Source organism: Onychostoma macrolepis, chromosome 22 (genome assembly GCF_012432095.1).
Source record: "Onychostoma macrolepis isolate SWU-2019 chromosome 22, ASM1243209v1, whole genome shotgun sequence".
NCBI classification, from domain to species: Eukaryota; Metazoa; Chordata; class Actinopteri; order Cypriniformes; family Cyprinidae; genus Onychostoma; species Onychostoma macrolepis.
This window is the reverse complement of record NC_081176.1, coordinates 37,452,073-37,596,251: the sequence shown is the minus strand read 5'-3', so window position 1 is coordinate 37,596,251 and position 144,179 is coordinate 37,452,073. Positions and strand designations below refer to the sequence as shown.

At 37.5% G+C, this 144,179-nt stretch overlaps 5 protein-coding genes and 4 long non-coding RNA genes across 10 annotated transcripts in view; 2 read left to right on the top strand and 7 right to left on the bottom strand.

Moving 5' to 3' along the window:
* LOC131529962 (uncharacterized) overlaps nt 1–8,313 on the bottom strand; it is a 10,257-nt gene extending 1,944 nt beyond the window's left edge. The window contains exons 1-5 of the mRNA XM_058759995.1: nt 8,055–8,313; nt 6,677–6,985; nt 6,051–6,365; nt 1,677–1,988; nt 312–617 (exon numbers count right to left, since the gene is read on the bottom strand). Coding sequence (XP_058615978.1) covers nt 312–617; nt 1,677–1,988; nt 6,051–6,365; nt 6,677–6,980 — 1,237 coding nt within the window. The 5' untranslated portion in view covers nt 6,981–6,985; nt 8,055–8,313. The remainder of the gene's footprint in view (nt 1–311; nt 618–1,676; nt 1,989–6,050; nt 6,366–6,676; nt 6,986–8,054) is intronic.
* Nucleotides 8,214–21,448, bottom strand: LOC131529963 (uncharacterized). The gene is made up of 5 exons (XM_058759996.1): nt 21,124–21,448; nt 14,270–14,596; nt 12,242–12,577; nt 11,664–11,816; nt 8,214–8,353 (listed from the first exon to the last, which is right to left on the bottom strand). Exons 1-5 carry the CDS (start codon nt 21,167–21,169, stop codon nt 8,322–8,324), a joined length of 894 nt encoding a protein of 297 aa, XP_058615979.1. The 5' UTR covers nt 21,170–21,448; the 3' UTR covers nt 8,214–8,321.
* Nucleotides 21,449–38,058: 16,610 nt separating this feature from the next.
* Nucleotides 38,059–48,002, top strand: LOC131529965 (SLAM family member 5-like). 2 transcript variants are annotated; one of them, XM_058759998.1, is made up of 4 exons: nt 38,059–38,565; nt 44,726–45,058; nt 45,291–45,599; nt 47,322–48,002. In XM_058759998.1, the coding sequence occupies exons 2-4, from the start codon at nt 44,872–44,874 to the stop codon at nt 47,477–47,479; spliced, it is 654 nt and encodes a 217-aa protein (XP_058615981.1). In that variant the 5' UTR covers nt 38,059–38,565; nt 44,726–44,871; the 3' UTR covers nt 47,480–48,002. The 2 variants fall into 2 exon arrangements, with proteins under 2 accessions (XP_058615981.1, XP_058615980.1); XM_058759997.1 differs by having other exon boundaries at nt 47,319–48,002.
* Nucleotides 48,003–66,046: 18,044 nt separating this feature from the next.
* LOC131531447 (uncharacterized) lies at nt 66,047–67,875 on the bottom strand. Its single transcript, XR_009268696.1, has 5 exons — nt 67,735–67,875; nt 67,483–67,610; nt 66,995–67,071; nt 66,614–66,669; nt 66,047–66,524 (listed from the first exon to the last, which is right to left on the bottom strand). It is a non-coding gene; the product is annotated as an uncharacterized LOC131531447 (long non-coding RNA).
* Nucleotides 67,876–82,075: 14,200 nt separating this feature from the next.
* On the bottom strand, nt 82,076–82,746 carry LOC131531448 (uncharacterized). The gene is made up of 3 exons (XR_009268697.1): nt 82,663–82,746; nt 82,458–82,567; nt 82,076–82,247 (listed from the first exon to the last, which is right to left on the bottom strand). It is a non-coding gene; the product is annotated as an uncharacterized LOC131531448 (long non-coding RNA).
* Nucleotides 82,747–94,267: 11,521 nt separating this feature from the next.
* On the bottom strand, nt 94,268–99,320 carry LOC131531084 (SLAM family member 5-like). Its single transcript, XM_058761631.1, has 4 exons — nt 99,272–99,320; nt 98,804–99,136; nt 94,508–94,792; nt 94,268–94,428 (listed from the first exon to the last, which is right to left on the bottom strand). The coding sequence occupies exons 1-4, from the start codon at nt 99,318–99,320 to the stop codon at nt 94,268–94,270; spliced, it is 828 nt and encodes a 275-aa protein (XP_058617614.1).
* A 932-nt stretch (nt 99,321–100,252) lies between these two features.
* On the top strand, nt 100,253–104,128 carry LOC131531083 (SLAM family member 9-like). The gene is made up of 6 exons (XM_058761629.1): nt 100,253–100,388; nt 100,634–100,966; nt 101,776–102,096; nt 102,163–102,285; nt 102,417–102,478; nt 103,282–104,128. The coding sequence occupies exons 1-6, from the start codon at nt 100,253–100,255 to the stop codon at nt 103,330–103,332; spliced, it is 1,026 nt and encodes a 341-aa protein (XP_058617612.1). The 3' UTR covers nt 103,333–104,128.
* Nucleotides 104,129–112,058: 7,930 nt separating this feature from the next.
* Nucleotides 112,059–114,254, bottom strand: LOC131530950 (uncharacterized). The gene is made up of 5 exons (XR_009268553.1): nt 113,576–114,254; nt 113,065–113,205; nt 112,904–112,961; nt 112,599–112,817; nt 112,059–112,511 (listed from the first exon to the last, which is right to left on the bottom strand). It is a non-coding gene; the product is annotated as an uncharacterized LOC131530950 (long non-coding RNA).
* A 330-nt stretch (nt 114,255–114,584) lies between these two features.
* Nucleotides 114,585–116,883, bottom strand: LOC131531434 (uncharacterized). Its single transcript, XR_009268687.1, has 3 exons — nt 116,333–116,883; nt 114,833–114,886; nt 114,585–114,676 (listed from the first exon to the last, which is right to left on the bottom strand). It is a non-coding gene; the product is annotated as an uncharacterized LOC131531434 (long non-coding RNA).
* Between the last annotated feature and the right edge of the window lie 27,296 nt (nt 116,884–144,179).

The following is a 144,179-nucleotide window of genomic DNA, read 5'->3' as shown; positions in this document are numbered from 1 at the left end:
TCAGATGCAGTTTTATCAGTTCAAAACAAAAAGAGTCTGCGGTGTTTCCGAGGAGAAGAATCTAATATACATTTCTGCGTTATTTACAGAGTGCTGACATAAATAAAAGCTGAACGAAATACTCATTGAGGTGAGGCAGCAACTTTAATCATTTTTAATCTTTAATAATAGATTAAAAAAAAAAAAAGATCTACAGAGCAAACGCTGAATGGAGTTTGAACATTAAAGCAGTTTGATCCGAGTTACCTGCAGAACAATATGAATCTATGAGGAAGAATGTGATCATTGTTACATTGTCTGGAGCGACTCACCGCTGATAATAACAAAGAATGTCCTGTTTTTATTCCCTTCACTGCTGCGGATCTTCACTTTATAACATCCAGTATGTTCAGCTGTAGAGTTCTTGATGGTCAGATCTCCAGTCGTCTTGTTCAGCTCCAGTCTGTCTCTGAATCTCTCATCAGGATCATCATATGTATCTACGGTCTCTCCTTTGATTTCAGCTAGGGGACTCACTTCTTCTCCAAACCTCCACTGTATCTCATCATCTGTGTGTTTTCCAGTAAGACCAGTGGATAGATGGACAGAATCTCCTGCAGTCACTGACACATACTCCACTTTACGTCACAGCAGCACATAGAAATAGATAAATGAGGAGATTATAACAAGTTAGTAAAGTTTCATTCAGGATGTTTGTGTGTGTGTGTGTGTGTGTTATACATGTACACATAGTAACGGTTCTGGTTTATTTGGTGTCCCAGGCAAAATAAGACACATCGTCCCCAAAAGGTATAAAGATGCAACATTACATGCTCTGCTCTGATACACTTTTATTGTAAAACTATAAAAGCACTTAACTCAAATAACTATTAAATAATAAAAATACCTAGAAAACTGTCTGACTAAAATTTAAGTTCCTTTCATGAAATTTGTACATTTGACATACAATAATGGATCCTTCATTTCTTTACAATTTAAAAGTACACTATGTTATTTCATTGGTCAATTGAGAAAGTCTGATGGTTGACAGCTTCTAGCACCAATAAACCCATGAGAGAGCACACAGAGACTCACGAGAGCACAGGATAGTGTTTGAGCTCACACACAATATCAGAGAGAGAGCAGAGTCAGTTAGTAACAGAGCACACTGTATATCTGAGAGAACTGTGCTCACGCATTACCTGCATGTGCTCTCATGTTAATGCGCTCTCCACATTACAATAATGCCATGAGTGAACTATAAAGAAGAGAAGTCACGTCTGAAAGCTGCATGCGGTGTCTCATTCCACCCCTATATTGCCTGTGCCAGGATCCGCCACTGTACTAATTATGTAACATTAATAACTATACTATTTTAGAACAAAATTATACATGTTTTAATACACATAAAATGTTTATAAATGCAGGTAAATTATTTATACTTAATTGGTATATTATTTTCCTTCTCTGTATTAAGTCATCATTTTGAACAAATTGGATAAATTGAGGAAAAATGCAAAATGAATGTCAAATTACAGTCACACACTATACTGTGCACCTTTGTCTATTAACAGTCAGTTCAGTGTAAAACTGTTCATTCAATGAAACATCACTTGTACACTGTGCATTTAAAAAAAATAAACTGAATTTAAGCTGAATTCCAACTTTAAACTGAAGTTTGAAAACTGAATACTTACCGCGTATTGAAACCATGAATTTCTTGTAGAAGATCCCTCTGCTGCTGCTGATGGTCAGTAGTTTATAGAGTCCATCGTGTTCAGCTCTGATGTTTTTGATGGTCAGTGATCCAGTCGTCTTGTTCAGCTTCAGTCTCTCTCTGAATCTCTTATTACCATCATCATATGTCTCTACTGTCCCTCCTCTGATTTGAGCAATGAGATGGTCTTGAGCTCCAAACATCCACAGGATCTGATCATCTCTCTGTATTTCAGTATCAGGGTTTAGAGTGACAGAATCTCCCTCACTCAGTGATTTCACCTCCACTTTATCTGCCACAGCAGCACAGAAACAGAGAAAAACAAACACAAATCTGTCTTTAGATCAAGTGTGTTCATGTGAAGATCAGAGTTTAAAATGACTACATCACGACCATTCAGATGATGTTTTATCAGTCTGAAATGAAGACAGTTTTCAGTTTTCTTAAACAGAAACTTTATATTACTGTCTGCTTCAGATTTGATAACTTAAAGAAAACTTCAAAGTGAACTTTATACAGAGTGCTGAACTAACTAAAAGCTTAAGGAAGTACTTTTGGGGCAGCAACAGAACAGAGTTTATTTCACAATATAGTTCAATGGGAGATATTAAAACTGAATGAAATAATCTACAGAACAAACTCTGAATGAGGTCTGAACATGAAGCAGTTTGAGCTGAATTACCTGCAGAAGAACAGAATTATGGGGAATAACTGCCGATGAAGATCTGTGATTGTTATTTTTTTTGTTATCAACATTTTTATTTATTTTTATACACAACATCCAAAATAAAAATAAAAATAAAAATAAAAATAAAAATAAAAATAAAAACAACAACAGACACATACTCAATATCTCAAAGTCCAATCAAAGGGAGGGAAAGAGGAAAGGCAAGAAAACACAAAAGTCACTCCTTTATACAGTCACGATATCAAAGAAAGCACTGCCAAGCATCGATGGTAGAAGGCTTGGCCCCATTGATTCGTGCTGTTGTACATTCACAAGCCACTATGTGCAGGAGACTACGGATCCAATATGTTTTTCCACACATGTGCGGTGTAAACCAGTTTTGCATTATTGTCTTCTTCGCAGCTGTAAAACCAGCAAACATCATTCTCTTTTGCATTGAGGTTATACAGAGATCAGAATCATCATGAAGAAGACACAAACTTGGATTAACAGACCAATCCATTTGCAATAAGGATGATAAAACCAGGTTTACATGTGTCCATAGACTGATGACGACAGGACATTCCCAAAACATATGCAGAAAAGTACCTGATGATGTAGTATTACATATATGGCAGTTGAGATTCGGTTGTAGTTTCATTTTAAATCTTTTGTAAGGAGTTATGTATGCTCTATGAATGACTTTGAAGTGAATAAGACGATGAGCCAGATTTTTAGATGTTAAACTGAGATTAGACCACACTCTCTCCCAGTCGACAGATAAATTAAGGTCAGATAATTCCCTATTCCAAATAGTTTGAATAGAAAGAGGTTTTGTAATGCAATCAATAATCTTATTATATATTAAAGAAACAGACGGCCGACCAACAGATGGTGCAATCCAATCTTGCATAGGATGAGAGGAGATGGGAGATGCCCAAGGAACTCCATACGCTTTGAGAGCAGAACGTAACTGAAGAAAGACAAAATATGCGGATGCTGGTAGACAAAATTTGGTTCTTAATGTCTGAAATGAACATAGGCCCTGGTTATCATATATATCACCGCATGTGTTTACACCCAAAGAGGACCAAGAGGGTTGGACAAATGGACGATTTCCGCATACAAAATTAAAATTGTGCCATAAAGGTGTACTATTACAAAATTTGAAGTTCCTCCTATCCGACGTTCCACCGTTTTCCAGATTTTAATAGAGTTGGCCACAACCGGACCAAATTTATACTTATCCCCTTTTTTTCCTGTGCCAGTAAATAACATATCTTGGAGTCTATTTGGTTTAACCTTGTCAGCTTCAATCACTCTCCAAGAAACTGTAGATTGAGGATCAACCCAATTATGAAGAGCCTTAAGCTGGAGCGACCAATAATACAGTTCAAAATTTGGTACAGCCAGTCCTCCTGCGCTATTAGGATGTTGTAATGTGGTAAGTTTAATTCTGGGGCATTTATCATTCCAGATAAATTTAGAAATTATGGAGTTAATCTCCTTAAAATAACCTGGAGGGGAGAAAGTGGTAGCATAGAGAAAAAAATTAAATCGAGGTAACAAATTCATCTTAACAGTGGAAATTCTTCCTTGAAGAGAGACTTTAAGATTCTTCCATCTTTGAATGTCATTTTTGACTTTAACTAAGATATTATTAAAATTGTCTCTGGCAATCTTATGAATGTTTTTATATATGGTAATGCCCAAATAGATGAAAGATTCCTTAATAGGGATAAATGAGGAATAGAAGAATTGACTTTAACATTGTTAATTGGCATTAAAGCAGATTTGCTCCAATTTATTTTATATCCTGATAAGCTACTAAAATTATCAAATTCCTTAATTACACTAGAGACTGAAACATCAAAGTGGTCTAAATATAGAATAATATCATCAGCGTATAACGAAATACTATGATTATGATCATGAATCTTAATCGATACTTCAGATTTCCTGATGGCTTGTGCTAAGGGTTCAAGAGATAGACAAAACAATAAGGGTGAAAGCGGACATCCCTGCCTTGTTCCCCGCTGCAAAGGGAACGGGGGGGAAATAATATTACCAGTTATGACTGATGCTGCAGGTGAGTGGTATAATGTCTTAATCATAGAAATGAAGTGTTCGCGAAGCGAAACATTGCAGAACTGCCCACATATAATTCCACTCTAGCCTGTCAAAGGCTTTTTCTGCATCAAGTGAAAAGGCCGCACAAGGGGTCGGGTGGGAGTCTGCAAAGTCCAGAATATGAAGGAGTCGACGATATTGTCAGATGCATTGCGCCTTGATGAAACCAGTTTGGTCCTCCTTGATCAGACTATGAATTACCTTCTCCATACGAAAAGCAAAAACTTTAGCATAGATTTTAAGATCACATGGGATAAGCGAAATCGGTCTGTAGCTGGAACAATCTAATGGGTCTTTCCCTTTTTTAAGAAGTAATGAAATCAGTGATGTTTTTGATCTCTATGAAAACCCCATGTTCAATCGCAAAATTAAATGAATTAAGCATAAGTGTCCCTACCAAATCCCAAATTTCTAAATATAATTCCGGGGGGAGACCATCTAGACCTGGCGATTTGCCCTTTTGAAGGCTTTTTAGAGAGACGTGAAGCTCCTCCAAACTTAATGGGGCCTCCAAAGATTCTTTATCCATCTGTGAGATCCGAGGCAGTTCCAATTTATCTAAATACTGCTTACAAATTGGTTCATCAAAATCTGTTTCGGCTTTATACAGATTCATGTAAAAACCTTTAAATATGTCATTAATTGCCGCAGGATTCATGGTGACCTGATCATCCGATGATTTTATTGCGCTAATATATGCCTTAGACTCGCATTCTTTCAACCTAAGGGCCAATAAATGACTAGGTCTCTCTGATTCAAAATAATATTTTTGCCTAGTCCTATGTAAAATAAATTCCGCCTTTGAGTGTGAAAGTAAATCATATTCTTCTTTTAAAGAGGACAACTGTGTAGCCTGTTGCTCAGTAAAATGTTGTTTTTGTAGGTTTTGCAATGATTGTATTTTATTTTCTAATTGTGTAAATTGGTAAGTTTTCGCTTTGGCAAGAGTAGAAGAAAAAGATATACAGAATCCTCGTATGGCGCATTTAGTCGATTCCCACATTATTTGAGGATCCACATCAGAGGGCATATTGATTTCAAGAAATTCCTTAATATATTCTTTTAATGAAGTAATGAAAGTCTGATTACTTAATAATGATATGTTAAAGCGCCATCTAGGGCTTTGGCTTTAACATCGGAGAGAGGAACACTGCACAACACAGCAGAATGATCAGATAATAAAATTGGTAATATAGAGATGGACGAATTCGACGAAATTAAAGATGGGCTGAGAAATATGTAGTCTATCCTAGAGAAAGTCTTATGTCTATTAGAAAAAAAAGTGAAGTCCTTAGCTTTAGTATTCTGAATTCTCCAAAGATCGATTAAGTTGAGCTCCGTGATAAATTTATTCAGTAATTTAGAAGATGGATTGGCTGTTGTATCAAATTGAGATTTATCTAAAGCAGGATTTATGACAGCATTAAAATCCCCACCCACAACTAATGGGCAGTCAGTCTGCTCAAGTAATGTTTTGGAAATCTGTGTAAGGAACGCACTGTCTGTCTCATTCGGACAAGATCTGTGATTGTTATTATACTGACTTCAGCTACTCACCTTTGACAGTGACAATAAATGTCTGGTCTGAAACCCCTCTGCTGGATCTGATCTCTAGTGAATAGACTCCAGAGTCTGTGGTTCTGGTGTTGTTGATGGTCAGAGATCCAGTCGTCTCGTCCAGCTTCAGTCTGTCTCTGAATCTCCCACCAGCAGCATCATCACGTGTAACGATCTTTCTGGTCTCTCCTTTGATTTGAGCTATAAGAGTCTGCTGCTCTTCATCTCCAAACAGCCACCGTATCAAATCATCTTTGTTTATTTCAGTAGCAGGTTTTAGAGTGACAGATGCTCCCTCCATCACTGCTATCTCCTCTTCATGTGTGAGAACAGAGCACAGAAAGACAGAAACACACAGATGTCATTAGATCAAGTATGTGTGCATGTGAACAAAGTTTTACATTTCTGCACAGATCATGCAGATGCTGTTTTATCAGTGATGATCTTTACGCTGCTGTGTGAAAAGTTTGAGCTGAAAATAAAATTGGGTATAAAAACATTAAATACAGCTCTTACTGACATTATCCTCTAAACATGAAGCAGTTTGAACTTAATTCACTTCAGAAAAAAAAAATGAATGAATGAGGAAGAATGTGATCATTATTACATTCACTGGAGCGACTCACCTTTATAATAAATGTTGAATCTGTTGTATAAGGTTTCTGTGCCTCTTCTGATCTTCAGAGTGTAGACTCCAGAGTGTGTAGCTGTGTACTTTGTGACGGTCAGTGATCCTGTCTTCTTGTCCAGCTCCAGTCTGTCTCTGAATCTCTCATCAGGACCATCATATTTAGTCACCTCTGTGGTCTTGATTTCAGCCAGGACAGTCTGCTGCTCTTTATCATCAAACAGCCACTGCATCTCATCATCTCTCTGTATTACAGTCTCAGGGTTTAGAGTGACAGATTTTCCCTCCATCACTTCTATCATCCTCTCTTCATGTGTGAGAACAGTGCAGAGAAAGACAGAAATACACAGATGACATTAGATCAAGAACGTGTGCATGTGAACAACAGAGTTTGACATTTTATTTGTAATTTCATTTCGGGGGGCTTTTGTCACTTTGTCACAGTAGGTGGTTATATGACAACACAGGCCAATGGAGTGATTTTATAAACTAACTTTATAATAACCAAAGACAGAAACACACTTTAGACTGAAATGATCTGAAGAAACTCTGAAGGGAGTCGAAACATTAAGCAGTTTGAACTGAATTCTGTTACGTCCCAGGATTTGTGGGAGTGTCCCTTTTTGGTGTATGTGCTCTGCTTGTTTTTTTTCTCTCTCTCTCACATTGATGAGGATTCACAGGTGGAGTTCAATTAGTAGATGACATCGTTGATGACTGCCCTCTTCTGATTGGTCCACTGTTTGGAGTTAAAAGGCAGAGCTGAGATGTCTGGAGTGTGGAGGCTTGGAGCAAGAGTGCCTTCTGCTGACTTTTTCTCGTGTGTTTGTGGTTAATTTGTTGTTGATGAAAAGTGGTGACAGCTTCTTAGTCCTCTTGTGGGAGGTTTTATTTAACCCTAACATGTGAGTTTTGTACTTTTTCTGTAAGACCAAGATTTGTTTTGTTTCTTTTTTTTTTTTGGTCTTTGTGGGATGCTGTAGGGAAGTGGTTGCCATTTATTTTGTCTACCCTTTTTCTCCTGTTTAAGGATAGTCAGGGAGATAGTGTAATATTTTGTATTTTCTTTTCTTTTTTTATTTGTTAGATTAGGTAGTTTGCTTTTGGGAGTTAGTATGTTTTGTTTCTTATGTTGGCCTTGACCCTTCCTGAAGTTCTGTGTGCTTCCCTGTGTTCAATAAATTGTAATGAATTGCATTGAAGTTGGTGTGGCGTGTGAGTCAGTAGAAGGGGAAATCTCCCTCCATTCCTCCACCACTTTCTTTATTACTCCTTCCCATCCCTAGACTGGGGAGGTATGTAATAATTCACTTTAGAAAAAAAATGAATGAATGAGGAAGAATGTGATCATTATTATTCTGACTGGAGCGACTCACCTTTGGCAGAAACAATAAATCTTTTGTATAAGGTTTCTCTGCCTCTTCTGATCTTCAGAGTATAAAGTCCAGTGTGTTCAGTGAGGATGAGCTTGATGATCAGTGATCCAGTCGTCTCGTCCAGCTTCAGTCTGTGTCTGAATATCCCATTAGGACCCTCATATTTAGTAATCTCTCTGGTCTTTCTTCTGATTTCAGCTATGAGAGTCTCTTCAGCTCCAAACAGCCACTGTATCTCATCACTGGTCTGTATTTCAGTCTCAGGGTTTAGAGTGATACAATCTCCGCCGGCACTGACCCTGACAGCAGCACAGAAACGGAGAAAAGAGGAGATTATTACTGAGTCTGAAAATGAACATGTCACAAAGGACATAAGAGGATACTGTGTGATTCTTCATATGAGTTTCTAATAATCACTTCATCTACTGGAGAACTTTTACTAAAGATCTGTAACAATTTGCAATAATGTTGCATGTGTTAAACATGAATTAACTGGTTCATAAAATATTTTCCACTGAAAATCTGGTTTTAGTCAAAGGAACAAACTTGTTTTTAAACTGTTCTTTCAGGTAAATACTAATATTGCAGCTCTTTTCCATGTAATAACAGTTTATAATGTCCTTTACAAAAGTTGCCTCTACAAACGACATTAAAGACACAGAAAATGAGTTCATGTGCTGTAAGTCTTCTGAAGCTTTCTGTGCAGTTTAAGTGTTTGTTTGCTGAAACTCTTTGCTGTAATTCTCAAATATTATTTTTCATACTCAAACACGTGTGAATTCATCTATGAAACATTCAGTCCACTAATTCCCTCTTTCATGTCTGTAGCTCAAATACCTTTTATGTTGCATTTCAGAGCTTTAGTGAACAGGAAGATGATCAGTGAATAATTAGGTTGGCTTGAGAAAACCAAAGACTATAGAATACCCAAGACGTGTCACTTGTATAGTTTTGAATGGGGAAAAATGCAACGCTCAATATGGGCGTTCAATCGCAGGAAGCCCCGCCTTCTGAATGAAAGAGCCAATCACTAATCGGTAAAGTCAGCGCGTCACTGCAGCTGCAGTTACAAGTCCCGGTTGCTATAGAAACAGTCAGCGTGCTGAGACGTGCGTTTAGGACTGCACATGGGTATTGGCTGATCTAGCCTGAAAAATAAGCTTTTTATAACGCTATTTGAGCAAAAGAAACATTTATGATACAGTTGTTGTCAGATTTCTTTGGTGATTTCAAATATGAAATTTTATCGTAAGCTTAGTGAACAGTTTTGGAGAATTTGATGTTTCCCCATACAAAGAGATAGGAGCTGCACTTGGATGCCTGAGAGGCGTTTCAAAGATGGCCGCCAAGTGACATGACTTGTCTTAAAGAGACTTTGAGAAAACCAACCTACTGATCTGCTATTTAAGCTGCTTATTATTATTCTTATGAGACTAAAATTTCTGAACGCTACTCCTAGAGCTTTCAAGCTAGAACCACCAAACTCAGTCCAGCTCTTCAGACTGATCTGACTTAGTGTGCTTTATCTTTTCTAACTGATCAGACTTATGGTTTTCATAAAACTGAAGATTAAAAATCATAAAAATCCCATAGACTTACATTGACGGAATGTTCAGATGAGCCAAGACTATTCAAACTCCAACTGTCGAAATTCAAATCTAAACACACCGAAGCCCATTACACTCAATCAGAATTCCCTTCTATGTACCATTTCTAATCCATTCAATAAATCTATCTATCCATCCTAGCGACATGCTAATAATGCTAGAAACATGGCAACGACATGCTAGTCACTTGCTAATCATACTAGCAACATGCTAGTCGCTTGCTAATCATGCTAGCAACATGCTAATCATGCTAGAAAAATGCTAGCGTCATGCTAGTAACATGTTAATCATGCTAGAAACAAGCTAGTCACTTGCTAGTAACATGCTAGCCACTTGCTAATCATGCTAGAAACATGCTAACAACATGCTAATCACTTGCTAATCATACTAGCAACATGCTAGTCGCTTGCTAATCATGCTAGCAACATGCTAATCATGCTAGAAACATGCTAGTGGCATGCTAGTAACATGTTAATCATGCTAGAAACATGCTAACGGCATGCTAGTCACTTTGCTAATCATGCTAACAACATGCTAATCACTTGCTAATCATGTTAGCAACATGCTAGTAACATGCTAATCATGCTAGAAACATGCTAGCGAAATGCTAGTCACTTGCTAATCATGCTAACAACATGCTAATCACATGTTAATCATTCTAGCAACATGCTAGTAACATGCTAATCATGCCAACAATATGCTAGTAATAGGCTAATCATGCTAAAACATGCTAATAATGCAAGAAACATGTTATCAACATGTTATCCTAAATGTTCAAATTTCAGGCTTTTACAACTGCTTTAAACTTTCAGGCTAGGCTTTCTCAAACCAACCTAAAGTTGGTCTTGACAAACTTTTTTATCTAGTTACTCATATTTCTGTATGTTCACACACAAACCATCACATGACCTGAGAAGTCTTTGAATATAGTAAACGAGTCACATGATACTTTTATGACAGATGCCACTTAATAATACTTACAATTGTTTGACAGACATGATCACTAAAAACTACTGTTGTATAGAAGATAGCTCTATAATGTTTATCCAGATTTCTTATTTTGTATTTGACAGAAGAAATAAAGTCACACACGTTTGTAATGACATAAAGGTGGGTAAATGATAACAGAATTTATATTTTATAATAAACTATCCCTTTATGGGAATAAATGGTAACACTTTATTTTAGGGTCTCTTAACTAGTTGCTTATTAGCATGCATATTACTAAAATATTAGCCATTTATTAGCAGTAATTAAGCACATATTAATGTCTTATTCTACATCCCTAATCCTACCCAATACCTAAACTTAACAACTACCTTACTAACTATTAATAAGCATCAAATTAAGAATTTATTGAAAAGTCGTAGTTAATAGTAAATAAGTGTTCCCTATTCTACAGTGTTGCTGAATAAATAAATACCACTAACTGACCAGATATGTTCAGATATATTAGCTGAATTATAAACATGAGTGTCATTTACAGTAGAGACACAAACACTCTCTCCATATCATTTTCTTGGTTTTCAGTTTAGAGTTTCTGTAATAATAGTTTATGACGTTTAAATGAACAAAGTGAATGAAGCCACACATAATGATAAAAACACAAACACACGTGTGAGGTGCTATGAAAGACTCAGGCAGCGCAAATAAAACTCAAGATGAAAGACCGAAGGACAGCAGGACTGTGATTTTAGGCCAGTTTCTGCTAAATATCTCAACCTTCAATAAAAGAACAAAACTACAAAAACACAAATAGACAATCAAAAACATCTTAAATTCAGCATTTTAAACAGATAGTGATTCAATAATTAATACATTAAATGTAATTCAGCTCAATACTAGACAATCACACACTTCATTAATTTTTGCATCAATTACAAGCAGAACTTGTGGTTAAAGTAGAAATGTTGACTGAAAAATCATACTATACATTTAAACTCTACTGAACCACAATAAATCTCAATGTTTTTTCTCTTGCTGTATCAGCTGTAATACTTACACGTTTGGGTTGGTAGATTAGTGGTCCTGTGGCGACGGTAGCATATCAAACCAACTACAGTTGTAGACACCAGCAGATAAACAACAACAACAACAACAACAACAACTATCCCTGCTACAGCAGCTGGAGACAGACCTGGTACTGAATCTGGAACTGATAAAGAGAGACAGACATTAGTGTGAATGCATGTCTGAAATATATCAAGCACTAGAAACATCAGCACTATATAACCCGAGTGAAGATATGATACTGTAATGATAAAAAGAGACAGTCATTAGAGTGAATGTGTGTCTGATCTATAAACACTAGAAACATCAGCACTATAAAATATAAATGTGTATTTGATAAGTAGATCTTAATGTTAATGATGGTGATAATTACATATAAACATTAAAACAACGATGAAGATTAAACTAATTAAATATGTTAACATTGTCATTATAAGCCTGACAATAATCAAAATGTAGTACAGATGTATTCACAGGTGTCAGTAATCTAAGACAGAAACAGTTTTAACGAATACAATCATTCCCAGACAGCTGATAAACAATCATTACAATCAGACTTGAGTTCCTCACCACTGACAGTGACAGTGAATCTCTTGTATAAGGTCTGTGTGTTGCTGCTGATCTTCACTGTATAAAGTCCAGAGTCTGTGATTCTGGTGTTTGTGATGATCAGAGATCCAGTCTGATCCAGCACCAGTCTGTCTCTGAATCTCTCATCAGTATCATATAATGGTGAGCTCTTGGCCTCTGTATCATGTTTAGCTATGAGTTTTCCTTCATCTCCAGACCTCCACACTATCAGCTCATTTCCTTGTAGTTGAGGAACATGAAGAGTGACAGAATTTCCCTCCATCACTGACATGATCTTCATTTCAGCTCCAGCCCCAGCAAAAACAGATGGAGACTCTACAAGAAACAGATTCACAAATAGAGATTAAACATATTAAACACTGTTACTGGAACTAGAATATCAAGTTTTATAGTCAGTTAGTTTATCTTATGGTTACTACATATATGCATGAGCCGTATGTTTATTTGTTTATGATATGTATTTAATCTAATTTAAGTATTGTATTGAATTTTCCTTAAATGCATTCTTTATTTTAATGTTTATTCTTTATTTAACGTGTATTTGAGTCTGCTCCCTCTATAGGTAAAAGGGGCACAAGTAGTGCACAGGTGCATAATAAAGTTACTTAAGGAGCACAGACCAATGATATTGAAAGCAGCAAGTGAAAACACTCATTGACCTGACCGTGCTCAAGGATGCAAATGGACTGATGGACTATATTATCACACCGTAGTTCGCCAGTTTTGCATGTGTTTTGTTGGAAGTAAACTTAAAAGAGAACCATTAACATTCAGTGATTGCTTGTGTTGACTGAGCATGAGTAAGACAAAGCTCCTGTCTGTCTTCACTGTGGACTAAAGGTTTGCCAAAACAAGGCATATGTAGATTAATAAAAATATTCATTTTGAGATGTACAACATTTGTTGACTGATTTGATGAGTTGTCTTATTTCATGAAACAGCACAGTGTTAGATTTTGCTGTATTTGGCTGAGCAGTAGTTTGGGTGGCTCGCCAATGTACTAGATTTCTCTAATACATAAAATAAGATAAGATAAATGGCTAGAAACAACAGATACTGTCAGGACCTCGCGCTGGAGATCTTGCAATCTGCAAGAAGATCCCGAGGAGTACTGTTCTTTTGTTATTCTAAATGCGTGGACCATTTGGTTCACACCTTTACAGACAGTTCCTGTTCATTGCATCTGGGACAAAGTCACAATGTAAATGCATCTGACTAAAGATACACATAATCTTTCAACAGGAACACTTCACTTTTTAAATAATTCACTTTTCAGTGTTCAACAGATAGAATAATTCCTAATTCGATACAACAGTTGATCCTGCTTTGAATTTTCAATACTAATACCAGTGGAATTAAACTAAAAATATCTGGCCATATTTTTGTAGTAAAAGGTCTTCTGCATTTGTGTTTGCTTTTGAGTTGGTTTTCACTGTTTCTAGATCAGTTTCCTTAACCTGCGTTCATTATTTTCAATGGTTTTTCATTGATTAATTGATTTGTGTGACCTGTGTCTCATTTCAATTATTGGTTCAGTTGTGGATTTTAGCCCTGTTTCTTTCAGTTCTTGGTCAGTTCTCATTATGTTGTACCCCATTTGTTCTTTTCTTGTTCCATAAGTGTTTGGTTTATTCAGCTCTGTGTTTAATTAACTTTATACTGCTGTGATTATATCCTTTACCTCACCCCTGCTTCAACCAGTATGTGACAATTATGTGTAAAATATAAGTCACTCAATATGATTATATTTCTAAAACTGTAATATATAAGAATTATCACACTCCACATCATGCGGTTGTTCTGAATATCAGTCATGTGATCACATGCGGCGTGATCACAGGCGTGATGATTTTCAAAACAACAGCATGACTGTTTGGTTGTGAAACTAGAATTCTGTAAGACTGCTGAACACTTTCTAACTATATATGCTGGCTGCAATTTAAATCTCAGTTTAATTGGGAATAAACTTCAAAATGTCTAATTATTCAAAAATATTTGTATCCTCACCATATACAGTAACACTGAATTTCTGATCTGAGATCCCAGAGTTGTGGTCGATTTTTAGTTGATAAAGTCCAGAGTGTTTGATTCTCATGTTTTTGATGGTCAGAGATCCGGTCTGATTCAGCTGCAGTCTGCCTCTGAATCTGAATCTCTCATCATCAGAAAATGAGTTCCCATCTTCATCAATTCTGGCAATGGTCAAAACTGGATCTCCAAACCTCCACATTATTTGAATAACTCCCTGTATTTGAGTGAGATCGGGGTTTAGAGTGACAGAATCTCCCTCCATCACTGACACGGTCTTCACTTCATCTGCAGCACCAAACACACCTGGAGAACAAACAGAAACAGTTTCTCAGAGATTAAACTCACATCACACTGCTCGTATTGTTAATGAACAGACCTATAGTAAATGAGATGAGTATTGTCTTAATAAACACAATCTGACTTATTGCAAGGACCCTATTATGCTCATTTACAGGTACATAATTTTGTTTATGGGGTCAACAAGAATATGTTTACATTATATAATGTAAAAAAGAAAAAGAAAATCTTAGATATTAAATTGTTGCTGCACCTGTTTTCACCCTGTGTCGGAACGGTCTCTTTAAAACCTGCCTTTTAAAAAACCCTGTCTGCTCTGATTGGTGAGCCAGCTCCAGTCTTTTGTGATTGACCCGAAACCCCTTCACAAGAACAACTTGTGCAGGAGCTTTGATAGTGATTATTATTATTGTTTATTATTATTGTTAAGTTTTTGTTTTTTACCTCTATTATATTTCAGATGCTATAACTGTGTCATGTTATAACTGGTCTTATATAACCTTTGATTGAGGGCGAGCCATGATGACATAGCTGCGTTCCAGAAAAAAAAAAAAAATATCAGGACTACAAACAATGTGTCTTAGGCAGGTGCTGGCTGCTGGAGAATTTCACTCTCTTTGGCATGGACTTTGTGCTCTGTATTTTTTTTTTGACTGTTTACATGCACAAACATCTATATTCAACACAAATTTCACAATTCAATTTGATTCTGACTCACACGCTTTCAATTCATTATTAGTTATTCTGTATGTACGTATGTGAATATATATATGTGTGTGTAAGGAATAATTGACGATGGGCCGTTGGATTATTAGAAAAATAATGCACACCTGAGGTGGTGATGTATTTATACTGCTGTATTTTTGATGTTGTGGGCCTATATTTCTGCTGGAGGTCCTGGACATCTTGTTTAGACACACGGCATCATGGATTTTATCAAATACCAACAGATAAAAAATCAGTAAGTGACTGACTCTGTTAGAAATCTTATAATGGGCCATGTTTGGACATGCTTCCAACCGTACGATAATCCAAACACAAACCTCAAAAACAACACAAAAATGGGTCACTGAGCACAAAACCAAGCTTCTGCTGGCCATTCCAGTCCTCTGACCTGAACCCTGTAGAAAATGAGTGGGGTGAACTGAAGAGGAGAAGCACCAACATGGAGCTGTGAATCTAAAGGGTCTGGAGTGATTCTGGATGAAGGAATGGTCTCTGATCTCTTGTCAGGTGTTCTCGAACCTCATCAGGCATTAGAGGAGAAAATTTAGAGCTTTTAAACTGGCAAATGGAGGTTTCAAAAAGTATTGCATAAAAGGGGGCCGTTAATTGTGGCCAATGTGTATTAGAGAAAAATATAATGATATCCCCCACCCCCATTTTAAATTCTTATTATCCAATGAAAGGTTAGAATTTTGTGAATTAACAATGCAGATTCATTTTCACAGCCTTCTTTGATCATATTTACCAAGAGTGCCAATAATTCTGATCACGACTGTATTTATACCACTTCATATAGTTAATCAATTTCACACGAAGAGTGCCATTTTTCTCATGTGAAAGTTAATGTGAAGTGTGAAGTTAATTAAGAGACTTACGTTTTAGACACAATATTGCCCGTTTTTGCTCTATTTCGCCAACAAAAATCATTTCAAACACAGCCACAGCACTGTTTTGAGTTTCTGAGCAACATGATGGTGTTTCGTTCCTGAATGAATCAACCATTTAAATAATTCGGTTCAATCGCAGAGACTCACTTATTAACAGTGATTTGCTGCCACCAATTGGCAGTTTTAATTTCACATTTCGACTTTTTTTTTCATGTTTTAAATCATTTTAAATATCAGTATTCAATGGTTTATGTTTAATATATCAAAACATTATTTATGCATTTGTAATTGCAGGTTAAATGCATTCATGTGTTGAATTAAACAGTGTGTAAATACATCTAAATGCCACTTCAGATGAAGCTTCTGTGTTGATTTAATTTGCTTGGTAACAGCCCAAATGTCTTATTATTCTAATTCACTGATTAAATGTAAGATTTTGACTCAAAAGATAATGGACACTTTTAGAAAAAAAAAAAAAAAGGCTTTATAAAGGTAAAAATGCCCATAAAATGTAAAAATCATTTTAAACTTATTGGAAAAGATTAATTTCTAATTTCTATCAGTGTGAACTGACCACCACATAGAATATGAAGAATATCAGAAACTTTAGGAGTCAGCTGTCCACGACAGTCCTTAAGCTACCGGCACAATAACACACTCAGCAAAATATTGTCTAATTATCGTTATCAACAAAATCCCAGAAAATATCGAGATATTATTTTTTGTCAATATCGCACACCCCTAATACATACACATTAGGGGCGGCACGGTACACAGATGTCATGGTTCGATAAGATTTCGGGGGAAAAAAAGAAATCTACTATGCTCAGTTTCTTTTCATTTATTTTTAACAGACAGTTGTGCAAATTAAAAAAAAAAATTCCATCTAGATGTGAAAACACTAAATATTATTACATGTTATATATATAAAATCTGTTTTGTTTTCATTGTGAGTGTACAGAAATAAAAGCAGACCTTTATACAGTGATTATTAATAAGACAATAAGTGTTTAAAGTTGATTCTGCTGGTATAAGGAAACAGTTGCAGTGATCGCACCGGAGCGCACGCGCGCACACACACACACACAAAAAAAACATACATCAGTTCCAGCATTGCTAACTTGACAGCACAGTTGGTACTTTATCAAAATAAAATACAGTGAACCAAACATCAGCGCGCGCGCCTCTGTGTCACCGTTGGAACGCGACTGAAGTACAAAGCCTATAATTTATATAATAAATAATAGTTTAGCATTCAGATCTGTTACATTGCAAATATGGAAATATTATGGAATATTTGGATTTCTGCCGAATGAGAGAGGTAGGATACACGAGCACAAAGCCCCATTCCCCAAACAGTTGAGTGCGCAAGCTTTTAAAGTATACTCCTTTGTCAGTCTATGTGAGAGACGCGTTCAGAATCAGCACATGGTCACTGTCTAGGGGGCTTTGTTTTCAAGTGCGCAACTCTGCATTTGCTGTTCTTCTGCTGGCAATTATGAAACAGCGTTGCATTACTGCGGGCGCCCCTTCTGGATTTTTGGATTAAAATCCGTTTTAACTACATTAACTAGATTTTTGGACTGTCAAGACTAAATTTTTGGATTAAAATGTTATTCCTGGGAACACATCTAACTCAGCAAAATCAGTGCTCAGTTCACGTGCACACACACAGCAGTGAGAAGTGAACACACACAGAGCAGTGGGCAGCTAATGATGCGGCGGTGCGGGTATGGAATTGAAGGTGGAAGAGAGAGCTGGACATTCACTCTCCCTACCGGCAATCCCTGCCGGACCTGAGACTCAATCCTGCGACCTTTGGGTTACAAGTCCTACTCTCTAAACATTATGCCACGACTGTCCCCAAATATAAATGAGTCGGTTGGTACTACATGACCATAATATTGAAGGTTAAAATTAACTGATTTATATGCAAAGAAATTAAATTGCACTCAATTAAGTTTTTATAATAAAAGTTACAACATAATTATACTTCTACTCCAATTCATTTTTTGAAATATAAACATTAAATGGTGGCTGTCATAAAAACTTGACACAGATTTATTCAAAGATAAATTAAACTTTGAAAAACAGTTTAAAAAAAAAAAAAAAAAAAAAAAAAAATATATATATATATATATACACACACAGGTGCTGGTCATATAATTAGAATATCATCAATAAGTTGATTTATTTCACTAATTCCATTCAAAAAGTGAAACTTGTATATTATATTCATTCATTACACACAGACTGATATATTTCAAATGTTTATTTCTTTTAATTTAGATGATTAGAGCTTACAGCTCATGAAAGTCAAAAATCAGTATCTCAAAAAATTAGAATATTACTTAAGACCAATACAAAGAAAGGATTTTTAGAAATCTTGGCCAACTGAAAAGTATGAAAATGAGAAGTATGAGCATGTACAGCACTCAATACTTAGTTGGGACTCCTTTTGCCTGAATTACTGCAGCAATGTGGCGTGGCATGGAGTCGATCAGTCTGTGGCACTGCTCAGGTGTTATGAGAGCCCAGGTTGCTCTGATGGCCTTCAGCTCATCTGCATTGTTGGGTCTGGTGTCTCTCATCTTCTTCTTGACAATACCCCATAGATTCTCTATGGGGTTCAGGTCAGGCGAGTTTGCTGGCCAATCAAGCACAGTAACACTATGGTCATTGAACCAGCTTTTGGTACCTTTGGCAGTGTGGGCAGGTGCCAAGTTCTGCTGGAAAATGAAATCAGCATCTCCATAAAGCTTGTCAACAGAAGGAAGCATAAAGTGCTCTAAAATTTCCTGGTAGATGGCTGCGTTGACTGTGGACTTCAGAAAACACAGTGGACCAACACCAGCAGATGACATGGCAGCCCAAATCATCACTGACTGTGGAAATTTTACACTGGACTTCAAGCAACATGGATTCTGTGCCTCTCCACTCTTCCTCCAGACTCTGGGACCTTGATTTCCAAATGAAATGTAAAATTTACTTTCATCTGAAAACAGGACTTTGGACCACTGAGCAACAGTCCAGTTCTTTTTCTCCACAGCCCAGTTAAGATGCTTCTGACGTTGTCTCTGCTTCAGAAGTGGCTTGGTAGCCCTTTTCCTGAAGACGTCTGTGCGTGGTGACTCTTGAAGCACTGACTCCAGCTTCAGTTCACTCCTTGTGAAGCTCTCCCAAGTGTTTGAATCGGCTTTGCTTGACTGTATTCTCAAGCTTGCAGTCATCCCTGTTGCTTGTGCACCTTTTCCTACCCAAATTCTTCCTTCCAGTCAACTTTGCATTTAATATGCTTTGATACAGCACTCTGTAAACAGCCACACCTTTCAGTAATGACCTTCTGTGACTTACCCTCTTTGTGGATGGCGTCGATGTTCGTCTTCTGGATCATTGCCAAGTCAGCAGTCTTCTCCATTAATGTGGTTTCAAAGAACAAGTGATACCCGGAATTTATACTGTAGGGATGGTCATTTATTCAAACTCAAATGTAAATATTCTAATATTTTGAGATACTGATTTTTGACTTTCATGAGCTGTAAGCTCTAACCATCAAATTTGGAGAGGCACAGAATCCATGTTGCTTGAAGTCCAGTGTAAAATTTCCACAGTCAGTGATGATTTGGGCTGCCATGTCATCTGCTGGTGTTGGTCCACTGTGTTTTCTGAAGTCCACAGTCAACGCAGCCATCTACCAGGAAATTTTAGAGCACTTCATGCTTCCTTCTGTTGACAAGCTTTATGGAGATGCTGATTTCATTTTCCAGCAGAACTTGGCACCTGCCCACACTGCCAAAGGTACCAAAAGCTGGTTCAATGACCATAGTGTTACTGTGCTTGATTGGCCAGCAAACTCGCCTGACCTGAACCCCATAGAGAATCTATGGGGTATTGTCAAGAAGATGATGAGAGACACCAGACCCAACAATGCAGATGACTCCATGCCACACCACATTGCTGCAGTAATTCAGGCAAAAGGAGCCCCAACTAAGTATTAAGTGCTGTACATGCTCATACTTCTCATTTTCATACTTTTCAGTTGGCCAAGATTTCTAAAAATCCTTTCTTTGTATTGGTCTTAAGTAATATTCTAATTTTCTGAGATACTGATTTTTGACTTTCATGAGCTGTAAGCTCTAATCATCTAAATTAAAAGAAATAAACATTTGAAATAGATCAGTCTGTGTGTAATGAATGAATATAATATACAAGTTTCACTTTTTGAATGGAATTAGTGAAATAAATAACTTTTTGATGATATTCTAATTACATGACCAGCACCTGTATATAATGAATATGTTATATGGCACATCTGGCAGATAAAGTCTTTAGGTAATCATAAAAATAAATTTACTATTATTCTGGCTTAGCAAGGATTCAGAAGAAATAAGAATTTTGATTCTGTCACACATGGTTGCAAAATTATTAGTTAAAACTAAATTCTTTATTATAGTGCCACCTTGCCCACTAAAGGAGATGCATACCAATTTTCAACTTCAGGGTCGATCTTAATTTTATCCCTCGGCATAAATTACCTATTTTAATAAGTCACCACTCGCCACTTCCAAATTCCAACATCAAACCAACTTTATCAGGGTGTGTGTTCATTTCCGATCCTGCCTGGAAGAGGCATTTGCAACCTTATCTCATCTTTCTCTAAACTAGTTTTTCTTCAGAATTACATTCAGAAAGCACTGCTTCATCTGTTTTAACTCATTTATTCTTACACAGCTTCAAGTGATCAGGAAAATAGCATTTATTTGTGTGCCATAAAAGTGAACGTGCTCATTATTAATAAGGTAATAAAGCAAAGGGATGAGAAAACATCAGCCACTGAACACCGCCGTTTCCAGCGTCAATGTGAAACCGAAAGTGGTTTATGAACAGAAAGCGGTAAATAAACTGAAATTGCGCACTTACCGCACATCAGTATTAAGATCTCAAAGAATTTGAAAGTTCTCTTCATATTGTTTAAGATTCCTGAGAAATCAGATTTCGACGGATACGATTAATAGGAATATCGTTGTTTGTTTCTGAACCGCACCCACACCCCGACGGTCAAGCACGATATTGTTAAGAAAACCCACTGAATGCCAAAAGAAAAACATATATATTTTTATACCGACTGTGACTGACTAATTAATTTACATTACTTTGTATGCTCTACTAAAGAAGAAGTGCGTTTATGTTTCAAAATCTGAAATACTACAGCAAAGCGCATAAGACACTAATGGCGGAGACGACTCCTTCTCCTTAGTTTTATGGCGGATTGCAATCGTGATTTATCAGGTGCATACCGCCACCTACTGTGCCGGAGTATGCAGCATGGATTATACTGCATCTCAGTGAATATACTAAAGAAAAAAAATACCCCACTATCTAAATCCTATAATATACCCCTGTATCCTTCAGATATTCCACATCCTGTGCATCTTTTACCACTTCTCCTGTTGTTCCCAAAACACCCTCAAGGTTCCATTTTCTTCCTGCCTGACTTATCTTTTGATTTAATCATCTAATCCTCTCTTCTCTATACTTCCTACAATGCAACACTGCAGACAAATAACGTAGAATTTATTTCACTAATTCCATTCAAAAAGTGAAACTTGTATATTATATTCATTCATTACACACAGACTGATATATTTCAAATGTTTATTTCTTTTAATTTTGATGATTATAACTGACAACTAAGGAAAATCCCAAATTCAGTATCTCAGAAAATTAGAATCCTGTGTGCAATATAAGAATTTCAATAATAATGTAATTAATGAAGTGCTGCTCATAAACACCTTTATGAAACAGGAAAGGTAAATACATATGTCAAGCAATACATAAAATATTCCCTCTACATACATAGATTACTGGTGGGTGCTCACCCTGTGGTCTGTGTGGGTCCTAACGCCCCAGTATAGTGACGAGGACACTATACTGTAAAAAGCACCGTCCTTCGGATGAGACGTTAAACCGAGGTCCTGACTCTCTGTGGTCATTAAAAAAAAAAAAAACATGGTACTTCTCATAAAAGAGTAGGGGTGTAACCCTGGTGTCCTGGCCAAATTCCCTCCTCTGGCCCTTGTCAATCATGGCCTCCCAATAATCCCCATCCACTTGATTGGCTCTATCTCTCTCTCCTCTCCACCTGTAGCTGGTGTGTGGTGAGTGCACTGACGCCATTGTACTGTGGCTGCCGTCGTATCATCCAAGTGGATGCTGCACACTGGTGGTGGTTGAGGAAAGACCCCCCATATGATTGTAAAGCGCTTTGCGTGTACACGCAAATAAAGCACTATATAAATACATCATTCATTCATTCATATGGAAAAATGTAACTTACGCATATAATCCAGTGCCCTGACTCCCATGAAGGAAGTAAAATTAAGTCCTTGGTTGTAGCATCATCCTGTGAAATGAAAATCAGTTATGATGATTAATATCATAGTATACGATTATTAATTTCTTGCACTAACAATTCATATTGCAACATAAGCAAATCATTAAAATGTGTGTGCCACATATTTTAAAGGATACTAACAGGTAAAGCTGGCAGAGGATCACTGTTATATGGAGGCAACCACGTGACCACCACATAACTGTAAGTTGACAGCAAACATCTTTGCCCTGAAAAGTTAGAAACACATAGTGCAGTGTGACATTAAATATTTTTCGTAACCCCTGAATTACTAAACACAACAAAAGCTATCACACTGGCCTGTGAAGCTGCAAGTGCAGCTATGAGCTGAAAGCACTGATTGCCAATCTGGTAAAAAAAAATAATAATAATAAAATAAAAAATATATAATAATAATAATAATAATATGGAAGAATATTAGATAAGCTGCATTCATATCAACCCAATGTCAACAGCAAAACAATGCCTATGAATAGATATTTACTGTTGCCTCTAACTCAAAGGCCAAAGACCAAAAGTCACTTCTCTTCAATGTTTGGGTTGGGCTCAGCTGAAGTAAATCTTCATTTGGATCTTTGGTTCCATCCAAGACATAAGCCAGCTGATAAAATGAAATAAACATTATGTAACTTAGTAAAACATACAAATATGAACAGTAATCCAGATAATATTTATGACAATCATTGAAATATGAATAAATTACCAAATTCTGTTGTGCTGGGAGATGCCTGCATGTTCATCTGTTTGGCTTGTCCTTACGCCTTGAACTAGGCCAGATGTGCTAGGACAGTCTTAAGAGAAGATCCATATTTGTAAATTAATTTTTATGGTTTTAGTAAAGCTTGTTCATAGCTGAAGAAAGTTAGAAAAGTAGTGTACAGCCACAAGTAAAAAAAAATAAATAAATAAATTCTTGATCTGAACTCCTGATGTGAAAGCGGGAGCAGTACAAAACATGACGTATCATGTAACATTCCCCAAGATAAAGCAGATCCATACTGTTAAATTCAGATGTATTATTGCTTTTTATTTAGTTTTCTGTCACTCACTGGATTGTATGGTTTCGTCTGCTTCAGTTGGTATCTGTGCAGCTGTGCCTGTAGTAAAACAAAACAACAACAGTACAGATTATAAGGTAATAATGCAGATGACCATTCAATGTTAAACAACTGACAAAATAAACAGCTTAATTAATTTACCCATTACTATCTGACTGTTGTCGTCAGCTGCAGCTGAACATCTTTGCCCACTACTTTCTGGACGCTGGCTTTAGTTTTGGTATTGCATTTTGTGTTGTAGTGGTGTAGAATGTTTCTCATCATGAAGATGTGGTGAGAGGGTGTGAGGGTATTCAAAAAAAAAAAAAAAAAAAAGTTGTTTTTCCTCATTTCTGCAAATAACTGTTCAGCGCACTGGCTATTAACCCAACCAGCCAGTTCAGGGACAAGTTCAATCCTCCGAAGGGCATCTCTAGCATCTTTTGTATTCCTCTCATGTCATATAGGGTGTAGTGGTCAGATGACCCAGTGATTGGGTGGCAGTTTGTGTCTGTATCTTTTGTTTGTTTTGAGCCAAGGTAAACTGACCTTTAGCTTTCCCTTACCCGCCAATTGAAGATGGTCTGTGGTTGCTTCACCCAGCCGCCCCTCATGTGAACTAAATGGACATTTTTCTGGCTCCCTCAAATTAGTGTGCATTGTTTTGCAGAGTTGTATGTGGAAACATTTGGGAAGTGCTTCCAGCTAAGTAAAATGTCCGCATAGTCTCTGGGACTCTCTGCTCTTAAATTAAATTTTATGGAGTCCACCACTGCACAGGGGCACATTACAACCGCCCAACCACCTATGGAAAACACATAATTGATGTAATAATGTACATGTTACGTGAAGCAGACCAGACACAGAGGATGGAATATACACAGGAGTTTATTTTGATGAGCAGACGGTTAAGTATTGCAGAATGATAGAGATGTTATTTGTGATATTGAGGACTGGTAAAGGATATCTTGCCGGTGGTTGTGTTGCCAGGAACTCGTGGAGGTTGGGATGTGCACACACCTCGGACTATGGCTGACTGTAAGCAGAGACGACAGATGAAGACTGACGGACAAAGGAGACACCGAAGATCCAGAAGAGGAAGTATTTGCAACGTAAGTATCCAAGAATGGAGGGTGAGAGTCCACTTCATAAAAATCAAGTTTGGACAGTGACTGGTGTGAGGTGTGTGCTTATGTAGTGTGGATCTGGATGAGTGCTGATGAGGTGCAGGTGGTTTGGATTAAAACGCAAGTGATTGTGATCGTTGTGTGTGATTGGTGGAGGAACCTGGCTGATCCGTGACAGTACATAAACAATGTTTAATAACTGCTACAGATGAATTTGTATGCTTGAGCTACAAACATTACATTCTCCTGGCAGAATGACTTTTTACAACTGTAGCGTAAACAGACGCAACTACAGATCTAACTAGGGGTGTAACGGTAGGCGTATTGTGTATCGAACAGTTCACGGGCAAGTTCCAAATGGAAATGATCATCCCTATCTCCTTGGAGTGGGGACTTCTTCTCTTCAGTTCACATTTTTTGCTCAGTGACACATTTTTGTGTTGATTTTGATGTTTGTTTTGAATTATTGTCCTGATGGAAGATCCAACCACAGCTCATTATAAGATTTCTAACAGAGGCAGTTAAGTTTAGATTTTTTTTTTTTATCAGTTGGCATTTATAATCCTGTGGAACAGGAAGTCATGGCTGGTCATGGATGCTCATAGTCACCCTGATGTGCTAAAAAATGTAAATATGAATGGGAATATACTTCAGAAATATTTTACTCATAAGAATTTCTAGGGGTGCCAATAATTTTGGCCAACATGCATTGGAGAAAAAAATTATTTCATCATGAGATTTTCTCCCCACTTTCAATTGCTTTACTTCAATTGTTTTTGTGAATTTTTTTAATGAAAGATCAAAAGCATAAACAATGCAGATTTATTTTCACAGCCGCTTTTGCTCATATTTACCAAGGGTGCCAATATTAGTGGAGGGCACTGTACATTTTTTTTAAAGAAAATGTGAGTGGTGATTGCTGTGGGAAAACTCGGTAATACATAATTGGGAATAAAGTTCCACAAAGACACATGGGTTCTTTCTAAATTGCTTGATCTTGAAGGTGTAACTGAAATCCAAAACATTAAGATTCCCTTTATCATATGTGTTCATTACAACAGATTTTCTAATATAATATATTTAACGCTTCCATACGAAATTAAAGAGTAGCTGGTCAACACTTTTACCTAGTTTTGGGTCCAGAGGAACAGACTGAGCAACATAAATAAGCCTTGAAAGGTCTTCTGGTTTTGTGAGAAGTAATTAAGATTACATCTTTCTTTCTGATTCAATTAACACACCTAGATAACATTTCATTTTTTTACTTTCACTGGGATATAATGGACAGAGGATACATTACAGTCTTTAATGGCAAAAAGTTCACACTTTTGAATATTTAAGCATAAACCAGAGGCTTTAGATAATGAATCAATAATATTTATTGCAAGTGAAATCTGACTTTCATCTTTAAGAAAAATGGTTGTGTCGTCAGCAAACTGACTGATAATCACCTCTCTTTCAGCAATAGTTACACCTTTTAAACTGCTGGCTTTTATATGAGAACAAAGAATTTGAGCTGCAAGAAGAAAAGGGTAAAGGGAAACAGGGCAGGCCTGCCGAATGCCCCTCCATAATTCAAAACGATGAGTTGTTCCATTTTTTAAAATAACTGAACTACTACCATTCATATAAGGTTTTAATGGTACTACAAAAATATTTTCCAAATCCTAACTTTTCGAGACACCGAAAAATAAAATTTTGTTCCAACGCGTCAAACGCTTTATAGAAATCCAAAAAGAGAAGAAAGTTATCATCACTAATCAAATTGGAGTAATCTGATATCAAAAACTAAATGTATATTATTTGAGATATGTCTATTGTTGAGATAACCAGACTGTATCTAATCTATTATAAAATTTAAAACATTTTAAATTCTTTTAGACAATATAAGAGCCAGGATTTTATAATCGTTATTTAATAAAATTATTGGGCACCAATTTTCAATCAAAAGAAAATCTTTTTTTTTGGTTTGGGTATGAGGTTTATTATTCCTTGAGATAAACTAGGAGGTAGTTCATGGTTTTTGATACTCTCAATTAGGGATGTGCCCGAAGCCGAATACCTTATTCGGAAATGCACGGATAATGGCTTCAAAACTAATAACGGATTTATCCGAATAATAGAAAAAATATTCGGCAGCCACAATCACATGTTTGCTGGAACAGCACTCCATTAGTGAAGTCTGCGGTTGTTAAGATTTGTGCAATAATAATGGTTATTCATAATTTGACAGCGTTTGACACAGTTTTGTATCATGGTGATAATTGCATTTGTGTAACGAATGTGGTCTCCTCAGCAATAACCCAGTCAGCAAACAAATTTGGCCCAGATTTGGCATGCATCTGGCACAGCTGGCATTCATCTGGCACTGGCATACAGCATGTGGGCCAAACATGGCCCAGGTTTGGCAGAGATGGTACCGGGTTGAAGACGGCACACAAGACATGGGCCAGATGTCAAATGCAGTATTTGGCCCAGATGTCAAATACAGATATGTGGGCCACATAAGTATTGCCGATCTTGACCCACATTTAAAATCCATTTCAAATATTTTTGAGTAAAATGCAAATGTTTTCCCATACAGAAAGGTAATATATTCACATATATGTGAAACACTGTTAAATATATTTTTTAAATATATTTTTAAAATACATAACATAAAGCTTGTGTGTTATTATGTGTTCACTTGTATGCGTAATTATATTCATGCCTCATATGATATTATATAATATATGATATTATATAGTATACAAACCCGATTCCAAAAAAGTTGGGACACTGTACAAATTGTGAATAAAAAAGGAATGCAATAATTTACAAATCTCATAAACTTATATTTTATTCACAATAGAATATAGATAACATATCAAATGTTGAAAGTGAGACATTTTGAAATGCCAAATATTGGCTCATTTTGGATTTCATGAGAGCTACACATTCCAAAAAAGTTGGGACAGGTAGCAATAAGAGGCCGGAAAAGTTAAATGTACATATAAGGAACAGCTGGAGGACCAATTTGCAACTTATTAGGTCAATTGGCAACATGATTGGGTATAAAAAGAGCCTCTCAGAGTGGCAGGGTCTCTTAGAAGTCAAGATGGGAAGAGGATCACCAATTCCCCCAATGCTCCGGCGAAAAATAGTGGAGCGATATCAGAAAGAAGTTTCTCAGAGAAAAATTGCAAAGAGTTTGAAGTCATCATCATCTACAGTGCATAATATCATCCAAAGATTCAGAGAATCTGGAACAATCTCTGTGCGTAAAGGTCAAGGCCGGAAAACCATACTGGATGCCCGTGATCTTCGGGCCCTCAGACGGCACTGCATCACATACAGGAATGCTACTGTAATGGAAATCACAACATGGGCTCAGGAATACTTCCAGAAAACATTGTCGGTGAACACAATCCACCGTGCCATTCGCCGTTGCCAGCTAAAACTCTATAGGTCAAAAAAGAAGCCATATCTAAACATGATCCAGAAGCGCAGGCGTTTTCTCTGGGCCAAGGCTCATTTAAAATGGACTGTGGCAAAGTGGAAAACTGTTCTGTGGTCAGACGAATCAAAATTTGAAGTTCTTTTTGGAAAACTGGGACGCCATGTCATCCGGACTAAAGAGGACAAGGACAACCCAAGTTGTTATCAGCGCTCCGTTCAGAAGCCTGCATCTCTGATGGTATGGGGTTGCATGAGTGCATGTGGCATGGGCAGCTTACACATCTGGAAAGGCACCATTAATGCTGAAAGGTATATCCAAGTTCTAGAACAACATATGCTCCCATCCAGACGTCGTCTCTTTCAGGGAAGACCTTGCATTTTCCAACATGACAATGCCAGACCACATACTGCATCAATTACAACATCATGGCTGCGTAGAAGAAGGATCCGGGTACTGAAATGGCCAGCCTGCAGTCCAGATCTTTCACCCATAGAAAACATTTGGCGCATCATAAAGAGGAAGATGCGACAAAGAAGACCTAAGACAGTTGAGTAACTAGAAGCCTGTATTAGACAAGAATGGGACAACATTCCTATTCCTAAACTTGAGCAACTTGTCTCCTCAGTCCCCAGACATTTGCAGACTGTTATAAAAAGAAGAGGGGATGCCACACAGTGGTAAACATGGCCTTGTCCCAACTTTTTTGAGATGTGTTGATGCCATGAAATTTAAAATCAACTTATTTTTCCCTTAAAATGATACATTTTCTCAGTTTAAACATTTGATATGTCATCTATGTTGTATTCTGAATAAAATATTGAAATTTGAAACTTCCACATCATTGCATTCTGTTTTTATTCACAATTTGTACAGTGTCCCAACTATTTTGGAATCGGGTTTGTATTATAGAATAGTATATTCTGTTGTTTTATAAATATATTCATCTGCCATTCATCCGGCACTGGCAGACAGCATGTGGGCCAAACATGGCCCGAGATTGGCAGAGATAGTACCGGGTTTAAGACGGCACACAAGACATGGGCCAGATGTCAAATGTAGATATGTGGGCCACATGTATTGCCGATCTTGACCCACATTTAAAATCCATTTCAAATATTTTTGACTAAAATCACAATGTTTTCCCATACAGAAAGATAATATATTCACATATGTGAAACACTGTTAAATATATTTTTAAAATATATTTTTAAAATACATAACATAAAGCTTGTGTGTTATTATGTGTTCACTTGTATGCGTAATTATATTCATGCCTCATATGATATTATATAATATATGATATTATATAGTATACAAACCCGATTCCAAAAAAGTTGGGAATATATTTTTAAAATGCATAACATAAAGCTTATATTGTGTGTTTAATTGTGTTTACATGTGAAATTATATTCATGCCTCATATGATATTATATTATATGTTATTTTATAGAATAGTATACCCTGTTGTTTTATTTATATACAACTGACTTCAAACAATGTTTTGCATTCACTGCTTTCATATTCTCATTCAATTTACAGTTTGATGTAGGCCTACTAAACAATACATGATAAAGTTTCAGGAAATTTTATTTGACTTTTATGTACTATTTATGTAAATACATAACGTTTTTTAGGCCATGCTGGCCAATCAGAAGCCTGGAAAAGTTTCTAGTAGGCGGAGATAACAGCGCAGCTCCGACGTCACAAGCCAAAAATTCCGGTTTTGCTGTCTACACGATAACACTACAACCGGAGTTTTTGAAAATCTTCACCCTGGCAGGAGTTTTCAAAATGTTCGGTTTCAGTGACCTGGTGCAGCCTTTGCGTGAGGACCAAACGTATGGCGTTCGGATAGGTTCTTTATTATTACGCTGTAACATACACTCGTCTCACTGACGTCTTAATTTTTTATTTTTTTTTTCCAATTTAATCCATTGAATTTAAGACGCAGACGAGGCGTAGACGTCACGTAGATGTCACGTAAGTCACGTGTGGCAGTGAAGTGTCGAGCCAGACGTCACGCATGATTCACCTTGTGCGATATAGACAAAAATGATACCTCGGATTTTATCCATAACGATAATCAAACTATATTTGAATGCACACGACACAAATAAAAGTAGACAGTTCCGAATGATGTATTACTCTTACCTTTATGAGCAAAATGTATGGCAAAATGTATGGCATATTTTAAGCTGTTTCTACTGTAAGAAAAAAAAATGCAAGTGATCCTGCTGGCGCCTCCATGTCCTGCAGAGCGCGCTTCAGCTTCCACTCTTCGCACAAACTGCTGGATATGCGTCGAACAGCGCACATTTATATAGGTTAAACATTTAAACAAGTGCCATTGTGATATGCTTGAACTGTTTCATAGATTTTATTTTAGGCTAGTCGTGATGACTTGAGAAGGCTAAATTGATCAAACATAGGCTTTTATCATCTTACTGTCTGCCGCTGGCCGCTTTGTCGTTAATGTAAAAAATAAATGAATAAAAAACCTTACCTTTAAAACGAACAATGTGTAACCAAAAATTTAAATGATGTTTTAATGTCTTGGCTTATGCTTGACACTTCTTTTGTTTAATAGAGTCACATACAGACTGTTGGACTGAGAGAGTGAAGAAGACAATGAAATCACTAATGAGCAACCCAGAGGGAAAATCATGAGGGCTCCATTAGCCAGTGTCTGATCGTAAGTGTTTACATCAATTACTATACACAGCAGAATTAATTCAATTACCGGTGAAATATTTTTAGCAACATTGGCTTTTATTTCTGGTCCAGCTAGAAGCTTAAAACCTATTTATTTTGATATAATTTTGGCAGTCCTTGGACTTAATCTGGTGCCACTCCTGTTTGACATTGTTGACTTTTAGTGAAATATGGTTGGTTTTTACAATTGGATGCATCTTTCACCATCATTATCAGGTTTCACAAACCTCATTGGTTCTCGTGATGCATTAGAGCAAACTTCATTTGTTTTCTTGAGTCATGCACACACAATCATTTTAACGTTAACCTAATGCACTGTACAGTATATGTACATTAACCAATGTTTATTATGGCTAAATTAAATCTATACATTACATAAAGTGATAGTGATTGTGTCACTTCAGAAAACTTTCTATTTCTCTTTTTATTTTATTCCAATTTCTATTTTAGAACTGTCCCTTTAATGACCAAACACCACCAAATTACATTAAAAATAGCCTCTGTATATTGACTTATTACTCTTTGCATTTAAGCAAATATTAACATGTTAACATCTACAATAAAATACTATATATTACAGTATTACTTATTATAAATAATACAGAAACAGTACAAATTTGTCTGAGATCATTGAGTAAGGTAACAACACAAAAAGCGAGTCCACAAGATCAGAAACAAACAAACCTTCAGGTCATGTGCATCTTATGTGCAAGATAAATTGTTAAAATTGAGCAAACTGTCCATTGTGAACAACTATTAAATCAAATATTTTATTAAATATTTCATATAAATTTATATTAAAGCAATAATCCCCAAGAGCTTTGAATGCGGCTCAACCGATCAGAATCAAGGACTGGAACTATCAGTTTTATAATTGTTTGTATATTCTTATATTTTACAGAAATTCTTCGAGAGATTTTAACTTCACTGGAAACTTTAAAGCAGCAACAGCACATGATTTTGCTCCAACTGCAAAATAATTTTCCACGTCCAGTGGAGGTGCCAGAAGTTTCTGGATTTCCGCTGACATCACTAAATGAACTGGTAAAGCTTGAAGAGACCATTGCTGCACAGGTGGAATACAGACAAAAACTGGTATGTTTTCCTATGTTAAAACTTTTGACTGATATTTGCTGACGTTTAATTACTTCTAAAACTTGCCTACAACAGTGGATATTTATACGCCGCGTGCATAATTATTAGGCATGTTGATATTCTGATAATATTTTTTTCCAAGCACATTTTACCAATTCCAAACCACATCAACCTTAACTCCTTAAAGAGAAAAACTCCTTATATCCACCATTAAAACTGAATTCACACTGTTAGACCACTGAGGTGGTCCTAAAAAGGTTTTTTTTTTTTTTTTTTCTCCTCATCCTAACTACATACAGATTGGTGCATTGCAGCAAATATTGTGGATGTGCCTCTCTCAATGTCTATTGATATTTCATTGATATTGATATTTCATGAGAGGACATTACATTCCAGTAATGTAGGGCAGTAAAGCTTATGAAACAGCATCAAAGCAGTATCAAAGCAGCTAACCAACAACAAGCCTCTAAACACATAAGGGTGATTCTTCAATTGGGGGAACTTTTATGTCCCCAGGTTATACATTAATGTTAAAAATATTATATTATAAAATAAATAGTTTAGTTAATTCAAATAATATTTATTGCACCACCAAAAAATGTTATACACTAAAATCAGTATGATTTCCATTTTTAAAAATGTTTTCATCACTAATATTTGGCTACTCAGGCCTTGTCCCCAACCCAGACTTTAAAACTTATCTGCTCTGAAAATGTGATAAAATGTTATCAGTTCATTAAAAAATCACAATATATGTTTAAACAGTAACTTAAAAAGGCACTTGATGCATAATTTGGGTTCATATCTGTGCAATTTGTGAATATTTTTAACAATTTAGTATTGTCCACAACAATACTGTCATTACATGACAGTCTATGATTACAACAAGGATATTTTTGAGGGTAAGACTTGTTTATGCCGTAACCATGGAAATGAAGACTAGCAGAGGAGCACATGTCAGCCATGGAAGAACAGTGATATTTGATGTCTGAAAAAGTAAGTAATTTAATCATGAATTCCTTCTGATCATGGAGTAGACTTATTCAGCGTCATTACCATAAATGCTGTAGCAGCAATATTTTGATAAATATATATATATATTCACATGATTTATGTGTATTTAAAGTTCTTTTTGTATTAGCTGTTGAGTGATGTTAGCAAAACCATGACCTAGCATCTTTTTCCTGAAAAAAATTAAAATGTCATTATCAGAACACGTCATTACCAACACACAACTTGTTGTGATGGTAATGACAAGTGATGGTGGTAATGACATGTTCTGTGTCACTATCTATATCATATTATGTGTTTATAAATTAAGTTAAAGAAGCATAATAGTGTGATTTTGCAATGAAACTTAAGTGAGATGCCTTACTTCCTAAAACTATTTTTTCTTATTTTTAACCAGAATGGCTCCCAAGAAATCAACTGAAAGGTCTAGAGATTATAGAAAAAATTGAAGGAAGATCCAGTAAAATATCAGCAGTACATTGACAGAGAAAAGGAAAGATACAAAAGAAGAAAATAAACAGGAAAGCTTAAAGTAATCTCACAACTTTCAAAACGGGAGCAAAGACAGAAACGCAAACAATGGAGAGTTAACCAAAACAATAAAAGCCAATGACAAAATTCGACAGGAAGTACAACACTATGTAGCTTCAAACACCCTCCCAAGATCTCCAGTGCAGGTATATCCAGGAATAGTTCAAGATGTGGATGCAGAGAATTGCATTCTTGTTAAAACTTTGAGTCGTGTAGGCCAGAACCGCTTCTTTTGGCCTATGAGGGATGATATTCTGTGGTATCAGCCGCATGATTTTCTGGGTCTTATCCCACCACCTCAGCCAGTGACGAAAAGGCACATGATGCTGCCAGTAGATGTCTGGGAGAAATTGTTCTCCCACTTATAAGAGATCTGTCAAGAGGGCGGTCCTTGGAGATATATAGTTCTGGATGTTCATGTGTGGTCAACTAGTGTGCAACTTTTATGCGTTATTAACCCAAACATATAATATTTCACCTAATGGTAATATTCATAGTTATGAAATGTTTATGAAGGATATGTTTATGCTGTTTATCCCATTGTGACAATTGATTCTCTAGAAAATATTGTATGGTTTCTGCATGATTGAAATAAACATGTTCAAGTTGATGGTTGTGTCATATTTATATACATCTCCTCACATCTGTCCATTTCTTTCAACAACACTCACCAGAAGTCATTATTTAAGCCTTTAAATTTGCTTTATGTATCAGTGCACTTTTCATTTATGTCATTACCTAAACACTATGTCATTACCAGAACAGTATGTCATTACCGCCACATTGCTTAATTTACAGCAAACATACCTTTAAAACTGTTTTATGTTCAATCTTGAGGTGCTACATGAAAAGCCTAATGAAATACTCATCCACCTATTCAAAGAAAAAACATCTAAAATTAATTTTCCAGAAATTAAACAAATGTGTGCTTTGATGAACACAGAAAAACACATTTTGATGGTAAGAACAAGAAAATATATGTAATTCGCTGAATGGAAACATTTTGTTTTTTATACGTATTGTTGAAGGTTAACAATGTTTGCAAGATAAATGAGTTTAAATGATCTCCTTGATAAATTCTTTGCATTATGAGACTTTTTGATGTTGTGATGGGAATGACGTTTTGCAGTGCCAGTTGGCAAATAGATATAAAATACTCAAATTATATTTAAGCTCAGTCGTGGCCATTATTATATCTTTACATCAAAGGATGTAAACATTGTCTTGACATAATTCTAACAAAATTCAACCAAATTTAATTCATCAAAATGTAAGATGGCAAAATAGCCCCCAATTGAAGAATCACCCATAAACACATTAACTTTATCATTGCAGAGCTGCAATTTTATCTAGACAAACCTCATTAATTTAGTCGAAAGGGCAAGAAAAAAAAAAAAAACAGCATCCTTACTGACACTGTCCCCATCAGTATAAGTACTCTTTCCCTGGCTGTTATAAATCACCAATATTTAATTTATTCAGATTTTTAAATACCTGATTTGTAACACAAATTTCACCCTTTTTACCATCGCTACTTTCTTACATTTTCACTATAGGGCACAGTTTGCGTCTGTCCAGACTGTACCATCAGTAACTAACTATTTTCTTTCAGGTCACCTATTTTGGATTGGCAGGGGGTCTGACCGTGAAAGACAGCGTGTGGAGAATCATGTCAAAACTACTGACAAACCCACTGGCAAAGCAAATAAATTGGCGTGGGGTAAATGGAAAGTTTGGCTTTGAACAACTTGCCATCAAAGATGTTATCCTCAGTAAGTTTTATTTGTGTTTCATGGTGTTACTTAATTCTCATCATTATAGGAAAAAAACATTTACACTTTCTTGCTGAGATTTAGCTGAAGAAATTGAAAGCACTGTCCTGTCGATATGCTAAAAGGGAAGCTGGAACCAGAAGATGTGACCATCAGAAAAGGGTTTCCAACTGTTTTACTGTACACAATACAACCGGCTGTGTCGGCGCCGACACATCAGACCAAGCTGTATTCATGTTACCATAACTCTTCTACCGTTTGCACTATCAAAATAATTCAAATTGCTCCTGATAGCAGACAACATGCGCTTTTCGGCAATATATGGCTTATTACGGTAATTTCTTGCGCTCCGTCAACAAATGACGGCAGATTTCCGGGAGAGCGGGAAGGGAGAATTTGAACGGAGAGATAGGGAGCGCGGAGTTTGTTATTGCATAAAATAATAAACAAAATGAACAAAAACATGGTCAAGGAGGAGTAAACAGCATAAGAGTCGATTAGGATGATTTTTGATGAGACTTTGGGAGCAGGCTGAGTGAGACTTTTTCACATGTGGTGTGTGCGTCGCTATTATGAGTCCGCGCATGTAAATGAATGGGTGCACGCATGTACATGCATGTGTACATGTGTGCGTGTATGAACCCAGTGTCCCAAAAATACTTGTATATATGTATTATAGTTGAATTTTGAAGTAAGAAGTGTTGGATTATTTCGATCATGATTTTTCTCTTTTTTTTCTAAATAATAATTTAAAAAAAATATTCCGTTTTTTTTATTTTTGTCTATTTAAATTCTGTTCACAAACTCAAAACACAAGATTAATGGTCAAAAACTGTACTTTTTGGAAAGCCATTTGTTTTCTGAAAAAAAAGACACCTTGCACTTAAAAATAGCACATTCTGTTAGAATTTTACAGTCAAATAAACAAAATGTGTGAAAATGACCTATTTTACCCTTAGGTTTTAAAGGGTTAATATTAATTCTTACCAATAAGCTAAAACAAAGATTGTCTGTATGTATAGTTGTTAGACTAATTTCTGGCCTTGCTTGTATTTGGTACAGTCAAAATTTAATCAAGTCAACAAAACAACAATTTACTGTTGTGCAGCACAATATAACGAGAAACTAAGTCATAATTATGAGAAAGTATCTCATTATTATGACTTAAAGAATTATATTTTTTTTCAAGGTGGCGGAAACGGGCTTCCATAGAGTCTTTATGCTAAGTTTGGATAACCAGCTTCATGTTTTAAAATAGCAAACTTACATCTGACTAATAATTTTAGATTATTATTATTATTTTTAAGAATCTGTCAGACGAAATGGAAATACTGCCAGTGCTCTGGATGGAGAAACTGAAAAATATATAAAAAGATGGCTGGGCCAAAGAGGGCCCAAAAACAAGCTAATTCTTCCTAAGGTATGTTCTAAATGTTGTTACCATTTACCATTGAGATTTATCTGACTGACTAACCTTGTGTCACTGTGTGTCCCCTCTTTATCTCTCTTTCTGCCACTCTGCAGGCCTTCCTCTGTTAGGATTTGCTTGAGGTCCTGTGAGTTCAAGGTGTTTTTTATTTGCATTTGAATTCGTTCTTGTCACTTTTCCATGCACTTGTTTGGCTCTATCTCTCTCTCCTCTCCACCTGTAGCTGGTGTGTGGTGAGCGCACTGGCGCCGTTGTCCTGTGGCTGCCGTCGCATCATCCAAGTGGATGCTGCACACTGGTGGTGATTGAGGAGAGACACCCCCCATATGATTGTAAAGCGCTTTGGGTGTACAGCAATACACAATAAAAGCGCTATATAAATGCATCATTCATTCATTCATTCAAGATATTTAAAAGGAAAGATGCAAGAATATCTGAAAATTGTTTAAAGAATTATGCTGTAATGCCGTCATTTCCAAGTGATTTGTTACATTTAAGATGTTTGATTCTTCTAAGACTATATCTTGATTTTTCTCTAAAGCACTCATTGTATTAGTATTTTTAAGTGAGTCAAGAAGAAAAGTAGCAGAATCAGAACATTTATAAAGATTGGCATAATAATTATAACAAAAAAGAGAAAAAGCTTGTGGGTCATCAGTAACAATACCATTAACATTAAGGTGGTGAATTGTGTTATGTTTACCTCGCTGTCTTTCAAGGTTAAAGAAGTATGGGGAATTTTGTTCCCCCTGTTCTAACTGTGGTGATTCAAAGAAGAAGAAAAAAAGGAAAATAATAATTAATAAATAAATGTGTAAAACTAAGAAAAAATTTAAAACAAGTGAATGAATTTTTTTTTTAATGCACTTTATAGGGCCTTATCTGTGACGATTAATGTTCCCTGCTCAGCTTTGAATGATTCACTGATTGCTTGATCCCTGGGAAGTGTTCACCTGTTTGGGAGGGCGCGCTGCTCAGAAAATACAGAGACTCTGATGGTGAAGCAGCAGATCCGTGTCCTGTGTTTTATTAACTATTCACATCTCCCTCATCAGGCGGTGAGGGCGCTACATAACCACTAGACCAGACAAATGCACCTTCTGCTTTACGTTTATCTCATCCAATTTACACTGTAAATCACTTAATTGTATTTTTTCCGCAGGTAAAAGTCTATCGGGAGAAACAAGTAATTTCAGACACAGCTTGCTCCTCCAAAATTATGTTAAGTTTAGAAAGAAAGCTAACAGAAGTTCCCAATACCTACTAAAAGTATATTCCTTTTGTGCCAAATCCCAGTAAAAGGAAATTAATTTTATACGTTCCAATTCTATACGTTCTGCCTCATGTCTTAGATGAGAAACATTAATTTTCCCAAAATTAGTATGACATGACGCTACAAAATCGGAAGATCTAAGTCTTTCACTAAACTGTGCACGATGGTTGCACGCGCACGCAGCGCGGCCACAGCGCGCCCAGTGTAGTCGGCTTCATTATCAAATGACTCTTATGAACCTGTTCTTTTTTAGTCAAAAACACAGAGTGCAGCCCAATCACTAACGAACTGATTTTACATTTGTTCGTGAATCAGATACTGCTTCTTGGTTTATTCAGAAGTCCTCTGAGAAATCTATTCCCTTCCGGATATGTCTGAGATTCATCCCGTGATTGTTTGGTGATCGATTCTCCGACCGCTCGCTCCACTTTCATCATGGATATACAGGCCTTTCGGCATATCGGACGAAATAATAACATGAAATCAATAAGATGTCGTCGATCACGAAAACTAATAGCAGTTAGGTAAGAATCTTGTATTGCAGTTTTCTCGATTGTTAACATAATATAACTGATTTTAGTTGATTTTAATATAACTGATTTTCCCAAACCATTAATTCAGTTCTCAAAACAAAGACACATTTCTCAAAAAGTTTAACAATGAGTGAGTTAAACATTAGACAGCAAAACTGACACCAATCAGAATCTGCATCCTAACAACGGAGATAGGAGAGAGTTATACACGAATAATATACACTTACACATTCAGTATAATTACAGTACCAGTACATGATGGAAACTTCACTCTTCTATATGTACACATGTTGTACACCTTCAAACGTGTGACTGTCAAATTGTATTTGTAACCCTTTTTTATGTGTACTGCATGTTTGTAGAACTGAGAAATGACTGCCTAGAGACATAGCTAGTCTTGTGTCAGGAGACCAGGAAACTGCTGTAGTACTGTATACTGTAATGAAATTTGACCAAATGTACAGAGGATGCTGAATTAACTTTTATTTATTTATCTATTTTTCGTACTGTACTGTATGTGGCGCATACCAAGTTCATATACAATTCTTTGGAATTTGAACTTTTCTAGTGTTTTTCATCTACTGCAAGATTACTTTACAGTAGTAAAATGAAAATGATCTGTTCCCAAAAGTTCATTGCTGAATTATTATTATTATCTGTAATTTAATTTATGTTGTATACTGTAATAGACATTGAGCTGCAAAAATAATTCCTGAATCCTAATAAGAGTTTTTTGTTAAGTGTTATTGATCTCATGAGTGTTCACTGGGCAGGAAAGTCATCTGTGTATTTGAATTGTGTGTAAACTAGATTGAAAAGTTTGAAACATACATAGTTTGGTCAGTTAGATGTTCTAGATGTTTGCTAAAGTGTTGCTAGTTGGTTGCTAGGATATTCTGGATGGTTGCTAGGCTTTTGCTCTGCAGTTGCTGGGGTGTTGCTAGACTATTGATAGTGTGTTCTGGATGATTACAGACATTCCCACCTCTGGTAATAACAGAATGTTGTCTTTAATGATACAAGCTCAGAAACATTTATAACCTCTTGAAGTTTTTCATATTGTGTATTGACTTGGTGACATGATGGATATTGAAATGTTATTTATTTTTCATTTTAAACAGTACAGATGATTACTTAATGGTAATGCAATATTTGTGAACAACTGTGCACGTCAGACAATAAATCCCCAAAAACTATGCATGGGGGCTTGCTTTGGTGTTGCCACCCCTCGTAGACCCTATGCCACCCTAAAAAATATTTTCTAAATCCGCCTATAGCGACAACCTATAGCAGCTGAGAGCTATAAGCAGAAGAAAACAAATCCATGACTCATTCCTATCCGTTGCATTATTTTTTATTGATTTATTAACACGCCGTAACAAACAACTACATGATTAAAAACAACTTAGAACGGCCTAGAACGGTCAACAGAAAGTGAGCATTCTCCTACTCACCCCCTCTCTACACACGCATGTCAAACAGGAAACATAATCAGGTACTGCCTTGTACCATTTTTGTTACTCCACGGAAAGAAAAAAAAAAATCATGGGTCTTGTAATTTTCATTACAAAAATTAAGGTGATAAAAATATTGAGTATATTTCATTAAATAAATTGTGATTCAGTGTTGTATGGAAAATATTGAGGACTTTTACTTATAAAACCAAGATAAATTGAGGAACTGATTAAACAAAAAAAAAGTAAGGAAAGAAGGCAACCTATTTATTTTAAGAGAATTAGCTCAATTTTGCTGTTTTATTTTAGAGGTGGTTGTTAGTTCCCAGCATGCTTTGCATATGGCTGGATATGGAGAGTCAATTTTGAAATTAAATGCTATTTTATGTGTTTTTGAGTGAAGGGAAACATCTATTAATGTTTAATGTTCAGTTATGTTTGACATTTGAAAGAGTTTCTGTTACACTGAAGTTTCCATTGTGCAGCGCAATCATTACCATTGTGCAGAAGAGTAGAGCTTATGGTTATGGATACTACTCCTAGAAGGCATTAAGCCTTGTTCAATGAGCAGTAGCTTTCCAGTACTGCTCAAGTATTTTCTTACTTGAGCTGTAAACAGTCTTTTAAATGTATAGAATAACTCAAAGTCAAATACAAACAGGCCTCACTCAAAAACACAGACTTTTGAGAATCAATTTTAAATGAGCACATTTCACTAATACTATTGAATTCATTGTGTTATATATTAATTAATATTGGAGATTGTACATGATTTATTCAGGTAGATTCCATTAAAACATCAAACCTTAAAAACTACTCAAAAATATTATGAGTAATATTGTTACCATAACAAAGTAGATGGCTCGTTCCATTTTTTTACAGTGTATAGCACTGATTAGGATACATTTCCTCCATGTATCAATCAAATTATATTTCTGCATAAAAGTCTTTAAAATAGTATTGGACGAACCTGACTGCTTTGGAGGCCATCTATCAAGTCATTTAAGGTAATATTAAAATCCCTCCAATCAGTAAAATGCCTGGGTGCTAACGAGACCAGAGTAGAATTCTTTCCTCTAAAGATTCAAAAAGTTTATCATTTTCAGTGTTAAGGTTACAGTGGGGAAAATAAGTATTTGAACACCCTGCTATTTTGCAAGTTCTCCCACTTAGAAATCATGGAGGGTCTGAAATTGTCATCGTAGGTGCATGTCCACTGTGAGAGACATAATCTAAAAAAAATCCAGAAATCACAATGTATGATTTTTAACTATTTATTTGTATGATACAGCTGCAAATAAGTATTTGAACACCTGAGAAAATCAATGTTAATATTTGGTACAGTAGCCTTTGTTTGCAATTACAGAGGTCAAACGCTTTCCTGTAGTTTTTCACCAGGTTTGCACACACTGCAGGAGGGATTTTGGCCCACCTCCACACAGATCTTCTCTAGATCAGTCAGGTTTCTGGCCTGTCGCTGAGAAACACGGAGTTTGAGCTCCTCCAAAGATTCTCTATTGGGTTTAGGTCTGAGACTGGCTAGGCCACGCCAGAACCTTGATATGCTTCTTACAGAGCCACTCCTTGGTTATCCTGGCTGTGTGCTTCGGGTCATTGTCATGTTGGAAGACCCAGCCTCGACCCATCTTCAATGCTCTAACTGAGGGAAGGAGGTTGTTCCCCAAAATCTCGCAATACATGGCCCCGGTCATCCTCTCCTTAATACAGTGCAGTCGCCTGTCCCATGTGCAGAAAAACACCCCAAAGATGATGCTACCACCCCATGCTTCACAGTAGGGATGGTGTTCTTGGATGGTACTCATCATTCTTCTTCCTCCAAACACGTTTAGTGGAATTATGACCAAAAGTTCTATTTTGGTCTCATCTGACCACATGACTTTCTCCCATGACTCCTCTGGATCATCCAAATGGTCATTGGCAAACTTAAGTCGGGCCTGGACATGTGCTGGTTTAAGCAGGGGAACCTTCCGTGCCATGCATGATTTCAAACCATGACGTCTTAGTGTATTACCAACAGTAACCTTGGAAGCGGTGGTCCCAGCTCTTTTCAGGTCATTGACCAGCTCCTCCCGTGTAGTTCTGGGCTGATTTCTCACCTTTCTTAGGATCATTGAGACCCCACGAGGTGAGATCTTGCATGGAGCCCCAGTCCGAGGAGATTGACAGTCATGTTTAGCTTCTTCCATTTTCTAATGATTGCTCCAACAGTGGACCTTTTTCACCAAGCTGCTTGGCAATTTCCCGTAGCCCTTTCCAGCCTTGTGGAGGTGTACAATTTTGTCTCTAGTGTCTTTGGACAGCTCTTTGGTCTTAGCCATGTTAGTAGTTGGATTCTTACTGATTGTATGGGGTGGACAGGTGTCTTTATGCAGCTAACGACCTCAAACAGGTGCATCTAATTTAGGATAATAAATGGAGTGGAGGTGGACATTTTAAAGGCAGACTAACAGGTCTTTGAGGGTCAGAATTCTAGCTGATAGACAGGTGTTCAAATACTTATTTGCAGCTGTATCATACAAATAAATAGTTAAAAATCATACATTGTGATTTCTGGATTTTTTTTAGATTATGTCTCTGACAGTGGACATGCACCTACGATGACAATTTCAGACCCTCCATGATTTCTAAGTGGGAGAACTTGCAAAATAGCAGGGTGTTCAAATACTTATTTTCCTCACTGTATATCATAAATGTTAATCAAAACAAATACTAAATTACTCCAACATAAAATAAAGAAAGTGTCCAAAAGTGTCTGAAAATACCTCCAAAACATTTCCAGAAAAAGTGTTCTTTAACGATTTTGTGACTTTTCATCATTTTCTATCTGTATTCACATAAAAAATGTGGTCTTTGGGGTCAATATGATGCAAATGAAAAATATCTTAAATAGAATGTTTTTTTTTTTTTTTTTTCATTTGTCAAAAAAAGAGAGAAAAATTTCCACACAGAAATGAAGGCCTGGCACTAGAGTACAAATGCAATGTAGAAAAAGCATGCTCATTCACATGCACACACACACACACACACACACAAATGTGTAACTGCAACAAAGAGATACTAGAGCACAAATGCAATGTGGAACGAGCATGTACGTACACACACACATATGCACACATCCACCCACCATTCACGCCCAACATTTTTATAATAAAATTGTTTTTGGTGTCAAAATTGTTTTTATTTTACTTTATAGATTGAAATAAATATGTGCCTGCAATCAAGTTTTAGTGGCAACTTGTGTGGCATTTCTGCAAATTTATGTGGCATTTTTGCAAAAGTAGGCACTTCAAAATACATCAAACAACAACAACAAAATTCTAAACTTTGAGAAAAATATTGTTTTTTTTAATGTATTTTATAATGTTTCATTATATATTTACAAAATATTTATCAGAAAAGTTTTGAGAGGAGCAGTTGGCCACTTCCAGAAAAATGAATAAATCTCTATGGACCTCTGCTGGATATATATGGTCATTACACTATTCTTTCAAAAACTCTATTTTCTACAAGTATTTCTCTAACCAGCAGATGGCAGAATTCTACACCTAACACCTAGATCAATATCCAGAAGCAACTTAAATCAAATTTAGATAATCATTTAAGTGATTTTTTTTCATAAAAATGTGATATTTCACAAGCAAGCTAATGGTGTAGTTGAGGAATTTTGTGGTAAACAAGTACAAAAGTACTTCATATCTCCCAAAACACAGCATTAATGTATAGATGAGAAGTAACAACAACATAAAAAAGATATATTATTTGTATCATTAAATGTATGTAAATCATACTGACCCCAAAGACCACACGTGTAAACAGGAAACGAAGACCTTATTTAATTCACTGGTAGTACTTGTGTGTGACAGTCATTTTTTTTTTTTTTCGAAAGCAAACATATTGTAAACAACAGCTGTTTAGTTGGTATCACTATCAAAATTAACTTTTAGATGTTGTTTTTTTTTAAATATATAAATGTTCATAAACTTTATGAAAATAGTAGCAAGTAATGATAATAATAATTAAAAAGACTTGTTGGAATTAAATCAACCCAGACTGAGAAGAGAACAGAGCACAATTGTTTAGACCAATGAGCGTTAAGCTGTGTCATCAGTGGTTTCCCTACTAGGAGGAGTTTATTCACATTGCAGAGTTTAACTCCACTAAGCCACTTCAAAACTGACCAGCAGGTCTGTCACTTACAGCTGTTCTGACGCTTTATATTACGAAATGTTCAATTTTTATTATGACATTTATGTTGTGCTTTGTTGTTTAAATATAGCGTTTACAAAATTAGTAGCTGTTGTTATTTGAAACGTTCAGCGAAATAACAAAATAAATAAAAAATAAAATGGCCTATGACATGATTCTATTCTTTTACTTGAGCTTGTGGAGTCTGAATGGTAAGTATTTTTATGGCTTCATTTCTGTGTATGTTATCATTTGTCCACATACAAACCACTCTGTTCCATCATTCATGTCTTATCAGTAAACTCAAATATTTTTGTTCATGATGTTATTGATGACATCAAATGTTTTAATTTATTACACATTATTGGATTATACATTGAAATTAAAGAGTTGTTTTGCAATGAAAACAATTTAAATTGTTTCAAAATGACAAAAACCCCAAATCTGGTAAATCTCCAAATTTTGAGTAAATACTCCTATTTGTTCATCAGGTGTGTTTGGTGTTGATGCAGTAAAGTTAGCACCAGAGTCCGTGACGGAGGGAGATCCTGTCACTCTGAGGACTGATGTTACTGAAATACTGCAGTATGATCCGATCCAGTGGAGGTTTGGAGACATTCTCATAGCTAAAATCAACATGAAGGAGAATAAGAGCAGGTTTTATAATAACAGTGCTGCTGAGAGACTCAGAGACAGACTGAAGCTGGATCATCAGACTGGATCTCTGAGCATCATGAACACCAGAACCACAGACTCTGGACTTTATAAAATAACCAGCACTGAAACAGGGACAACGCTCAACACATTCAATCTTACGGTCTATGGTGAGTAGATAATTTTATATTCATCTTTAACAAAATTCACTGTCAAAGTTATTGAGAATAATTACAGATAATTCTATGTTGATACGGTTTAATTTCTGCATTTTAATAAAATATTTGAATAAACATTCTATAACATCTTTTTCTGCTACATTAGTTCAGTTTTAAGCATAAATGAACTGACAAATATCACAACACTTTATAATGAATTATTTATCCTGTCATGTCTTCTCAGCTCATCTGCCTGTTCCTGTCATCAGCAGTAACACTTCACAAAATTCATCCTCATCTTCATCATCATCATCATCAGGGTCATCAGTGTCCAGTTGTGTGTTTCTGTGTTCAGTGGTGAATGTGGGTCATGTGACTCTCTCCTGGTACAAAGGAAACAGTTCATTGTCCAGCATCAGTGTGTCTGATCTCAGCAGAAGTGTTTCTTTATCTCTGGAGTGTCTGGATGATTCCTACAGCTGTGTGGTGAACAATCCCATCAGCAACCAGACGAGACATCTCAACAACACTGAGATCTGTCAGCCATGTTCAGGTACTTCAGTGCCACTATACTGTCAAACACATTCAAGCCTATGTCAGCGGCACTACATTTTCTTCAGGGCTGGACTGGGCATTTTTTGGTCCTGGTGGCCCACCACTCTCTCTCTCTCTCTCTCTATATATATATATATATATATATATATATATGAATGATATACATATGATATACACTACCATTCAAAAGTTTTTGAACGGTAAGATTTTTCATTATTATTATTTTTTTAAAGAAGTCTCTTCTGCTAACCAAGTCTGCATTTCTTTGATCCAAAATACAGCAAAAACAGTAATATTGTGAAATATTTTTACTATTTAAAATAACTGTTTTCTATTTGAATATATTGTAAAATGTAATTCATTCCTGTGATCAAAGCTGAATTTTCAGCATCATTACTCCAGTCACATGATCGTTCAGAAATCATTCAAATATTCTGATTTGCTGCTCAAAATACATTTATTATTACTATTATTATTATTATTATTACTATTATGTTGAAAACAGCTGAGTATATGTATATTTTCAGGTTTCTTTGATGAATAGAAAGTTCAGAAGAACAGCATTTATCTGAAATAGAAATCTTTTGTAACATTAATGTCTTTATCATCATATTTGATCAATTTAAAGCATCCTTGCTAAATAAAAGTATTAATTTCCATAATTTCTTTCCCAAAAAAACAAAACAAAAATTATACTGACTCCAATCTTTTGAATGGTGTATTGTATAATGTTACAAAAGCTTTTATTTCAGATAAATGCTGATTTTTGGATCTTTCTATTCATCAAAGAATCCATTAATGTTAAAAAATATATATTTATTGAGCAGCAAATCAGCATATTAGAATGATTTCTGAAGGATCATGTGTCTCTGAAGACTGGAGTAATGATGCTGAAAATTAATCTTTGATCACAGGAATAAATTACATTTTAAAATATATTCAAATAGAAAGCAGTTATTTTAAATAGTAAAAATATTTCACAATATTACTGCTTTTGCTGTATTTTGGATAAAATAAATGCAGGATGGGTGGAAGAAGAGAATTCTTTGGAAAATCTTACTGTTCAATAACTTTTGACTGGTAGTGTAGATATGTAGGCTATCATTGAAGCTGTTTTGGATAACAAACAAAACGTCAGGTTTGACAATATCGTGTCTTTTCGAATTTAAATCTAGATTTATTCACATTGGCCCATGGAAACCTATATGAACACACTTGACATGACTTGGCCAAAAAATCGCGGTGGACGAATTTACGTTTTATTAAAAAGTGTTTGCGTATTCTGCACTAAAGGCGCGCGCACATCCCTATCAAGCACTTTACCGATTCAACTGCTCTCCTCTCCTCCTCCTCCTGGCTCTTTACGCCGCATCACTCACCGCAGAGCAAGCCTGTTCTTGATAAAGCTGCTGTGAAAACATGGGAAAAGCCGACGAGGAAGAAGTTGGGGTGAAGCGTTTTTTATATAGGCGGAGGCTCCGTCTATAGCGCATTGTGATTGGGTGGTTTACGCTGTCAATACAGGAGACAAACCAATGGGTCACTGGCTGCTCGTGATGGTCCTTGACAAAAAAAAAAAAAATTCTGTCGGCCACTTCAGTACGTCGGCCCACCGGGAAAATGGCCGGTATGCCCGATTACCAGTCCAGCCCTTTTTTCTTCTACAAAGTAAATGAATCATATTTCTGTTTTTTTATATATATATTTCTTCTCTCAGAAGACTTCACCCCCCCCTGTGGTTCTACTGAAGCTATGATCCGATTGGCTCTCTCTGTTCTGGTGGTCGTGGTTACAGTTGCTATGCTGATTTATGACATCAGATCCAGAAATCTTCAACAGAAGAAAAGAGAGCAGACATCAACGTCAGACACTGGTTAATCAGATACATGGGAAAGTTGAGATGTTCTTGAATGACTATAGACATTATGTTACAGGAATATAATTTACTTTTTTTTTCCTTCTTTTTTTTTTAGTTTTCTTTTTCATGTCAGTTGTGTGTGTATATCACTTTTCATAATACAAATTTTGAAATTCTGAAATAATGATTTTCTGAATACTGAATAATGATTTCAGACCCAAGACTCCTTTCAGTTAGAAAATTATCTCTAAACATGTTATCTGAATAAAAGCTTTAAGAAGCTTTTATTTTAAAAGCTTGTTTGCTGACAGATTGTTTCGGCTTGTAAGACTCTCATTTATGTTTTATTAGTTTACTAGAATATGAAAGAATAGTGATATTACTATCCCCATTTCATCACTCACTGTTATTTTTAGACAACACAGAAGAATGTGATGCTATTAATAAAACATTTGTTGTAAGTCATGATTAATGTTAAGCTAATTCAATTTGTGTGCTTTTTAGTATAGGTAAATGTATTTTATTAAATGTTTTGTCATGTTGGTTTCTTTTTCCCTTTTAAGTTTTCTCAGACTTAATATCGATTCTGTGATGTTCTTAGTGTGAACAGACAAGCTTTAATAAGTGGGAATCTTTTACTTTAAATAGACAAACTATTATTTGTTAGAATATTCATTTTAGGTGGGTAAACATTTTTAATTGCTATTTTGGGTCAAGCCCACATTTTAAAGATGGCGTTTCCTTCTTATGAAATAAAAAAAAAAAAGCATCAATATTTCAAAGTGTTTCAGGGGTTGACATGTCCTAAATTTATCAATAACTCTACACGAAAGGTGGGATGATGAAAGAAATGATGGCAGGAGAGATGTTAGCAGTATTGTATAGGCCTACAGGTTCAAACGTTTTTTCCCCCAAATAAGTTCAGCGCAACCCCGTGTATGGGTTTTTATTTTTAAGCCTACACAAAACCTACCTTTGAAAAGTGGGGTGTGGTTAAAACATAAAAAATTTTCTCTTTTCTACTTTCTACTTTCTGTTGGTAAAATATACATTCTTAAATTTTTCCTGTAGTCTATGTGAACCGAGGACCTTCTTGGTGCGCGACGATAATGCTAAACCACATGAGCACAACTCATTAACTCAGAGTTGCATGTCAGTAGCATAGTATATGACAACTTCATCATATGAAATATGCATAAACACTTAGAAGCAACCTGTTAAATATAGAATTGAGAGGAATGGGAATCTTAGTTGCAATTCTTCTTAAACAACAGGTACTTCCACATGTAATCTAACACGATCATCAGACATAAAACAGCATCAAAACTGTAACGTTATGGAATAATGACTGTCAAGCTTTAGGGTGCTGATCGAAACCATCTACGTTTTGATTATCATTCTGAATCCAATTCATTGTCTTTTTTCAGCTGCGATAGAGGCTATTTACACTAAGTGAAAATAGCAGTATTCTTTAGTGATATGCTATTTACACAGTGCAAATAGCTTTAAATGCTATATATTCTATGTTAAAATAGCAGGATCCTGCTAATTACTTATTGAAAATGTTGAATAAAGGGTATGATTAATTGTGGCGAAAAACATTATTAGAGAAAAACATTACTTATTACAAATAGTGGCAATTATCTGCACCTCTGCATTGTAATACCCCTTACAGAAAAAACACATGAATTTCACATGTGCAAAAACACATGTGGTCACATGTGGCCACATATACATGTGATTCTGCACATGTGAAATTTCACTTGTGAAAACATGTGAAAATCACATGTGAAGTGTGTGCTTTGCACATGGGAAATGTGTGTTTTTGGAACACTTTCATGTGAATTTCCATGTGAATCCCATGTGAAACCCATGTGAAACCCATGAGATCACATGTGAAACACGTGTATTCCCATGTGGAACACACGCATATTGCCATGTGAAACCCATGGTACTTTCCTATGTGAAACCCATGGGATCACATGTGAATCCCATGTGAAACCCATGAGATCACATGTAAAATACATGTAAATTCCCATGTGAAACCCATGGTATATTCCCATGTGAAACACACATATATTCCCATGTGAAACCCATGGTACTTATGTGAAACCCATGGGATCACATGTAAAATACATGTAAATTCCCATGTGAAACATATGTGATCACATGTGAAACACATATATTTTCCCATGTGAAACCCATGAGATAACATGTGAAATACATGTAAATTCCCATGTGAAACTTGTGAATCCCATGTGAAGCGTATATTATAAACCTGCTTGTGTTGCAATGTCATTGTGAAATGACTTTAAAAACTCTAATCAATATTTAACTCATGCACAATATACACTCAAAAATATTTTATTCTGTTTAAGACCTCAATTGTATAGTAAAATTCCATTACGTTTTATTAAGCAATCCTTATACACTATTCATATTATGAAGAATTTAAAAAGAATAACTACAGTCTAAAGCATTTATATAAATCTTAAAGGGATAGTTTGTCCAAAATGAAAATTCTGTCATTAATTACTCACCCTCATGTTGTTCCAAATAGATCTTAGTAAGATCTTCGTTCTTCTTCGGAACACAAATTGAGATATTTTTAAACATTTCAGTTGCATTGCTATCTATGCAGGGTCAGAAAGCTCTCGGATTTCATCAAAAATATCTTATTTTGTGTTCCAAAGATGAATGAAGATCTTATGGGTTTTGAACGACATGAGGGTGAGTAATTAATTACAGAATTTTCATTTTGAGGAACTATCTCTATAATAACTGGGAATGTGCCATTTCAGATTTGTTCATAAATAAATAAATAAAAGTTACTCAATCACAGTTCCCATGGCATGAAGTTCATAGAACCTGAAAGTACACCGAGAGGCACTATTAAGTACAATTAACACAATATTTATTCATCTCTTTTGTAACTGTGTTGTATTTAGAGCTATAACAACTTGAGTCATATTTCCATAATGACATGAGATTTTCACAGGTTGGTAATGAAATTTGTATCGTCTGTAAAGAGGGCCACAGCAACATCTCCACTCATCAGACTTGTCCTAAATGAATGAATGAAAGAGAGATACAAATCACAAACAAATCCATGGTGTCCAAAAATAGTAGTGTTCAATTTAATTATTTTTTTAACCATAATTTATTTTATTATTATTTTTTAATTTAAAAAGGTTTTTGACAAATAATCTCACAAAGACTGATGCCAAGCTAAAGGTCACCCAAAATTGAAAATTCAGTCATTATTTACTCTTATGCCATATGGCCTTTCTTTTTGATACCACAAAAGGGGAAATTAAGAAATGGTGAAAAATCAAACAAATTTTTATTTGAAAAATTCTGTTGGCCTGTTGTGGAGGACTGCGTTTGTGAGAATATATTTGCTCAACATTTCACTTCAGCTCACCAAGGAAAGATGAAGATGAAAGATGAAACACTACAAAACATGACTCTCAGAAAACTCAAAAGTATTACTCATGTATTGTCTTTCATGAGGTGAAGATCTCCAGACCAAAATAATGCAAGAACTTGATTTGTTGTTCTGATGGGCAGAAAACAACAGATATATTCACCTCAGAACATAAAGTATGTGCAAAATCTTCTAGGAGCCATGAGTCGCATGTGACTGAATTTAAGTTTTTGGGTGAGCTGTCCCTTTCAAATAAATGGCAAATTAGTTTGAACAAAACAACACAGATATAGTAACACAGATGTAGAAAAACCAATCAAATGTTGATGAACTGACTAAACAGCAGTATGAGTAAAAACACTTTGGTATTTTGATGAAATACACAGAGTTGTCCTGTCAGTTAATCAAGGAGACTCACCGTGCAGGTTCTGAAAAAGCCAAACACACAGGAAGGACAGTGTGTAATGCCTATAAAACAAAAAAAACTGAAGAGTATACTGTTGACAGTGAAGTTACCTCAACAAACATGATTTTAAATATTCCAATCAGAAATATTCCAATCACAAATAACGTGTTCACATCTTTAATGCAACCAGAATAGAAAAATAGCAAAAGACAAAATATCAAATAGCAAAAACAAAAACCAAGTGTACTACTTTCAGTGACAGAATGTGTAATTTTGAAAAAGTCTTTACCATTTGGTGATGTGGCTGTGTTGAAATGCTTATCCCTAAAAGTAAATAGAAAGACATCAAGAACAAAGTACTGACTGTATTTCCACAGTGGGTCATTTCATCTTTTAAACGATCTTGTCAATATTGCTTCAAAACAATTAGTTGCTAATTATTTATGTAGCCATGTCTCTACGACTTGAGCGAGCAAGAGCCTAAAAGAAAAACTGTAAGTTAAATGAATGAATAACCTGGTAAATTAATGTAGCATTATTGCATTGACTAGGCTAGATTTGACAATATGTATATATGTGACATTTAAAGTGTTAAAATAGTTACAGAGGCCTGATGAATTTATGCAGGTGATCTATACTTGCTGAGTTTACTCACATAGTTATAATTGCATAATACTTAAACATTGTCTTAAATACAACGTTTTGAAAACAGCTACATCAAATCGTTGAAACAGGAAATTATACATTAAATAGTGTAAAACGGCCAGCATGTGGCGAGCGAGTAATCAAACAGCTGATTCATTCATTCATTCAACGGTAACGGACAGTGGTGGCTGATGGAGTGGCAGCTACCTCTTGCAGTGCAAAGGTTTTACTCTCTGTCCCAAACTGATTTCTCCCACGGTCAAAGTGGGACATTCGCGTGAAAAGTCGCCGACCAACGGTGACTGTGACCGCGCTTAACCAGCTTATTTCCAGTCGAAATGACCGCACATACAATTGGCAAACAGGACGCTAAGTTCAAACGTTTGATGCAGAAAACTATGAAATGTTTTAAAATATAACCCATTTCAGCTATAAAACTGAAATTCAACATTAAATGTGTAAACACTACTAATTAAAGACATTTTTGCTTACCTTTTCCTCAGCATACAGTGGTAGATGACCGTTATAGTTCGAATGATGAGCACGCGCAGAACTCCCACTTCTTCAGTCAAAATTTCAAAATGGAATAAGCGTTATTAAAGACTATTTGGCATTATGAATATGATGTCGACCAAATATTTACCATTTTAAATACACCGTCTCGAATGGATGTTTTATTTCCGATCATTTCTTCCCCGGCATCATTGTGGCTGTCAGCAGCAGCCGTTGGATGAGAGGAAATAACGTCATCACCATGCTCGCAAATTCAAAATCCTTTCTGTAATGAGCTTTTTATTTTATTTATTTATTTTTATTTATTTTATTTATTTTTATTTATTTATATTTATAAATATTTATATTTTTTAGGGGTTGTGAAAAATGTTAAAGGTACATCTATTGTAAAATATTATGTATCTATGTTTTGCGTCTTGTGATTTATTATTATTATTAATAATATTAAGAAGAAGAAGAATTTATTAATGATATTATTGTAATGTTAATAATATTAATTTTATTAAAATTGTTTTGTAATGTTGTTCCTCAATAAAAAAATTAGGTGAAGCATATATAATACATATTATAATATATATAAATATATCGTGTGTGTGTGTGTGTGTGTGTATGTATTAGTTATTATGCTACCTGATGATCAACAATTACAGGTACAAGCTAATAACAAGGTGTATCAAATGAGCACATATTAATCATAAGTGGTATGTAACGTATAATTGATAAATCATATATCAGTAGTATGAACTTTATTTTATTTAACTTTTATTTTACTAACTAGCTTATATAGCCAAAGTAACTTTGCAACTACAGTAGCCTACATTACAACAAATAAAGAAAGCTACAAGGGACTACAATGGGAAGCAGGAATAGGAACAAATTAAAAGTCAACATACAGTGTGAAGCTGAAAATGCACAGTATTTGTTACATGTAGCTAACATATGATCCACATGTGAAAACCTATTTTAACACATGGAAACATTTTCCACATGTGATAACCTATTATAACACAAGGAAACATTTTCCACATGTGATCCACATGTGTCACATGTGCTCTTATGTTGCAACATGTGGTGACATGTTGTCTTCATGTGATCACATGTGAAAAATATATGTACACAAGTGGTCACATGTGGAAAATATATGGACACATGTGATCACATGTGAAAAAAAAATGTATGGACATGTGATAACATGTGGAAAATATATGGACACATGTGACCACATGTGGAAAACATGTGATCACATGTGGAAAACATGTTAAATTTATGTGGTTTTTCTGTAAGGGACATTATAAAATAGTATACAATAACTTATTGAGTGTAATTTTTTTATTTTATTTCAAATTATTAAATGGATGCCACCTTATTGGGACAAAAGCCCTCCCTGCACCTACCCTAACCCTACTCGATACTTTACGTTCAACTTTTTGATTATTTCCTTTATTTTTATTAAAAAATAAATGCTTTTCTGATGTGATTTGGAATTTAAAAAGGGAGAAAAAAGTTCGCCAAAAGGCAGATTTAAACCCCGGTCGATCGTGTCAAAAGAAGTGCAACACATTTTACCATCTGCGCCACTGAATCTGACAGTTATCGACCGTCTTTTGCAAATTTGACTATCCCAATCATGTTGTGGGTGGAGTTAGTGTAAATAGCCTCTGCCAACAACATGGCTATTTGCACTTAAATAGACACTGCGATTTATTTATTTTTTTTATATATATTCCCAACAATTAAACAGTTGCCCACAGAAAAAAAAACAGGGGGTGCTGCAGCACCCTCAGCACCCCTGGAAAACTTACGAGTATACTTGTAGTATAAAACTAATAAACTAGTAGTTTACTGAGACTATACTTCAAAGTGTACTAAAAATGCTACTACAAGTATTTAATTAGTAAACTATCAGTATACCTGTAAATTCACTTTTAGTATAGTTGCAGTACAAGCTTAAAGCATTGATGTAAACTAGTTGTGTACTCAAAGTTTAGTAGGCTACTGTTATACTTAAAGTATACATTTAGAAAGTGGGCAAATAGTATACTACTAGTACACTGATATTTGTATACTTACATAAAGTATACTTAAAATATACTTGAACTTTACTTTAGCATACTCAATAAAATAAACTTGAAGTATACTACTTTTTGGTAAGGGTAATTTGTTGCAGCACGGTAGACACGGTTTTAGTAATTACTTAGTTAAAGTAATTAGGTTACTAAAATAGTTCTTTTGTATGTGAAAAACATTAGTGACAGTCGGCCTATACACTCTGTGGAGGGAGGTGTCATCTAGAGGAGTTTAATCACGCTAGAGTTACAGTAAACCGCTTCAGATCAGCAGCACTATCTTCAGCTCTTCTATCACTTTTCACGTTAAAATATTTATTATAACATTTATTTTGTGTTCGCATTTTCAAGATTAGGAACTGTTTTTATTTGAAACCGTTCAGCAAAACAGAAATATTTGACATGCTTATATTATTCTGTTTGTGCCTGTGGCGTCTAAGTGGTAAGTATTTTTATGGTTTCGTTTCCGTTTATCTTTTGTCCACATGCATCTTTGTTGTTACTATTATTTCCATCATTAATTTTCATGTTTTATTTGACTAATATAGGCTACTCAAATATTTTTATTGTTTATGTTTTTCTGTTACCCTGGATGTCACGTAACGTGGAAGCAGGGAGAACGCAGGAGGCAGGAAATAACTCAAATAGCCTAGTCTTTAATGACAACACGCAGGGGAAAATCCAGCATAGAACAGATTCCGAACTCACGAACTTGGTGACAAAGTAACGAGTAACAAGTTGACCAGACAAAGTAGAACTGAACAGACAGGAATTAATATACACAGAGATGGGCAGTATTTCAATTAAACGTATTTTGACATCTGTATTTTGCTAGACAAAAAAAAAAAAAAAAAAAATTAATGTGTAATTAAATACTTTGAGAGACAGTATTTTGTATTTGAAATACTCAAAATACATAATCAAGTAGGCCTAGTTCTTTCTCAGATAATACAATATATTTCTTCAAACACACACACACACACAAACACATTTTATATACTTTATTTGCTTCCACATTACAAGTCACAATTCATTAGGAATCAAATTTTTTGAATGATCCAACAGATTAAAACAGATCAGCACATTGTTATGGGTTATACAGTTCTAAGGGTACAAGAAACATCGCCTTTTCCAAATTTAGCCAGTTAGCTATCCTTGTGGGGACTCTCCATAGGCATAATGCTTTTTCTGCTGTACGGACCGTATATTCTATCGCCCTACACCAACCCTACACCTAAACCTACCCCTTACAGGAAACTTTCTGCATTTTTAGATTTTCAAAAAACTTCATTCTGTGTGATTTATTAGCTTGTTTACCCGTAGAGACCTCAATTTAGGTCCCCACCGTGACACGAGTCCCCATGAGTCTGTGTGTATTCAGGTTTAAGTCCCCACCTGAATAGAAACACACACACACACACACACACACACAAACTATTTATACATGCATTTATTTAACACACCAAGCTTCTTATTTACATTTCCTTGCATTTGTACATAACACACCTGTACACACACATACCATATAATTTTTATTTTGTATATTGTGGTCTTTCAAAAATGATACATTATTATTTCCTATTTACTTATTCTATTTTTATTATCTTTGTCTTGTCTTGTCACTGTCATTCTGTTTGTCTGTTTGTGCTGTGGAAGCCTCTGTCACCATAACAAATTCCTTATGAGTAAACATACATGGCAATTAAGCTCTTTCTTCACCTGTGTTAGTACTGCCAACTATATCCTAGTTTTTGGCTAGATGCAAGTGAATCATGTCCTCTTGGATCTGGGTTAGTTCACCCTAAAAAAAAAAAAAAATCTGTTGTTAATACTCACCCTTGTGTCATTCCAATCCTGTAAGACCTTTGTTTATCTTTGGAACATAATTTAAGATATTGTTGACGAAATCCGAGAGCTTTCTATCATTCTACAGTCATGCAACTTACACATTCAAGGTCCAGAACTGTAGGAAAGACGCCATTAAGTAATCCATGTCATTAAGTATATCATTAAGTAATCAATTTTATTAAGTACATGAGTGCTTTTTTTTGCACAAAAAAACATAATTTACCACTTTATTTCCAAAAATATTATTCAAACACATGTGTTGTGAACACTCACTCATGTGTGTTGTGATGACGCGAGTCTGGCATGAACACAACACAAATGCGTTTTAATACTTTTGTGAACACAATGCAGATCAATATTTTCATAAATAAAGTTGTAAATAATGTTTTATTGTGCAAACAAAGCACTCACGTTGCTTAATAAAATGGAGTTAAACCACTGAAGTCACATGGAGTACTTTAACAATGTCTTTCCTACCGTTCTGTGCTGGGAATGTGTAAGTTGCTTGGTGCCTATGAAGGGAAAGCTCTCGGATTTCATCAGAAAGTTCTTAGGTGTGAAATTACATAATGGTGAGTAATTAATGACAGAATTTCCATTTTTGGGTGAAATAAACCTTTAATTCATCCATGGTTCCAACTGGAATAAAATGAAAGAAGCTGTTTTGGTGCTCAGTGCAAACTGGTAGTAAAGTATAGGCTATATTAAAATATATACTATCAGATATTGCTCACTGAATGTAATTACAGGACAGAAGAAAATGTTGCTCTAGAACTTTACTTGACAAGTGTAGCTTACTTGGCAAAAGTTAGCTACTTGTTTATAGACAAACTGAAATTTTTCAAGTATTAAAGTTGTAGCCATTAAATAAAGTGTTTTTATTTTAAATGATTCATGTTTAAATATTATTTGTTTGTGTTTTTAGTTCAATTTGTTAATTAAGAAAGGAAACTGTAAACGTCATAAGGGCGTGGTAAATCAGAAGGCAGGACGCCAGAAGATAGGATGTGGGTCAGACATAATTTGTGACCACTTCATATTCTTACTTTTTTTTTTTTTTTTGTGGAATCCCTTTTTTTTTTTTTTATGAATTTCATTTTGTACGATTTGTATCTTAATTTCAATATTTATTTTTGTTTTTGTTGTTGATCAATTATCTACTCAAATAAACAAGAAGGAATAAAAGTTTAGTGGAATAAAGTGCGTTCATGACAAAGCCCGCTGCCATGCTTCCGCGGGCAAGACAAAACGGCAAAACAATTAAATTAAAATAAATATCATTGCTAACCCTGCTGAAAAAAACAATAGAACCCTGCCCAAAACACAATAGAAAATGTAATGGTTTTAATGGTTATAATGGGAATTGTATTGGTTTTAATGGAAAATATGGTGTCTACTGGTATGTGATGGATTCTATTGGTGGGATGTTAAATTCTATTGGAAAAATGCCCAAAACACACTACAAAAAGGAATTTTGTAATGGTTTTACTGGAAAAAGCTAATGGTTTCTAATGGGCTTCTATTATTTTGTTTTTTTTAGCAGGGAATGTCTGAACAGCATGTAACGAAAATTTAAAAAATGAAAGCCTGTAGACTAATTATTATGTGAATAACTCAGGGCGGTTTTGCTGGGAAAATCCAAGGGAAACCGTCATTGCAGTGTTATTTTAATGAACCTCATCTGTCGATATGTTGTCGGTGAATCTTACTGGCCGTTGCTTGCTGGCATTACTATGGAGTATGTGCAAGAGCATGAGCAATGAGTTACTGACCACAGCTCACTTAACGGTCACCGGTGTCGCTAATAACAAGAGCCCTTTAACAGCTAAATATCAACATTTTCAGGAGTTAATCTTTACTGTTGACAGTGAAATAGCTTGAGCTATTCTCTTGAGAATGACAATACAGTTTTGCAGGCCTGTTTAATTTTTGACATGCTTATAAAGAAATGATAAAGGAAGGATTAAAGAAACATGAAAAAATAAGGAGAAATGGCTGATGGTATTCAAGTAAACAGAAATGAGAAGAAATATGGATCAATATATTGTATATATTGTGTAGTGTTAGGGTTAAAGAGTATGTTGTTTATAAATACGCTGTTTATAAGTTGTTCAAGGAGGAGAAATCGTTTATCTTTCTCTTATATGTGTGTGTATCTAAATGCTATGGCAAAGTCTCTTGCACTTGATTGCTTGAAAAAATGTATTGTATTTTTGTATTTTCAAATGACAAATTACTTGTATTTTAATTAAATACATTTCTCACACCAGTATTTTTGCATTTTAATTAAATACATTTGATGAGCTTGTATTTGTAATTTGTAACTAAATACTTTTTGATGTAATTGTGCCCATCTCTGAATATACACAGGATAATTACAAAAACACAGGTGCAGGGAATTAATCAATGAACTAAACAAGAACAGGAAAAAAGACCATAAAAGGAAAACCAGGAACACAGACAGGGGTAAAACAAGGAAAACGGGTCCAAAACCCTGACACTGGAGCACAAAACCGGTCATGCGGGTCAAGTTTTTTAGATCTTCTGATTATAGATCATCTGAAAGCTGAATAAATAAACTTTCCATTGATATATGGTTTGTAATAGGAAAATATTTGGCTGAGATACAACTATTTGAAAATCTGGTATCTGGGAGTGCAAAAAATGAAATAAAATACTGATAACATTTCCTTCAAAGTTGTCCAAATTAAGTTCTTAGCAATGCATATTATTAATAAAAAAAAAATAACTTTTGATATATTTACAGTAGGAAATTTACAAAATATTTTCATGGAACATTATCTTTATTTAATATTCTAATGAATTTTGGCATAAAATAATAATAATAATTTTAAAAAATAGATCATGATAGATCACAATCTATTTGTGGCTATTGTTACAAATATACCCATGCTAAGACTGGTTTTGTGGTCCAGGGTCACATTTGATATTTTTTCTCATCCATTGACATTAAAGAGTTTATTTTATTGCACATTATTGAATTATAAATTGAAATGAGTAAAGTAAAGATTAATTTTACAATGATACATTTTTAAACTCCAAATCTGGTAAATCTCCAAATTTTGAGTAAATACTCCTATTTGTTCATCAGGTGTGTTTGGTGTTGATGCAGTAAAGTTAGCACCAGAGTCCGTGACGGAGGGAGATCCTGTCACTCTGAGGACTGATGTTACTGAAATACTGCAGTATGATCCGATCCAGTGGAGGTTTGGAGACATTCTCATAGCTAAAATCAACATGAAGGAGAATAAGAGCAGGTTTTATAATAACAGTGTTGCTGAGAGACTCAGAGACAGACTGAAGCTGGATCATCAGACTGGATCTCTGAGCATCATGAACACCAGAACCACAGACTCTGGACTTTATAAAATAACCAGCACTGAAACAGGGACAACGCTCAACACATTCAATCTTACTGTCTATGGTGAGTATAATATTTACCCAGTTTAATTTCTTCAGTGGCAAATTTTGGCTATAGACTTTAAGAAAATAAGCATTTTAATAATTTAAACCTGAAATAACATCCTTTTTTTGTTTAATTATACTAGGATAATTACACAGCATCTGTGCATCCTAAACAGCTGATAGCTTTTTTTCCCTCAGTATTCCTGTAGATAATTTATTCAATTACAGCTTGATTGTAAATAAGGCATAATACGAATATTCTGTGTAATTTAAATGAAAATGTCCATGCTTTATTTACACATCATGTCTCATATTTTATCTCAGTGACTGTTGTCTCCAAGTTGTTAAACATGTACACTATTCTTTCAATATAATTTGATTGATAATATATAAGATAGGATTAATTGTATTCCTATACTTTTGATCAGTCTTGATTCCTCATTTATCTTTATTTTCTCATGTATTCCAGCTCTTCTGTCTGTTCCTCTCATCAGCAGAGACTACTCTGTTCTGAGCTTGTATCAGAATTGTAAATTGCTGTGTTCAGTGTTGAATGTGAGTCATGTGACTCTCTCCTGGTACAAAGGACACAGTTTATTGTCCAGCATCAGTGTGTCTGATCTCAACATCAGTCTCTCTCTACCTCTGGAGGTGGAATATCAGGATAAAAACACCTACAGCTGTGTGCTCAACAATCCCATCAGCAACCAGACCACACATCTGAACATCACTCAACTCTGTCACACATGTGCAGGTACATCAGTGTTTATACATCTGTTTGTTTACTGAACTATGAAGTTATATAGTGCAGATATATCATATAGGCTAGTGGTTGTTGTAGATCAGGCTGACAGATTCATTCAAATTAATGCTCCATTTTGTCCATTATAGATCAGTGCATATCCTGGTTTTACATATTGATCATTTCTGCTGCTGCTGGATCTCTCTTGATTTTAGCTGCAGTTGGGATCTTCTGCATCTGCAGGAAAACAGACCGAGAGGGCAAGTATTACCCACAGCTGAGATACCTGTAAAAATACATGATTTTGAGTTGACTCTGGGGTGTTGAATAAGTAGAAAAATAATGAACACCTGTGATGATGCATTATTATTTTTTTTAATAATTCAACACCCCAGAGTCAATTATTCCTCTACACTTACCACACCTCAAGACATTGTTATTATAGAGCTAGTAACAGAGATTTGAGCCACTGAGAATGCAGTTATTAAAGAGGTTAATAAGTTGCTTAAGCGTGTGTGAATTAACTGAGTCTGTGCATTCAACAGGCCCACAGTGTAATAATAAAATGTAAAACAGTGTTGCAAAGAAAACGCAACAATACTGTAATTTTCAAACATTTTTTATTCAGTTTTGTTTTATTTACATGTTCGTCATTATTGTTGAAACAGTTCAGAGTGGTGAAGAAATCACTTACGCTGATCCAACATTCTACAAAAGAAAAGCACAGAAATCGGTAAGAAATGTTTATTTTGTGTATGGTGGGTGTGGGTGTGGGTGTGTGTGTGTGTGTGTGTGTGTGTGTGTGTGTGTGTGTGTGTGTGTTATTTCAGCAGTGTGTTTGTACAGCAGTCAGGTGTGTGTTTGTAATATGAGTTCAAATATGTGAGCTTCTGGTTCTATGATCTATCACATAACAGCACCACATCTAAATGTGTTTTAATATTCATCATTAATGGCCAGTAATATTCCTGATAACTACATGTGAACGTGTGTTGGTGTTTTCTTTCAGAGAGTTCAAGAGGAGGAGGATGTGGTATATTCAGGAGTCACCATGCAGCTATGAGATACTGCCAACTTTCTAGAACCCAAATACCCAAAAATGGGAAAGGTGGTGGTTAACTGTATAAGTGCAGAAATATTATGTGAATATTATATATATATATATATATATATATATATATATATATATATATACACACACACAGGTGCTGGTCATATAATTAGAATATCATCAAAAGTTGATTTATTTCACTAATTCCATTCAAAAGTGAAACTTGTATATTATATTCATTCATTACACACAGACTGATATAATTCAAATGTTTATTTCTTTTAATTTTGATGATTAGAGCTTACAGCTCATGAAAGTCAAAAATCAGTATCTCAAAATATTAGAATATTTACATTTGAGTTTGAATAAATGACCATCCCTACAGTATAAATTCTGGGTATCTCTTGTTCTTTGAAACCACAATAATGGGGAAGACTGCTGACTTGGCAATGATCCAGAAGACGAACATTGACACCTCCACAAAGAGGGTAAGTCACAGAAGGTCATTACTGAAAGGTGTGGCTGTTTACAGAGTGCTGTATCAAAGCATATTAAATGCAAAGTTGACTGGAAGGAAGAATTTGGGTAGGAAAAGGTGCACAAGCAACAGGGATGACCGCAAGCTTGAGAATACAGTCAAGCAAAGCCGATTCAAACACTTGGGAGAGCTTCACAAGGAGAGAACTGAAGCTGGAGTCAGTGCATCAAGAGTCACCACGCCAGACGCCTTCAGGAAAAGGGCTACCAAGCCACTTCTGAACCAGAGACAACGCCAGAAGCATCTAACCTGGGCTGTGGAGAAAAGAACTGGACTGTTGCTCAGTGGTCCAAAGTCCTCTTTTCAGATGAAAGTAAATTTTACATTTCATTTGGAAATCAAGGTCCCAGAGTCTGAAGGAAGAGTGGAGAGGCACAGAATCCATGTTGCTTGAAGTCCAGTGTGAAGTTTCCACAGTCAGTGATGATTTGGGCTGCCATGTCATCTGCTGGTGTTGGTCCACTGTGTTTTCTGAAGTCCACAGTCAACGAGCCATCTACCAGGAAATTTTAGAGCACTTCATGCTTCCTTCTGTTGACAAGCTTTATGGAGATGCTGATTTCATTTTCCAGCAGGACTTGGCACCTGCCCACACTGCCAAAGGTACCAAAAGCTGGTTCAATGACCATAGTGTTACTGTGCTTGATTGGCCAGCAAACTCGCTTGACCTGAACCCCATAGAGAATCTATGGGGTATTGTCAAGAGGAAGATGAGAGACACCAGACCCAACAATGCAGATGAGCTGAAGGCCACTATCAGAGCAACCTGGGCTCTCATAACACCTGAGCAGTGCCACAGACTGATCGACTCCATGCCACGCCGCATTGCTGCAGTAATTCAGGCAAAGGAGCCCCAACTAAGTATTGAGTGCTGTACATGCTCATACTTTTCATTTTCATACTTTTCAGTTGGCCAAGATTTCTAAAAATCCTTTCTTTGTATTGGTCTTAAGTAATATTCTAATATTTTGAGATACTGATTTCTGACTTTCATGAGCTGTAAGCTCTAATCATCAAAATTAAAAGAAATAAACATTTGAAATATATCAGTCTGTGTGTAATGAATGAATATAATATACAAGTTTCACTTTTTGAATGGAATTAGTGAAATAAATCAACTTTTTGATGATATTCTAATTATATGACCAGCACCTGTATGTATGTATGTATATATATATATATATATATATATATATATATATGCATATTTTATGGCACTGGAATCACACACAGACCTGTGAATATTGAGGCTCTTATACTAATGGTGTTCAGTCAGAATGATATTTCTTAAACCTAACACCCACACAATCCTTGTTCTCAAATAGGTATATTATGAAAGTTAATATGGTATTAAATGGAAATGAATGGATTTTATCTCAGGACTTTTGTGCCGTGTTTTGTTTTGTGTATGTTTGTATTGTTTTCAGATTCAGTCATATTACTGTAGAAATGCGTCTCTGCTGATACAGATGAATCTGCTGGAGCTCCACCTAGTTGATGAACATGTTATTTCACTAACAGTTTTCTCTGTAGCCCAGGGGTTCTCAACTCATGCCCTCGACTTTCCTGTTTAGCTCCAGCCGTGATGATCAAACTTACCTGTAACTTTCTAGTAATCCTGAAGACCTTAACTAGCTTGTTTGGGTGTGTTTGATCAGGGTTGGAGCTAAACTCTGCAGGAAAGTGAACCTTCGAGATCCAGAGATGAGAACCCTAGCTCTAGCTTCTTTCACACAGAGATTCTGGAAATTAAACTGATAATTTGTCCCATGATCATTTGATTTTGGTTCATTCACACTGCTAGTGATTTTCTGGAATTTGCCCCTTTCTTACTCAGGCTCATGCATTTTTTTTATTTTTATTTGATACACTAGCACATTGCATACCGTTTTGCTGGTGAACGATCTCATCTTCAGCGCAGAGCTCCCTGCTTCTTTCCAGTTTGAAGACATTTTGTTGTTGTTGTTGTTGTGAACGTTGATCTGTACAGTAAAAAAAACCAGTGTCAATTTAACACTAAAGATCATATATGGTCCCAGTCTATCTGGTGTTAAAAGTACACTGTTCGCAGTGTTGAATTTTTAGTGTTAATATAGCACCTTACAATGTAGAAAAATTACACTCCGAGTGTAAAGTGTTACACCTGTAATTGTTGTTCAAATTTTACACTATGGGGTATTTAACACCCTGGTGTTTTAATCCTTTAGGTGTTATTAATAATATATTCTTTTCAGTGCAAAAATAAAAATGCTATTGTATGGTGTTAATGTACAAGATTACAAGAGACTGAATTGAATTGACTTCAGACAGATGTATAAATTCCAACGTTTACTTAAAAAAATGGTCAAAGTGGCAACTTTAAAGCATATATATATATACACCAGATGTGTAGAAGTTAATTAGTCAGTCACATTCACTAAGTGTTGCACAGGGATTTCAAATCAATTTATTAAATACAAAATAGAAACATTAAATTCAGGTTAATACAGCTACATATAGCCAAAAATATAAATACACAAAAGAACAAAAAAACAAAAGAAAGCAAACAAAGCAATGTACGATTGTAGGATTTCATCAAGTGAAAGTTGATATGTGCGAAAGTTATCTGTTGTGCATAAATGTCCAAACACTGTCCGTAGATGAAAGCTTTAGTGCAAGTTCTACCAGGAAGATGCTACGTCACATAATACAATTAGATCTGGCCAATCGTCATCCTACACGAGGAATATATAAGCTCTCTACTCACCCTTCCCCGTGTTTGCAAATACAAACGCTGCCATTCCCCTCCATCCTCCCCACCACCACCAGGTTGGCACTGTCCATGCGGGGGGGTAGGCTCCACTCCTGCCTTCGTCAGTACTTGCTGGAATCTACGACTACAGATTCAAGCTAAAGATGGGGCCTGTGCCAAAGAATACTGTTTATTTAAATTGGTTTTGTTAAATAAATACTCTTGAGTCTTAATTTCATCTCCGGAGTCTTTCTGGTACACAGTAAATTTTGCAGTGTTAAATGAACTCTATAAGAGCTAAATTTAACACTTGGCCCGAGTGTATTTGGTCCCACTCAGAATTGGTGATAAATTGACTCTCGTCATAGAGTTAATTTAACTCTGAAAATTTAACACTATTTTGAGTAAAAAATTAACACTGCTCAACACTGAATAGTGTTACCAGAGTTTAACACTAGCGGAAATTAACTCTGTTCTGTGTTACCACAATTTAACTCTGCAGGAAAAATTTACTCTAATTAGTGTTAATATTTCACTTATGTAGAGTTCATTTACATTTATAATAGGGAAAAATTCTCTCATTTTAAATCCCATTTGGTGTTTTAAAAACAGAACAGAAAACAAGATCAACGACGTCCAATTCAAAACCTTTATTACAATGCTGTCATGCTCAAGAAACACACAATTTCATGCACAAAATACATCACGTGACGTCTGCATGAAATGACAATACATCACTATATTCAGTACAGAACCTGTTGAACCACCTAGCTAAGCAGCCTTGCTCTAACCTCAGCAATACAAGGACCTTCACTTTGTCAACATCTTTGTTGTACACAGTGGTCTGAATAAAAGTGTACATCTTGTGTAGAACAGTGTTATTAGTGGTGCCGAAAACAAAGTGTGCCTTAAGAAGTTTGTTCACCAAAATCAGAATTCTCATTAATTACTCACCTCGTGTCATTCCAAACCTATAAGACTTTTGTTCATTTTCGAACACAAATGAATATATTTTTAATGAAATTTGGCAGACTTCTATCCTTTCATCAACAGCCTATAACTACAACTTTCAAGGCCCGGAAAGGTGTTAAAGACATCATTAAAGTAACCCGTGTGACTCCGGTGATTTAACTTCAGTTTTATTAAGCAACACGAGCACTTTGTTTGCACAAAGAAAAAAAACAGTTACCTCTTTATGAAAGTATTAATCCCTGACAAGCGTACACAAGAGCACGACGACGGATGAGTGTTTTGTTGAAATTAAAGCAGACGTGAATGCATGCATAAAATTGAGGTTAAACCAGTGGAGTCACATGATAACTTTAATGATGTCATTACTACCTTTCTGGGCCTTGAATGTGCTAGCTTGCGTGGACTCTCAATGTAAGGACAGAAATCTCTCAGATTTCATTAAAATATCTTCATTGGTGTTTTGAAGATGAACGCAAGTCTTACAGGTTTGGAATGACATGAGGGTGAGTAAATAATGACAATTTTCATTTTTGGGTAAACAGTTTGTTAAAGGCATCAAGAGAAGAGACTGACTTGCATGGAATGGCATTCTGATCAAAATTGAAGTACTGCTGAACTGAATAATTCTTCCCAGAGCCAGTCGACAGGGCTGAGCACTTCCAGCGATGTCTTGAATATGCTCCTCAATGCTTGTTCCACTCTGAAAAAACCAAGCAAATTGCAGAGGACTATCACTGATATGTTAAATAAATAAAAAACTACAAAAAAAAAAAATATATAAAAACTAACCTTCTAGAAGATATCCCCTACTTGAGACGTAGACACCTTTCCTGGTCTCTTCTGGCCTTAACAAGACACAAACAACAAAGCATTTTAAGATCATTAACACTGCTTAAAGAATGCTATATGACGTTAATCCTTAGTCACAGTTTAAAGCAACTCAGTAGCTACAAAACTGCTGTGAAAAGTGGCACAATGAGATTTCTGAAATTATATTCCTCGTTCTTTAGAAATATCTCTCTGTATAGTTATGATTCTGGTACTTCTTAGAAAGACAAAAATACAGAAAAAGGAGGAGAAAAAGTGTTTTAAAATCCAAGAGAAATATACACCACCTGTATTATTGTCAACAATGCATTAAAACTAAAACAAAAACAGTGTGATACTTACATAGCCATTTTTGAAGAAGGTACGGGAACAAAGGCACGATTCCTCTGGCTTCGTTCACCTTTCTTGGTGGTGATGTACTGCAGAAATAAAAAATAAAAAAAAGTGTTAAATATAAAAATGTTTATATACACACACATTTTTATGTGTGTGTGTTATATATATATATATATAAATAAAACACACACAGTTATATACACAGTTATTCATATGAAATATTACCTATTCTTTTCTTTAATGTCAGCTGTCAGAATATTGAGTTTTTCTTGTTTCATCGAGAATCGATCAGACCAGCTTAATAATATTTTTTTTTAAAAATCAAAACAAAAACATAAATATGGTATATAAACAATAAAAATACTACTTCAAACAATACTTAATTTTAAATACTTTAATCTTATAAAGATCAAATTAATGTTGTATTTTTAAGTATATTTATGAGTTTGCAACAGTCCCCCAAAAGCATAAGTAAGAAAAAAAGTATTGCCCACCTTTTAGCTCCATCTAGTCTCATTCCTTTACTGGAAGACCTTTATTCAATAATGAGTGTGTCCTGCGAGTCACTGGAGTCAAAGGATGAAGACAGGGACTGATTTGACTGCACAGGAGAAGCTTGTTACTTAAAAAAAGGAGAAAGATAATACATTAGTTCTGCAATATGTGTCATGCCATTAACAGTCACTCCAAATAAACAGGCAACATTTAAAAATGCGTTAACAGTAGCTACTTGTAACAGCACTTACATGTACCGCTCGGATCAGGCCAACTAACTGTATAATAACAAAAACGTAAAGTAGTTGTTCGTGGTACCGTATACACTGCATAAGGTTAAAATAAGGAAAAACAAAGACGCGGCTGTTTTTAAATGAGATGTTCCGCCTGCCCCATTGGCCTCTTCGTCGCGCAGCATTGAGCCGAGTTAACGCTAATACCACAGCGCCATCTACATGGCTTCAATAAAGATGCAATGGCGGCGTTCGACTAATTTGTCTTCACATAACTTAAATTAATCCCGTTTACACAATTAGTCTTTCCTGAGCTGAACAGTAGCAAATATAGAGTTTATATAACATTCCAACGGTTTACATAACATCATATAATTTATTCAGAGTTACGTATCTAACCTTGTAAGACATGCTAAAACATTTCATTCCACAACTACATAACATGCTGTACTTACATTCTAACATCACGCAAACCCAGGCCACAGCCCTACCGAGAACATTTCGACCGCCCAATACATACAGATGTGCAGGTTAACATATGCCCCATGTGACGTTACATAATTGAACGTTTAAAAAAACAATTTATATACCAAAGCTAAATACAGCTGAAAATCAAATTAAGTAAGATTACTGACATCATTTAAACTTTATCATTACCACATTGAGATGAAAAAACACATTTCTCCTGACTTGCCTATTCAATACCTATTCCCAAATTTAAACCAATCAGATTACACAAAGTCAAAAAATAACTGCAATTTATGCATTAATAGTAACACAATTATTAACCTCAAATATTAAACTCATGTTTTAATAAATTAATTAAAAGAGCTTACCTTTTAGTGCAAGGCAAAAGAAAATGGCGACGAGAGAACTTTTGCTAATACTACTAACTTATGTGAATTATAAAAACAATAAGCTGAATGTTCACTGTACCTAAACAAATGGGATAACTGCTTACCTTCCTCTGTATCCACACCGGATTTAATGCCTGTCACCGCTGTATCTCCGATGACTGACAGAGCCTTCTCTTCAAATGCATCCAGAATAATAGACGGTGATCCACCACCTGTCATTTTTTGCTCCCTTGATCTCTCTGCTCTTTTTTTTTAACAGCCGACTTTAAGTCTGCCCATTTCTTTTTCACCCCATCCACATCTCTAAGGGAGTTGGCCACCGCTGAAACGGCCTCCGCCACCCGTTCCCATGCGTGTCGCTTACTTTGCATCGAGATACTATCCAGTCTCCCAAGGAGTACTTTCTTCCTTGCGCTAATTTCCTCGATAAGAACCCCCATCTCTTGCCTAGTGAAGTTTTTGTTTCTTTTCTTGTCATCCATGTCAAATTAGCTGAATAGTTTATGCTTTTCTGCGAGTAAATTTCTCACATCTCACGCGCTTTATATTGAAATACCGGGATGTGGCTGCTACTTTAAAACAGGATAATAAAGTGCTACAATTAAAATGTAGCGGTAATGAATTTGTTGTTGCTTATTTATTTATTTATTTATTCTTAAGAAAAAAAATAAGATGTTCTTAAGAACAAATTTGAGAACTTCTTAAGATTTTTTAAGAAGACTTCTTACGAACTTCTCAGAATTTATCTTAAGAAACTTCTTAATTTATTTCTTAAGAAGATTTTGTGAATCCGCCCTGGTCTTCGGGTTGGCTTGAGGCGGAGCTTAACAGAGTAAAGTTAACAATGCAGAATTCAACTCTGATCATTTTCACCAACACTAGGGGGCATTTTTCACTATTTGTTGTTAAATTAACTCATTAAGAGTAAATGGAGAGTAACACTGCTTAATTAACACTGCCGATTTTACTGTGTAGAACTTAAGTTACTGATAGCAAATGAATAATCCGACCTCTTGTAATGAAAACACACCACAGCTCTCAAACACCAGACTCTTCCTAACCAGAAACAGTCAAAAATAGTCCAGACTATGGTCCCACGTCGAAAAGAACTTTAAATCCATATTCAAACTGGACCATGATGTGGTGACCTCATCAATAAAGAGTCCTTCTAAAATGCATACAAATACACCATCTTAAACTGTTAGCATCAATACAAACATAGGCCATTCATACATGTACCATCTCTGCAAAAAACATTTACATTTAGTCATTTAGCAGACGCTTTTATCCAAAGCGACTTACAATTGGGGAATACATAGGCGATTAATCTTGAAGAGGCAATCAGACATACGAAGTGCTTGCAACACCAAGTCTCAGGCATTGTTCAAATAAATACAAACTACCAAAGGAAGGAATAAGTAAAGATAATTTTTTTTTTTTTTTTTTTTTTAAGTTTAGGATGAAGTCAAGTGCTGTCGAAAGAGATGAGTTTTCAGTTGTTGCTTGAAGATTGACAGGGATCCAGCATTCCGGATAGAGGTGGGAAGATCGTTCCACCAGCCAGGAATGGTGAATGAGAATGATCTAGAGAGTGATTTTGCGCCTCTCTGTGATGGTATCACGAGGCGTCGCTCACTAGCAGATCTCAGATTTCTGGAGGGGATGTAGTTTGTTAATAGAGAGTGCAAGTAAACGGGTGCTGAGCCAGTGGTTGTTCTATATGCAAGCATCAGTGTCTTGAACTTGATGCGAGCCGTGATTGGTAGCCAGTGCAGGGAGATAAAGAGAGGTGTAACATGGGCTCTTTTGGGCTCGTTGAAGACCAGTCGTGCCGCTGCATTCTGAATCATTTGTAGAGGTTTGACTGTATTAGACGGAAGTCCAGCCAGAAGAGCATTGCAATAGTCCAGCCTAGAAATGACAAGGGCCTGGACAAGAAGTTGTGCAGCATGCTCTGTCAGAAAGGGCCTGATCTTTCTGATGTTATATAGTGCAAACCTGCAAGATCGAGCAGTTTTGTAATGTGGTCTTTGAAGGTCAGCTGATCATCAAAGATTACACCAAGATTTCTGACCGAAGTTGATGGGGTTATTGTTGATGAACCTAACTGGATCGTGAAGTCATGCTGTAGAGTCGGAGTGGCAGGGAGGACAAGAAGCTCAGTCTTTGCCAGGTTGAGCTGCAGGTGATGTTCTTTCATCCATGCCGAGATGTCCGCCAGGCAACCTGAGATCCTTGCAGCTACCGTTGGATCATCTGGTTGAAAAGAGAGGTAGAGCTGTGTGTCATCAGCGTAGCAATGGTATGAGAATCCATGTGCCTGTATGATGGGACCCAGTGATGTAGTGTATGTGGAGAAGAGGAGGGTCCAAGAACTGATCCCTGAGGAACCCCAGTGACCAGTGTATGTGCTTTGGATACCTCACCTCCCAGGCCACCCTGAAAGACCTACCAGTGAGATAGGATTCAAACCAGCGAAGTGGAATGCCAGAGATGCCCAGTGATGAGAGGGTGGACAGGAGTATCTGATGATTGACAGTGTCAAAAGCGGCAGATAGGTCCAGCAGAATGAGGACTGATGATTTGAATGGGCTTTTGCAATTCGCAGGGCTTCAGTGACCGAGAGAAGCGCAGTCTCAGTTGAATGGCCCTCCTGAAACCTGACTGTTTAGCATCCAGTTTGTCGTTCTGTGAAAGAAACAGTGAGACTTGGTTGAAGACAACTCGTTCAAGTGTTTTCGCTATGAACGGAAGGAGAGAGACAGGTCTGTAGTTTTCTATAAGAGAAGTGTTTAATGTAGGTTTTTTGAGCAGTGGGGTTACCCGAGCCTGCTTGAACGCAATGGGGAAGTTACCTGTGAGTAGGGATGTGTTGATGATGTGTGTGAGTGCAGGTAAGAGTGTGGGTGAGATTGCTTGGAGAAGGTGTGAGGGGATTGGGTCAAGAGGACATGTTGTAGGATGGTTGGAGAGGAGAAGCTTGGATACTTCAGCTTCAGTGAGTGGACAGAAAGAAAAGATGGGAGTTTTAGCAGTGGATGTGGTAGGGTGAGGGTCCTGTGTGCGTGGAGGTGAAAACTGACCACTGATTGATCTAGTTTTGTCTGTAAAGAAAGTGGCAAAGTCATCAGCTGTAATAGAGGTGGAGGGAGGAGGTGGAGGGGACAGAGGAGGGAATTAAATGTTCTGAAGAGATTACGCATGTCTGGAGCGCTGTTGATCTTGTTGCGGAAATGTGAGGATTTGGCAGTGTGGACTTTAGCAGAGAAGGATGTGAGCATAGACTGGTAAAAACATCAACTCCTTACTTTAGACTGGGCTTGAAATGACACATTTCCCAACCAGGACACAGCACAATGTGCTCAGCAGGTGAGCCATGCTGGCTACTGCTGCTTGTTATTGCTACTCCTTCTACCCACGTGGCTTTACTTAACCCTTTGGGTGTGTTCGGATTCCTGTCACACTTGTGGTGTTCCCGGTCAAAAATGACCGGACTCCAAACAATTGCTTATAAATCTCTTATTATGCTATATTATCATCAAATATTGGATTCAATCTTTTTGTCAACTTGTTTTCTTTCATTTAGGACTGGTTTTGTGTTTCTATTTGCATCTGATTAATCGTAAGCCTCATTTTTTCCGAAAATAGGCACCTCATTTTTTGAGTGAAAAAAGCATTTTTTATGCATAACTTTCACAATATGAAAAAAAAAAATTATGAAAATTTGCACAGTTTATCACACTAGTGTGCTTTAATGTTTAATCAGGAAGTTTTATTTTAAATGCTTTTATTTTGTACAAAATTGCACAAAGTCACACTTTTCAAAAAAATGGCAGGCCATTGAAAGTGAATGGGGAAGATCACAAAAAACAGCACCAGTACTCTGTGAGACCATGAAAGCCTCAAAACCTATTGTCATAATGTTTTGTCTAGAATATGTGATGAAAAAAAAGATTCTTTTGAAGTCAATGCAGGCTAAAGACAAGGCAGTTTGACCGTGTGTGTGTGTGTGTGTGTGAGTGAGAGAGAGAGTGAGATATCATAAAAGCATAATGCATGCAGTTCAGGGTAGGAAGAAATAGGTGTAATACTCACAATAGTTTGTATGCATGGATATGTGTGTGTGTGTGTGTGTGTGTGTGTGTGTGTGTTTCTATTCAGGTGGGGACTTAAACCTGAATACACACAGACTCATGGGGACTCGTGTCACGGTGGGGACCTAAATTGAGGTCTCTACGGGTAAACAAGCTAATAAATCACACAGAATGAAGTTTTTTGAAAATCTAAAAATGCAGAAAGTTTCCTGTAAGGGGTAGTTTTAGGTGTAGGGTTGGTGTAGGGTGATAGAATATATGGTTTGTACAGTAGAAAAAGCATTACGCCTATGGAGAGTCCCCACAAGGATAGTAAACCAGACATGTGTGTGTAGGGATGGGTATCGTTAAGGTATTAACGGTATTACTACTCTTACTGATACTGCTTATCGATCCGGTACTTTAACGGTATTCTTATCGGTACTTTTTGTTATATATATATATGAATGAGACAGATTAGGAGCTGGATTAACATTGCTTTATATTCTGAAATGTAAAATAAATATTTAATTAAATTAATATAAAACATCAATTTGTAAATGCACCAGTGTGCAGGCATTTTTAGTGTTTTATATACATAAGATACAGTAAGAACATGAACAAAGAAACAAAGTAAAACAAACCAACAAATACAATAAAACAAATATACAAATTAAATGAAATGAAATAAACAGTGCTTTCATTTTTCCATGAAGGTCTACTAACATTAATGTTCAGGTAAGTAATAGCTACAAAAGAAATCTAAAAGTAATCAAACGTAAAACAAAAAAATTAAAATGTAAAATAACACTGTATAATTTTCACTGTATTTATTGATAGATTAATGCTTATTAAAGCTATAACGTTATTCAGATTAAGAGCTGTGGGTGATTTTCTCTTTGCATTTTGTTATTTAACATTGATGGCCCAAGCACCAGTCTGTCACTTTAAGACAAAATACTGACACACATCGGATTTTCTCCCAACTGATCTCGTCCACTTAAGACATAAACTGTGTTTAAGTGAATACTCGTAGCTGGCCATTTTGACATTTTGTGTGCATTTGATCGTTTGGATGCGCCTGAAGCTCAAAGTGTAATCTGCTTGTCCGTTTTGGAGCGCGGCGCGCACACATTTCATCCTGGGGAACAGCGTCTCTCGCGCTGATTGTGCTTTCAACGTTTTATTATCAAACATGTCCCGCAATGTAGCAGCAGTAAAGACAGCATTTTACAATAATCACCGATTGAGCTGATTCTGACGTTAAGTTTTGGTTAGAGGAACGAATGCGCACCGCTGTAAAGGGAAGGAAGTTGTGCTAGAAGAAACGCGGCTATAATACTTAGAAGCCAAAATCGAAATAAAAATAAAATAAACTAAGCTTAATATAACAGCCACAGGCCTAAAGCATAAGCAGATGTTTGAATAGTTAGTTCTCTCTTCTATCATAATTAAACAGGGCTTTCATGTTGCACGTGCTGAAACTCCTCCGCGTAAGCGCGTTCTCGTTTCTGAATTGCGAATAGCAAAAATGTATCATAGACACATGTTTGAATATTATTGCACATAAAAACAGCTGGCAACTCTGGTGAAATATAATTTGCAAAATAATGTGTATATATAGTAACAATAAATGTATGTGTGTTTTCTTGATTTCTCCAGTACCGACAGCAGAACCGATAACGTCAGAGCTTATCGATACTCCGGTCTTTCATAATTTAGCCCCGAGACCGATTTAATACCGGGTTTCGGTACCCATCCCTATGTGTGTGTGTGTGTGAGAGATAGCGTGAGTATACAGGCATCCACACACACACAGGTCCAAGGCCTTTATGTTTGCAAGCACAACATGCTCCTGAACACTAGTTGTTTCTCTTACTTTCATTCCTCCCCATTCACTTTCAATGGCCGGCCATTTTTGACAAGTGTGACTTTGTGAAACTTTGTACAAAATAAAAGCAAACTTCCTGATTAAACATTAAAGCACACTCGTGTGATAAACAGTTTAAATGTTTATAATTTTGTCTTTAATATTGTGAAAATGTATTAAAAATTTTTTTTTTTTTTTTAAATTCACTCAAAAAACGAGGTATCTACTCTCAGATAAATGAGGCTTACAATGAATCAGATGCAAATAGAAACACAAAACCAGTCCTAAATGAAAGAAAACAAGTTGACAAAAAGAATGAATCCAATATTTGGTGATAATATAGCATAATGACAGATTTATAAGCAATTGTTTGGAGTCTGGTCATTTTTGACCGGGAACACCACAAGTGTTACTAGGTGAAATAAAACACAAAAAATTACGAAAATTCAAAAAAAAAAAAAAAAAAATTCTGAGAAGTACTTATACCCTGTGTGAACAAAGTCAGTACGTTTGAGTCCAATGCGATAATGTTAACTAGTATTTTCGGGAAAAAGAAAATCTTCTTCAATTTGACCCGAACACAACCAGAGGGTTAAGGAAACCTAAAACACCCTAGAACCCCTAGTGGTAAGGAAGAAAACTACTCACAAAATTATGATTAACAGGCTCATGTCTGTTGCACCTCAAATATGACTCGTGAGACCCACTTTACTGCAGAGTTTAGTTCCAACTTTTATCAAACTGACCCACCTGTGATTTTCTAATGATCCTAAAGACATTGATTAGCATGCTCAGGTGTGTTTGATTAAGGTTAGAACTAAACTATGCAGGAAAGTGCATCTCGTGAGCCAGATTTGAGGATCCCTGGCCTATATGAAACAACAGGTTCGGAAAAGGTGTCTTTTGGTTTGAGCCATTCCAGTTCAATTGAGTGGCTAAAGAATGGCCAGTCAATGTTGTTTGTATTCTCCTAGTTGCATTACAAGGCTACCTACATAAAAACCTGCATGGGCCCAAAGGTACAAAAGTTGCTCTGGGCTCAAACGGGCTGGCCCACACTGGGACATCATTGGATTAATGTGGGCAGTCCCATAGTGTGAGCTGTTCACAGAGAGCCCAAAGCCGTGGGTCTTGCCTGGGCAAGCCCGCACTGGGCCTGTTTAGGTTTGGTGTGGGCTGGCCCTAGTCCACGGTGCCCGCAAAAAGCCAGCATCGGCCCCGCAGGTGCATGTTTGCAGGGAGGCCTTTTTCAGGTTAGTCTCCCAGATCTGAAAAGGATTTTGTCTTTTATAAAGAGAGGCTTTATTTGTTTTTTTTTGGTCATCAGCATGCTAGTGGCCGTGGTCTTGCGTGGTGAGTGACCATGCATTTTGCTACATGGTAAATCTCTCTCGGTACATATGATGGGAGTTTGTCATGCGTTTTAATGAGTGTAATATTGTAGATAATCTTGTTGTTTTATGTGCAGCAGGTGTAACTGCACATCCAGTAACTTGGGCCGAGACTAATTTACATCAGTGATGTGACCGCACTGCTGCTTTGTTTTTTAGTGTTTGTTGGGTGAATGTTTTACTTTGTTTATCTTGGTCTTATTTTGGTTAATTTTGTTTGAATGAGTTTTCTTTCTTTTTTCTTTTATCCATTTATGAGCAGCAATTCATTAACTTGTGTGAATTAGCTGGGAGGCAAGTAAGATATTTGGCCTTGGTCGGCCATTTTGTTCCTCCCATTGGTGCACATGACTGTGGTGTTTTTTTTTTTTCATTGATTGTACAAGTAGTTGTTGAATCCGTGTGTGTGGGCTCCTTTTGGAGTAGATTGTTCTGCTTTGTTATGAAAGTGAGAATTTTTGAATATTTATTGTTTTGAAGTTTGTACTAGTTAACCATTTTATCATTTAGGAGTAGACGCTTTTTAAAGCGGGGGTTGCAGTCTTTTAGCGTGTCCACATGGAGTGCTGTGCTTAACCAATTGGTATTGCTTTCACAACTGTATGGTGTGAGGTGAAAATCCAAAAGGCCCCCACTGGCCATTTCTCTCCTACTGGTTATTTCTGTAACTGGTAGATTTGTGTATTTGGTTTGTGATTTTAAAATTGTGTACAAAAACAAATGGGTTAAACTAAGGTTTCATTTGTGTATAAATAAATTGCTTAATTTTTATACTTTGCCTGTCTCATTCTCACCCTGCCTTTTTCAATGAACCTGTGTGCCCTTGAAAAGGGCTGTTATGTCCCGGTATATTCCAGGTGGCGTAGTCGACTATAGGATTTGTGTCCGTTGTTATTGGTAATTTCCCCTACCTGACCACTTTACCACACTTGGATTACATGAAAAGACTGTATAAGGTTCACGCAATTGGCCCAACATAGGTTTCTAATTATTATTATTCTGAAACTCTATTCTAGTTAACTCTTTACTTTGTGTTTTATTCGTTCATCTATTTCGCTCAGAGTATACCACGCAGGCTGTTTTACGTGGACCTCATGATCACAAACTCGCCAGTCTGATCATTAGTCAGAGGTTATGGTCAATACTATTTAATAGGCCGCCTCTTGCTTGCCATTATTTAAATAGTAGTTCTGTTTAGTCCCATACAGTTACCTATGTACAACTTAGTTAAAGCTCGAACAATAATCAGAGGTTATGGCTAGTATGAAGTATATAATACTATGCTGCCCCATGCTTGGTAATATTTCAATAGTGTTTTATCTAGCTCCCTATAGTTAATATAAATGTATAACTTGAATAAAGCTGAGACAATAACCTGAAGTTATGGCTAGTATGCCACCCCATGCTTGTTAATACTTCAATAGTATTTTTGTCTAGCCCCCCATAGTTGTGTAACTACATAACTAAAGTCAAGCAGTTAGTCAGAAATAATCTCACCTGATGTTCCCCATGCTCTCTCTAACCTCAGATCTAGTATGTACTTTTTGTACTGCAGATTTGCAGTAACATACACCTTCACTTATTCTATTTGAGAAAATTCAGAGATAATCAGTACAAAACATCACATTCTCATATACACCTGACTTCAGAAAAATACATGTGGAGTGTATGGGCACACTCCATGCTACGGGCTCATCTCAGAGTCGCCCTGATCGTCTTGCAACATTTCCCCAAGTCCCCAGACCAAGAGAAACATCCTCCAAATGGAGACAGGAACTAACAATTGGGATTTGCATTGATCAAGACCTAGACGTGGAGAGTTTACACCTTTGGGGACAGATGGTAATTTGCATGAAAGACACTGGGAAATGGCACACCCTCTACAGCAGTGATGGGCAAACTTGGCCCTTCCAGACCACTTTCCTGCAGAGATTTGATCCAACCCTGATAAAACTCACCTGCCTGTATCCTTCTTAGTAGTCTTGAAGACAATGATTAGCTGGTTCAGGTGCATTTGATTAGGGTTGGAGCTAAACTCTGAAGGAAAGTGGCCTGGAAGGGCCGAGTTTGCCCAACCCTGCTCTACAGTGAGCAAAATATCTCTGAACTCTCAGGATCTGTATTACCTTTTAGTTTATTTCTTGTAAGAATGAGACCATTGTACCAGACGCACCGAGACAGTTCAAATGAAATCAAACATGACTGTGAATATCACTTGCATTCATGTACTGTAGAACGTTATATCATGTAATTGACCATTCTGCGTGAGCTGAGTGAAGGGAGACAGGTGAGGGGAAGGAAGTGGGGGAGAATGGACAAATTTATAGGTGAGAAAAAAAGCTTTTCCTCATCTTCTCTCTGAGATGTGGAAACAGATGTCTGTAATACACTCTTAATAGACTGTGTTTGTACGGTCCATGTCTTAGGAGATCAAAATGTCTGAGTTTCTTCCAGCCTTACAACTGAGTTCAAACAATAAACTTTCAAATTTTGTGTTTTAAAAGGTGACAAAATTAAACTTCATGGCTGTGGTTGTTTGTTGAAAACACACTGTTTGAGGAAGATGTTAACCTCTAGATTGAAAAAGAAATGTTAGTGTGAAATGATAAACTAAGAAAAAATAACTGACCACAGTCTCCTTCACAGTTGCAAAACATAAATGTGTGAACTTTTGCTTACATTCCACTCTGCTCTTATCGTGATTTTCATCTCTCATCGTGACTATTTTAATGCATATTTGCATTTATTTGTGTATTGATCTACAGTTGTTTGGTCTGATCAAGTATCTCCATTGTGTTCAGCTGTTAAAATCATTGTTTGGTTCAGTCAGTGTTTCTGCTTCCCACAAACCATAATCAAACTTCACAGACTTGATGAGCTCAATACGACAGGAGCTAAAAGTGTCAAATTGATGGTTACTTCTGCTTTTATGCATCTGAATGTGTATGAGAAAGATGAAGTGTGAAAACCAGAACAGAAACTGACCAGCACTTTGGAAAATTTGTTTTTAAATGCTGAGCAATTATGTTTTAACTTGCTTCTTTAAAATCTTATAGGGGTATACTTTGTTCTCAAAAATTAATTCATACTATAGGGTCTAAACCAGGGGCCTGTACCATGAAGCCGGTTTAGCTGGCTAGCCAGGTAAGTTTCAGTTTAGTTTGCGCCAACTCTGGGTTTTAGGTACCATGAAAGTGGTTTGGCTTTTAGCAGTGTTCATCGCCATAGTAACTTAAGCTCTGCAGCTAATGTTCTGGTTTAGAGATCTCAAATCGAAATTTGACCAATCAGCTTCAAGCAAAGTGACACATCTCTGATGCAATAAAGCCACTTCTCCAGTTTCTCTTACTCCAAATTAAATGATGCTACATAGTAAAACATTTTTAAAGATAAAATCATCAGATTTTTAGAGATTATTATTTTTTATAATTATTTTATATTATTTATATAAATAACATACCCTTAATCCATTACACAAGCCAGCTTAGTTTAATAGTAATTATTAAGCTTTTATTTCAAATCAATGTAAACATATAGATAATATGCAATATAAATAAGTTTTAGAATCAATAGTCTTAAACATGACTACATATGAGCTTAGATTGTGTTTTATACCTATATATATATATATATATATATATAAACTAACTTTACAACTTTTACTTGCACTTATATGGTAAAATGTTTTCTTTACGTTTTCTTCATTCATGGCTAGATCGTTTCATGATCGTGCTGTGTAAATGGGTTTAAATTTTTCATATTGTTCAATCTTTTAATCTTCGCACTGACTCTCTCACAAGAAGGGAATCATAGTTTTAAGGCATGTGATTGGCTGCTCATTACTGAGGTCACACTTTCATGTGCACGTGCTCCATTAACTCAGGATCAAACCTGAGTTGACAGAGAAAGTTGATGATCAGCTTCATGGTACCAACAAAGCTGGATTGGACTGGTTTGGTTTTGTCAAATCAAAACTAATCCTGTAACCCTGAGTTTGTTCAGCTACCATCATGGTACAGGCCCCTGGTCTAAACCATCATCTTTGTTTTCTGCAATAATTTGAGGTCCTGAAAGTCACAGTGACTGATTTAGACTGAAGGTCAAAAGGTCAAACATACAGACAGACAGTTGATCATCATGGGATAGCAAATGGATATTTAGTTAATATAAGTCTACGTCAGAATCTCTTTAAAACTTGTAAACTCAGTTTTATGGTGTACAGACAGTACTCCTAAAGACCCTGCTGTAGCGCCAACTAGTGACCGAACATGGAAAAAAAAACATTTTCCACTGTCAAGTGCCTTAAAAACAGGTATGTGGAAACTTTCTAAATAATCACTTTTTTGTTGAATCTGTCTATTAAATATTCTTATTAATTATTCATTAATTCCATAATCCATTTAAAACATATTTCCCCTCATTATTTATGTGATCATGGCATGATCCTGTTTTCCTCACTGAACTCTGATTAAAGTCTTTAATATCAATGTGATGCTGATTGAAATCATTACTGTGTCCAGAGATGGATTCATGAAATGGTCTCCTCTTTTTGATTTAATAATAATAATTTTTTTCCACAGTGTATGTATTTTCTGTGGCTTGTGTATATGGTGGCTTATGGTGTTTTTTTTCTTCTCTTCTGTTAGCATGTTCAATCCTGTTGGTATGGGGGCAAAAGGCATCCTCCTTCTTTGAAGTCCTTTCATTTATTCCCATTCATATATTACTTGTGGCTGCTCTTTCTCATGTGAAAACTTAATTTTAGTTAACTCGTTAACTAACCAACATTGTCATGTTTGATCTCTGATCCTCCACATTGCAGCAATCGTGTTTAGCTCCATCAGAATTACATTGAGTCAGTTTGATAGTTCAGTGAGTTTATCACTATAGCCACTAGATGGAGCTTGATCAGTGTAAGTTATATTAGAAGAGAGATCTGAACTATTAGGCGCCATGTAGGATTTAAATCAAACTTTGCTTATCAATACATACATAAAACACGTGCACACCTATAAATTACTCGCATATACATGTATACTATTGGATGTTCAATATATATATATATATATATATATATATATATTAGTGGCGGGCGTTATCGGCGTTAACGTGCTCCCAGATAGCAAAATTTGTCTGGCCCACCTCTGGGCCACAACCTTGCTTCACTTCTGGCCCAGTTCTGGCTGGGTCCCCGCCCAAAATTGGCACACACACTGAAAACCGACTCAAACAATTTCCTCTGGCCCAGATGCGGCCCACGCCCTGTAAAATGACTCTTATTTATTGACGTGGCCCAGATCTGGCCCGCATACTGTAGAGTTACTTCTATTATTTTATGTGGCCCAGGTCTGGCCCAGACACTTTAAACCAGATCTGGCTGAGATTCGGCTTGGTCCCCGGGCCGAATGTGGTCCAGAAACTGCTAAATGTAATTCAGCAGTGAAACACAAATACAACCATTTAAAAACATTAAAAAGGCTTTAATTATAAAATTACCAAATACTTTAAATATATATGAACAAATGCAATACAGTATAAACATTCACACTTTTTAAACCACAAAGTAACAAGTAAATTATATTTACTGCATATATATATATATATATATATATATATATGAAGTTCATTTGCAGAAAGATAACTTCGTTTTTAATTTTAAAAAATCATGTTTTTTCATTGTGCATTGCAATTAATCTCAATCAAACTGCATTCAGGTTATTTTGATTAGGTAAAGAATAACTAATAAATACTAGCTAACTAACACAATAAAACAAAAACATGATAACAAAAAACATGATTTTTAAAAATATTTTAAAACGGAGTTATCTGTTTTTGCAAATAAACTCTTCATATATAAAACATTGTGTGTCATAATTCAGTTCAATTCTTATCAAATGGTGTCAGTCAAGACAAGTCAATAATATTGCTGAATATTAGGTGTCTTCAACCAAGCAAGACAAAAGGCAACAGTGACAAGAAACCCAAACAAGACCCGGCTCAGTCAGGAAACAGTCTCCTCTGGCCAAACGAATGAACGTGGTGTGATTATTCCAGGCTGCATCACAAGTCAGATTGTGGATTGATATCATTCAGAATATTTCATCCAACTTCTTCTGCATGAAGTAATATCACGCCAGCAGGTGAAGCTGGTAAAAGGGTCTGCAGAGGGCTTGTCTGGTTCTCGTAGTCTTTGCTGAGGATCTGTGCTGGGGCCATCAATGAGGTCTTCACAGAGATCTGTCATGGTCTCCGCTGACAGTCAGGGATGTGTTGTGGTCGTTCCTGGGTGCAGGTCCACCATCTGGTCTGGATACCGACTGGATCAGTTAATTACTGTAACCTAGGGATAAGGGTGAGACAGTATATAAGCAACTAATATAAGCAATGATGTCATTCTTCTTAAAAATTAACATGTACATTAGATATTGTAGGAAGTGTTGCTGCTTACCCTAATTGGTGCAGCATAAAGATCCTTTAAGAGATTTGAATTATAGAAATGTGATAGTGTGTCGTGTATGGAAGGTTAAAGAGATGGTTCTTTTAAACTCACAGAGTGTGTCTGCCTCCTGAAGTCCACCCTTCAGCTGGAGCCACCTCTTCATAGTCCCCTTGACCTCCATTTCAGCAGCATTAGCTTGAAAGTTTTTTCCAAATTGCAGCCTTGAAATATGTACAAATATATATTGTAAGATAATTATTTAATCTTAAGCATTACAGCTTTTTACAATCATTAGGACCAGAGCCAGAATTCGCACCTTATATGTTTGATGAATGTTCATGCAGCAGCTCAGAATTTCTGTAAAAAAAATTAAATGAATAAGTGTCAGATTGCATATAACGTTACATAGTGTTCAGATTAAACTTTTAAGTTTGTTTGCTCATAATAATCCCCACCAGAGTAAAATAAGTATGATTTTAATCACATCATACGGCATATCTATGCTTCAAAAGTTTTCATTCACTCTAAAACTGAACCTGCTCAAGTACAGCAGACAGATTAGGCCTTCATTCAGGAACAAAAGATGATGCACTTACATTTTACGGCTCCCTCTTACGTATCTATAGTGTTTTTCTCTGTCAGAGCTTCCCACACGGCATGTTACCACAAAATAAATATTATTATTAAATTCAGATTGCACGTATTGAATTGTTTTAGCAGGTGTAATGCTACAACAGCGTGCTCAGTTTGAGTCACAAACAAATGACTCATTTGAACGGTTAAGTGAATCGAATCAGAGAGTCACTCGTATGATGTTTATGGCGCCTCCAGCGCGGTCCGACTCCTTTGATTCAATAGCAATCACTCGTTGAAAAAGACGAATCGAATGAACTCTAGCAAACAAAATAGAATTTAACTCATTAAAATGTAATTACTTAACATGATCGTGCACTGGATACAGCTCATTGGTTTTTCATATTAAAAAAAGTACATATTGTTTTCCTAAAGAGACCGCGCCTGACAGTTAGGCCTAACGTTACTCATCAACACTCAATCCGGGACCGATAATCGGGCGATAAAAAAAATATCGCCGTTAATCTATTCTCAGGGTTGGGAGCTGGGTCTATACTACGCAAGCTATGATGACTTTCACCTTGATATTTTAGCGCGGACCTAGCCGAATTGCACTGTAGGGGGCGAGAACGAGTCTTCGAACCTGTGTATGCGTGCCAACATGGATGCAGCTATGAAGCCGCCGGGTTTGCTTCAGGGAAAATTTATTTTTAAGAAGCTTCCCAATGGAAATCGGCAAGTCATTTCTGTCTCTACTTTACATGGTCGCGCTCTCTGTATCGCGCGCACAGCGGAGTTCCGCCCCGGTTCGCACACACACGTAAACGCACACACAAGTGAGCACACTCCCACTCCTATTTGTAAATATTAAGCCGCAAAACGTATATTTAAATATGACTTCTGTGTGTCTCTGTGTTAATGTATGGCGCAGACGCGCGGGTTTGTTCACAGAAGCCCGCGTGACGCTTGAGGCGATATTAACGTCTGTCGTCTCACTAAATAAGGGACATAAATACATGAACAACATCTCCAGAACCAGTGGCGTGCACAGACCTCCGGAGGGGCAGGGGCTATGGGTTTGGTTCCCCTCAGCTAGGGGTGGGCGATATGGCAAAAATATCACGATTTTTTTTTTTTTGAAATATCACGATTCACAATATTATCACAATTCTTTGTGATGTTGGATTTTCTATTTTGCAAGTTGTTTGAGCAGTACAGACAAACTAATTTCCTTATTATAAAGACAAAGCCTTTCAAGGTAACAAAATATAAAAAAGTATGGCGGATATTTAGGCCAAAGTAGGTGAAGATAAAAATCGTTGTCATTATTTTATCTTTGTTATTAAAAAATGAGAGCAAAGATACACATTACAAATACACATAATATACAAATAAAATAAACAGTGTTTTATTTTCAGGTAGTCTACAATAATGAACAAATATAAAAATAAAACACTGTATAGATTGATTACTATTAAAGCATCTGTATTAAAGTTTTTCAGTCAAGAGTAGTGAGTGATTTTTCTCTTTGTGTTTGGTGTTTTATTAACATTAAAGGAATAATTCACCCCAAAATTAAAATAGGCTAGTGTTTGATTTTTATACCTTCATTTACTCACTCAAAAGTTGTTTTAAACCTGAACGAGTTTCTTCTGCTGAAAATAAATGCTATTTTGAAGAATGTGGAAAACCAAACAGTTGCTGGTCTACAGTGACTTCCATAGTATTTTTTTTCCCTACTGTTAAAGTGAATGTGAACCAGCAACTGTGTGGTTACATTCTTCAAAATATCTTCTTTTGTGTTCAGCACAAGAAAGAAATGAATACAGGTTTGGGACAACATGTGTGTGAGTAAATAATGACAGAATTACAATTTTACGGTGAACTGTCCCTTTAATTACAGTCGGCAGCATCTTTAGTACTGTCCCTTTAAGACCTGCACATCTAATATACAGGCACGCATGCGTTTCTCTCAGCGGTTTACCTTCATTTTAGACATAACCAACTGAGTCTATACATAAACATTGTGTGTTTTGACAGTATTAGCACAAAACATAACTTAGTTCAGTAATCAGGCGCTGTTGTACGGGCTTTTTAGAGCACGCGCTTTGGGTGTATGTGCTCAGAAAAGGCGCTTGTCAGAACAGCACACGAGTGAAACATTTAACCAGTAAGTCTTTGAAGCAGATGCAGATAATGTACTTTTGGTGACTGTGAATAAGTGCAGTGTCCCGTGAGAGTAACTCCACCGCTGAGTTAACACTGAATGTACGTGGCGTTGTACAGTATATAGAGACGGCGGCGCCAGAACTGCAGCTGATAGAATGCGCGCTGAAGTACGATACTACCATATTTCTTCAAAAAAGCAAATCGTGGAGACATTTTTATAGTCCACGATCAAAAATTGTCATATCGAACACCTCTACCATCGGCAGAAATCGCAGACCGGGGGCACCAGACCGCAAGGGCACTTTACCGTCGGACCTCAAAGGGGCAGGGGCTCGAGCCCCCTGGCCCCCTTGTGCACGCCACTGTCCAGAACTGCTCTGAGAGTCACCTCATGAGCATTCGAGCGTTTCATTTGAGAAAAACTATCCTCACGGCAACCCGTCAAAATAAAAGTTCGGTTTCACTTGAAGATATTGGGCAGAACGTAATACTAAAACTATTAAAACCTTATCTTTAAGGAATATCATACAATGTCTTCGATGTTATTATCAATATTAAATTCTTGATGACTGCTAGTTGTTTACTACTAGTAGTAAACTTATTCTGATCTACTTGGCAGAATTCAAATGAGCCATTTTAATCTAGATTAATTCCAAGATTACAGTGAGATTAATCTAGATTAAAAAATTAATCTATGCCCACCACTAATATATATATATATATATATATATGAAATACACGTGCACACTAATATGAAATCCATACCAATCCATATTATGTTAGTAATGAATACACTTGTGAATAACTTATGTATACATATAAACTTGTCGATGCATACATCTATAGACATTCGCATACATATAAACCCGATCCATGCATATACACCCACAACAACACACACACATACATATAAACTCGCTGCATGCGACACACCTATACATACTCGCATATACATATAAACTCGATGCGCGCGCACACCCATAAAACACTCGCGCAAACATACAAAATAAAATTCACAAACATGTATAATTCCGATAAGAAAGACGCATGCTTCAGTTGTGTATATGCAAGTGATTTCATATGTGGATGTGCGTGAACTTTTCAGTGCAAACGGAAGGCATTTCAGTGTAAAAGGAAGCAGCGGCACTTCCGGCGGCATCTCCAGATGCCGGGACATTTGAAAATGCTTTACATGGCTTAATGCATGTTTTTAAAAGACCAAACTCAATAAACAAATTATTAATAAAGCATACGATGTACATATACGCGTAAAGCCTTTTCCTCCCATAATACACTTAACCTGGTTTAAGGCGTAAGTTTATGGGCGTCTGAAGCAAAATAAATATGAGTGGGCTCCCCCAGACAAAAAAAATACTGCAGTATATGCCATTTTCTGTAGCTGGTGCCTTTTAAATAACGGAGTGTCTACACAAAGTGCAAATAGGCCGCCTCGTCGGCTGGGGTTATTTACCTCTGCTCACTATCGTAACAATATTACAAAAGACAGCTATTTCTATTAAATTCCAGTGGCGTAAGTGGTAAAGCTTGTACCACAGAGTTTTTGACGCGAGAGACCTTAGTTTGCGTCCGCCTTTCACCAAAAGTCTCCATTTTCACATCTCTTATTACATCGGAAAGGCATTTGTTTTCAATAAAAATAAAAATGATGGAAATAATCTACAAGTTTAAATAAAGTATCGGGTAGGGTTAGGTGTATCTGAGCAGCAGGTACACTCAGATGCTTTGTTTACTTTGCTGTGTCTCTGTAGTGCAGCAGGCGCGAGTAACTGGTGAAAACACGGAATGGAGTTTCATTTATATGGACTCTGAATGAGCCAAGTGCAATAGATTTGAGGAAGCAGCAGTGTTCAAGGCTGTAGCTAAATGAAGTTTATGTTTCGTCATGTCACGTGGAATGGATTTTACTGACGGCGCCTGAAAAGTGCACAAACATATTCGCTGAATTCGAGACGGTAAAAGTGGGTGGGGCCAATATCGGTCTTCAAAAGTGGGTGGGTACTGTCCCACGCACATACAATGGTTCTGACGCCCATAAACACATTATTAATAAAGCATACGATGTACATATACGCAGAAAGCCTTTTCCTCCCATAATACACTTAACCTGGTTTAAGGCGTAAGTTTATGGGCGCCTGAAGCAAAATAAATATGAGTGGGCTCCCCAGACAAAAAATACTGCAGTATATGCCATTTTCTGTAGCTGGTGCCTTTTAAATAACGGAGTGTCTACACAAAGTGCAAATAGGCCGCCTCGTCGGCTGGGGTTATTTACCTCTGCTCACTATCGTAACAATATTACAAAAGACAGCTATTTCTATTAAATTCCAGTGGCGTAAGTGGTAAAGCTTGTACCACAGAGTTTTTGACGCGAGAGACCTTAGTTTGCGTCCGCCTTTCACCAAAAGTCTCCATTTTCACATCTCTTATTACATCGGAAAGGCATTTGTTTTCAATAAAAATAAAAATGATGGAAATAATCTACAAGTTTAAATAAAGTATCGGGTAGGGTTAGGTGTATCTGAGCAGCAGGTACACTCAGATGCTTTGTTTACTTTGCTGTGTCTCTGTAGTGCAGCAGGCGCGAGTAACTGGTGAAAACACGGAATGGAGTTTAATTTATATGGACTCTGAATGAGCCAAGACTAAGAGCAATAGATTTGAGGAAGCAGCAGTGTTCAAGGCTGTAGCTAAATGAAGTTTATGTTTCGTCATGTCACGTGGAATGGATTTTACTGACGGCGCTCTGAAAAGTGCACAAACATATTCGCTGAATTCGAGACGGTAAAAGTGGGTGGGGCCAATATCGGTCTTCAAAAGTGGGTGGGTACTGTCCCACGCACATACAATGGTTCTGACGCCCATAAACACATTATTAATCAAATCAAACTATGTACTATGTTATTGCGTTTGGTATTTTAACAACACTGTTTTAATGCATTAAGCCACTCCTTTTAAAATGTCCCGGCATCTGGAGATTTGTGGGCAAACTGACTGAATATATTTGAATATATTTTGCCAATATATCACCTTAGACAATACTTCCAATATTTCCCTTACTGTACGTACAGTACAAAATAATTTTACATGAAAAATTGGACTTACATTTATTATTTAAATAATTGTGTACTGTACATCTATGAAGGGATGTATTGGCAAAAAACTCACTGTAAATCACTATATAAGTAATACAAGCTTTACAGTTTGACAATGTGTTATTTTAAAAGTAATTTTAATTAAAAATATATCGGACGCTTTAACCCAGTCGGTGGAATTGTCAGACGGTTCCTTAACCATCAAGCACAATAGCGCTTCAAAACTTTCTCCAGTTTAAATTTACTGCTACAATATACGTTTTTAAATATTTTTTCATGTCATTATATTTTTTCATGATATTATTTTTTTCCAAAACCGCCAAACTCAATACACCCATTATTAATAAATCATACTATACTGTACATAGTTTGATTTTATTAATAATGTGTTTACTGAGTTTGGCATTTTAAAAACACTGTCTTAAGGCATTAAGCCAGGTTAAGCATATTATGGGAGGAAAAGGCTTTACGCGTAATTAAACGCGTTACGTTCTTATTCTGGACTCATCTGCTTGTCTATACATCGTATGCTTTATTAATGATGCGTTTATGGAGTTTGGTCTTTTAAAAACATGCATTAAGCCATGTTAAGCACTTTCAAATGTCCCGGCATCTGGAGATGCCGCCGGAAGTGCCGCTGCTTCCTTTTACACTGAAATGCCTTCCGTTTGCGCTGAAAAGTTCACGCACATCCACATATGAAATCACTTGCATATACGTATATACACAACTGAAGCATGCGTCTTTCTTATCGGAATTATATGTTTGTGAATTTTATTTTGTATGTTTGCGCGAGTGTTTTATGGGTGTGTGCGCGCATCGAGTTTATATGTATGTGCGCGTGTTGTTGTGGGTGTATATGCATGCGTCAAGTTTATATGTATACGCAAGTTATTCACAAGTGTATATGCATTCATTACTAACATAATATGTATTGGTATGGATTTCATATTAGTGTGCACGTGTATTTCATATATATATTTTGAACATCCAATAGTATACATGTATATGCGAGTAATTTATAGGTGTATATGCACGTGTTTTATGCAACCTGGTCTCATAAAAATTCGTACCTCTGCGCACTTTTTGTGCGACACCGTTTTACGTACCTTGCTGCACGTTTCGACACAGTTTGAAATACAAATGTCTACTGAGTGGCGCTAAAACACAGGTTCAATATCTGAACCCTGGCACGTTTTTATTATGTAGATATTGGTACGTATTGCTATTTTTTTATTACGTTGCTTTAGATACGTATTGCGGCGCTTCAGAATTCAAATATCCGGGGACTGTCGCTAAAGGTTAATGCTCTATCGTGTTGGAAATATGCCCTACACCAAATCCAGCCCTAAACCTACCCGATAGTGTTAACAAATGCAAAACTGATATAAAAATGTATTAGCTGATGCAACTGTGCCATTTGAACTTTCTTTTATGCAGATTTTAACTGCTTTGTCGAACCGTAGTTATACAGGATTTGAACCGGTGCTTCTCGTCTCCTAAGTCCGTCTCCGTACTCCGTGAGCTACCGAACAAACTTGTCATGTATGAAAACCCATAGATACGAAGCTGGATGTGTGTGATGGTAACGCTTCAAAAGCATCGGTTTTCAAATCTCCCAGCATATTAATATTGTTTTGAAGTCATAGCATGATATTCTTCAAGTAATTGTGCGAAAATTATGCTTTATTAATCGCAACTCTGTAAATTTGTGTGAAAGTGTTCATTTATTTTGGAAACTGCAGTGATATGTACTTATTGGTACGTATTTCATGTCACGCTAAAAAGTGCACCAAGGTACGTAAATCCTATGAGACCAGGTAGGTTTTATGTTTGTATTGATAAGCGAAGTTTGATTTAAATCCTACGTGGCGCCTCATACTGAACTGTTCATCCTTACCACATTACCAAACTGACAAACACATCTTACCAGCAAACACACTCTCATTCACATCTTTCTCTGAGGCAGAAGTCTCTAAACTCATCCTTTACAATCATCCTACTACTTGTCTGCTTGATCCTATTCCATCTCATCTCCTTCAAGACATTTCTTCTTCAACTGTGCCTGCACTCACTCACATCATTAACACATCCTTCATATTGTTTCTTTCCCTCAGCATATAAACAGGTTCGTATATCCCCACTACATAAGAAACCCCCTCCTAACCCAGCAATTTTTAGAAAACTACAGACCAGTATCCCTTCTTCCATTCATTGCAAAAACACTTGAATGAGTTGTGTTCAACCGAGTCTCTGCCTTTCTCACACAGGAAATCCTCCTGGACAGCAACCAGTCTGGCTTCAGAAGTGGACATTGAACTGAAACTGCCTTGCTCTCAGTTGTTGTAGCCCTAATAAAGGCAAGAGTGGCTTCCAAATCTTCATTACTGATCTTGCTGGATCTGTCCGCTGCTTTTGACATGGTTAACCATCTCCTGTCAACCCTATTGGCAAAATGCATCTCAAAAACTGCACCCCAGTGGTTCCAGTACCTCTCAGGTAGTTCCTTCAAGGTATGTCACAACATCTAGCTACTGGGGTACCTCAAGGCTCAGTTCTTGGACCACTTCTCTTCTCTGACTACATGGCATCACTAGGTTCTGTTATTCAGAAACATGGCTTTTCATATCACGGCTATGCTGAGGACACTCAGCTCTACCTCTCATTCCATCCTGATGATCCAACGATAGCTGCTCGCATCTCAGCATGTCTAACACATAGTTCTGGCTGGGTGAAGGACCATCACCTTAAACTCAATGCCAAGACAGAACTGCTTGTGTTGACAGCAAACCAAACACTTTACTTTACTTTTACTTTTAGTCATTTAGCAGACGCCTTTATCCAAAGCGACTTACAAATAAGAAAAAGTAACTAATACTAAAAAAGTTAAAACTCTATAAATACAATATATACAAAAACATGTAAGAAAATAAAGAAATTAAATAAAAATGACAAGTGCATACAACAACATTTCAAAAGTACACATTTAAATGAAAACAGAAAATAAAGTTAAAAACAAATCAAATACTAAAACAAGAAAAGGTATGCGTATAATGATTCTAACGTAACACTAAGCCAAACACCAAAAAAACAACTCCATGTGTATGTACAGCCACACATATACACACACACACACACACACATAAATAACTTCAATATATATATTTATATTATTTCATTTCCATTTAGTATGTTGAAGTACTAAAATAATTCAAATTAAATAAAACTAAAACTTAATTAAAAACCTTTGCACACATAATAAAAAAACTAATAAAATGACAACATTACTACAACTAAAACTAAAATAGATAACAAATACAAATCAAACTGCATTAGTTTATCAGTAATCCTAAAAATAACACTGAGCCAAACACACATGCTAAAAAAACAGCAATAACTTACTTACACATAGTAAGAAATGGTTATAAAAACTGAAACAGAAGTGAAACAAGTAGTAGGAAAGAGGAAAAATAAAAATACTTATACATATTCTTTGCTGGTTTCCCTGTCCAGTGGAGTCGCATGGTAGAGTCGATGGTCTTTATACTCTTCGGTCTTCACACGAGGAGGCCTTCACACAACAGCTACCATGGTAAACTAAGCTTTTTTTATACCCGTCTAACAAAATACTAATCCAATTCAGCTGAACACACTTTCCTGTTAATCACAACAAATGGCCAAGCAAGCGCCGGACACTGACAAGGGACGCGATACAGTATGAGACCAAACGCAATTTCAGCACGTCTCCACACAGTAAACACTTAATCACAATTTCACCATCCAGCTTGGTGCATCAACCATAACTCCTTCAAAAACAGCCAGGAAACTTTGAGTTTTGATTGATGATCAGCTGAATTTCTCAGACCACATTGCTAAAACTGCCCGGTCATGCAGATTTGCTTTATACAACCTTAGGAAAATCAGGCCCTTTCTCATGATACACAACTCCTTGTTCAAACTCTTGTTCTGTCCAGGCTTCACTATTGCAGTGCTCTATTGACAGGTCGTCCAGCTAGTTCTATCAAACTTCTACAATTAATCCAGAATGTGGCTGCAAGAGTATTTTTTAACAAGCCAAAAAGAGCACATGTCAAACCTCATGAATTTGCACTGGCTACCAATAGCCCAACTCGATCTGAGCAGCTGAGTATTCAACCATCTTCAAGAATTGGCTAAAAAAAACATCTCTTCCGTCTAGTGTTGTCAAAAGACCCGGTACTTCGGTACCAAGTTGGTACTAAAAAAATGAAAACGTCACGGTACCAGGTTTTTTTAAGTACCGGTGGTACCAAGTACCCGGTCGACCCGGTTCTTGACGCGTACGGCCCTATGATTTCCGCGATGCAGAAAACGCGGACGGAATCTCGGAATCCAGTTATAAAAACGGAGTTTACAGTTTAGCACGGAATGTCACGGAATTTGTCAAAGTTTGGATGAATTAATCAAAAGTAGGTCGTCACACTTTAATCAAATCGCGACATGGACTAGTATCTGTAAATATTAAGCCGCAAAAGTCGATTCAGATATGAATCCCGCATGTTCTGCGAGTCTCTGTGTGTGTGAATGAATGAATGAATGGCAGAGACGCGCGTTTTTTTTTTGTTTTTTTTGACACTGAAGCGTGCGACGCTCGCGGTGATTTCAGCATCTGCCGTCTCAATGAAGACATAAATACATAAACAACATCTACAGAACTGCTCTGAGAGTCACTTCACGAGCATTCTACCGTTCCATTTGAGTAAAACCAGCTTCATATCATATAGCTACACACAGAAATGTAATGGTATTCACGGCAACCCGTCAAAATAAAAGTTTATCTTAAAGACATTGTGCCAAAAATATATTACTATTATTTAGTAGAATGTATGTGATACTATTACTACTGTTGATAAAAAAATATATATTTTTAAAGAAATAATCACACAATATTTCTTCCATATTTTAATTTTAATAGTAAATCCCCTTTATTTACCCCAAAAATAAAATGTTTAAATTTCATTAATTAAAAGACAAATTAAATTTGGGTGAAACTTTACTGTTTACTGTTTTTCATACTTTGATTACTATGAAAAACTTGAAACACAATTTAAATAAGTATGAAGAATGGCATTGATTTTTGTAAATTTTATTTTTGTTTGACTATTATTAAAAATAGTGTGTTTTTAATTAGCATGTGGTACCGAAATTGGTACCGAGAACCGTGGATTTTCACTGGTATCGGTACCGAATACTGAAATTTTGGTACCGTGACAACACTTAACCCTCTAACACTAGCGTTCTCTATTATTTTTATATTATTTCGAATCGTTCTTTTTTTTAATTTATTTTAAAAAAATTGACCACTAAGTTTTTTTATTACAAAAAAAAAAAAAAATTTGCAACGTGTACTGCGTTAGACTAACCGATATATATGCCTAATAAATCAGTGGTTCCCAAACCTGGTACTCAATGTCTCCCTAATCAAAAACACCTGACTCTGCTAAAGTGAACTGAATGTTAATCATGGCCTACAACAAAAGTTTGATTAATAATATCACATTATGTTTTGTGGTAAATGTAACAGTGAGTGATGAAATATGGACAGTAATATCACTAAATTATTTAATATTCTAATGAATGAATAAAACTTAAAAACTTAAAAAACTCTGTAATACACCCAGGTCTCTGTCAGAAAATAAATTTAAGTATTAATCTGCCCCTTACCACATGTGTACAGTTCATTTTCTCACTAAGCAGGAGGCTTTGAGCCTGCAAATTCTGAGTCTTACAATAATGCAGAAGTATACAACAACAACAACAAAAATCATTATACTTATTGATTGTCTGATAAATCACAGTGTGTTTATAAGGCATTATTCTTTGTAAAGCAGAATGATTTGCATTGTATAGAAGTGAAAAATGTATACTGTCTGTATTTTTTAAAAGTTGCATTTAGATTTGATATAATTAATTAATAATCACATAAATGATATACAGTATCTTCAGGAATGCCATTTACTCAAAGGATTTCTTGTAATATAATGTCTATAGTCATTCAAAAACATCTAAACTTTCATGAGTATCTGATTAACCAGTGTCTGACGCTGATGTCTGCACTCTTTTCTTCTGTTGAAGATTTCTGGATCTGATGTCATAAATCAGCACAGAAACAGTAGCCACGCCCACTAGAGCAGAAAGAGCCAATCGGATCACAGCTTCAGTAGAACCACAACAGCAGACACAGTGTTCTGAGAGAAGAATGAGCCACTTAAAAAAATGAAATATGATCAATTTAGTTTGTGGGAGAATATAGTGCTGCTGACATACCTTCACATGTGTGACAGAGTTTGCTGATGTTCAGATGTGTGGTCTGGTTTCTGATGGGATTATTGAGCACACAGCTGTAGGTGTTTTTATCCTGATATTCCACCTCCAGAGGTAGAGAGAGACTGATGCTGAGATCAGACACACTGATGCTGGACAATAAACTGTTTCCTTTGTACCAGGAGAGAGTCACATGACTCACATTCACCACTGAACACAGCAATTTACAATTCTGATACAAGCTCAGAATAGAGCAGTCTCTGCTGATGAGAGGAACAGACAGACGAGCTGAAAAATATTGGAGGATAAATCAAATTCAAAAGAGCTGTGATATTTGTTAGTTCATTGATTCATAAGAAACCAGTCTTACAAAATTTTAGTTAATAGGCTACTGTAAACACTCTCAAAAATTGGCATTGATGGTTCCATGAAGAACATTTCAAATCCATCGAACCTTTTAATTCCATAAAATATTCTTTATAATAGAAAAAAAAAAAACTAAACAAAAAAACGTTCTGTAGGTTATAAAAACGTTCTTCACACTAAGAAAAAAAGTGGTGCAACAGCCAGCAAAGACGGAATCCAGCAGTGTAAATGAAAGTATTCTGCATGTATGTATTTTGCCTCTTGAAAAAAGCTTAAATTATGGTTTCTAGTTTAAATTCTGACTCCATAAAAATTGTAAACTGACTACAATTTTTACACTTGTTCAAATTTTACAATATTATTGATTAATAACAGATCATAAGATTAGTTGTGATTTAATTTAGATCTTTGATTATTCTGGAGATCTCTTAATTTCAGTTATTAATTCATTAGGGGCTAGTGTTGCACAGAGTCTCACATTGGCAACCGTGGAACTCATGGTCACAAACTTCCACAAACCAGTTCTGAGTTTAGTCAGAGGGTGCAGTGAAACTAATACCTCAGCTGCCACAAGCTCACTCATACAAAAGAGTAGTTTCCTTAGTCACATTGCTGCAACTAAATCAGTGATAAATAAAATGAAAAGGTCCTACATGATGTGCTACATGCTCAATTCATTAAGCCTTCAGTTTTCCCTACCCTGGATGCAGATTTAGCTTTATCTACTTTTCATAATGATTTCAGAAGAATCCAGAATAAATCAAAATTAACATTTAACCATAAAACACAAACACAATTAAGAATAATATTTATCAAAATAATTCAAAGAGTCAGTATACCTGGTAATAGAGAGACACACTGAATTGTGTGGGAAGTTCTTCTTACAGATACTTCCCTGGAAATTTTGCCAATTCTCTTTAAATACCCAAATCAAACATAATCAAAAAAAAAATCTTTTTTTTAAATCATGAATTCAACATAAAAAAAAACTTTGCAGTATGAGGTGACCTGTAAGCCACATCTAAACTAGGGTAGAAAACAACATCTGGCAAAGATCTTATCGAGGCCACAACTTTTTCCAAGCACATTTTACCAATTCCAAACCACATCAATCTTTATAATTAGCATTAATTTTGTATTTAATCATTAATGAGTGATACATAATTGTCCATGAAGGCAGGAAGAGAAAAACTCATTATATTCAAGTGTGCAGAATTATTAGGCATGTTTTCTTTTACTAATAAAATGAGCCAAAAAAAGAGGTTTAACTCAGACTGAAATGTAAAAAATAATAAAATCCCCATGGGAAATATTTAAAAATAATGCAATACAGAAATTGCAAAGTTAAGACATGACCATTGGACAGCAAAATGCTCATGGGTTAGCGGAGTCAGAAAAAAAAAAAAACAGGCAGAGAAGGAAAGACACGTTAACTGCAAAAGTATCAAGAATTAATGTGAAGAATTAGGTGTAAAATCATCAGGAAACATTTAGTCTCCAGCGCCACCATTTTCCAGAACTGCAACCTTCCTGGAGTCTCCAGAATTGTAAGGTGTCAGGTTCTCAGAGACTTTGCTTGGGTAAAAAATCCTAAAAATGACCCTCACTTAATAAGAATAAGATGCTGAAGTATTGTGAAATAAATTAAGTCTATTTTTTATAGACTTTATGGACGGATAAGTTGAGAGAGGCTCTTGAAGGACCAGCATCACATCCTCTTGTACCATTTTTTGAAGAATTTATCTTCAAGAATCTGCCAGTAAGTTTTAGGAGCTCATTTTTATTCCATCTCCTATCCTGAAAAGTCTGTCTTGCAGAATTGACAAAAAATTAGCTCCTAAAACTTCTTCAAACTGTGGTACAAGAGGATGTGGTGCTGGTCCTTCAAGAGCCACTCTCAACTTATCTGTCCATAAAGCCTATAAAAAATTTGTCTTCATGTATTTCACAACACTTCAGTATTGTTACGGAAGGACTCGGACACAAAGGGTAAAAGGTGAAACAGCAAAGCTGCGTTTATTTTTTGCAGGTGAGACACACTATAGGTGGAAGGGTGAGTAAGAGATGAGCTCTCTCGGCAGGTCTGAGGATGGGGTGAAGGAATGACGGATGAACTTCTTTTCCACAGCGTGACACGGCGATGAGACTGGTGAATCCACTCACTTCACTGGAGGGAAAACTAGAGACACGGAGACACTAGGAGGAAGGGACACAGAAGGTAAGGCAGACAGGTAAGGCAATGCTTTTCTTGGAAGGATATAGGTCTTTGGTCTTGAGCAATCACAATGTCGGAGTCCGTGTAGTAATGAACGAGATCGGACAGTGAAGTGAGTGTGAGAGGAGCTTTTGTAGTGAGGGAAGATGATGAGGTGATTGGGTGCAGGTGTGCGTGATCAGAACTCTGGTGAGGTGGATCGCTGTGATTGGTGGAGTGAAGGGCCTGACTGAGCTGTGACAAGTATGTTATTATTATTAAGTGAGGATCATTTTTAGGATTTTTTACCCAAGCAAAGTCTCTGAGAACCTGACACCTTGTAATTCTGGAGACTCCAGGAAGGTTGCAGTTCTGGAAAATGGTGGCGCTGGAGACTAAATGGTTCCTGATGGTTTTACACCTAATTCTTCACATTAATTCTTGATACTTTTGCAGTTAACGTGTCTTTTCTTCTCCGCCTTTCTTTTTTTTTTTTTTTTTTTTCTGACTCCGCTAACCCAGTGCATTTTGCTGTCCAATGGTCATGTCTTAACTTTGCAATTTCTGTATTGCATTATTTTTAAATATTTCTTATGGGTATTTAATAATTTTTGACATTTCAGTCTGAGTTAAACCTCTTTTTTGTCTAATTTTATTAGTAAAATAAAACATGCCTAATAATTCTGCACACTTGAATATAATGAGTTTTTCTCTTCCAGCCTTCATGGACAATTATATATCACTCATAAATGATTAAATACAAAATTAATAGTAGTTATTAAGATTTAAGTGGTTTCGAATTGATAACATGTGCTTGGAGGAAAAAAAAAATATCATCAGAATATCAACATGCCTAATAATTATGCACGCGGTATATATTAGAACTTATTAACCAAAATTATTAAACATTAGTATTTTCACTAACTAAAAAATGGTTTTGAGTTATTTCCATCTTTTGCTGTAGTGTGTCAGTAGAAAATATCAGTTTACATTTTCAAACACTCTTATTAATTGTAATAATCCAGTGAGATTTTTGTTTGCACAAGGAGTCTGAAACAGCCAGTGCTCACACAGCGATCTGATCTGATCATCATCAGTCTGTCTGGAATGACATGAAGAAACAGAACAAACTGAGACAGACTACATCCAGAACTGTGACAACGTCTCCAAGATGCTTCAAGAAACCTACCTGCAAAGCTACAATAATGTTAAAAGTTTTAGGCACTTGTGTAAAAATGCTGTAAAATGAGGATGCTGTCAAAAATCATGCCGTATATTTTCTTTATCAATTAACTTCTATTAACAAAATTAAATCAACATTTGGTGTGAGCATCCTTTGCATTTAAAGCAGCTTTTGCCCTCGGTGCACTTGTGCATTGTTTCTCAGGTAGCTTTGCAGGTAAGTTTTCTTGAAGCATCTTGGAGACGTTGCCACAGTTCTTCTGGATTTAGTCTGTCTTGAGTTTTATCTGTTTCTTCATGTCATTCCAGACAGACTGGATGATGATCAGATCAGATCTCTGTGTGGAGCACTGGATTTTGTCAGACAAAAATCTCACTGGATTATTACAATTAATGGCAAAATGAATGTTTGTAAAGTAAAGTGATATTTTCTACTGACACACTACCACAAAAGATATAAATGACTGACTTAAAACCATTTTTTAGCTGCTGAAAATACTAGTGTTCTAATCATTTTGGCCACCACGGTATAACAAGTCAAGTAATTATCTACTCACCATAGACAGTAAGATTGAATGTGTTGAGCGTTGTCCCTGTTTCAGTGCTGGTTATTTTATAAAGTCCAGAGTCTGTGGTTCTGGTGTTCATGATGCTCAGAGATCCAGTCTGATGATCCAGCTTCAGTCTGTCTCTGAGTCTCTCAGCAGCACTGTTATTATAAAACCTGCTCTTATTCTCCTTCATGTTGATTTTAGCTATGGGAATGTCTCCAAACCTCCACTGGATCGGATCATACTGCAGTATTTCAGTAACATCAGTCCTCAGAGTGACAGGATCTCCCTCCGTCACGGACTCTGGTGCTAACTTTACTGCATCAACACCAAACACACCTGATGAACAAATAGGAGTATTTACTCAAAATTTGGAGATTTACCAGATTTGGGGTTTTTGTCATTTTGAAATAATTATTTTCATGCTGCACGGAAATATTTGAGTAGGTTTAGTCTGATAAAACTAATACTTACCAAGCAGACTCCGTGAGAACAAACAGAAGAAAATAAATGCATCAAACATTTTCTTCAGTATTTCTCCAAACAGTTTCACAACAAAAATGTTATAACAATCAGGTTCTGACAACTTTTGAAAATGTTGATTGGGCTGCTGGTCTATAATGAAGTGTTTTAGTGAAACTGCAGTGAGTGTGAATAAAATCATTCCGTAGCCCCTCCCACACAGGCTGACCTTTTAGTTTAACAGCAGTTTAATACTGACTTTTGTCCTGCCAACATATTAATAATTTTACTTAGTTTCCTTTTTCGGAACAGAATTAGTCTTATTATTTAATTTCTTTAGTTTCTTTATATTGATAATGTGATAAAGTTTTATATATATATATATATATATATATATATATTCCCTGATTATCAGCTTGATTGATTTGAATTTATGACAGTTTGATAAACAAGAAGGTAAAAGTAGCCTAACTTACACTTTAGATGCATATTGTCTCTTTTTGCTCCTTAAACAAAAATAGATCAAAACAGTCACAGCAGAACCACAGTAAAAGCTAACCCACATAAACCCTACCTCCATCAAAATAAAAAAAACAAGGTTTAACTTTTGAAAGCAAATCAATATAAATAAATAAGATTGCTATTGTCTTGGAATTAAGATACTGACTTGGGAAGCCGTTCAGTGTTGAGTTCTTTTCAGTGGCTTTGTGTTATACTCTGGGGACCCACTGTATGTCTTGATTCTGACACACTCAGTTTAGTTCATGAATCTTCTAATTTAAGGGCTACTGGTCTAGAGGTTCATAATTGTTTTAATAATGGAAAATGTTTAAATATTTTTTATAAAGAGTTCACATTCGTTGTTCTTCTATCTGTAGATCAAACTATGTAATTTTGAGGAGTCATATACACTCTGTGAAGGGAGGAGCTGCTGGAGGAGTTTATTCAACACTCACTGCAGAGCTTCATTAAATCACTTTACCACAGACCGATATGAAGCTTAATTCTGTTTCAATCATCTCAAAAGTGTCAGGACCCAGTTATTATCACAGTCCTGTTGTGAATCTGTTTTGCAAACTGCTGAAGAAAATGTTTATTTTCACATATTTGTGCTTGTGGAGTCTGGCTGGTGAGTATTTTATGTCTTCCGTTATGTTGATATTACCATTTGTCCACAAAACATAATTCTGTTATTTGTTAGTCCATCATAATTTTGCCTCATATATTTTCCAGCTGCATCAGACCAATATACTCAAATTGCAATTTAGCCCAGAGTAAAGAATTGTTTTGCCATTACAATTTTTTAATAATTTCAAAAAGACTAAAACTGTCAAAAGATGTTTTATTGAGTAAATACTCCTATTTGTTCATCAGGTGTGTTTGGTGTTGATGCAGTAAAGTTAGCACCAGAGTCCGTGACGGAGGGAGATCCTGTCACTCTGAGGACTGATGTTACTGAAATACTGCAGTATGATCCGATCCAGTGGAGGTTTGGAGACATTCTCATAGCTAAAATCAACATGAAGGAGAATAAGAGCAGGTTTTATAATAACAGTGCTGCTGAGAGACTCAGAGACAGACTGAAGCTGGATCATCAGACTGGATCTCTGAGCATCATGAACACCAGAACCACAGACTCTGGACTTTATAAAATAACCAGCACTGAAACAGGGACAACGCTCAACACATTCAATCTTACTGTCTATGGTGAGTAAAAAAAAAAAACATTTTTCACACTCTTACAAATTGAATTTCTCTACTAAAAATGTCCAACAAATTATACTAAGTATGCTCTTTGTACAAATATCTGCATTTGTTCTTTTAAAAATTGTTATATATAAAAATGTCTAAAGTACATATACATCATCACAAGAGAATTCACAGAACATAACACTTTATTTTAAGGTGTCCATAATACAGAGTAATTACCTAGTTAAGTACTTAGTAGTAGCTGTTGTACTTACATGAAACAAAATGTACTAACCATACTAGTAAGTGTACTAGTAGCTGTGTAATAGACATGTAGGTCTGTTACATACGTGTAACATAGCTGCTTATTACATGTACATAATTACAAACTGTAATTACAGGCTGTTCCATAACTTAGTTACATGGTAAATATTTTGTTTCATCTAAGTACAACAGCTACTACTAAGTACTTAATTAGGTAATTACTCGGATTTATGACACCTTAAAATAAAGTGTTACAGAATTCTGTCATTTTTGTCTCTTTTCTCAAAGTCATGAGCATTTCCATCACATCTAAAAAAAATATATTGTTTGATCTTGTGATGGAAATTACATTTTATACATTTTTCCCCCAATACATTTTTTTGTAATACTTTTTACTTAATACTGATTATTTAATTCCCTATTAAACATGAATTATTTATAAATGTTGAGAAAGAGGTTTAGATCAAGACTGTAATTGACATTTGTGAGTAATGAACTCAACACATCAAATATTGACAAATAAAACATCTCTCTTACTGTTAATTATTTATTCTCTTTTCCAGCTCATCTGCCTGTTCCTGTCATCAGCAGTAACACTTCAGAAAATTCATCCTCATCTTCATCTTCATCATCATCATCATCATCATCAGGATCATCAGTGTCCAGTTGTGTGTTTCTGTGTTCAGTGGTGAATGTGGGTCATGTGACTCTCTCCTGGTACAAAGGAAACAGTTTATTGTCCAGCATCAGTGTGTCTGATCTCAGCAGAAGTGTTTCTTTATCGCTGGAGTGTCTGGATGATTCCTACAGCTGTGTGGTGAGCAATCCCATCAGCAACCAGACGAAACATCTCAACAACACTGAGATCTGTCAGCCATGTTCAGGTATATCTGTGATAATATTTAGTGTTTATGTACAAATTCTCTCACACTAACGACCATCTGCTTCAGACCCTCCAGATTCTGTATCTCTGATAGTGTTGATCTCTGCTGCTGCTGCTGGATCTCTGTTGATCGTAGCTGCTGTCGGGATCTTCTGCATCTGCAGGAAACACAGAAAAACAGACCAAGAAGGCAAGAATTGTCTATTTTTACCTAATGTGTGTGTGTGTGTGTGTGTGTGTGTGTGTGTGTGTGTGTGTAATGTAAAACAATGTTCAATATTAGTTCATTGAGTTTATTGTTTCTGTTATATTTTGTTACAGTTCAGACCCGTGATAGAGAGATCACTTACGCTGATCCCACATTTTACAAAAGACATAAATCGGTAAGAGAACATATTTCTGTCTTTGATGTTTCTGTATTATTTCAGCAGTGATTCAGATTTAGATGTGTGTTTAATGATTTACAAACACAAGCACCACAACAGACATTTTAGTGTCTTTTTGTCTTCTACTCTGATACATTCATATTGGGTCGCATTCAGAGGCATTACAATAATATCATGTTACAAACTCTTATATGTCATCTAAGACACATCTATTCCCCTAAAAATGTGAAATTGCTGCAAATTAAAATTAATGAATATATTTAATCAAACAAAGAAAAAGAGAAATACTGAAATATTCCCTCCATCTGTAGCAACACAATCTCACGGCAATTCGTAAGTAAATTATGTCCTGGTGAATTGATAGGTAATTTGTATATATTTGTACAATCTCATTTATCTGCTTACACCCCAGTAATGGGAATGTTTATACGTGGACCTTCATGCTTATATTCTTGTAATAATGGTAGGTTTTTGTATGATTCACACCATATAAATTCATATGAAGTCGTAACATCATTACTCCAGACTTCTTGGAACCTGGTTTGAAGAAAATAGCAGATTTCTGCTGATATGAGTGTTACTGTATGTGCAAAAATTGATAAAGAATGGTCCGTTTGTAGATCAGCAAATAAAGCAAAACGCGTTTTATTTAAAAATGCTTCTTTTAGCCTATATTTAAAACTACATAAAAAAAGAGAGAGAGATATAGACGTAGATTTTAGAGTATTCTTGTCAGAAAGAGGACGTGAATAAGTTCATTATAAATAAGTCAGTGAACGTGCATGTGTGTTTTCTTTCAGAGTGCTACAGAGCAGGATAATGTGGTGTACGCAGGAGTCTCAAGACGTTGATCAACTCTTGATCAAAATGTGATTCTGTTTTTGGATTATTAACTTTTTACATCCCAAATTGGCCTACAGAGACAGGAGACAGAATCACATGCTCTTTGTGAATACAAATATATGCCTGTTAAATATCATTATGTCATAGTTACACATACTTGAAAAAATAAAGATTGCAAAAGGTAGTTTTCACGTTATCACTCTATTGAATAAGCGTTATCAGTGGATATCAGCTTATAGATATAGGCCAGAAGAGGTCTGCTGCGCCTACTGGTAGGCTCAGAAGGTTGTTATCATTTATCCACATGGTTAATCCCCACACGCATGTATGAAGGTGAATTTACCACTGGAGTACCAGCAGGGGCGATCGTTTCCCCAATGCCAACAACTGCACACGGACCAAAGACCAGCGAAATAGCGCATTAAAAGATGGATTTAGATGACTTCAGGACACATATACAGGTACAGTCTCATAAAATACTCCATGTTCCGTGTTTATGAATGAAGTTATTAATTTAAAATTTGCCTATGGTGGGAAAGGGATCATGTAACAAGTCCACACATTTACCGTATTGTTACCATAGTAACTGTTGCTCGACCATGTCATGTGTAGTCGATGCACAGTAACCACAAAATATACCATGCTTCTACCTTTTCCGTAGTTTTACTGTGGTATTTGTATTTAAAGCACAATAACTTACATATTTACTATAAGTTTACCTCAGTAACCGTAGTTTTACTGTGGTATTTGTATTTAAAGCACAATAACTTACATATTTACTATAAGTTTACCTCAGTAACCGTAGTTTTACTGTGGTATTTGTAGTTAAAGCACAATAACTTACATATTTACTATGAGTTTACCTCAGTAACCGTAGTTTTACTGTGGTATTTGTATTTAAAGCACAATAACTTACATATTTACTATAAGTTTACCTCAGTAACTGTTGTAAACCTATGTCTTCTAAAGTTTAGGCAACTCAGAAGTGAAGACCAGGAGACTTCGGGTTGTATCTTCAGCAGGATTCTTTTATTGAGAACACAAGCTGTCGGTAGCTGTAGTCATCGAAAATCTAACTAAAAGCAGTGATACATTGTAGTTTTAAATACATTTAGGGGGCAGTGCTTAGGAGTGAAAACAAAGCACCTGGGTGACGACCTTTAAGCATGCAAATGAGGTATTCAGGTATAGAATCCTGCCCCATTTAACCACTCCTAATCTAATCAGCCTAACTGCCCAAAGATTGGGGCAGGGGCATCAAGAGCAATTACAAACAAAAGGCAAGAGTCTCCGTCGTCTGGCTCATTAGACTTACAATAAGAGAACAGGAACTGGCAGGGACCTCTTGAATCGTTCATCTGATGTCATCATCTTCACCATAAATGCTAAATACAATGTATATAACTTCTTCAGTTTGTACACTATTACATTGGAATCTAAATTAAACATTTAAATAAATTTGTAATCCCACAATTCCCCCTTTGAGAGTTCTAATAACTCTCACAAAATACAAATTTAGACACTTAAGAGTTTATTCTTGTAACTTGTGATCGTTACAGGCACATAGCACTTGTTCTGTGTTGATTGTCTGTAGGGACGAACTGCATGCTGACACAGAAACAAAACATACAATTATGGTCCGTGAAGTTCTTACGGGTAATAATCTTTTCTGGTTGGAACTGTCATTTCCTTGTGAGAGGCGGAAGTCATTTGCTGAACGAAACACTTGATACTGTGGATGCATAGATAGTACACCAGTATGAGAAACAACAGCAGAATTGCTATGTCCTTGATCCACAGCCAGGGTTTACCTAACAAGTTTCCGAACCATGAAGAATTATCTTCAGTCATCTGGTGTAATTTTGCTGAAAGATCAAGAATGTCTTGATCATGTTGCTGGATGACTGAAGTTCTCGTATGTGATTCTCTGCGTTGTGTATTTTTTTCTTTGTTCTGTCTTCCGTGACAGTTGGCTCGGTAGTGGGTCTTGTTGTTGGCTTCATGCGCAGGTGAGGGGTTTGGCGCGTATGGGTCTCAGGACAGCCATCAAGTGGTATCTGCACAGAGGAAGAAAGAAAACAAAAGACAGCAGTATTTGTTCTAAAGACTACAAACATTAGGGTTGTATCCTCTGTTCAATCTGCGTCTGCTATTGTTGTTCCTTCTTTCCCTATTTCTTAATTCCTGTGACACCTAAAGAACAGTGAGGTGAGGGTGGACTAGTGGATGGGGAAGGCCTATGAGGGTGTGTTCACCACAGGGTTGGCCCCCGAAGCCTGTTGCATCCGGTTCTTCCCTGGGTTCCTCACTGGTCCATGTGTCCTATCCTATCCCTGTAGGTGGTGTGCAAAGTTTATTGTGTGACATCTCCATCCTCTAATGGAACATCAGTCATAACAAACATCATAACCCAAAGAGGATAGGTGAGTGACTGTGGTGTGCTGTAGTATAGCTTTGAAGGCTGTGAGTGTACTTAACTAGCATTCTCTCAGTGGAAGGAAGTGACAGTAACCTTCCTGTAGTTTTATTTACAAAGAATCTTTCAGCTTTGTTGTACATTACTGGGGAATTAAGCACTCACAGCCCTAACAGTTAACACCTGAGCAAACTGCTCCAACAGTTCGGTGAAGCGGGGAGGGGCTGCTTCAGAGTACCAAGTAGACTGAGTAGAAGCTGAGTAAAGCTGTTAATTTCTCCTAATGTCTTTTGCTTTTCCTACACTCTTTCATCCAGTGTCCAGGTTTACCACAGTAATAACAACTGCCCTCCTTCTTAGGACACTTACGTTTCTGTCGGTTCTCTGTGTTGACCTTAAAGGACGCTGCTGCAATCTTTACTCTGGCTTTAACATCAGAGTCTCTTTCCCAAGTAGCTAAGCTGTCCAAGCTGTTTTGCAAGCTTCCAGTGGACCATGTTAGGTCTAAGAACGGCAAAGCTGATCTGTACTCTGATAAAAGGCCATCAAACCATGTTCGAACTAGTGGTCCTTTGTCTTCAAGCACACTTTCAGAATCATCCACTATTCCACTGTAAGTTACAGCTGACTGACAAAACCTTTCAGTGTATTCACTCACAGTTTCTTCTTTCCTTTGCACACAGTTAGTGATTCTGGACCAGTCTATTTTGGGTCCCATGACATTCTTTAGAATTTTCAAACCCCTTCTCTCAAATCGTCTCTACTGGCATGTTGTAGTTCAGAAGTAACAGCAGACTCAAAACTGTTGAATTCAGATTCAGTTAGAATTTGTGACATCAGCTGTGTGACTTCTGCTAACGACATGTCGAGAGACGCATTTTGTTGATCAATGCTCTTCTAAATTCAGAAAAATCTGTGCGTGCTGAGGGTAAGCTCTGGGACAGTCTCTATATCTTTAGGTCCTAGTGTTTTGGCAACAGTTTGTACTTGCACAACAGAAGAGTTGGGAGCAACACTTTCAATTCCTCAATTCCTTGAGATCGCCTCTAGCGCCACATACCTTCACTGAATCTACAGGCACATCAATTACTGATTGGATGATTACATCTCTTTCAAAGAAAGCTTGTAAGTCAGGATAATTGTCATCCGTTGACTAACTTCTTCCACATCAGTTTTTGCTGAAGCTTTGTTGTGGTTCAATTTCTTAGTAAAATAGGATACTCTAGCACGGAGCTCTTTGTTCTGTTTCTCTAGCTCTGAGTTACGCTGAGATTGTTGTGTAGCTAGCGCTAAACCAAATTCTCTGTGGCAGCAGATAATACCTTTCACATTGTTCTTGCGAACACATGCTCCTAATACCTTTTTACACTCATCTACAGACCAAGTCTTGTCTGGATGGATCTCATATTTCTGCGTTAGTTCTTGTCTAACTTTCTCAGTGATTATTAGGTTCATTTGTTCCCCTAACAGTGTTTTGAATTCACTATCTGACCACAATGGAGTCGCAAGACCATCCTTTTCTGTTGTTTGAATCAGCCTAGCATTCCTTCTAACCATCTTGTGAGTTTCTTTGTTACCACACAATCAAAAACACTAAAACTTCTCTGATCAACAGAGGGTACATTTGTTAACACAGCTTAACTATTGTTAACTTTGTTACCACACAATCAAAAACACTAAAAACTTCTCTGATCAACAGAGGGTACATTTGTTAACACAGCTTAACCATTGTTAACTTTCCAAATTACCAACACGTCACACTTAACTTCCTGCCTACAAGGACAGAGGATAAACCAAAATTATTAGCCTGAAATGCTAACCTTCTCTGTGAAAAGAGGATAAACCAAAATAACTAGCACGTAAATGCCAATCTTCCCTGCCTACACAGAACAGAGGATAAAACAATATTAGCACTTGATGCTAAACTTCCCTGCCTGGACAGAGGGTAACTTCATCTCTAAAAGTTCATTTTTAGAGGAAAACTTAGTTAACCAAACCCTACAGCTGTCTGTTAACTCTTCTCTGACGGCGCAGAGGATAAACAAATTTGTACTGGTCTTAAAGGTTCTTTTGGATTAGAGACAGCACTCACCACAACCTTGGTTGAGAGAAAAATTCAGTCTGGAAATCTTTGTTCAGCTTGAAGTTTTCGCTGGATTCCAAAAGATGCAGTCTGGAAGCAGATCTTTGTTTGAGCTTGAAGTTTTCAAACTGGATTCAGGTGAGGAAGCTGGAACTCTATCCGGGTCACGGCACCATCTGTTGTAAACCTATGTCTTCTAAAGTTTAGGCAACTCAGAAGTGAAGACCAGGAGACTTCGGGTTGTATCTTCAGCAGGATTCTTTTATTGAGAACACAAGCTGTCGGTAGCTGTAGTCATCGAAAATCTAACTAAAAGCAGTGATACATTGTAGTTTTAAATACATTTAGGGGGCAGTGCTTAGGAGTGAAAACAAAGCACCTGGGTGACGACCTTTAAGCATGCAAATGAGGTATTCAGGTATAGAATCCTGCCCCATTTAACCACTCCTAATCTAATCAGCCTAACTGCCCAAAGATTGGGGCAGGGGCATCAAGAGCAATTACAAACAAAAGGCAAGAGTCTCCGTCGTCTGGCTCATTAGACTTACAATAAGAGAACAGGAACTGGCAGGGACCTCTTGAATCGTTCATCTGATGTCATCATCTTCACCATAAATGCTAAATACAATGTATATAACTTCTTCAGTTTGTACACTATTACACTGGAATCTAAATTAAACATTTAAATAAATTTGTAATCCCACAATGATAACCGTAGTTTTACTGTGGTATTTGTATTTAAAGCACAATAACTTACATATTTACTATAAGTTTACCTCAGTAACCGTAGTTTTACTGTGGTATTTGTATTTAAAGCACAATAACCTCGATATGTACTATGAGTTTACCTCAGTAACCGTAGTTTTACTGTGGTATTTGTAGTTAAAGCACACTAACCTCGATATGTACTATGAGTTTACCTCAGTAACCGTAGTTTTACTGTGGTATTTGTAGTTAAAGCACAATAACCTCAATACTTACCATGTTTTTACCACAGTAACTGTTTTTACAGTATACTATTTGTAAAGAACAGTAACCACAACGCTTTCCATGCCTTTAATATGTTTTTGTGAAGTAACTGTAATTCAGTATTTTTTGTCTTGCAGTTACGTCAGATCACATACTCCAGCAGCTCTTTTAAGAAGCCATCTCTTGTAAAGGTTCTCTCTCTCTCTCTCTCTCTCTCAGCTTTACCTTGCCTATTTTTCCAAACTGTAATCCGTAATTCATTTACACATATTTTGCTTTTTATTGTTCATCATGTGATAAATTCTCTTTCTTTCTGTGTTGCAGGATTTCTCATATACTACTCCATCAGCTCTCCACAATATCAGCCCTTTCAAAAGCTTCCACATCTCTCTCTCTCTCTCGTGTAGCACCTCTGCTCTCAGCCCTTTACTGCCAACTTCCAGTCTTAGCATGTCTACTTGTTTTAATTTCTACTTTACAGTCAACACTCCCATCTCTCACTCCTGTCACTATATATACAGTATGTGTATATATATATATATATATATATATATATATATATATATATATATATATATATATATATATTCTGATGAAAATTGTAATTGTCAAAACAAAATTATAATTTTAACAATTTTAATTGGTCCTGCATTTAGTAACAATAGATGCAAACAATGATTACAGGAGAATAATAATTGTAAAATATTAAAATATTTCTTCAATAAAGGTAAGAAAATAATATATTTTCAACTGGAGCCTCAAAACTCCCAGTTTGTAAAATATTATTTGGCATCTCATGACATTTTCTGTAAACAAATTGTCTTTTTATTTTGTGTGTGTGTGTGTTTTTAAGGGGTTTTATATTGCATATTTCTTAGTTACATATTTGTTTCCATGTACCCATGAATTACTTTATTAATCAGTCATTGTTTTAAGTTGTTATATTTCACTGTAACTGCTTTTATTTATTTATTTTTTTCATAGTGTTACAAACTGGGGAGAGAGTGCTGTTCTGGGCACTATGTTTGTCTTTGGAAAAGTTTGATATATCAATAAACATTGGGAAATTCGTAATGTTTGTGTTTTTTTTTCTTCTTTTTTTAATATTCATGTAGTTCAACTGGCTGAGCTAAGAATGGCACGTTTGTACAGTCCATTTCCAGGAAACATAAAAGTGATTCATTGTATACCTTTGATACACTATAAATGTTACAGAAGCAACATTTTATAGTAGAAAAATACTGCGTTTGAATAAATTTCAGGTGTTTTTTTTTTTTGTTTTTTTTGTAAGCAAATTTTGACATTTATTTTTCACATAGTATATACACACTTTTGAGTTTAAATATTGTACATTTATATTAGTGTAAACAATGTATGCAATGGGAACCATTACACCGTTGTTTGAAAAAATAAAAACACTGTAATCAACAAATTTATTACTGCATCAGGTTAACCACACGATGCAATCTGTTGTTGCAGTTTTATATTGATATTAATCTCATCTGTCCATTCACCACAAGAACCCGGAAGAACCTGCCATAGATGACCATATATGGACAAGTAAGTGTGACGCCTCTGCTCAACTGAGTTGCCATTGGTTTTGAAGTTATCTTAGCACTAGCAGACGTCGCTGTGATTGGACTATCTTTTACCCAAATTAAAAACCGCTTAATGTTGCAAAGTACGTTTTGCTGTTATTATTACGTCAGTAATACCTTCAGTTAACAATGCAGTGTTGGTATGTCGTGAGATATTAGCATTTTACCGAGATCGTAACCCTAACCCTGAGCATAACTTTATTAAACTACAAATACCAGCGCCATGTTTTTCGCGTTTGAATGGCAGAGGCTTATGGGCAATGTAGTTTAAAATGTTTAATAATAAAATGGGGAAAATACAATCTTTTTGAACAAAGGTATATCTAAACATGTTCATTGTGCAAACATTTATGACATATTTAAGAGGTAGGCTGAAATTTGGTATTTTACTAAGAGCACTTTTTAAACACCTTTATACCACCTTTCTATATATGTTTGAAAACTCTGGCCAACATTATTTAATTAACACAGCATAAGTAGTTGTCCTGCCAAATTTCTCTTAAAACTATAATCAGACTTTGATTTACAGCCATTTGAAATGTTAGTTTTATTTGCTCTTCCAGGGGACTCTACTGGGCCCCTGAGGATGGAAGGGCAGTAAAAAATACATACATCTATTCTTAATATCACAACAAATTGTGCTGAGTCACATTTTTTTAGATTGTCTTTTCAAAAACTTGTCAACATGTAAGTTGCAAGTCATAGTTATCTTAGAATAAGAATAGACCCCAACGAATACACATCAGTGCTTATTTGGAATGGGCTCCATTTATTTCACTGTATCAGGAATAAGAATACAGTGTTGACAGTAAACAAAGACACCAATTTAAAAAAGCCAATATATACTGTGACACTTTATTGTACAATCACAAAATGCCAATGTACCATTCAGTAAGACAAGGTACAGACGGTGTGTGGTTTATGGTGCAAAAGCCATACAATGCAAATAATCACTATAAAAGACCTAATTAGTATCTCTGTTTCAAAAATGTCTCATCCTTGTCCTCTTCATGCTCGTCTTGCTTATAATACAGTACAGGATTCATGTTGATTTTTCCCTGGTGCATCAGCCTCAGTTGTGCATGAAGTGCCTGTAGCAATATAGTCCATGCAGTCGCTTCTAATACATCTTTCAGCCTTCCCTTCATAATGGAGTAATTAAAATGACCAAATGTTCATTTTAAACAATCATAGTAATTATATGTATTGTTTACAAAATTAAATGGTGTATTTACCAAACACCGGCCCTACAGAATATTCACCATACTTTATTATCCAACACCATGTGCAATACTTTACTGAAGAATACAGCATAAAGACAGCAAAAGTAGCATATAAACACATATCACATTGAAGAGAAATAAAAATGAGTTATTTAAAACCATATTATTTCTAATCAGATGAAACCACCCAAATGCATGCATGGTGAAATGTCCTGAGCATCATAGAATCACATTCAGTTTTCTGCTCATCATCAGAGCCCTCCTGGTTTTCTTCCTCTTGCTTGCTTGTCCATGTCCCTATCATAATATTCTTTTTCCATGTCACAAACAATTTTCAGTTGTTATCCATCACCCTACAGTACAACTGATGAACAAAAGACATGTGACCAATTCAAATCAAATCACTTTATTGTCACAATACCATGAACGCAAGTGTACAGGTGGTGAAAGTCTTTTGAACAATATGCAACACATATGTGTAAGGGACTCAATACAGGTAGAGAACAACATATGATAAATATTATACTATACAGAGAGTATGAAATGAAAACAATAACACAACTGATTATTGTGATTAAACACAATAATCACAGTACACATATATCTTTGCAGTGAAATACGGTATGAATTAGTGCACACATAATGTCAGGGTGCAGAATAATAGTGAGTCGGAGTCCAGTCAGTGTAAGTGATAGAGTGCAGTGCATAAGAGGTTGGTGTGCTGTGTGTGGTGTTACTGGTACGAGTTCAGTTCAGTCTGATTGTCTGTGGAAAGAACTTGTCTGCTGGTGAAGGTTCTGCAATAACATCTGCCTGATGGTAACGGTGAGAGCAATCTATGGCTCGGGTGGCTGGAGTCTCTGACTGTCCTCCTCACACAACACCTGGTGTAGATGTCCTGGAGGGACAAAACATGTATTTAGGGTGTGGTAAATTAATAAACAATATATAGTATTTTGATTTATAATTGTTGTACTGGACGTACCATTGATTCTTGTTGGAGGTTGTTGGAGGTATGGGCCAAAAGAATCCCTCCACCGCTATCTTGCAGTTGTTCAGTTGTGAAGTTTATTTTATAGGCTGTAACATCTGCAGTAGAGCTGTTCGTGAATGCAGTCTTCACAGCAGATACCTGATGGGTTCAGGCAGCACTTCTGCACTTGGTGGCTATTGAAGTGATATATTCATTAACTGGCTTCATCCTCTTTCAAACAAACAGAAAAAAACAATAAGTCAACAATAACTCTAGAGAAATAGTGTTGGTGAATAGATGCAGGTGTCAGTACTCACCATATTCAGTCATTTCCTGCCCAAATTCCAAAGATGATGCACAGCTGATTTGATCATTCTAGGAGTTATAAAAAGATGTATGTGTCAAAAACTATAACTGCTGACTTGAAGTAACTATAACTGCTTTTCAGAGATCAACATCAATGTTGTACTACACATACCTACATTGAATACAGACATACCAATGGAAATGTGCAACTTTCCAGCTCTGTCTTTTCTGTTTGAGCACAAGAAGACCATGTTCATTCCTCATTCATCAGGACTGGTTTGACCGGCTTGCTGTGACTGATTTTGGTCTTCAGCTGTAAAACAAGAAAATATCTATTGACCCTATGTTTAATTATTGTTCTTTATACATAAATTAAGCAGTTATAATAGTAAACTTCAAGCTCAAGTTCCCTGGCAGCTCTAGCGGGCTCCTGAGTTCATCTGTATACATCAGATTCAGAGTCTAAGAAAAGGCCATCATGCAAACGCTCAGTTTCTACCTTACAACAGAGTATAAAAGAATGTGTAAGTGAGTGAGGGAGTAAAGGAATAAGATGAAGAGAAATAGGCAGAGAAAGGCAAAATTTTGTGTGTAAGTTTAACAGAATAAGAGGAAAGAGAAAATGCTATTGCTATTCATCAATAGCAAGCTATATTAATATGAATTATTTTAAATATGATTACATGTTGCCAGTATTGTTGTAAGCAATTTAAAGGCCTCTTCACACCAAAGACGAGTCCACACCGCAGCTATTTCAGAGGAACAATACCGTTGGAATCTCTTCCAGGACAACTTTTTCAAGCTGAAAAATAGCAGACATCAACAACATACTGTAACTGCAGTGTGTATAACAGTAAACAGACCATTATCGTCTGTTGTGGATGCTAAAATATTTAATATTAAATTTCTTGTTCTTGGTGTGAACAGCTTTATGTGATTTGATTTGGCCAAATTAATTGAAGATCTGATTTGTCACATGAGAAGTTAAACTAGCATTTCCAGACTCTTGCTCCTTAGACAGAAGTGTTCAATAAAAATCAGGTGTGGGTGTGGACAGATATCATGTACTGTTAGAACGGGAAGAGACGGCGCCAATTTGTAAAGATTAATAAAGAATACACTGGACTTAATAAAACTTTGTGATACAAACACTCTGACTACTTACAATGGGCACAATCTGCATGAGAGTTGAGGCAAAGGCCAATGACAGCAGTAAGAGTAAAAGTCGTAGAATTTTGTATAAGTACGTTTGTACAATATCATATGAATTTGCTGATTTAGTAAATTGTATGAATTATTACTCCTTCAACATGACACTTTGTTGAGGGTTCTTCCTGACGGGGCCGTGGGGTATGTAAACCAAAGTTAAAGAAACATAAAATGTTGTACAAATAGTCAAGGTGCTCAGACCAACACGGACATACCATTGGAAATGTTTTCCTTTGCAGCTTTTGGTCTTCTCCGTAACACACAAGATGGCCAAATTCAAATCCCATGACAGGCCTTCCTTTGGTCTTCCTCTCAGCTGAAACGAAGATAAATATATACATGTTGAGACAGTGTTAAAAATGATATGTAAGCAAAATATTTGAGAGGAAGGACTATAAGGACAGATATTATTAACACATAATATAAGGATGTGTTCATTAAAGCAAATCAGTTATTACTAAAAAAACCTGTGAAGGGCTGAACCTTTGAAGGACTTGTTCAGCCTCCTTGGCAGCTTCTTCAAGATCAGCATCGACAGCTTCGAGTTCAAGTTCCCTGTTAATTCCAGCAGCTTTCTGAAAGAATTGGTCAAAATTTGATGCTATGTTTTAAAAATATGCCATGATGAACCAAAAAAAGAGAGCAAGCAAAATATGTGTAAATGAATTACGGATTACAGTTTGGAAAAATAGGAAAAGTAAAGCTGAGAGAGAGAGAGAGAGAGAGAGAACCTTTACAAGAGATGGCTTCTTAAAAGAGCTGCTGGAGTATGTGATCTGACGTAACTGCAAGACAAAAAATACTGAATTACAGTTACTTCACAAAAACATATTAAAGGCATGGAAAGCGTTGTGGTTACTGTTCTTTACAAATAGTATACTGTAAAAACAGTTACTGTGGTAAAAACATGGTAAGTATTGAGGTTATTGTGCTTTAACAACAAATACAGTAAAACTACGGTTACTGAGGTAAACTCATAGTACATATCGAGGTTAGTGTGCTTTAACTACAAATACCACAGTAAAACTACGGTTACTAAGGTAAACTCATAGTACATATCGAGGTTAGTGTGCTTTAACTACAAATACCACAGTAAAACTACGGTTACTGAGGTAAACTTATAGTAAATATGCAAGTTATTGTGCTTTAAATACAAATACCACAGTAAAACTACGGTTACTGAGGTATACTTATAGTAAATATGTAAGTTATTGTGCTTTAAATACAAATACCACAGTAAAACTACGGTTACTGAGGTAAACTCATAGTACATATCGAGGTTAGTGTGCTTTAACTACAAATACCACAGTAAAACTACGGTTACTAAGGTAAACTCATAGTAAATATAGTAAGTTATTGTGCTTTAAATACAAATACCACAGTAAAACTACGGTTACTCAGTAACTGTAGTTTACTGAGGTAAACTTATAGTAAATATGTAAGTTATTGTGCTTTAAATACAAATACCACAGTAAAACTACGGTTACTGACGTATACTCATAGTACATATCGAGGTTAGTGTACTTTAACTACAAATACCACAGTAAAACTACGGTTACTGAGGTAAACTTATAGTAAATGTGTAAGTTATTGTGCTTTAAATACAAATACCACAGTAAAACTACGGTTACTGAGGTAAACTCATAGTACATATCGAGGTTATTGTGCTTTAACTACAAATACCACAGAAAAACTATGGTTACTGAGGTAAACTCATAGTACATATCGAACTTAGTGTGCTTTAACTACAAATACCACAGTAAAACTACGGTTACTGAGGTAAACTAGTAAATATATAAGTTATTGTGCTTTAAATACAAATACCACAGTAAAACTACGGTTACTGAGGTAACCTTATAGTAAATATGTAAGTTATTGTGCTTTAAATACAAATACCACAGTAAAACTACGGTTACTGAGGTATACTCATAGTACATATTGAGGTTAGTATGCTTTAACTACAAATACCACAGTAAAACTACGGTTACTGAATTAAACTTATAGTAAATATGTAAGTGCTTTAAATACAAATACCACTGTAAAACTACGGATAAGGTAGAAGCATATTTTGTGGTTACTGTGCATCGACTACACATGACCGAGCGACAGTTACTATGGTAACAATACGGTAAATGTGTGGACTTACATGTTCCCTTTCCCACCATAGGCAAATTTTAAATTAATAACTTCATTCATAAACACGGAACATGGAGTATTTTATGAGACTGTACCTGTATATGTGTCCTGAAGTCATCTAAATCCATCTTTTAATGCGCTATTTCGCTGGTCTTTGGTCCGTATGCAGTTGTTGGCATTGGGGAAACGATCGCCTCTGCTGGTACTCCAGTGGTAAATTCACCTTCATACATGCGTGTGGGGATTAACCATGTGGATAAATGATAACAACCTTCTGAGCCTACCAGTAGGCGCCAGCTTCTGGCCTATATCTATAAACTGATATCCACTGATAACGCTTATTCAATAGAGTGATAACATCCGAAGCGGGTGGTTTTCACAGTGATGCCATAAGCCTCGTTCAGACTGTCAGCCCAAATCCGATTTTGTGCATATCCGGATGGAATCTGATTTGAATAACTGACTGTTCACACAGCATATCGCAACTGTTCATATCCGATTTGTGTGTCCATAAGCGCTCTTTCGTTTTTAAGGAATGTGCAGTGGTTTTCTATGGTAATATCGTTGATTTGTTATGCCTGCGCTAAAACCAACAGTAACAGCAACACAGTTTGCAATACAGATGTTGTCTTATGACATGACAACATGTTGCTGTCGCAGTTGCGCTGTATTTATTGCAGGCTTTAAAGCTCTTTTGTCAAATTATCAATATAAAATTTAATATTTAATTTAATTTAACATTAATTTAATATTTAATTTAAAACATATATAATTTTATAAATAATTATCATTTTAAAATTGAATTGCTCCAATGAAAAGTTGCCATACCCACTAAACATTGGACGTCGGATAGACGTGCAGATCATGTCTATATTGGGTCCGTCGGTCCATGACCAATTCTGGACATCTATTCGACGTCCAAACTAGGTCCTCTATTTGGACGTCTAACCATGACCCAAATTGGACGTCAGATTGACGTTCGACATTTGACCTTTGAACTGGGTATTTTTTTGGACGTCATTTGGACGTCTAGGTGCAGGAAATTTACATGATTGTATGTAATATTTTTTTTTATTTACAAATATCAACATTGTTGTTATCAACATGATTGATACATATGAATACAGATTTTTGTTAATAAACAGTCACGATTTATTATGTGTATGCAGAATAGGCCATGTTTTTTTTTTGTTTTTTTTTTTACATTTTCCTGTTGAATCTAGCTGCTGAGCCAAACAAAACATAGGACCACAGTTATAGAAGTTAAGTAAAAATTATATATAAAATAAGTCTAAATTTGACGTTGAAAAGACGTCCACAAACGACCACATTTGGACTATAAATAGCCCTTACACGGAAGTCCCACGGACGTCAATATATGACGTGCTGTAGACGTCGAAAAAAGACGTCGCCTGGCGTTACAAAACAACCCCTTCAGTGGACCTAAATTGGACGTCCAAAAATAACATGGAAAATATGTCACTCCGACGTCACATGGCGCAGTGGGTAGTTCTTAACTGTTCTATTAGTAAAATCATGGTAGTCATTGGTTTCTAAAAAAAAGTTAATAATGATATTAATAACTATGGAATCTGTGAAAAAAAATCCTAAACATAGAAACTAACCCACTGCGCCATGTGAAGTCGGAGTGACGTCTTTCCATGTTATTTTTGGACGTCCAATTTAGGTCCACTGAAGGGGTTGTCTTGTAACGCCAGGCGACGTCTTTTTCGACGTCTACAGCACGTCATATATTGACGTCCGTGGGACTTCCGTGTAAGGGCTATTTATAGTCCAAATGTGGTCGTTTGTGGACGTCTTTTCAACGTCAAATTTAGACTTATTTTATATATAATTTTACTTAACTTCTATAACTGTAGTCCTATGTTTTGTTTGGCTCAGCAGCTAGATTCAACAGGAAAATGTAAAAAACAAAAAACATGGCCTATTCGGCATACACATAATAAATCATGACTGTTTATTAAAAAAAATCTGTATTCATATGTATCAATCATGTTGATAACAACAATGTTGATATTTGTAAATAAAAAATATTACATACAATCATGTAAATTTCTGCACTTAGACGTCCAAATGACGTCCAAAAATACCCAGTTCAAAGGTCAAATGTCGAACGTCAATCTGACGTCCAATTTGGGTCATGGTTAGACGTCCAAATAGAGGACCTAGTTTGGACGTCGAATAGATGTCCAGAATTGGTCATGGACCGACGGACCCAATATAGACATGATCTGCACGTCTATCCGACGTCCAATGTTTAGTGGGAAGAAAACAACCCCTTATAAAAGTGACATAACGTTCACAAGACAAAAGGTCAGAAGTGCAAAAGGTTTGAAACCGTGGTGTGCGTTTGGGGAGGTGTGGGTGTTTTTGGGGCGAAATCCCGCAGTCTGTGATTTCTGCCGAGGGGGGACCCCAGCAGCAAGCAGCAGTGGACAGTTTCTGTACAGTTAAAATAAATGAAAGCAGGTGAAGTTCGGTAGCCTCATGCACTCAAGTTACAATCGCTCCGCTCTTATGTTAAAACTAAGGTGGATAAAAAAATCTCCCTTGTTTCACCGATCAGCCCTCTACTTATCCGACCCGTTTGGAATGTGCCAGTGCTCATGATGTCCAGTAGGCCTATTCCTGCATATACAACAAATAAAATCACCTGGCTCAAGAAACCCATGGTCCAAAGGTCAAACATTATAACAACAGCCCAGTTAACAATGTGATATTGATGGATTCATGGCTTCTGAGCAGTGTTTTTGTCTTATTATTGTTTGTGTTAATTTCAATATTTTTCTCAGTAATGTATGTCTCAGCTGATACAGATTAATCTGCTGGAGCTCCACCTGGTGGACGAACATGTTATTTCACTAGCAGCTCCTCTATCACATATTATATTTTATTATGTAAAAGTTCTTAAAAAGCTGATATGCATCTGTCTCTCATATATATTTTTAATTTAACTTGTTTCTTTAGAATGTTAAATAAACATGCTTTGATATATTCTTTAAACATATTCTTCAGGCCTCTTTCCTGACATGTGGGGAAAAAAGTGTAGCAGATCACAACATATGCATTTGTACCATCATTCATCACTCGCTTCATAAATACTGAATATGCTCAAAGCTATTGAAATCTCATGTATAAAAACTGTTAAAATGGTTTCAGAATATAGTGTCTTTAAGTAACTTTCACATGATCACCCAAAAAGACTAAGATAGCCATTGAAAATAGCAGATGTCCCACTGACCATACGATGCTCTGCTTTTTATGATATAAAACAAAATCACTTCATATTGCTCCTGGATTCTGCATTTAGTTACATGTATTCATTAAGCAGGCACTTTTATCTAGAGAATAAATAATAGAGACACCAGGCCATTTAAAACTTAATGAAAATAATGAATTGGTCTACTTAGTGAATTTGCATATATATAAAAGGTGACAAAAATTTTTCTCATCATGGCTGCAGGTGTTTCAGCTGAAATGAGAAAGCTGAGAAAAACAAAACAAAAAAAAAAACTGACCACAGTCGCTTGGTCGCGAAAATAAATGTGTGAACAGTAAGTTCTTCAGTTTATATTCCACTCTGCTTAGCTTGATCTTTATCTCTCATCACGACTATTTTAACACATTTTCAAGTTCATGTCTGTTTAACCCCATGATGCACAGATGTTTTGTCTTATCAAGTATCTCTCTATTGTCCTGCAGCTTGTAAAACTGTTGTTTGGTTTAGTTCAGTTTTGGTCCAATGGTTGTCTGCTCTCCACAAACCACAATGAAGCTCCACTAAACCACTGACACCAGCTGCATCAGTCACTGAGTCACCACATGAAAAGAGTTCAGCAAGAGATCTGAATCTGAATGCTTTACATTAACAAAACATGCATTTTGTGCAGAAGCACGTTACGTTCAAATAAACATAGATATTTCTTCAGTCTCATTATTGTGATCTAGGACAGAAGACCATTTGGTTTGCAAACATCAAACCAACACAAAATGCTTTTGTCCTGCTATCATCCAGCGCTGGCCTTCTGTCACTCAGTAATTTGGTTTTACATTTACATTGATGCATTTAGCAGATCCTTTTTTTTTTCTTTTTTTTTTTTTCTCAGAGTGACTTATATCTATACATCATCTGTAGTTTTAAAAACTAAATCTTGCTTGCACGGTCTTGCATTCACCTCATGGTTGATCAAATATGCTGCATCCCAAAATACAGTATCCTACTGGCCATCATTTTATTATACTTACAATTGTTCATTTAGCACACTCTTTTAACAAGAAAATACAACAGAAATAAAATAAATAAGAATGACTTAAATATAACTACCACATAAAAAGAACGATCAAAAGAGAGAAAACTTGTAGTGAATAAACTTTCAAACCTTAAAAATGTCTTTTAAAAGGTGACAAACATTAACCTCATCATGTCTGCGGGTGTTTCTGCTGAAAACACACTGTTAATCAGTTCTAGGAAGATGTTGACTGCTGGAGTGAAGAAAAAAATGTGTGAAAGAGAAGCTGAGAAGAAAAACAACTGACCACAGAAATAAAAATAAATGTGTGAACATTCGTCATTTCTTCAGTTTATTTTCCACTCTGCTCTAGTTTGATCTTTATCTCTCATTATGACTAATTTAAACATTTTTTCATACATGTCTGTTGAAGCCCATGATCTATAGATGTTTGGTCTGGTCAAGTATCTCCATTGTGTTCAGCTGTTAAAATCATTGTTTGATCCAGTGGTTTTCTTCTTCCCACAAACCATAATCAAACTCCAGACCAACTAAACCACCGACACCAGCTGCAGCAGTCACTGAATCACCATGAAAAGAGTTTAGTACAACAATTTGAATGATTCACGTCAACAAAACATGTATTTTGCGTGAATCAAGTGATCAATTGAGAGCAGATAAGAGAGAAAAACCGCAAGTGTATGTAACTACACTATCTGGAGACACAGAGCATCTTCTTCTTTAAAGGCCATTCAAACAAATATATGTATTTGTATTTCCAAGCAACATATGAAATTGGAAATATTTCATTATATTATATTGTATTTGTTACCAGGGATTGTAGGTGGGGGGAATGAATGCACAGCGCTCTCTCCCACCTTAAATACCACGACTGAGCTGAGACCTTTGAGCAAGAACTGAACCCTCAACTGCTCCCTGTGTGTGTGTGTGTGTGTTCACTACTCACTGCTGTGTGTGTGTGCGCGTGCGTGCGTTTTCTTGTGACAAATGAGGACATACATTTGTATAATGACACAGGTATAAAAACCATTACACCTATGGGATGTCCCCACTTTTCACAAAAACAATCGTGTGTGTGGGCGTGCGTGCGTGTGTGTATGTATGTGTATTTGTTCACTACTCACTGCTGTGTGTGCACTTGGATGGGATAAATGCAGAGCTCATGGTCATTTTCACTTTCTCTCTCCTGCTGAAGCTGCTGTAGCTCCCTCTTGTGACTGAATATGAAAATCGCTCCTCACTCTGATATTTCAGTCCTTTAGGAGTTCATATATGGAAAATCTGTTAATTATCACTTAGCTTCTTTGATCATTTTTATACTGACTGACAATTATGTTGATATCTTGCTCTTATTGAAATCAGATTTTTTTTTTTTTTTTTGATGATGAACCAAAAGTTTGGAACAGATTAAAATAGAAAATAGAAATTTTAATTATTTAAAATGATTTAAAATAGCAATGTTTATTCATTGTAAACATCTATACTGTTTTTTAAAATAATTTTATTGCAGAATTTGCAGATTACAATGCAAGACAGGGATCATATTACTAACATTTCATATGTCTATTTTCTTCTACTGCCATCGTGTGCTGAAAAAGATGAGGTGTATTTAAAAGCCTTTTCATGGCAACACTTGAGATTCGCAATAAAAGCCTGTCTAGATGGTACTTTTAAATAATAAACACAAAATGTAATAAATATAATTTAAAATGTCATATTTCAATTGACACACAACCATTATTATTATTATTATTTAATTTTGTTTCATTTAGTGAATAATTAAACAAAATCAGATTTTATAGGCCCATTTTCAGTCCCTGGGTGTTTGTGATTTCAACAAACACAACTAGAACATACTTTATGTCCCCCCCCCACCCCCCAACTATATCTGGTCATATTCAGCTTACTCTGTAAATCTGATTTTGTACATCAGTCAAAGAACATACAGTATGCAGCAACACGTTTCACACAATTTTTCTTTTTATTATTTATTAATACGGCAACATTCACATTAACCCTTTGATGCACTACATGGGTCTAAAGAGACCTGACTGAGTTTATTCTTTCCATGTCTTTGCAAGAAATTAATTTCATCATTCAGAATTCAAGGAATTCCTCAATTAACTTGTTTTTGATCATCACATATTCTTATTTTTTATTTTTTATTTCTTACTTTTTGAATGAAAATCGTTTTTGTGTCACTGCCCTTCTAATGCACAACATGGGTCTAAAATGACCCGTATTCATTTCCTATGTTATTTCAGTCATGGACGAGTGTTTCTTTGCTGAATCTTTAAAAAGAAATGTATTTTATCATTTCTTTTTCCAGGTATTCATTAAATATCTTGTTTTTGATTTCCACAAATCATTATGTTTATTTTTCCTTTCTTTTATATAATTAATGCATTTAGTCTTATTTTATCATTTATCACCACAGAAAATATTTGATATACTGTGGAAGATATCTGGACATAATATCTGAATGTTAGGCTAAGGTTACCTTGACCTTGAAATGTCCAATACGATTAACTAGCTTGTTGTTGACATATTTTATTTTAGCTAACTAATGTTAGCTAGGTCAACAAAATAATAGTCAAAATAAAATTACATATACAAGTATATATCATTACTGTCAGGCACAAACCTTGTATCTCCATATTTCATCATTTTTATTTATTTATTCATTTATTTTTTTGCCATAAATCAGTGCTATTGGTCACCCTTTATGTCTGTCAGTGTTCCTGAAAAGTAATGGTTTTGGACATACAAGGTTTCTGTCTGACAGTGACAATATATAATCCGTATTGCACTCTTTATCTAGAGTGTTAGTTTGGCTGATTCCAGACATTCTAGATTAATGGCTGAAATGTTTGTAGAGATGCTGCATGATGAGGAAGATCAGGCAATTATTAGTCCTGTTTCAGAGTCTGAAATATCTGATGCTGATGACCTAGACTATGTACCACAGGTTCAATCTGCTGATGATCTAGACTATGTGCCACACTGTCAATCTGGAGTTGTGGGTGTAAATCCAGCTCTCCTAGATGAAAAAGACTCTGTGATGACATTGAAGACTTGTCTGATGAGTCAACTCAGACCCAGTCCAATAGATTGAGTAAAAATGGTTTGCTCCTCCTCATGTAAGCGGAGAACATGGAGGTGGCCCATGGTACAATGTGCTGGATGTTGCACCCTCATTGCCTACACCAGGGGCAGCCAATGTTGGTCCTGGAGAGCCACAGTCCTGCAGACTTCAGCTCCAACCCTAATCAAACACACCTGAACAAGCTAATCAAGGTATAAGGGTTACTGGAAAGCTAGAGGCAGGTGAGTTTTTATCAAGGTTGAAGCAAAATTCTGTGACTGTGGCTCTCCAGGACTGACGCTGACCATCCCTGGCCTACACCAACTTCACTGCACAACACCCTGATAACTTGGGTGGTGTGACCAATGCATGACAGCTATTCATCAAGTAGCTGGTCAAAGAGCTTGTCATGCCACATATGAAGAGGCATTTGGAGGGCACACCCTACCTACAAAACCATATTACAGAGGCAATGGGAAGATGTGAAATAAAAACAAAATACAGCCACCACCTGGCCACAGATATACAGAATCTCACAGAAGTGAATATACCCCTCACATTTTTGTAAATATTTTATTATATCTTTTCATGTGACAATACTGAAGAAACAACACTTTGCTACAGTGTAAAGTAGTGAGTGTACAGCTTGTGTAACAGTGTAAATTTGCTGTCCCCTCAAAATAACTCAACACACCAATTAATGTCTAAACTGCTGGCCACAAAAGTGAGTACACCCCTAAGTGAAAATGTCCAAATTGGGCCCAAAGTGTCAATATTTTGTGTGGCCACCATTATTTTCCAGCACTGCCTTAACCCTCTTGGGCATGGAGTTCACCAGAGCTTCACAGGTTGCCACTGGAGTCCTCTTCCTCTCCTCCATGACGACATCACGGAGCTGGTGGATGTTAGAGACCATGACACTCCACGACCATGCTTGACTGTAGGCAAGACAAACTTGTCTTTGCACTCCTCACCTGGTTGCCGCCACACAAAATGTATCCGCAAAATCCAGTCAGATATTGGTTCAAATTAGAGAACTGAAGGTGCTACTTTACAAAGACATGAACTTCAGCCTCCATATTTAGTAAGCAGATAATGCATCAGCCAGTCCTTCAGAGGGATACAGAGGGAACCCACACCAAACTCAGAAAGATCATGCAAACTTCACACAGAACAGCTTCCCAAGTCATCCACAAAATCAGGTACGTTCTTGTGCTACCTGAGCCACCTAGCTACCATGAAGACTCTAAAGTAATCGACAAAACCATTCCAACTTCCATCCAGTACTTCAATAAAAAAGGTAGGTAGCTATTGCTGTAACTTTTCATCCCTAAAGAAAAAAAATTTTTTTTTTTGACTCAGACAATAATTAACCTGTTGTTTTTGTTTTTACTTAATAGTAATAATACGGATAATAGGGATAATCTCTCACGTGCTGGCTCCACGTGCCACACCCCGGTAAACCGCCTCAGCTGGCGGGCTAAACCGCGTGAGGGGGTGGTGTTCACACTGCACCACTAGGCAGATGAGTTGCTCTTGGCAGCCAACGGCTAAAGGGTGGAGGAGATCTTGGAATGATCCAACGGCCGAGTGTGGGGGAGTAAACCCTCCAAATCAGGAGTGGAGCCCCGAAGGCGGACTGTTGCCTATACTCACGCACTGTTCCGGCAGCTCCTGCAGCCGAGCTGGTGCCAAACGTACTGCTTGCATTCCTTTGGACTACATAGGTGAGGCTGAGAGGGGATCTTGATGACTGGGCATCCCAGGATCTCCATACATTCTGCCCAGGCTTGCGCCCTGGAGAGGTCACTCCAGTGCCGCTGTTTCAGCGACAACACAACACGGGAGATGGCAGTTACGAGTTATAAGCCCAGAGTGGATTGGCGAAGCTCGGGCGCCACGGGTTGTCTCCGACGGTGGGAGGGATCATCGTGTCCCACTGGTCAGCTAACGCCCGCCTTAAGCTGGGCAGCCCCCAGTCAGTAAGGTGCTGACCCGCCACAGTCTGTCTGCTTCAATGGGTGCTTGGAGCTTAGGGAAACAACCGAAAAGCAGACTGTAAAACCTGCACCAGACAAAACAAGAAGGAGAAAAAACAAACAGCCAGCCCTGCGGTTGGCAAGCTGGAATGTCAGAACCATGTGCCCTGGCCACTCTGACGAATTACAACAAGTTGATGATGCCAGGAAGACAGCCATCATCAACCGTGAGCTGAAACGACTGGACATCGACATTGCTGCTCTACAGGAGACTAGACTCCCTTCTAACGGCAGCCTCAGAGAACAGGACTACACGTTCTTCTGGCAGGGAAAGGAGTCTGAGGAGCCTCGTATTCACGGTGTTGGATTTGCAGTGAGGAACTCCATGCTGTCCTCAATTGAGCCACCTTCTGGAGGTACACCCAGAATCCTCTCTCTTCGTCTCTCTACCTCTTCAGGCCCAGTCAATATCCTGAGCATCTATGCTCCAACACTCTGCTCCCCAGCTGAGATAAAGGACAAATTTTATGAAGACCTGGAGACCACCATCAAAGAGACCCCTACCACAGAACACCTGTTCCTACTTGGGGACTTCAATGCCCGGATCGGAGCCGACCATAACTCTTGGCCCCGTTGCATCGGCCACTTTGGCATTGGCAAGCTTAACGAAAATTGACAGAGACTGTTAGAACTTTGTTCGTACTATGACCTGTGCATTTCAAACATGTTCTTCTCAACTAAACCCTGCCACCGAGTGTCCTGGCGTCACCCCAGATCCTGTCACTGGCACCAGCTGGATCTAGTTATTACCAGAAGATCCCTGCTGAACTGCGTTCTCATTACCCGCAGCTACCATAGCGCCGACTGTGACACTGACCACTCACTGGTTGGGAGTAAGGTGCGTCTTTATCCAAAGCGGATCCATAACTCCAAGCAGAAAGGACGCCACGTATCAACACAGCCCTGACATTACTCCCAGAAGTTTGCACACGCTTTGCCAGTGCCATTGAAGAGGCCCTTAAGGACTGCCCAGACAACAGCGCTGAAGAGAGATGGAGCCACATTCGTGACGCCATCTTCAACTCGGCCATGACAACCTTCGGCAAGCGGGTGAAGAAAAATCCAGACTGGTTTGAAGCAGGAATAATCGAACTTGAGCCAGCCATCACAGCTAAACGTACAGATTTGATGGACTACAAGCGCATGCCTTCAGAGAAGGCATTAGCTGCACTCGGAAGACCAGGAATGACGCCCAGCGGATTGCCAGGAAATGCGCTAACGATTATTGGCTGAACCTCTGTCAGAGCATTCAGCTCTCTGCAGACTGTGGGAACATCCGCGCCATGTACGAGGGCTTGAAAAAAGCATTTGGCCCAAGTACCATCAAGATTGCTCCCCTGAAGTCCGCTACAGGCGACGTCATTACAGACCGCAGTAAGCAGATGGAGAGATGGGTGGAGCACTACCAGCAGCTATACTCGAGGGAGAACGTTGTCACCGACACTGTATTGGAGAGTATTACCCCCTTGCCCGAGATGAAAGAACTCGATGCTTTGCCCACTGTATACGAGCTCAGCAAGGCCATTGACTCTTTAGCATGTGGCAAAGCTCCAGGCAGTGACGGCATTCCCCAGAGGTCATTAAGGCTGGCCTGAAGAGTGTCCTCCTTGACCACCTCCATAAACTCTTACTTCAGTGTTGGGAGGAGGAAAAGTTCCTCAGGAAATGCGAGATGCCAACATCATCACACTCTACAAGAACAAAGGAGACCGCAGTGACTGCAACAACTATCGCGGCATCTCCTTGCTGAGCATTGTGGGAAAGGTCTTCGCCCGTGTAGCTTTGAACAGACTCCAAGTGCTGGCTGAACGCGTCTATCCAGAGGCGCAGTGCGGCTTCAGATCCCAGAGATCAACGATCGACATGATCTTCTCTCTGAGACAGCTGCAGGAGAAGTGCCGGGAGCAGAGACAGCCACTTTACATAGCCTTTATCGACCTGACCAAGGCCTTTGACTTGGTCAGCAGGAAAGGCCTCTTTACCTTACTGCACAGGATCGGATGTCCCACCAAGCTTCTGAAGATGGTCACGTCCTTCCATGATGAAATGAAAGGTACCGTCCAGTACGATGGCTAATCTTCGGGAACCTTTTCCGATTCGTAGCGGTGTGAAGCAAGGCTGTGTTCTCGCTCCGACCCTCTTCGGCATCTTTTTCTCCCTGCTGCTGTGCCATGCCTTCAGTCAGTCAGAAGATGGTGTCTTCATCCACACTAGGAGCGATGGTAACCTTTTCAATCTTGCACGTCTGCGCGCAAAGACCAAGGTGCGCAGGGTCCTGATTAGAGAGATGCTGTTTGCTGATGACGCCGCCCTGACTGCCCATACAGAGGAAGCACTGCAGTGTCTCATCAGTAGCTTCGCTCGTGCTTCTGATGAGTTTGGGCTGACCATCAGCCTGAAGAAAACAAATGTCATGGGCCAGGATGTCAGCAGCACTCCTTGCATCTCCATCGGCGATCATACCCTTGAGGTAGTGGAGGACTTTATATATCTTGGCTCCACTATCTCCAGCAACCTCTCTTTGGACAATGAGTTGAACACCAGAATCGGCAAGGCATCAATAGCAATGGCCCGCCTGACCAAAAGAGTGTGGAACAACAGTATGCTCACCATCAACACCAAGATGAAAGTGTACCAGGCCAGTGTCCTTAGCACTCTTCTTTATGGCAGCGAGGCGTGGACTATGTACATCTGGCAAGAACGCAGACTTAACTCTTTCCATCTGCGCTGCCTGAGGAGGATTCTGGGCATCACCTGGCAGGACCATGTCCCAAACACTGAAGTGCTGGCCCAGGCAAAAATATTCAGCATGCACGCACTTCTTTCACAAAGACGCCTACGCTGGCTCGGCCATGTCTGCCGAATGCAGGATGGCCGGATTCCTAAGGACATCATGTATGGTGAGCTTGCCTCTGGCACCAGACCAACAGGCAGACCAGTGCTCCGGTATAAAGGCGTCTGCAAGCGTGATCTGAAAGCCGGCAGCCTGAATCCGCAGACTTGGAAGCTGCCACCGCAGATCGTGTCAGCTGGCGGCTCACTGTAAGGACCAGCATAAAACTGAGCGAGAGAAAGAGAGAGGACCAGTGGGAGGAGAAGAGGCAGCGTAGACGGCAGAGAGCAGAGGCAGTGTCCACAGAAGCAGAAGCAGTCTCAGGCTTCATCTGTGGTAACTTCAACAGACTCTGCCGCTCTCGTATCGGACTGTTCAGCCACAGCAGGCACTGCAATTCAACAACAGACTGACTTGGGCGCAGATACTCCATTGTCTCCCGAGACAGAAGGATGCCAGAGAATAGTAATAATAATAATAATAATAATAATTTATTAAATAAAAAAATACATATTACAATATTAAAAATACTACTGTACTGTAAAGTAAAAAGAGTATTTAGTACAAAAATAACAATTTTAATAATAATAAATAATAATACATTTTATTTTACACAACAACATTAAATTTATAGTACTAACATAAATGGTTACTAATATATGGTGGTCTTAATTTATTTGCTTAAACCATAGAGCTTTTATTTTGGTGGACAACCAGAGGTCTTAAAGCTTCTCTTCTGTTGACAACAGATTTATAGACATACATTTCATCCTTCTGTTGACAACAGATTTGTAAATGATTATCATTACTAATTTGGAAAGATGATTTGTCATTTAAACAGCACTTGCAGAGGGATTTTTCTTTACCTTTTTGTAAAGCCTTTTTGTTCATTTTGATGCCATTCCCCCCCAAGCTAAAACATACTGTAAATCGTTACTAAATAGATGTGTGAGAAGGCATGCAGTATTTGAAGGGAGGTGCTACTGGATGAGTTTATTTACACTGACTGTTTAGCTTCACTAAACCACTTCACTACAGACCGACAGCAAACTGAAAAAAATCAAAATAAATAAATAAATAAATCAACATTTTCAAGAGTGTCAGGACTTGTTTATTATAACAATTCTGTTGTGGTGAAGAAAATGTTTGAGGTTTTTGTTTTCTTCTGTTTGTGCTCATGGAGTCTGGCTGGTAAGTATTTTTATGGCTTCAGTTCTGATTATTTGTCCTCCTGCACATCATTCTGTTATTTATTATTTCCTTCATTCATTTTGTCTTCAATATTTTCAGGTCTCATTGACTAAAATACTTAAATACTGTTGTACAGCGGAAGAACTGTTTTGCAATGACAATTTTTTGCAATGACATTTTCAAAATGACTAAAACTCCAAATGTGTTTCTGAGAAACTGTTTTGTTTGTTGATCAGGTGTGTTTGGTGATGAAGTGAAGTCAGTGTCAGTGACGGAGGGAAATTCTGTTACTCTACACACTGATGATACTGATATACAGAAAAATGATCAGATAATGTGGAGATTTGGACAAAACATTCTCATCGCTCAAACCAACAGAAAGAACAATATGACCACAATATTTAATCACCATGCTGATGGGAGATTCAGAGATAGACTGAAGCTGGATCAGACTGGATCTATGACCATCACGAACATCAGAAACACAGACTCTGGACTTTATTCAGTACACAGCAGAAAAACAGAGACGCCGCTCAACACATTCAGTCTTACTGTCTATGGTGAGTAGAGTTTTACTTGCCCTGCTTGATGTATGAGTGTTTCTTCAGTGGTTAATTTTGGCTGAATGGACTGTATGGAAAATAAGCATCTTAAATATTTGAAATAACATAGCTGACTCATTTTTGTCTCGCAAAAACTAATTTTATAGCTAGCATTTGTGTGTCGTAGGCAGTGTTGGGGAAAGTTACTTTTAAAAGTAATGCATTACAATATTGCGTTACTCCTAAAAAAGTAACTAATTACGTTACTTAGTTACTTTTATGGAAAGTAATGCGTTACGTTACTTTCGCGTTACTTTTTAAATATGAGCAGGGCTTGATTGTTTTTAATACAAGAAATTCTATTTATAGCAAATGTAAAAGCCCTTTCACACCAAAAAGTGTAATGAATAAACCTCAGGCTGAAGGAAAAGTAAATTCACGTCTGTACAGTAGAACACAGGAGAAGAAGGTTCAACACTCTTCAGCAATAAAAAAACCAATGAAGCACAATTGTTAGTTTATCTAAAGTGGGTCGCGGCACTGTTCTGAGTTGCGCCGTCAGCCACGCAGACACGCAATAGGCTGAAGCTTGCCGCAAAGCCCCAGCAAAATTACCATGAATGTGTCCGGGGGAAATAGTAAGGAGATATTTGAATTATTTACTAATAAACTAGTGTTTTCTGTGTCAGTGTCGCAAAGATGAAAATGATGATCCTGACTCGACGTCTCCTCATTAGACGACTTTAGAGAGAAGTGCATCTTCACGGATTATAATGAAAGAGTTTTTGTTATCGATTTGATTTATTTCGTTAAGTGGTAATTTAAAGCTTTCTATAGATATATTTATCATGTCTGCGAGACATGTATTCGCTGACTTTCGGTTCATTTTTGTGAAGCGCTCCTGTTCAAGAGGAGACGGCAGAAAGCGCATCGTTTTCTTAAAAGCACGACGTTTTGTTGATATTGTGAGTGCACACAAATAAGAGTAGACCCTTTACAGTTCCGAATGATTTATCACTCTTACCTTTATGAGCAAAAACTATGGCGTCTTTTAAGGTGTTTCCATTGAAAAAAATTTAATTGATTGCGCTGGTGCCTCCATGTCCTACGCTTTAGCTTCGATTCTCCGCACAAACTATTTGATGCAGCGCAAATTTATCTAGGTTTAACGTTTAAACATTATTGTATGCTTGAACTGTTTCAGTAGGCTATATCTATAGATTTTATTTTAGGCAAGTCGTGATGATTTGAGAAGGCTAAATTGATCAAACATAGGCTATGATCAGTCTGCCGGTCTGCGCTGGTGGCTTGGTCGTTACTATAAGAAAGAAAAAACTTTTTAATGGACAAAAAATGCTCCAAACGTTTTTCTAAATTAACTTAATAAAAAAACGAAACTAAATATAATCACTTTGCCATTACATACAAAACTGAACTATTTAAATAGCTGAAACAGTATTATAATCTGATTTGGAAGAAGGGCTCGACTTGGGCGGTAATATTGTTAAACTGTCAGAGCAGTGCCGGGCGAGGGCCTGAGCGCCTCGCCTAGGGCCTAAATTTGAGGCCCGTACAGGGCTCTACCGGGAACGCGATCGCGATTTCTATATCGAGGGGGATTCTACCGGAACGTGATCTGTACGGAGGGGGAAACCAACAATATATATATATATATATATATTAAAAGTGGGTTGATGACCATGGGAAAAAGTGGGTCCCAAGGCCAAACCAGTTGAGAACCACTGGTTTAACATATTTAATTATTGCAGGTTTGCGTCATATTCTGATTTTGCATTTCACTGTTTTAATTCATTTTGATGAATACTAAATCAGTTTTTTTGTGAGTGGGATGAATTAATGCACAATCACAATTAGTCTAGAACTACAGTAACATCATGTTTTCACAGCACACTGTCAGTCAATAAATGGGGAAAAAAGTAACTGGCGTTACTTTTTTGAAAAAGTAACTCAGATATTTTCTTGTAAAATAAAAAGTAATGCGTTACTTTGCTAGTTACTTGAAAAAAGTAATATTATTACGTAACTCGCGTTACTTGTAATGCGTTACCCCCAACACTGGTCGTAGGAACAAAAAGCTGAATAGCATTTTCACACTTACTGCATTATTTGACGATTACAGCTTAATTGCAAATGAAGGATTATAAAAAAATTGTTGTTAAATTTAGCTTGATTTCTGCTTTTGTTCACACATCACTTCTCATTTCATCTCAAGCTCTTTACTGACAATATTGTCTGCTTGCCAATCAAGTGCACCTTTGATAACATTACTAGCAGCAAAATTGTTAGCCGTGGTCTAAATGACGTCAAAATTATAGACTTTTGTGTGGTTTCAACTAATACTTATTCTTTTTTAATAAGAATTTTAATTTAGAATATAATTCATTTTTACACAATACATTTTATTAAAACTCTCAATTTAAATCATAACATACTAAACATGCTTAATAATAGTGTCACGGTTGTGTGGCGGGGGAAGGACGCAGGAGACATGGGGTAAGGAACTGTTCTTTGTTTTAAATCAATGAAGTTGCATGGGAAACACAACATAAAAGACGAGTGAATGGACCAAGATTCAGAGAGAACTCAGGACTTATAAACACATAGGAAGTAATCAGGGAGAACAGAATCAGGTGAGGAGTAATCAAGGAATAATCAAATGAACTTAACAAGAACGTCTCAGGTTACATATGCAACCATGGTTCCCTGAGTAGGGAACGAGACACTGCGTCCTCTAGGCTCGGTGCCATGCTTCGGACGCAAGCTTCAGACGAAGAAGTGAATGACGTATTTACCCGGCGCCCCTTTATACTGTGGTCGTGCCGGTAGTGACGTCATAGGCTGTCGCCGGCCAACATGTGGTGTTTTTGTATATATGCTTCAGACACGGGTCATGCTGACAGAACTGTGTCCTCTAGGGGTCGCTATGGGGAACGGAATACCCATGCCACCATGCTGAGGGGAGTGCAAGCCAAGCACAAAAAGGCGAGCACTAAGTACCAACTCTACCCAGCTAAGGGAGTTGCCCTGGGACGGTTCGACGGCTGTCAGTGACATTATCCCTTCGCCAAAACCTGAGCTGCATACCCCAGAACTTACCTGTTAGGGGCCAGGCCTCCTGGACCCAGGGTAGAGCTCAAAGGCTTGGAATCAGAAGCAGAGATTCCTTTAAGGGGATATGATCAAGCGCCTAGGATAACTAGGTCTTGGCCTGTCACCCAGGGGCTACTGCTTGCTCTGCATGAGTTTGCTGAAGGAATTACCTCAACAGATCCTTGGTAGCAACACCCTGTTCAAGTCAGTATCACTGGGGATACATAGGTAGAGTGGGGCCCAAGGTGAAAACCGGGACCTGACCAACTCAAAGAAAGGGCACGAAGCCGCAGCGCGTAACCCATACCATACAGGATTTTAGAAAGATTGCAAAACAATTGGTGTGCGATCTTACCACAACGTGGCTTTCAGAAAGTGCACAGAGACTAGCGTGCGCACTTACCATAACATGGATTTGAAACACCGTTCTGAAGAGCGGAGAACCCAAATCTCAGCATGAGAGGGAACTCAGATGCTCAGAAGGGAGCGGCATGCTCATAGGTGACCCTCAATGGTGAGGGGAGCAATGCTAGCTCAACCAACAGACATAGCTCTGGAGAGCGGAGAACCCAACTCTCAGCATGAGAGGGAACTCAGACGCTCAGAAGGGAGTGGCATGCTCATAGGTGACCCTCATGGTGAGGGGAGCAACGCCAGCTCGACCAACAAGGAGAGCATAGGGTCAGGGTCACAGAGCTCCGAGGGAGCGGAGAACCCAACTCTCAGCATGAGAGGGACCTGAGACGCTCAGAAGGGAGCTGCATGCTCATAGGTGACCCTCTATGGTGAGGGGAGCACTGCTAGCTCGACCAACAGACATAGCACTGGAGAGCGGAGAACTCAACTCTCAGCATGAGAGGGATCTCAGACACTCAGATGGGAGTGGCATGCTCATAAGTGACCCTCAATGGTGAGGGGAGCGATGTTAGCTCGACCAACAACATAGCTCTGGATAGCGGAGAACTCAACTCTCAGCACGAGAGGACTCCCAGATGCTCAGATGGGAGCGGCATGCTCATAGGTGACCCTCACTGAATGACAGAACTCCGGAGAGTGGAGAGAAACCAACTCTCAGTATGAGAGGGAACTCAGATGCTCGGAAGGGAGCAGCATGCTCATAGGTGACCGTCTATGGTGAGGGGAGCAATGCTAGATCGACCACTGACTCACAGAACTCTGGGAAGCGGAGAGCTCAGCTCTCAGAATGAGAGGGAACTCAGACACTCAGAAGGGAGAGGCATGCTCATAGGTGACCCTCTATGGTGAGGGGAGCAATGCTAGCTCGACCAACAAACATGGCTCTGGAGAGCGGAGAACTCAACTCTCAGCATGAGAGGAATCTCAGATGCTCAGATGGGAGCAGCATGCTCATAGGTGACCCTCAATAGTGAGGGGAGCAATGCCAGCTCGACCAACAAGGAGAGCATAGGGCTGAATGACAGAACTCTGGAGAGTGACCACTGGCCTAAAAAAACGGTAAGCCCTCCAGAGAAGCTGCCACAAAACTTCTGGGCTCTATACTTAAACCCTAGCAGGGGAGACGCACACTCTAGGCAAGGGCTCAGGGAGATTGCTACTTAAAAACCCTCGGAAGGGGAGCAGTCCCTAAGCTAGCACATAGATATCCTCAGATAGCCATGCACCTTCTCAAACCAAAGAAACTGAAGTAAAAAGACCCGCAGGTCCTGGAACTGCAGTGTTGCAAGTGTGGAACACATAAATACCAGTAAAACTGGATCGTACTCACCCATCCATGGTTCCTGCGCATGAGATCAGTCCCGAGGCGAAATCAAGAGTCGGGTCCAGACCATCAGTAAGGTAGTTTCTATGAAACATAGAACTTAACCAAAACATCATAAGTCCAGCATAGAGACTGCAATGATTTTAAAGCGCAGGTTTCTATCTTGGTCCTATCTTCTTGGGAATTAGAGAGGGGAAGATAAGGGCAGATGACAGACCCCCCGAGGAAAGGGAGTAGATGTTCAATTCTTACTCTGGTCTGGACGAGAGCGTTGAGAACGCTTCGTCTGGATCACCTCCCTCAGGTCTTGCCTACCTCTCTTTGACCCGCGCCTCCCTCTAGCCCTACCCGCAGGCGGGGGAGGGGCACGAGTCACGACACTAACCTTCTGAGCCCATCTCTGATCCCCAGATGGAGATGGGCCAGGACCCCTACGTTGTTTGGGCTCAGACCTGGACCTTCTTGGAATGAAGGTTTTGAACGCCGCTGAGCGCGCCTTCACCTCCCTAAATTTCTCGACCACTGTCTCGACGGAGGTACCGAAAAGCTCGGAAGGCGAGACTGGAGCATCGAGAAGAAAGCCCTTCTCTTTCTTCCCAACATCTGCCAGATTCACCCACAGATGTCTCTCCGTTACCACCATGGCCGCCATAGACCTGGACCATAGAATGGAAGGCTCACTCGAGCTGGGGGGCTAAGGCCAGAAAGATAATGCTCATCGAGACGACCCCGCGGCGCCACCATCTTGGCCCGCTTCCACGGCAAGTCAAGCCTCGCCGTGGCGTGTTCCATAACCTCCAACAGTCCAATATACGCAGGACAGGAGGATTGAGAGGGCTCAGTCTCAACTTCTTCGCCCTCAGACATCTCCTGCTCTTCCTGGGCATAACCCAGCAGAGCACTAGCCGCTGGATCAGATGATGTCAGAGAGATCGCATTATCGTCATCCAGCGACTCACTCTCGTTCGTGGCCGACGAGCGCGAGAAGGAAAGCCCCCTCTCTAACTCACGAGCCAGTTCCGCCTGCGAGCCCCACAAGCTCATTGTCCTCCGTGCCTCAGCAGCAGTGGGTCTTGAGCTGCGGGAAGCAGACGGCTGTCCCTCCTTCCTCGAAAAGAGAGACAAACGAGAGCGGAGCTTTGTCATAGAAAAAAAGCTCACAGTGCACGCAGATTGCCCCCTCGAGGACATCGCGTGCGTGCTCCTCGCCCAAACAAAAGACGCAAAGATCGTGTGTGTCATCAGGTGTCAAATAACGAGGACACGGATGCACACATCTCTTAAACGCCTTGCTAGTGCTCGCCATAGTAGAAAATCGTTTCTTACCTGTAGAATACACGCTTCAAACAAAACAGTCACTGAAGACGAAGAAGGGAATGACGTATTTTCCCGGCGCCCCTTTATACTGTGGTCGTGCCAGTAGTAACGTCATAGGCTGTCGCCGGCCAACATGTGGTGTTTTTGTATATATGCTTCATACACGGATCACGCTGACGGCGTTCCCCATAGCGACCCCTAGAGGACGCAGTTCGAAGTTCCCTCGAAAGGGAACAGGAAAATAACCAAATAAGGAAACTGTAATGATACAGAAGCAGGAACTGCCACAGACACAGAGGACACAGAGCTGGTGTTCTTCCTAAGTGAGCTAACCTAAGTTGAGGATTTTGAGACCCAAGTGCAGAGGAATCACAATTGGGAGACGAGAGGTATAACTTCAAGTGGCTTTACTTGTAGAAGGTCAAAAAAGGCAAGAAACAAAGTACAAACAAAACCAGAAGCAAAGCTTCCAATAGTTACAAAAAGGGGAAAACAAAACAAGCACGATGGCTTACAAAGACTCACGGTCTGCAACAGGATACACAGGTAGGTAGGCTCAAGATTGAACAAAAAACAATGGCTAAAGGCAACTTAAATAGAGCCCTACACAGGTGAGTATCATCAACAATAATTGCTAGGCACAGAGTTCTTGCTAATGGTTGCCCCCTGGCAACTGGGAGGAAGATTGCAGGCAACAGACATCCTGCGCCCCCTTGTGGCTGGGAGCAATACTGCTCATCATGGCAGAAGTATGACCCCTAGTGGTTGGAGGAAGTATTGCTGGCTAAAGTCTTACAGGAGCCCCCTCTTGATGAACGGCTCCTGACGTTCCTTTTAGTGCTGTTTGACTGTTGTCGTTGGAAGTCCCTGATGAGCTCTGGGTCCAGTATGTCTCTGGCTGGTACCCACGAGCTCTTCTGGACCATAGCCTTGCCAGTCAACCAAATATTGGACCCCTCCCGTGCATTTGCGCATGTTCAAAAGTCTCTCCACGGAGTAAGCTGGTTGCCCCTCCACCATCTGAGGAACTGGAGGTGGTCTAACTGCAGGAGACAAAGGAGAGTAGATGACAGGTTTGAGACATGAAACATGGAATGTGGGGTGTATGCGCATAGACCTGGGCAGTAGGAGTCGGTAAGAGACTGGGTTTATTTTCTTGAGAATCTTGAAAGGTCCAATGTATCTAGGACCTAGTTTCCGTGACTCGAGGCGCAATGGGAGATTTCTAGTCGAAAGCCACACTCTCTGCCCCGGACGGAGTGACGGACCGATCCGCCGACGTCGATTGGCCTGTTTCTGCTGTTCCCGGGATGACTTTAACAGGGCTGCCCGAGCTCTCCGCCAGACCCCCCGGCACCTCCGGACTAACTGGGCCGGTGCTGGAACCTGTGCTTGAAGGTCCTGTTCAGAAAACAGAGAGGGGGGGAACCCAAACTGGCATTCAAATGGGGACATACCCAATGATGAGTGATGGAGGGTGTTATGGGCAAATTCTGCCCAGACCAGCTGGGAACTCCACATACTGGTTGTTCGAGACCAGACACCTGAGGGTCTTTTCAATCTCCTGGTTCACTCTCTCTGTCTGGCCATTGGACTGGGGATGGAACCCTGAGGACAAACTGATGGTGGAACCGATTAGACGTCCAAAAGCCTTCCAGAATCTTGAGGTAAACTGGGAACCCCTATCAGACACCATATCCTGAGGAAACCCATGAATCCTAAAGACATGTTGCATGAGAAGTTCTGCCGTCTGGCCTGCTGTAGGAATTTTAGGGGCGGAATGAGATGACATGCCTTAGAAAATCTGTCGACTACAACAAGTATCACGGTGTTACCTTGAGAGTTGGGTAGGCCACTAACAAAATCCATGGATATGTGGGACCAGGGTCGTCTCGGGATAGGGAGGGGATGTAGTTTACCTTGAGGGAGGGCTCTAGGTTCCTTATTTTGGGCGCAAGTGGAACAAGCAGCAACCATTCTCCGGACATCAGTTCCCATGTTGGGCCACCAAAATTTAGACTGGATCCGCCTCAGGGTTCTTAGGACCCCTGGATGTCCAGATGACGGTGCGGCATGACCCCACTGCAGTACTTCAGACCTGATGGTGTTAGGCACAAAGAGGCGACCCAATGGGCCATTACCTGGGTCAGGTTGGTGAATTTGGGCGTTCCGTACTGCTGTCTCCAAGTCCCACTGGATGCTTGCCAGCACTCTGTACCTTGGTATGATGGGCTCTGACCTGTCCTCCTCTTCCTGGGACTCGAACTGCCTTGACAGAGCATCAGGCTTAATATTCTTGGAGCCAGGTCTGTAAGAGAGGACAAAGTCAAAACGGTTAAAGAAAAGGGCCCACCGAGCTTGCCGAGGATTTAACCTTTTGGCTCCCTGGATGTAAGTGAGGTTCTTGTGGTCCGTCCAGATCACAAATGGGTGTTTAGCACCCTCCAGCCAGTGCCTCCATTCCTCCAATGCCAACTTAACGGCCAGCAACTCCCGATTCCCAATATCATAGTTCTTCTCTGCTGCTGTCAGTCGACATGAAAAGAAGGCACAAGGATGGAGTTTATTGTCCTTAGTCGCTCTCTGGGACAAAACTGCTCCCACGCCCACGTCCGATGCGTCCACCTCGATAATAAACGGTAACTCAGGATCTGGTAGTGTCAGTATGGGGGTGGAAGTAAACAGCTGTTTGAGTCGTTTGAACGCTTGGTTAGCCTTCTCCGTCCACTGGAAGGGTGTGCCAGACCTCCTGGTGAGAGCTGTGAGAGGTTCTGCAATGGAACTGAAGCCTCGAATAAACCTCCTATAAAAATTGGCGAAACCCAGGAAGCGTTGGACTTGTTTCAATGAATCAGGGTGGGGCCACTCCAGGACTGCACGAACCTTGCTGGGATCCATCTGCACACTGCCACATGACAGGATGAAACCCAAGAAAGTAACTGTAGTGCTGTGGAACTCACTTTTCTCTAGTTTGACGAAGAGGTTGTTCAAGAGCAGACGAGAGAACCTGCCGGACATGTTGAACGTGGTCTTCGTAACTCTGGGAAAATATTAAAATATCATCGAGATAAACAAACACACATTTGTTAAGCATCTCTCTTAGAACATCATTGATAAGGGCTTGGAAGACGGCCGGGGCATTAGCTAGCCCGAAGGGCATCACCTGATACTCGTAATGCCCTGTAGGGGTGTTGAAAGCAGTCTTCCATTCGTCCCCCTCCCAGATTCTCACCAGGTGGTATGCATTCCGGAGGTCTAACTTAGTGAAGATGGTAGCGCCTGGAGAAGTTCAAAGGCTGTGGCCATAAGTGGTAGTGGATAGCGATTCTTCACTGTGATGTTATTTAGGCCACGATAATCAATGCATGGGCGAAGACCTCCGTCCTTCTTACCTACGAAAAAAACCCCCGCCCCTGCCGGTGAAGTGGAAGGCCGAATAAATCCATTCTCCAGTGCCTTACAAATGTAATCGTCCATTGCGGACCTCTCTGGAGCAGACAACGAGAACAGTCTACCTCTTGGAGGGCAAGTTCCTGGCAGCAACTCAATGGCGCAATCATAGGGTCGGTGAGGAGGAAGAGTATCGGCCCGGGATTTACTAAACACATCCTGGAGATCGACATATTCCTGGGGGACTCGAGATAGGTCAGGAGAAGAAACAATCAGAGCAGGAGGTGTTAGTTTGACTTGAGGAACGGCTAGTACCTTAGTTCTTGGTGTATTTGACTCATGCTGGTTCCAGAGTTGTCGTTTAGGCCCCCAAAAAGACTCAGGAGATGAAATAATTCCGTCCATTGGACATGCACATCTCCATCTGGTGAAACGCTAGTTGGCCAGTCAATTTGAGGATTGTGAAAAACAAGCCAAGGGTAGCCGAGGATGACTGGGAACTCGGGTGTGTCTATAATGAGAAAAGAGAGTGATTCTTGATGGGAGTCTATTTCAACTGAAATAGGAATGGTACGGTGTGTTACCTGGCCGGACCCCAGAGGTCTGTTGTCTAGAGATGTTATAGTGAACTTATCCTGGAGAGTTATTAGTGGTATCCTCCAGCTCTTGGCCAGAGTATGGTCCATGAAATTGCCAGCAGCGCCCGAGTCAATAAACGCAGAACTCTTGTGCCAACCACTGCCCCAGGAGAAATGCATCACTGTTGAAAATCCAGCTGAAGATCGGGGTCAGTTATTTCTCTCGTCTCAGCCCCTCTCTCTGGACGAAATCTCTTTTCCCACAAGTTCAGGGCAATGAGTTCGAAAATGTCCTATTTCACCACAGTACAGACAGCGCCGCTCCCGCATACGTTTGTCCCGTTCAGATTGTGATAAGCGATTTTTCCCAAGCTGCATGGGTTCTTCTGTGGAAAGAGGCTGGAAAACAGGTTGAACTGGGCTGATGTAGCTTTGGGCTGTGAGTCGGTCTTGTTGTTTCTCGGACCTCCTATCCCTAATTCGGTTATCCACTCGAATGGCGACATCAATAAGAGAATCCAAGTTAGGCGCAGGATCTCGGAAAGCCAATTCATCTTTTAGCTCAGGTGCAAGAGCCTGATGAAATGCTGCTTGAAGAGCCTGTTCATTCCAGCCACTCTCAGCTGCCAGAGTACGGAACTCAATAGCCATTTCTGCTACACTGCGTGCTCCTTGGGTGAGTTGAAGTAATCGTTGGTCATTTCCTACTCCTCCTCCTGGATGATGGAAGACCCTCCTCATCTCTGCTAGGAATTGCTCAGAACCAGAAGTGAATGGTGAACAATGTTCCAAGAGAGCCGTAGCCCATTCCAAAGCTCTTCCAGTCAATAAGGTGATGATATAAGCCACCCGACTGCTCTCTGTAGGAAAACTACTGGGTTGAAGTTGGAAGGCTAGAGAGCATTGGGTGATAAAGCCTCGACAGCCCCTGGTATTTCCATCATATCTCTCAGGAGGTGGTAGCCTGGGCTCAAGAAGAGGAACCACTGGAATTGGTTGAGGTTGAGGAAAGATGGGTAACTCAAGAACCTCCGGAGATGGAGGAGTTTGGGGTAAAGCCAGAGAGCTCAAACGCTGAAGTATTTCTGTGAGTATCTGTTCATGATGTTGAATAGCGGTAGCTTGATTGGTGAGCTCGGATAATATTCTCTCCACATTTGACGAAGGGCCTTGACTCTCTGCTGGGTCCATCTTTTGGTTCAATCTTGCTGTAGAAGGTCAAAAAAGGCAAGAAACAAAGTACAAACAAAACCAGAAGCAAAGCTTCCAATAGTTACAAAAAGGGGAAAACAAAACAAGCACGATGGCTTACAAAGACTCACGGTCTGCAACAGGATACACAGGTAGGTAGGCTCAAGATTGAACAAAAAACAATGGCTAAAGGCAACTTAAATAGAGCCCTACACAGGTGAGTATCATCAACAATAATTGCTAGGCACAGAGTTCTTGCTAATGGTTGCCCCCTGGCAACTGGGAGGAAGATTGCAGGCAACAGACATCCTGCGCCCCCTTGTGGCTGGGAGCAATACTGCTCATCATGGCAGAAGTATGACCCCTAGTGGTTGGAGGAAGTATTGCTGGCTAAAGTCTTACAGAAACTCAGGAAGGACAGGGGAAAAACAAACAACAAAGAGTCCAGGGGTCCGTTCTTCGTACATCGCTAACTCAGTTAGCTGGATTTGATTGTTGCCGATTTCACTTGATCTTGGATCATTTGGTTCTTCGAAGCTCATCCCGGAGTTGTTGTCATAGCAACAGTTCCGTAAGCTTAAACCTTCTCGGGAGCAGGCTTATTTCATGTAAACAGGATTAGATTGCATCTTTTTAAGCAGAATTGATACTTATAATAGGCCCCAGCCACCGTTACTTTATTAAAAGAGTTCCTTGCTGGTCCAGGGACAATAATTTAAAATAATAATGTAGTGGACAGCACATTCCAGGGCCCAGTTTATGGCGGGGCCCCTCTCTGACCAGAATAGTGGACAAAGGTTTGCTACATTTTGATTGGATCTTGGTGGACTAACATAAGCAAACTGTCCAACACCATCAGATAAAGATGCCAGGACAACAGCCAAACACCTCTTAGAGGGCAAGAAGAAGACCTTTGGTAAAAAGCCCTGGAAGGACAGGACTTCTCATTGGTCAAATGCAGTTTCTGCCCTTCACCCACCAACGGACTGATTCCTAAGGTTTTGGCCTGTGACTGCCATAAAAATTCCTTAGGACCTCTGGATGCAGCATCAGTGGGTGAAACAAAGAGAGATCACAAAGTTCCATCCAAATCCATTCATAACTATGTTCTCAAACCTTAAACTGATGCAAACTACAACACACACATCTTATACTTATTCAGAGAAATATGTATTCTCAGTGACAGCGACGTGTAGCGCAACATCTTACACAAACTCAGCTGTTGATGGACAAATTAATGCATACATGACAGTTCAATCTTCTTCCATCATGTTTGGACTTAATGTGTTCGTAACATTGCCAAAGGTATTCTGGTTGTGGTTTGGTAAGTGAATGATGCATTGGTAAACTTTAGCAACACTTTTCTAAATGTGTGTTTGGACTATGCAAATAAGTTCCACAGGAGGAAAGAAGGGTGGGCTACACCGTGCCCCCCATCATCTTGCAAAAAGACCTCTATATGTGCTCCCTACTTCTTGAACACATCCACCAAGACGTTGGACACTTGGGACATAACCATGTCCTGGCAAAGCTAACTCCGTGTCTACACCGAACAAAATACTATAGAACCCATTATAATCAGTGATGCTGTCTCACTGGATGCGGTGCGGTGCGACACAACACGACAAATCTCCGACAGTAAACTGATGCCTCGTTCTATTTTTGACGTAGTGACACAAAGTTCAAATGATTTTTAACGGTCGCTTTGTCATGACCGTTGTAGACAGACTATAGTTGTTGCGGCGCGTCACGACAACTGTCACGTCTGGTGTAGACATGGTGTAAGACAAAAATACCGGCTTCCTCAATCAAATTCTGCAGTTAGAGGAACAACTCATGCATGTCTTGTCTGCAGATGATTACATGCAAAGACTGGTGTGCAAAAGATGGCAGATTTGCTAGAAGATATGCTGCTACCAGACAAACCTCTATTCACTAATACTGGAGTCGATTACTTCGGACCGTTTGAGGTGAGAAGAGGACGCTATATAGGGTTAAGAGATATGGTGTGCTCTTTACCTGCCTCACCATTAGAGCTATTCATTTAGAAGTCGCACCTTCTCTGGACACGGATGCATGTGTCAACACTATATGCCAAATCATTTGTAGAAGAGGTCATGTCTCAGTAATCCGTTCCGATAATGGAACGAAATTCACAGGAGCTGATAGGGAGTTGCGTGAAGCTTTGCAAAATTTGAATCAGGCAATGATTCAAGATGAGATGCTAAAGAGATAAATTCAGTGAATATTTAACACCCCTGGAGCATCTCACCATGGCGGAGCCTGGTAACGTCAGATTAGTACAATTAGAAAGGTTCAGAATTTCATACTGAGACAGCAGTAATTGGACAATGATGGCTTACATACACTATTTTGTGAGGTGGAATCAATCATCAATGATAGCATTACCAAAATATCTGGCGACCCTAACAACATTGAAGCCTTGACCCCTAACCATCTGTTGTTGATAAGGAAACAAGTGTGTTCAAGAAAGATGATATCTATGCAAGGCGTAGATGGAAACAAATGTAATACTTTTCTGGAATCGTTGGACACTGGAATACTTACCTCTTCTGCAGGAACGTTAGTGATGGTCCAGGCTGAAAAGAAACTATGAGATTGGAGACATTGTCCCAATTGTGGACTCCAGTGC

Bases quoted from the DNA above. Each gene is read 5' to 3' on its own strand.
- LOC131529965 (XM_058759997.1), top strand. From the start codon at position 44,872: ATGAAGGAGAATAAGAGCAGGTTTTATAATAACAGTGCTGCTGAGAGA. The intron at 45,059-45,290 runs GTGAGTAGATAA...ATGTCTTCTCAG, and splicing joins ATTCAATCTTACGGTCTATG to CTCATCTGCCTGTTCCTGTC. The intron at 45,600-47,318 runs GTACTTCAGTGC...TTCTTCTCTCAG, and splicing joins GATCTGTCAGCCATGTTCAG to AAGACTTCACCCCCCCCTGT.
- LOC131531084 (XM_058761631.1), bottom strand. From the start codon at position 99,320: ATGTTTGATGCATTTATTTTCTTCTGTTTGTTCTCACGGAGTCTGCTT. The intron at 94,793-98,803 runs GTGAGTAGATAA...AATATTTTTCAG, and splicing joins ATTCAATCTTACTGTCTATG to CTCGTCTGTCTGTTCCTCTC. The intron at 94,429-94,507 runs GTATGTCAGCAG...TTCTTCTCTCAG, and splicing joins ACTCTGTCACACATGTGAAG to AACACTGTGTCTGCTGTTGT.
- LOC131529963 (XM_058759996.1), bottom strand. From the start codon at position 21,169: ATGAAGAGAACTTTCAAATTCTTTGAGATCTTAATACTGATGTGCG. The intron at 14,597-21,123 runs GTAAGTGCGCAA...TTTGTTCTCCAG, and splicing joins GATCTTAATACTGATGTGCG to GTGTGTTTGGTGCTGCAGAT. The intron at 12,578-14,269 runs GTGAGGATACAA...TGTTTCTTGTAG, and splicing joins ATTCAGTGTTACTGTATATG to AGTCTCCATCTGTTTTTGCT.
- LOC131531083 (XM_058761629.1), top strand. From the start codon at position 100,253: ATGAAGCTTAATTCTGTTTCAATCATCTCAAAAGTGTCAGGACCCAGT. The intron at 102,286-102,416 runs GCAAGAATTGTC...ATTTTGTTACAG, and splicing joins CAGAAAAACAGACCAAGAAG to TTCAGACCCGTGATAGAGAG. The intron at 102,479-103,281 runs GTAAGAGAACAT...GTTTTCTTTCAG, and splicing joins TTTACAAAAGACATAAATCG to AGTGCTACAGAGCAGGATAA.